The 144,179-nt window shown below is 39.5% G+C and overlaps 1 protein-coding gene across 2 annotated transcripts; it reads left to right on the top strand.

The window, feature by feature from the left end:
* Nucleotides 1-29,105: 29,105 nt before the first annotated feature.
* On the top strand, nt 29,106-114,395 carry LOC126480852 (pyruvate dehydrogenase phosphatase regulatory subunit, mitochondrial). 2 transcript variants are annotated; one of them, XM_050104216.1, is made up of 16 exons: nt 29,935-30,055; nt 30,171-30,277; nt 38,296-38,508; nt 58,355-58,518; nt 58,695-58,931; nt 67,479-67,589; nt 70,690-70,859; nt 77,780-77,972; nt 83,980-84,144; nt 86,992-87,167; nt 96,339-96,487; nt 97,594-97,801; nt 99,175-99,264; nt 99,611-99,790; nt 100,027-100,227; nt 114,055-114,395. In XM_050104216.1, exons 3-16 carry the CDS (start codon nt 38,435-38,437, stop codon nt 114,265-114,267), a joined length of 2,331 nt encoding a protein of 776 aa, XP_049960173.1. In that variant the 5' UTR covers nt 29,935-30,055; nt 30,171-30,277; nt 38,296-38,434; the 3' UTR covers nt 114,268-114,395. The 2 variants fall into 2 exon arrangements, with proteins under 2 accessions (XP_049960171.1, XP_049960173.1); XM_050104214.1 differs by lacking the exon at nt 30,171-30,277 and having other exon boundaries at nt 29,106-30,055.
* The last annotated feature ends 29,784 nt before the right edge of the window (nt 114,396-144,179 follow it).

Here is a 144,179-nt window from a genome sequence, read left to right as displayed (position 1 = left end):
AATTTAAATATTTAAAGTGGCATACAACATAATTACAAATTTATGGGAAAATAAATTTTTTTATATAAAATTGTAAGTACTGGCTAACAATACAAGACAAGACAGTACTTACATATCATTTATAAAATAAATAACAGCCCAGAAGCCCTTTAGTCACAAAAAAGTTTTTTTTAAAAAAAGAATTCCTGAAAGCGAGCCACTATGGGCTGCTCATATCTATAAAGCTACAGGTGGCAACAGACTGAGGTGCCTGCATTAACAAGTGCAGGCAGGTGAACAAGACACCAACAGTGCCATCTGGTAGCTATAAATACAAGTAGGCTACCTAACATTTAAAATACAGATAGCTGAATGTTAAAATGAACAGTGTTTAGTAGTTGAACTCACTGGTAAAGTTTTATATGACAACACCAGACATGGTAACATTTTGCTTATGTAAAAGCATGGAAATACAGTTTGAAAACTGATTAACGGTGCAAAAAGAAGCAGTACTTACATGTCACATATAAAATAAATACAAAGTGAAACAGCTTTAGTCACAATTTAAAGTAAAATATATGGAAGGTGAGCCACTATGGGCTGCTCACATATGTCGTGCTTCAGACTGAGGCACTCCCATTAACAAATGCGGGCAGGTGAACATTGCACCAAGAGTGCCATCTAGTAGGTGCAAGTACAACTTGGCTACTTAACATTCAAATGTAGACAGATGAATATTATAATGAACATTATTCAGTACATGATGTAAAAGGCAATATTTTGTTTAACAGCGACAGATAAAGTAACATTTTGTCTATATCAGAACTTAGAAGTACAGTTTGATGTATACAAACATCACTACAGAAAATACAAAAAGGCTGAATGACACAGCCTGTAGAAAATGATGTAACATGAAATACCTCCAATAAACCAATTAATAAATGCAAAATTATGAGTTGACTGTGATGGAAAAAAACATTCCGGTAACTGCACAAGGAGACCTGAAATTAAATGTCAAGTAACTGCTTTATACCATTGAAGAAATTTTTATTACGCAACTGCAGCTGCTTATTGAGAATGAGGCTATCATTTCGAGAAAGATGTTTAAAGATATCTAATTCTTCAAGAATATCTAATCTATATCGACAAGCATTTTTTCTATCACATTTTTGTCTGACAAGTTGGACATGACATTGCACTTCAGCCCTTTCTCAAGCAAGAGAGTTTCATTCTGTGTAACAGAAATGTTTGTTTTATTTAGAATTCTTTTATAAAATACATGACTGTTTTTTTAAGTATTTTGAGGACATTTTTCACCAGGAAACAGACAAAAAAGCTTACTAAGTTTCTTTATGTGCTTATGCATTATGCCTTGTTTACAAATTTCTAAATGTTCATTAATCTGTATCCAGAAATTGTCAACACTAAAATTATAATTAATAGGAAAGGTATTTGTGAGTTCTAAGTACAGATAATGTTCCTCTTCATTAAGAAGGTCTTTTTTTAGCATATAGCTTTTTAATATTATCAGAAATGAGATTTTTAATGATAGGTCTAAAGAACTTGGGGTCTTTCTTACAAGTAGCAAAATTAATATAGGCTTTCACATAAGTAGGGACTAGCCCCCTTTTTTCACATTGCTTATTAAATTGAATGGCCATACTTGGTTATGTGAGGTCAGGGGATCTACAGTTTCATCTACATCTACATGGTTACTCTGCAATTCACACTTAAGTGCCTGGCAGAGGGTTCGTCAAACCATTTTCATACTACTACTCTACCATTCCACTCTCGAATGGCGTGTGGGAAAATGGAACACTTAATCTTTCTGTTTGAGCTCTGATTCCTCTTATTTTATTATGATGATCATTTCTCCCTACGTAGGTGGATGTCAACAAAATATTTTTGCATTCAGAAGAGAAAGTTGGCGGCTGAAATTTTGTAAATAGATCTCGCTGCAAAGAAAACCGCCTTTGTTTCAGCAACTGCCACCCCAACTCGCGTATCATATCAGTGACACTCTTACCCCTATTGCACGATAACACAAAACAAGCTGCCCCTCTTTGCACTTTTTCGATGTCCTCCATCAATCCTACCTGGTAAGGATCCCATACCACGGAACAATATTCTAGCAGAGGATGGACAAGTGTAGCGTAGGCTGTCTCTTTACTGGGTTTGTTGCATCTTCTAAGTGTTCTGCCAACAAAGCACAGTCTTTGTTTTGCCTTCCCCGCAATGTTATCTATGTGGTCTTTCCAATTTAAATTGCTCGTAATTGTAATTCCTAGGTATTTAGTAAATTTATGGCCCTTATATTTGTGCAATTTATTGTATACCCAAAATTTATCGGATTTCTTTTAGTACCCATGTGCATGACATCGCACTTTTCTTTGTTTAGTGCCAACTGCCACTTTTCGCACCATACAGAAATTCTCTCTAGATCATTTTGTGATTGGAATTGATAATCTGATGATTTTACTAGATGATAAATTACAGTGTCATCTGCAAACACTCTAAGGGGGCTGCTCAGATTATCACATAGATCATTTATGTAAATCAGGAACAGCAGAGGGCCTATAACACTACCTTGTGGAACGCCAGATATCACTTCTGTTCTACTCGATGATTTACTGTCTATCACTACGAATTGTGACCTCTCTGAGAGGAAATCACAAATCCAGTCACACAACTGAGACGATACTCCATATGTACACAATTTGATTAATTATATGAATATAATAGAGGGAAACATTCCACGTGGGAAAAATATACCTAAAAATAAAGATGATCTAACTTACCAAACGAAAGCGTTGGTATGTTGATAGAGACACTAACAAACACAAACACACACACAAAATTCAAGCTTTTGCAACCCAAGGTTGCTTCATCAGGAAAAAGGGAAGGAGAGGGAAAGATGAAAAGATGTGGGTTTTAAGGGAGAGGGTAAGGAGTCATTCCAATCCCGGGAGCGTAAAGACATATACAGACACAAGCAGATGTGATTCTAGGACAAATTTATTGCCGTGTCTATTGTTTGTCTTTTTTGAAGGGACTTGTGGTAATTTGCTGGTCAGGGTTCTCTCTAAAAATCTGCCATGGTTAATTTTCTGTGCAACTTTCAAGCATAATTATATCAGGGACATATCAGTTATCTAGTTCTTTTGGAATTTTGCATTTGTTTTTTAACTGTTTTATGTGGGAAAACAAACTGTTCTGTATTTTAATATTGGTTTTCACTATGTTTTAGAAGCTGGTCTGCTCTATGCTGTTACTATTATCCAGCCCTTTATGTTTTGTGTGTTGTTGCCTCCATCTAATGGTAATATCTTAATGAGTTGTTATTTATATTCTTTCCTGGTTGAATTTGCAGCTCCCTTTCAGTAGTTGTATTTACACCTTACACGTTTGGCGAGGCTCATTACCTAGGTGTGTGACCTTATTGGAAAGGTCTATAAGTGCAAACATGGTTAAACAGTAACATTCAGTTGTAGTGAAATTCAGTGAGAAATTTATGTTCAGTGTTTGCTGACAGCACCAACTAAGTTTTTGGGAAGCGTTTCATGTCAGTGGCTTCTAGCTGCAAGGGCCTGGCTTGCTTGTGGCCATGTGAACAGCTCTCAAGCATTTCCTAGTGGAGCTTGCTATTTGTCTGCAATCGCTTAACCTTATGTTATCTGACTTGCACTGTAAATGAAATTTTCCTGTCGGTCAAAAGACCTTTCTTTGATTACTTGGCTTCACACAGGCAGTTTTCCCTTTAATGTTATTGTTGTGTATAATACATATTGTAACTTTGTTCTAAAACTTATTTTAAATTATTTATGTAAACCCTTTGGGTAAACCGTAAAGGCTTTAATGCCCGAAGCAGCTGTATCTTGTAAGGATATAATCATAACCTGTTATGCAAGACATTGTGCTCTGTCTCATTTCCAACTCTCTGACCATGATATACTCTGAATTTGTCAGACTTCTTGCAAATGTCTGCTGTACCTTGACCACTCTGCCATTTGAAACAGATAGGTGATCCTCCCCCTTTTATGAAGAACGCTACCTGTTTCCATAAATATGTTTGTGAAGCCTGAATAGTTGGTCAGGGTGGTGGTTGCCTTCCATACCATGTTCAAAAGTTTAGTTGCACTTGGGTATTGGATGTTGTCTGTGTGAATGAGGCCACACATTGAGGTTTCTTGTATGGTGTCCACATTTTATCAGGTTTTCAAGTTCAATTTTGCATCAAAATTTTATCATCTGGAAGGTAAAAAAAAATTGAGTTATCTTACCACATGCTGAAAATCATTTGTTAATATCTAGCATACTTCTAAAGTGATTAAAGTCTTAAGGGGTAAAGATAATTTATGGGCATCCTGTATACATTTAATATAAAAGGAGGAAACATATTTAGCAAAAAAATCTCAAAACATTCTTTACCTGTTTACTTCAAATTTTCACACAATACTCTAATAAGATTTGGATGGCCATAGACAATATATTTTTAAATATAGGTATAGTATATATATTTATATAAGATAGGCAAATCTCATTATCAGAAGGAAAAGAATTGGCGTTCTACAGATCACAGTGTGGAATGTCAGATCCCTTAATCGGGCAGGTAGGTTAGAAAATTTAAAAAGGGAAATGGATAGGTTAAAGTTACATATAGTGGGAATTAGTGAAGCCCATGCCTACCACAGTAGTACATGTTCATAGGACAACCAGCGCCGCAGATGATGAAGAGACTGAAGAAATGTTTGATGCGATAAAAGAAATTATTCAGATAGTGAAGGGAGAAGAAAATTTAATATTCGATAGTAGCAAAAGGAAGAGAAGGAAAAGTAGTAGGTGAATTTGGAATGCAGGTAAGGAATGAAAGAGGAAGCTGTCTGGTAGAATTTTGTACAAAACACAACTTAATCATAGCTAACACTTGGTTTAAGAATCATGAAAGAAGATTGTATACGTGGAAGAGACCTGGAGACATTGGAAGGTTCCAGATGGATTATATAATGGCAAGACAGAGATTTAGGAATCACGTTTTAAATTGCAAGACATTTCCAGGGGCAGATGTGGACTCTGACCACAATTTATAGGTTATAAACTGTAGAATAAAACTGAAGAAACTACAAAAAGATGGGAATTTAAGGAGATGGGACCTGGATAAACTGAAAACACCAGAGGTTGTAGAAAGTTTCAGAGAGGGCATTAGGGAACAATTGACAAAAATGGGGGAAAGAAATACAGTATAAGAAGAATGGGTAGCTCTGAGAGATGAAATAATGAAGGCAGCAGAGGATCAAGTAGGTAAAAATCTGTGGCTAACACAAGGGATATTGAATTAATCTGATGAAAGAAGAAAATATAAAAATGCAGTAAATGAAGCAGGCAAAAGGGAATACAAACAACTCAAAAATGAGATCGACAGGAAATGCAAAATGGCTAAGCAGGATGGCTAGAGGACAAATGTAAGGATGTAGAGGCATATATCACTATGGGTAAGATAGACACTGCCTACAGGAAAATTAAAGAGAACTTTTGAAGAAAAGAGAACCACCTGTATGAATATCAAGAGCTTTGATGGAAACCCAGTTCTAAGCAAAGAAGGGAAAGCAGAAAGGTGGAAGGAGTATATAGAGGGTCTATATAAGGGCGATGTACTTGAGGGTGATATTATGGAAATGGAAGAGGACATAGATGACGACGAAATGAGAGATATGATACTGTGTGAAGAATTTGACAGAGCACTGGAAGATCTAAGGTCCTGGTAGTAGACAGCATTCCATTAGAAATACTGATAGCCTTTGGAGAGCCAGCCATGACAAAACTCTGCCATCTGGTGACAAAGATGTATGAGACAGGCAAAATTCCCTCAGTCATCAAGAAAAATACAATAATTCCAATCTGAAAGAAAGCAGGTATTGACAGGTGTGAAACTTACTGAACTGTCAGTTTAATAAGTCATTGTTTGCAAAATACTAATACGAATTCTGTAGAGATGAACTGAAAGCTGGTAAAAGCCGACCTTGGGAAGGATCAGTTTGGATTTCATATAAAGGTTGGAACATGCAAGTTAATACTGACCCTATGTCTTCCCATAGAAGAGAGGTTAAGTAAAGGCAAACCTTTTGACGGTGTTGACTAGAATACTCTCTTTCAAATTCTGAAGGTGGCAAGGGTCAAATACAGGGAGCGAAAGGCTATTTACAATTTGGACAGAAATCAGATGGCAGCCTTAAGAATCAAGGGGCATAAAAGGGAAGCAGTGGTTAAGAAAGGAGTGAGACATGGTTGTAGCCTATCCCAGATGTTATTCAATCTGTATTTTGAGAAAGCAGTAAAGGAAACAAAAGAAAAATTTGGAGTAGGAATTGAAATCCAAGAAGAAAAAATAAAAACATTGATATTTTTTGATGACAATGTAATTCTGTCAGAAACAGTGAAGGACTTGGAAGAGCAGTTTAACAGAATGGACACTGACTTGAAAGGAGGATATAAGATGAACATCAACAAATCCAAAACAAGGATAATGGAATGCAACCAAATTAAATTAGGTGATGCTGAGGGAAATAGATTAGGAAATGAGACACTTAAAGTAACACATGTGTTTTGGTATTTGGGGAGTAGAGAGATTATAAATGTAGACTGGTAATGGCAAGAGAAGCATTTCTGAAGAAGAGAAATTTTTTAACATCAATTTAAGTGTCAGGTTTTCCTTTATGAAACTATTTGTATGGAGTGTATCAATGTATGGAAGTGAATCATGGACAATAAATAGTTTAGACAAGAAGAGAATAGAAGCTTTCTGGTGCTATGGAAGAATGCTGAAGATTAGATGGGTAGATTAGGTAACTAATGAGAAGGTGCTGATTAGAATTTGGGAGAAGAAGAATTTGTGGCACAACTTGACTAGAAGAATGTAGCACACATTCTGAGGCATCAAGGGATAACAAATTTAGTATTGGAGGTAAGTGTGGAGAGTAAAAATCATAGAGGGAGACCAGAAGATGAATACACAATCTGACAAACTTTCACAGTACTGGCGCTGGCTAGAAATAAACGTTTATACTAACCTACTGTATGAAGAAGCTTTGTGGATCCTACAGCTTATCAGCCTGCTGACAGACCTGCAGCTTGCCATGATAACACATGCTTTTGAACCACTTGAGTAACGACTCCTGCATGCGGATTGTCTGCCCTCTGTCATCAATCAACACCACATTATTAACACTGCGCTGAAACAGCCTGTGCTCAATGCAGCAAATGATCCACTCTGCATCGCCCAAACCATGCTGAATTTCCATGACAGTCGATAAAGGCGGTGCCAGACAGCACCCGCCACCAGCAGCACATCCTTGTACACCCCAACACCTTCACAGCAGGCAGCTGTCATGTCTACAGATACAACCAGAGCTGAACCTTTGGTCTATTGGTTTCATCAACAATTTGGGCAAGCTGCTTGCAAGTGCCATGCCACCAGCAGATATTACCTAAATGCCAACCACAGACTCAATTAAATGGTGTGGCCTGTGCTCATTACCAAACACATCTATGACATTCCAGTATTGCACAGATACAGGATGCTCCACTGACAATGCCAGGTGTATCTCTCTTCATCCTTGACCTCACAACCCAAATGTACTTTTTAGTGAATACAAGGTCAGACATTAACTCTGTCCCAGGCAGTAGCACAATGTCGTTTCAACTGGTGTCAGTCACCTACGCTCAGTTATCAGTGCCGAGATTCAGGTATACATGCATGGCGTCAATCACCATTCACCTGCTAACAAACATTATATGTCAATGGGATTTCTACATAAATGACGTCACAGAGGTGTCCCTAGGAATTGACTTCGTAAGTACCATCAACTTCTGCCAGACACTGAGTGAGTGCACTCACGTAGCATATGACAGGATATTATGTCAATGGTGTCATGGCACCCACCCCACCTGTGACCCTAGCTGATATCACCTGCCAGTCGAAACATCACATCTTTGATGATGTCAATGCACACCTTCCATCACTGTGCTCACACAGTAAGCAAAATCCTAACAATGCATCAGCGAAGTCTCAAATGTCTATCTCAGTCACAAAACCTACGATGTGAGTATTCTTCACTTACATGCCACATTGGATCTGCTGCTGCAGCACTTGTGTCGGCACATGACCACCTTAGGCCCATACTCTCACAGCAGTTGGTTGCCTCAAACAGGCCACTGGCCAACTACACTGATAACAATCGAGGTGCCCCACCACTGTCAACACTGCTGCCACAGGGCAACAATCAAGCCCAGGTTAGTAAAAGGCAACGCTCCATGTTGACAAACAGTGCTCCTGCTACCCCCACCAGCTGCTACCTAGACTCATGTACTCATGGTACGGTGAATTGTATTGTTACAACAGAAGGTCCACCTAGCCATCATAAATCATGCCGCCCCTGTCCAGTGACTCAGCAGATTGTGAAGAATGTTATTGACAAATTGCTGCAAGTGGGGATTACGCAACTGCTGGGCAGTCCATGGGCCTCCAGGATCAAACTTGTCCTGAAAAAAGGACCATCACGGGACTCTGTCTGGATAATTCTTAACAGCTACCCAATTCCTAACATGCAAGATTTTACTCAAACACTCACAAGCACCACAGTTTTCAGTGTCATCATCTGTAAATGCAACCAAATGACATTGCAAAAATCGCTATCATTACCCCATTTGGGCTCTCTAAGTATGTGTACATACCATTCGTCTTGAAGATTACAGCCCAAACATGAAAGCAATTCATTTATGGGCTCCTATTCCACATTCCCCACCGCTACATGTATTTAGACGATATTTTGATCTGCTCCAATAACATCAAAGAACACTCGGTTCACTTAGAGGTGGTCTTAGTTCCCTCTGCAAAGAGAAGGGGGATTGTCATTAACAGGGACAAATCTCAACATAAACAACCTGAGATTACGTTCTTGGGCTTCACCCTGAATGCATATGGCGTCCACCCCACAGTGGAGCACATACCTAGGGTCCTATACCAGATATATACCATGACTTACATCATTTCCTAGACACACTACATTTTTACCATCACATCTTACTACATGCACCTGCTTCACAGACACTGCTGACAGACACACTGGCAAGAAACGACAAGCACAGCAAGAAAACGGTCAAAGGGATGGCAGGCACGAAAGAAGTATTCCCAATTTCAAAACAATTACTGCTTAAATGCTGATACCCTAGTCCATCCTGATTTGAATGTGTTATTCGTCCTTACCACAGACACTAGCAACACCACAGTGGGGACCATTCTGCAGCAAATCATCAATGGCCTACCGACGTACCACAGTCACTTAGATTTTTCTCCAAGAAGCTCATGCCTCCCCAGTCAAAGTGGTCTGCCTTCAATCACGATCTGTGCTGTGATCAAACATTTTTGAAAGGATATAGAAGGGTGCTACATATTGATTTACACCAACCAGAACCCACCTCAAGACTTCATTTTGCAGTACACTTCTGATGTCTACGGATTCCAATGGGCAGTCAACGTAGTTGCAGATTACCTCTTGGAGATGGGTGCAATTTCATTGCATTCTGACTATGAACTTATGGTCACAGAGCAAACTTATGACCCTTCTATCAATGAGCTCATGACGTGTCTGATAACCAGTCTTCAGGCTGAATGTTGAACATTACCCAGTACTGAACCAACACTGCTATATAACTTGTCCCAGGACAGGATATGCCCCATCCTGCCGCTCAGTATATCACGGGAAGTGTTCAGCAGACTACGCAACTTGAGCCATGCAGTAAACAGAACAACAATACACCCGGTCATAACGCATTCATGTGGCATGGGTTTAAGAGAGACTGCAGATGCTGGGCACAGGGCTGCCTAGCTCATCACCAAAGCAAAACTGACTAACATAGCCCGGCCATATCCCAGGCACTTTCCAACCCCCAAAGCATGTTTCAGACATGTACATATCAATATTGTGGGTTCTCTTCCTCCACCAGAAGGCCTCAAGTACATATTTCAGACCTTTATAGAACACTGAGATCAACTACATCTACATCTACATCTACATGATTACTCTGCAATTCACATTTAAGTGCCCGGCAGAGGGTTCATCGAACCACAATCATACTATCTCTCTACCATTCCACTCCCGAACAGCGCGCGGGTAAAACAAACACCTAAACCTTTCTGTTTGAGCTCTGATTTCTCTTATTTTATTTTGATGATCATTCCTACCTATGTAGGTTGGGCTCAACAAAATATTTTTGCATTTGGAAAAGAAAGTTGGTGACTGAAATTTCGTAAATAGATCTCGCCGCGACGAAAAACGTCTTTGCTTTAATGACTTCCATCCCAACTCGCATATTATATCTGCCACACTCTCTCCCCTATTATGTGATAATACAAAACGAGCTGCCATTTTTTGCACCCTTTCGATGTCCTCCGTCAATCCCACCTGGTAAGGATCCCACACCGCGCAGCAATATTCTAACAGAGGACGAACGAGTGTAGTGTAAGCTGTCTCTTTAGTGGACTTGTTGCATCTTCTAAGTGTCCTGCCAATGAAACGCAACCTTGGGCTCGCCTTCCCCACAATATTATCTATGTGGTCTTTCCAACTAAAGTTGTTCGTAATTTTAACATCCAGGTACTTAGTTGAATTGACAGCCTTGAGAATTGTATTATTTATCGAGTAATTGAATTCCGATGGATTTCTTTTGGAACTCATGTGGATCACCTCACACTTTTCGTTATTTAGCGTCAACTGCCACCTGCCACACCATACAGCAATCTTTTCTAAATCACTTTGTAACTGATACTGGTCTTTGGATGACCTTACTAGATGGTAAATTACAGCATCATCTGCGGACAACCTAAGAGAACTGTTCAGATCGTCACCCAGGTCATTTATATAGATCAGAAACAGCAGAGGTCCCGGGACGCTTCCCTCGGGAACACCTGATATCACTTCAGTTTTACTCGATGATTTGCCGTCTATTACTACGAACTGCGACCTTCCTGACAGGAAATCATGAATCCAGTCGCACAACTGAGACGATACCTCATAGGCCCGCAGCTTGATTAGAAGTCGCTTGTGAGGAACGGTGTCAAAAGCTTTCCGGAAATCTAGAAATATGGAATCAACTTGAGATCCCCTGTCGATAGCGTCCATTACTTCGTGTGAATAAAGAGCTAGCTGCATTGCACAAGAATGATGTTTTCTGAAACCATGCTGATTGAGTAACAATAGATCGTTCCCTTCGAGGTGATTCATAATGTTTGAATACAGTATATGCTCCAAAACCCTACTGCAAACCGACGTCAATGATATAGGTCTGTAGTTCGATGGATTACTCCTACTACCCTTCTTAAACACTGGTGCGACCTGCGCAATTTTCCAATCTGTAGGTACAGATCTATCGGTGAGCAAGCTGTTGTATATGATTGCTAAGTAGGGAGTCATTGTATCAGCGTAATCTGAAAGGAACCTAATCGGTATACAATCTGGACCTAAAGACTTGCCCATATCAAGCGATTTGAGTTGCTTCGTAACCCCTAAGATATCTACTTCTATGAAACTCATGCTAGCAGCTGTTCGTGTTTCAAATTCTGGAATATTCCATTTGTCTTCGCTGGTGAAGGAATTTCGGGAAACTGCATTCAATAACTCCGCTTTAGCGGCACAGTTGACGGTAACAGTACCATCAGCACTGTGCAGCAAAGGTATTGACTGCGTCTTGCCGCTTGTGTACTTTACATACGACCAGAACTTCTTTGGATTTTCTACCGAATTTCGAGGTGATACCTATCTGTGCGGAAACGAAAGCACTCACATTTATAGAAATGTGGATCATGCGATTTCGACACCCAGAACAGATCACCACAGATCAGGACTGGCAGTTCAAGTCATCCCTCTTCACTGCCCTGTTCCACATTTGCAGTATCAACTGCATAAGCATCACATTTTACCACCCTCAAAGCAATGGGCCAGTCAAGAGGTGGCGCAGGATTATGGAGGTTTTGATGTGCCACATTGGGTCCTGGTCCAAGGCACTACCACAGGTGCCTCTCGGCATTCGCTCAGCGTATAAACGTGACCTTCAAATGTCACTTGCTGAGATCCTTTACAGTGAAACCATATCACTTCCCACGGACTTCACACAGCCCACTTTTGATGATGTGCATCCTGACCTGACAACATAGGTGGACTGAATTTGCACACATATTCAGAATAGGTACATGCCACCACCATCACCATACACACACAGCCGAAAATCTTCCGTCATAAGGACCTCCACCAGTGTGAGCCTGTTATGATACATGATGACACCATACCCTCACTCACCATACACAGAGCCTCACAAAGTACCATCCTGTAGCGAACAGACATTCAACATACTAGCATGTGGCACACAAACAACATTATTGCTCACAAGGCTCAAACCCGCTTCGGTTCTGCCAGACAACTACACTACACCCCTCACAGACATCAGATCACCCGATATCGCAGGTGAACAGCCCTATACTGACACCGAAAATCTCGTCCCTGGTACCAGCAGTAGCTAGACAGTCAGTCACAGAGTTACCACATCTGTCACTTGCACCAGACATCAGCTCTGAATCATGTTATAGCTGCATCAGATAACCACCTCAGCACCTGGCACAATATCGTCTGTACACCATTTGCCAATGTGCTCTCCCCCGCTATGGCCAAACAATGAATACCTGTGCAAGTCAGGGCCTCAAATGAGCTTACCACCATCACCAAGCATGGCATAGTCAGTTTGACGATCTCGACCATGGCTTGCCATTGATTCAACCCATCGTGCTCCACACTCCTGAGTGGGTACTCTGTGGGGACATAGAATGCTTCGAGAATATGGGGTCCCACCCACTCATCTCTTGTAGGACGCATAAAGGATGCTGTTTTCTCAGATATCTATATAACAATTCAAGCAAATCACATTAGTAGTTTTTATTACAATAAAGAAAGTTGACAATACCTAACTCTGAAATTATAATGGTGTCGCAAGCGATGGGTGACATGCAAACAGTCAATGTCTTACGCTGTAGGTAACGTCCACACAAGCAATGGATACGAATCACTAATAACTGGTATCGCAGTGCTCTCTACTAGGCCAGGTCTAGGACTGTCTGTCTGAGGCTGGCAGGAGTGATGTTTACATTCTCTTCTTCTAGATGCCGCTCTTGTTGTGATGTGGTCCTAGTCAGTGGGCTACTGTCTGATGTCGTCCCACAGTCTTCTCTGCTGTTGTGTTCTTCATCTTCATGCTGTCGCTTGTCGATACACCGGAGCAGAGAGGATGACGTCCCAAGGAGTGGATCTCTGGAAGACACTAGCAGTGCCTTCTTGATATTGTAATGGTGTGGAAGCTCTGTAAATCACTCTATGCAATAAAACAAATCCTGTTTAATCGTGTTGTACATCTTTTGGCAGTAGTTCTAGTGCACCTTAGAAACAACTTCTGCATCTACATGGATACTCTGCAAATCACATTTAAGTGCTGGCAGAGGGTTCATCAAACCACCTTCACAATTCTCTATTATTCCAATTTCGTATAGCGCGTGGAAAGAATGAACACCTATATCTTTCCGTACGAGTTCTGATTTCCCTTATTTTATCATAGTGATTGTTCCTCCCTATGTATATCGTTGTCAGCAAAATATTTTCGCATTTGGAGGAGAAGGCTGGTGTTTGGAATTTTGTGAGAAGATTCCGTCGCAACGAAAAACGCCTTTCTTTTAACGATTTCCAGCCCAAATCCTGTATCATTTCTGTGACACGCTCTCCCATATTTCACGATACTACAAAACGTGGTGTCTATCTTTGAACTTTTTCGATGTACTCCATCAGTCCTATCTGGTAAGGATCCCACACCGCGCTGCAGTATTCTGAAAGAGGACTGACAAGCATAGTGTAGGCAGTCTCCTTAGTAGGTCTGTTACATTTTCAAAGTGTCCTGCCAATAAAACGCAGTCTTTGGTTAGCCTTCCCCACAACATCTCCTATGTGTTCCTTCCAATTTAGCTGGCCGGAGTGCCTGTGCGGTTCTAGGCGCTACAGTCTGGAACCGAGCAACCTCTACGCTCACAGGTTCGAATCCTGCCTCAGGCATGGATGTGTGTGATATCCTTAGGTTAGTTAGGTTTAATTAGTTCTAAGCTCTAGGCGACCTCAGAAGTTAAGTCGCATAGTGCTCAGAGCCAACCTTCCAATTTAAGTTGTTCATAATTGTAATACCTAGGTATTTCGTTGAATTTATGGCTTTTAGATTAGAGTGATTTATTGTGTAAACGAAGTTTAACGAGTTCCTTTTATCGCTCATGTGGATGACCTCACACTTTTCGTTATTCAGGGTCAACTGCCACTTTTCGCATGATTCAGATATTTTTTTTCTAAATCGTTTTACAGTTTGTTTTGATCTTCTGATGACTTTATTAGGCGATAAACGACAACGAAGACGGCTGGTCAGATTGTCTCCCAAATCGCTTATATAGATAAGGAGCAGCAAAGGGCCTATAACACTACCTTCGGGAGCACCAGAAATCACTTCTGTTTTACTCGATGACTTTCCGTCAATTACTATGAACTGTGACCTCTCTGACAGGATATCACAAATCTAGTCACATAACTGAGATTATATTCCATAAGCACACAATTTCACTACGAGCCGCTTGTGTGGTACAGTGTCAAAAGCATTCCGCAAATCCAGAAATACGGAATCGATCTGAAATCCCTTGTCAATAGCACTCAACACTTCATGTGAATAAAGAGCTAGTTGTGTTTCACAGGAACGATGTTTTCTATACCCATGTTGACTGTGTGTCAATAAATTGGTTTCTTCAAGGTAATTCATAATGTTCGAGCACTGTATATGTTCTAAAACCCCTACTGCATATCGATGTTAATGATATGGGCCTGTAATTTAGTGGATTACTCCTACTACCTTTCTTGAATATTGGTGTGACCTGTACAACTTTCCACTCTTTGGGTACGGATCTTTCGTTGAGCAAATGGTTGTGTATGATTGTTAAGTATGGAGCTAATGCATCAGCATACTCTGAAAGGAACCTGATTGGTATACAGTCTGGACCAGGAGACTTGATTTTATTAAGTGCTTTAAGATGCTTCACTACTCAGAGGATATTTACTTCTACGTTACTCATCTTGACAGCTGTTCTTGATTTGAATTCTGGAATATTTAATTCGTCTTCTTTTGTGAAGACATTTCGGAAGACTGTGGTTTGGCAGCACTGTCTTTGATAGTATCTCCATTGCTATCGTGCAGAGAAGGCATTGATTGTTTCTTGCTGCTAACACACTTGACATACCACCAGAACCACTGGTGGTGCTTGTGAGTGTATGAGTAAAATCTTGCATGTTAGGAATTGGGTAGCTGTCAAGAATTATCCAGACATTAGGAATCTTGTAATCACCACAGAGTCCTGAGATGGTCCTTTTTTTCAGGACAAGTTTGATCCTGGAGGCCCATGGACCGTCCAGCAGTTGCGCAATCCCCACTCGCAGCAATTTGTCTATAACATTCTTTACAATCTGCTGAGCCACTGGACAGGGGCAGCATGGTTTATGATGGCTAGGTGGACCTTCTGTTGTAACAAAACAATTCATTGTACCATCTTTTACCATGCACATGAGTCTAGGTAGCAGCTGGTGGGGGTAGCAGGAGCACTGTTTGTCAACATGGAGCATTGCCTTTTACTAACCTGGGCTTGATTGTTGTCCTATGGCAGCAGTGTTGACAGTGGTGGGGCACCTCCATTGTTATCAGTGTAGTTGGCCAGTGGCCTGTTTGAGGCAACCAACTGCTGTGAGAGTATGGACCTAAGGTGGTCATGTGCCGACACAAGTGCTGCAGCAACAGATCCAATGTGGCATGTAAGTGAAGAATTCCCACATCATAGGTTTTGCGATTGAGATAGACATTTGAGACTTCGCTGGTGCATTGTTAGGATTTTGCTTACTGTGTGAGCAAGTGATGGAAGGTGTACATTGACATCATCGAAGATGTGATGTTTCGACTGGCAGGTCATATCAGACAGGGTCATAAGTGGGATGGGTGCCATGACAAAAAATGGTTCAAATGCTCTGAGCACTATGGGACTTAACTTCTAAGGTTATCAGTCCCCTAGAACTTAGAACTACTTCAACCTAACTAACCTAAGGACATCACACACATCCACGCCCGAGGCAGGATTCGAACCTGCGACCGTATCGGTCGCTTGATTCCATACTGTAGTGCCTAGAACCGCTCGGCCACACCGGCCTGCGTGCCATGACACAATTGACATGATATCCTGTCGTACGCTACTTGAGTGCACTCACTCAGTGTCTGGCAGAAGTTGATGGCACTTATGAAGTCAATTCCTAGGGACACCTCTGTGACGTCATTTATGTAGAAATCCCATTGACATATAATGTTTGTTAGCAGGTGAATGGTGATTGACGCCATGCTGTATACCTGAATCTTGGCATTGATAGCTGAGTGTAGGTGACTGACACCAGTTAAAACGACATTGTGCTACTGCCTGGGACGGAGTTAATGTCTGGCCCTGTATTCACTAAAAAGTACATTTGGGTTGTGAGGTCAAAGATGAAGAGAGATATACCTGGCATTGTCAGTGGAGCATCCTGTATCTGTGCAATACTGGAATGTCATAGATGTGTTTGGTAATGAGCACAGGCCACACCATTTAATTGAGTCTGTGGTTGGCATTTAGGTAATATCTGCTGGTGGCATGGCACTTGCAAGCAGCTTGCCCAAATTGTTGATGAAACCAATAGACCAAAGGTTCAGCTCTGGTTGTATCTGTGAACATGACAGCTGCCTGCTGTGAAGGTGTTGGAGTGTACAAGGATGTGCTGCTGGTGGTGGGTGCTGTCTGGCACTGCCTTTATCGACTGTCATGGAAGTTCAGCATGGTTTGGGCGATGCAGAGTGGATCATTTGCTGCATTGAGCACAGGCTGTTTCAGTGCAGTGTTAATGATGTGGTGTTGATTGATGATGGAGGGCAGACAATCTGCATGCAGGAGTCCTTACTCAAGTGGTTCAAAAGCGTGTGTGTCATGGCAAGGTGCAGGTCTGTCAGCAGGCTGATAAGCTGTAGGGTCCACAAAGCTTATTCATACAGTAGGTTAGTATAAACGTTTATTTCTAGCCAGCGCCAGTACTGTGAAGGTTTGTCAGATTGTGAATGTTGGCCATATAGAACCTCATGGAGTTGTTGGTCAGGAATGCTTGAATGTTGGTGTAGAAAGACCGTTTTTGCAGTTTCGTATTTGTTCATCTGTGGATATGCGAGGATTATGTCGCTAATCAGCTCTGCCTGTTCACCCAGATGACAGAGAATGTCTGCATATTTCGATCTGTTGTTGAAGATTCTGGATAACCTTAAAACACTATCAGCCTTGGCAAAGCTCAGTGTTGGGCGGTCTTTGTCGAAAGGAGGTATTTTGTGGTAGTTAACACTGTTTGAAGATGAAGCTTGTGGGACTTACATGAGTGAGTTTAGTGCAGATGACGATGTTGCCATCGGTTGTTCATAACATGTCCCCTGGTGTGGGGTTACGATATGTGGCAGTCCAAGATCATGGTGCAAGCCAAGTTGAAACATTATGCAGAGAGATTTGGGCTTGCGTAGCACTGGTTGTCTGATTTGCGAATTGCACCGCCAATTAGCGTTTGTTGAGTGGGATGGAGTTGTTTCTGCCCAGTAAAACTGATGTGCAACTGGTTGCAGCGAAGCAGTATGTGGATGCTCATGTCCAGAACATGAAGGGTAAGTGCAGGAGGCACAGAAACAGCAACAGCACTAACACATTAAATTGTTTGTGGGGGCACAGTTCAGTTTGAGCTGTGGCAGAACTGTTGCATATGGTAGCCCATCTAACAGTGGTCCATAATACATAATTGGTTGGGTGATGGCAGGATGCAGTCATTTGTAATCCAAGCACAGTGCAGTATATGTGCGTGGTGAGACACTGGCATATCAAATGGTTTGGATGGCATACTGATTTATCACGTGGTCCAAGTGAACATTATTTGGGGCACTGTGTGGTAAGATGTCTGCCAGTTTTTCGTTCAACACATTGGGTCATGATGGTATGGAGTGCAACTGATCAAACCCGACACTTAGCGTTGAGAACACAGAAGGCACAAGATTTACACAAGGTGTATGGTGTGGATTAAACTAATTCAAAGCACTATCTAGCATTGCATTCTCCTCGAGGTCAATTGTTGGGAGTCATTGTTGACACTGTTTGCTGTCCATGTGATTATTGTGGAGATTAATAACACTCTCAGTTTCTGCTGTGTAATTAGCACAAAAATGTAATGTTCTTCGTACACTGCACATGTGTTGCTGATGTAATACACCACCGGTATGATGGCTACTGCAGAAAGTCTCAGCCACATTATTGTGGTGCTTCAAATGGCTAAATGTTGCAAATTTAGACAGGAATGTGGTGTCACCAACTTGGAAGTAGGGTACTAAGGCTTACTAGAACCACTGCCAAATGATATACGACACAGTTATACAGGAATAGTTTTATTGCATAGAGCGAATTTACAACATCAAGAATACACTGTTGGTCTCTTCCAGAGATCCTCTCCTGGAATGTCAGAAAAGTTTTGACCTCTAGATTTTTCCCTCAGCGAATTGTACTCTCATGAGAGAAGCATGTCTGTCATTGTGTTAGCCCTTTGAAAGATAAATGAGAAATAATGATCGCGCCTCTCATTTCTTAGAAAATCACAAGTAGTCTTCACTTCAGATATGCAATTGTTAAAGTCCAATGACCTCTTCTACGAAACATTGAACAGTATATACACTCCTGGAAATTGAAATAAGAACACCGTGAATTCATTGTCCCAGGAAGGGGAAACTTTATTGACACATTCCTGGGGTCAGATACATCACATGATCACACTGACAGAACCACAGGCACATAGACACAGGCAACAGAGCATGCACAATGTCAGCACTAGTACAGTGTATATCCACCTTTCGCAGCAATGCAGGCTGCTATTCTCCCATGGAGACGATCGTAGAGATGCTGGATGTAGTCCTGTGGAACGGCTTGCCATGCCATTTCCACCTGGCGCCTCAGTTGGACCAGCGTTCGTGCTGGACGTGCAGACCGCGTGAGACGACGCTTCATCCAGTCCCAAACATGCTCAATGGGGGACAGATCCGGAGATCTTGCTGGCCAGGGTAGTTGACTTACACCTTCTAGAGCACGTTGGGTGGCACGGGATACATGCGGACGTGCATTGTCCTGTTGGAACAGCAAGTTCCCTTGCCGGTCTAGGAATGGTAGAACGATGGGTTCGATGACGGTTTGGATGTACCGTGCACTATTCAGTGTCCCCTCGACGATCACCAGTGGTGTACGGCCAGTGTAGGAGATCGCTCCCCACACCATGATGCCGGGTGTTGGCCCTGTGTGCCTCGGTCGTATGCAGTCCTGATTGTGGCGCTCACCTGCACGGCGCCAAACACGCATACGACCATCATTGGCACCAAGGCAGAAGCGACTCTCATCGCTGAAGACGACACGTCTCCATTCGTCCCTCCATTCACGCCTGTCGCGACACCACTGGAGGCGGGCTGCACGATGTTGGGGCGTGAGCGGAAGACGGCCTAACGGTGCGCGGGACCGTAGCCCAGCTTCATGGAGACGGTTGCGAATGGTCCTCGCCGATACCCCAGGAGCAACAGTGTCCCTAATTTGCTGGGAAGTGGCGGTGCGGTCCCCTACGGCACTGCGTAGGATCCTACGGTCTTGGCGTGCATCCGTGCGTCGCTGCGGTCCGGTCCCAGGTCGACGGGCACGTGCACCTTCCGCCGACCACTGGCGACAACATTGATGTACTGTGGAGACCTCACGCCCCACGTGTTGAGCAATTCGGCGGTACGTCCACCCGGCCTCCCGCATGCCCACTATACGCCCTCGCTCAAAGTCCGTCAACTGCACATACGGTTCACGTCCACGCTCTCGCGGCATGCTACCAGTGTTAAAGACTGCGATGGAGCTCCGTATGCCACAGCAAACTGGCTGACACTGACGGCGGCGGTGCACAAATGCTGCGCAGCTAGCGCCATTCGACGGCCAACACCGCGGTTCCTGGTGTGTCCGCTGTGCCGTGCGTGTGATCATTGCTTGTACAGCCCTCTCGCAGTGTCCGGAGCAAGTATGGTGGGTCTGACACACCGGTGTCTATGTGTTCTTTTTTCCATTTCCAGGAGTGTATTTCAAACAAAGTATGTCTTGAAATACTACTTTTAGAAATTTAAACTCAAAAATTCCCCATGTCGTTCAGAAAACGTCTGGCAACTTGAATGGAATAATCATCAGACTGTTCACAGCGAACTATGGTTTCGAAAACCTCTTTCAACTTTTCCCAGTCATCCACAATTAGGGGACAGTTAGGTTAACTGGGCAACATTTTTTAAAATTGGTCTGAATCATTTTCTGTACAACGTATCAGTGTTTAATTTTGTGGGAAGCCTAGGATACATGTTTTCTTTGCAATGTAGTGTTCAAGGACACTGAATTACTTCCAGTTTGTGTGAAATCTGAGGTAATAAACATCTTCGCAAAATTTCCACTTAACCTGACCGGTAAGGTTAACTGGTCCGATGTGGTATGGTTAACTGGTCCAGATAGTAAAATCAATAGAAATACTGTAAATACATTTAATTTTGAGTTTTACAATGTTTTAAAATATATTTCACCAACATTTACTTTTTATTACATTGCATGCTGAATTGCCCTCTCTGTTTATTGATTAGATAGGCACTGAATTCCTATTTATTTATTTAATGGGATAATAATAATTATTAAAAGGTGGCAATTTTATTTAAGCACTCTTTTTACTCTTTCGATTGTTGCGAGTCAGCGATAGTGCAATGCTGCTCGCTTTGGAGAATACACATTTTATAAGAATTATTTGGTCCAGGAAACACTTTTGCGATCACGGTTGTGATTTAGACGATATTCGCATAATTGTACTGATTAAAAGTTATCGTTTCCGAAAGACGCAGGTTCGAATAGAGCTGTGTGCACTTTTGCGCGTATAATGAAAATATTCATAACACGTCGCGTAACAAAAAGAAACATGCGTATCACAACTGTGATCAAACGAAGAAAATATATGATAACATAAATGTTCTTTGCTGTTATTCAGGACAGGCTCAGATTAGACCTTGCAATTTTTAGTTACAGGAAATCACAAGACGTTACACTTTAGAGATATTTGTTTTGAATAACTTGTATTTACCTTCTCTCTCTCTCTCTCCTTTTTACAACCTTTATACCTTCACATCGATTAATGAACTTTTCCTTCTCTACCGATCAGACTCAACAAAATGTCTTACATCGAATTATTACATGCTTAACCCTTAACAATCATATATAGTTTCGTAGTACAAACAATGCGAATTTATTCCGTGCACTAGAAAGTCTTTGATACACTGAGCACAAAAATGAAAATAATAAAATTATAATTACATTTTTAAAATCATGAATACTTCTTTAAATCATGAAAATAAGGTTTGACATCGTCGTAATATTAATTTTCAACGCTGTAGCACTACAATGTCAAATGTACTGATTGAAATTTTAAATAAAAGCAGTCTTAGCGAAGGCTACATTCATATAAATCGACATTGAAATAAATCATGTCTTCAAATCTTTGACGGAAGTCTTTAAGGGGCTGGGGTAGTTTGATAATAGTGTCTGCAGTGGCAACAAATGCATTTTCATCTGTTATGGAAAATCTGTTAGACGGTTTGTGCCGCTTATAGAAAATCACTTCAGCCCCAAAACTAAGAGATTTTTTCACAACATCTACGTAATTGCTACCTGAGTCTTTTTTAATTTCATGGACTTTAACAATTTCTTAATTCACCAGCTTTAATTTCTGAAATATCCTCATCTGCTTCAATGTCTTCATCCCATGAACAATCGGGTTCTTCTAAAACCAAGTGAGTGCCGTCTTCTCATGATGAATCTGATTCTTGTGGAGTAGGTTTCTTTTTCTATTCTTCTTTTCATCTTTGGCAGAGGCTTCTTCTTCCAGGCGAGCCTTAACTGGTGAACTTGTAAGGATAAGAGATTCTCCTTTCTTTCAGCCATGATTATCTCTTTTTCGGGGACCACACTTTGGAAATGGAAGCAAGGCTTCTGGAGCCACAAATAGTTCTGCTTTGAATTCTTGTTCATGAGGACAATGAGGAATGAGATTATCAGCAGAAGTTGAAAGAACTGGATGAGAAGCAGATGCAGGAGGAGGTGGAGGAACTAAACCTGGAACTGTATTAGGAACATTACTTTCTGAAACAATTTCATTCTCAGTTGGCTCAAATGGTCCGTCTGTGACAGATGAACACATAAATCGGCATCACTAAATGTTTCATCATTGAAAGGCATTATTCCTGTAGCTTTGAAACCTTTGCTGATATTAGACGGAGTGAAAGCAGATGGAAATGCTTCACCTACTAGTCCTGCTACATCATAGATATGCAGTGTCTGACCAGGATGATTTAGTAGCCATCTGTCACAAGCTTTGTTGTAAAAGGACTCGAAAGGCCCAAAAATGGCAACATCCAGAGGCTGCAGCTTATGGCTGCAGTGTGGTCGTATTGTTAACAAAACTATGCCATTTTCTTTGGCAAATGTTATTGCCCTTATGGACATGATTGTCAACGATAAGAAGCTTTGGCTTTTCTTTGCTTGGTCGTTCATGTGTGGCAAAATGTGTCAATACGTCCATAAATATGTCCCTGGTCATCCATCCTGAGAAATGAGCCGCCCCTGCACTTCCAGGTGGTGCATTGTGGAGTACATGATCATGAAAATGGTCACGTGGGAACACAAAATATGGAGGAACCGCTTTTCCAGTGCTCCCAATGATGCCACACTTGGTTACAAGCGTGCCTCTCTCTGCAGAAGTTCCCCACTTGCTTCTGGCCACCTTTCCAGGCTTCTGTACTGCTGTGAGGCCAGTCTCATCAACGTTATAGACGTCTTCTGCACCAAATTTGAAGTTTCTATAAGCTTCCTTCAAATTGGTATAAAATTTACCAATAATTGACTTATTGAAACTAGTAGCACGACTCAGACTAGTAGCTTCAGGTTGTCTAAGAGAGAGCTGATGCCTCTTCATAAAAGAACGAAGCCACTCCTTCCCATCCATATTTTGTTGTTGCCAGTTTGCCAGAAGTTCCTTCTTGTTAGTTGCAGCAAATTCATATGCTAACTTCCTCGTATCTGTGAATGATAAACCGTAATGCATACCAGCAATTTCCGCCAAGTAGGAACACAAAGAAAGCTCCTCTGCTGGTGTAAACACCCTTTTGTACTCATTTGATGGCCTGAAGCTTACTTTACGGTCATCAGCAGATTTGCAGACATAACGTTTAACGTTACTCGAGGAATCTAAAACCGATTAGATGCTGCACGAATACTAGTTCCTCTGATAGCTGCCACTGCTAGTTTAGGATCTTCAGCTGAATACGACCGGTGGTTAGTTGTACAAATACGAACTCGTGGCATCTGCAAGAAAAACTTATACCACAGCTAAAACATGCCTTAAATACAGTTCATCACTATTCAAACTAAATATTACGTGAAATATTTTGAAATTAAAAGCTGTGTAAGTTACAAAAGTAAATAGTTATGTTGGGGTTAACTGGACCGGTCCACATAACCTAACTGCCTTGGTGTCCAGTTAACCTAACCACACATATTTCTTTTAATGTCGATAAAATAACTGCTAAACTAACGTTAGTCAAAAACAGAACCATCTGCTGTAAAGGGTAAACAATTACAATTGCTATGGTGTATTTGACTTCTCCAGAACTTTTCCTGAAGTTAGAAATAAACAACAAACAATATGAGAGGGGAAAAAATGTGGGACCTCAGAAACAAAGAAAGCCACACAAAACAGTTGTTTATTGCTTTTCAACTGTTACTGGTAGCTGAAGATCTTTGACCTGAGTAGTTACTTGAGCCATCTGCTGGAAGACACAGAAAACAAAATTCAAATGGTTCAAATGGCTCTGAGCACTATGGGACTTAACTTCTGAGGTCATCAGTCCCCTAGAACTTAGAACTACTTAAACCTAACTAACCTAAGAACAACACATACATCCATGCCCGAGGCAGGATTCGAACCTGCGACTGTAGACAGAAAACAGATTCTGATACAATTTACAAGCAAGGACCAGTTGACCTGACCTGTCCAGTTGACCTAACTCTCCCTTACACACAATAAATTCGAGTTAGAGCCCCAGAGGACAGACATTACAGTTGGAATGGATGGTCCAGATTCTGAAATAATTTCGTAGATCCTCTTTTCTGAGCGACTGAAAACGGGGTCTATTTAAATGGCCAGACATCACACTGGCACCATCGTAACACTGCTCTACAGTTCGTGCCCGAAGTCAAATGGCTCCAAGATGTTGTCCAATAAAGCATACAAAGTTTTTTTATGTTCTGTCAGGAGTTACACTGTAGAAACCTAATAACTGCTCCAGTATGGATCCTTGAGCATTAATGAACCTCACTATTACTGAACACTTAGACACCTGTGTAATATGTCGTATCACCTACCTCGACAGAAAAAATCCAGCTGTTTCCAATTCAGTTTTTTACAAAATCACTGATGTAGTCTGAAATGCAATCAGTTACTTTTCTTTGTCTAGTTTCGATTCATCACTGAGCACATTTTTTTGTCTTGACATATTAGTTCTATATTTCTGCAGGACTCCTTGATGCCAGCAATGTCAACAGTTCCTTAAAATTCCGATGATGTGGTCTATTGATTCATAGTGTCCGCGAAATGCTAATTCTCGCTTAGTACCGGTAGTATACGAAGCTTATTCAAGCGTACATTTTACTGAGATGCACAGTGTACAGTCTATTGTATTTCAATTTCTTTCTAAACTTTTTAGATTAACGTGGGACTTTAAATGCTTTGCCGAATCTGAGTGTCTGTGTAGTGATCGTGTCATATTTAACAAAGCAACAAATCCTTCTCTATTCCAAAACTTGCTTTTAATGCTAAAAAGCAGGGCGAATGAATTAACTTTTGCGTGGCTGGAGAGGACAATAAGCACAGATATTCCAAACCACTATTGTTTGAACCTAAGATTGTAGCATTTACCTGAATGTAACATTTCTTTTGTACCACATATTTGATGAGATTCAGTTGGGTGTCCACTATTTACAACTTTTTCCTATCTTCGTTTTTTCTACCATGTGAAGGATGTTTCTTATAAAATACACACTTTTACTAAAAGCAGGATTTCTTTTTAAAACAGACAGCATTAAATGCGCTACAGATGGAAGTGCACTTCACACACACAACTACTGCTGCTTCCCCCACCTCTTCAACTACCTAGTGTTGGGGGGCCATCCGCATTTGGAGGTATACTCACCCTAACCTCACGCCATATGGCGCTTAACTTCTTGTGCAATACTGGGAGACTCTGGCCACATACTCCAGCACTTCCAATTACTCCCACGAAGTAGTTAATATGTTATGTTACTTTATATAGCTCGTCCTTAACCCTCCTGCATGCGCGTGTTTTTTTATTGCACAAGTAGTCGCGCGAAGCATTTTGTGCGCCACTTTCGCTGCTCAGTTCTATAGTTATTTTCGTATGCTCTCACACTAGTATTGATATTAATTAGTTTATTGTTTTTAAGGATAGATATAGTATCATTCAAAATGATATTCATAATATCGAAATAACAAATTTTATTGTCCAGTTAATACAAATAATTTATTGTGGGCGCAGTGGAAAATACTAAGAAATAATATTACATATCTAGCCAAGAAATGTCTATGCACTGTTGCTTACTTATAGTGGGAAAGAATGTTTCATTATTTAAAATGGCTGTTAATTATACTTTATTTAGAAAAAGTGATGTACATCTAAGCACATAAATGACAAAGTTCTAAAATATCTACATTTCGCTGTCAGCATTGAAAATTATTATATTCGTAGTGAATGCCTATGAAAACCATATTATAACATCCTACAGACAGGCCATGTTTACATCTTACTAGTTTAAGAGATGTCAAGATTCAAATCACTAGCCATCTGAGTCTGCAGGTGTAACTTGACACTTTTCACAGGTGTAACTAACACTCATATGCTTCCTGCAAACAAAACTATTACAAGAATCACACTTTATTGGTGTGTTAATATTCTTGGCCCTTCCACAAATAACACAGCGTCCCCATTTCTTAGCCAAATGCTTCTCAGCTTCCGCAGATGTTGTCTGGCACCTTTGAAGGAACAGCGATCTGTCCTTGGGAAGGCTCTGAATTTTGGCTCTTTGTATTAGATGTGGTTTCATGACGTCATAAGCCAGGTTCTTCAGAAATACTCTTCTCACAACATTTCGATTTTGTCCATTTGAGTAAAAACGGATCTGGGGGTTGATACCAGCAATGTCTGTTAGTGCAAAAACGATTACCAAAGGCCCCCCTCCTCATTATACGAGCCACAGAATATGTCTCACACATATGGTCAACTGTATCAACACTACCCTTAGTGGTATTGTAACCTAATACAATCTCTAGCTTTCGAGAATCTGCATCGACAGTACCTGTATCATGCATAGTTGACAAAAGCGAAACCGGCTTGTTCTTCCTCGGTACATAAGAAACCAATGTCAAATCGTTTTTATATCTGAAGGCGGATGAAGCAGGTGCTCGATTCTTCTTAGGTAGGAATATCAAGGGAATTTCTTGTCCATTCTTTCTGAGTGTCCCAATACACATAAGCCTTTCACCTACTAGCGACATAGCCAAGGGGCAACTTGTATACCAATTCTCCTTAGTTATATTCCTGTTGGATCCCTCTATATGACTCACAAATCTGTGAACTAATTTCGACGCTGAATTTGAGCCTGCATACTGCCCTTTGGGCTGTTTTCCATAATATGCCTCAAGGTTGCTCGTGAAAAATGTTTGCGCATCACAAAGCGCAAATATCTTAATGCCATATTTGGCAAGTTTGTTGGGGATATATTGCACAAATCCACTACCACGATAAGCTTGAAGTTTCTCATGAATGGTGACAAGCTCACCGATGCTGTATGTATTTTGCAGTTGGTGACATCTGAAGGCGGATGAAGCAGGTGCTCGATTCTTCTTAGGTAGGAATATCAAGGGAATTTCTTGTCCATTCTTTCTGAGTGTTCCAATACACATAAGCCTTTCACCTACTATCGACATAGCCAAGGGGCAACTTGTATACCAATTCTCCTTAGTTATATTCCTGTTGGATCCCTCTATATGACTCACAAGTCTGTGAACTAATTTCGACGCTGAATTTGAGCCTGCATACTGCCCTTTGGGCTGTTTTCCATAATATGCCTCAAGGTTGCTCGTGAAAAATGTTTGCGCATCACAAAGCGCAAATATCTTAATGCCATATTTGGCAAGTTTGTTGGGGATATATTGCACAAATCCACTACCACGATAAACTTGAAGTTTCTCATGAATGGTGACAAGCTCACCGATGCTGTATGTATTTTGCAGTTGGTGACAAACTCTTCCAGAATCGAATGTACTGCAGCCAACTTATCAGATCTTGTCCTCTCTTCTCTTGTGTGCTTATCGTCGAAACGAATACAACGCAGAGAGAATAGAAACCGCCTGTAGCTCATCACATCTCTTCCAATTCCAATTCCTGATCCATCAGTATTCCCATTTCCATTACATTCGTGTGGTTAGCTTTCTTCATTCCGAAGAGATAAAGTAACCTAAGGAGTGCCAGTATTTCACTTCTCGTCGTTTCTTTCCTGTCTCTTTCTCTCTGATAATCAAAAAATTCTGGTTTGAGCGGAATATATTTGTTTGTATAATTCACAATAGTATCGATCATTTCCGTATTAATTATCTTGTGGAATCCAGAACTCTTGGTTGTTACATCCCTGGCAATAGCCTTGGGTCCAGGTAAAATGATTACAATATTTTTCCTTCTTGCTTTGCTTGTGGCAGAGCTAGTACTTTTCCTCCACTTAAAAGTATGGTCTCTTCCCACAAACCAATCACCAATAGAAACTGGTTGACAATTATTGTCTTCATTTTCGTCGGACTTTCTCAAAATCTGGATCTTCATTCGAGAGCCGTTCGGTGTTCCTCGTTAGTTAAACAATTTATTGCCTTAAAATAAAAATTTATATTGAACACGGACCATAGGAACGTTGTAAGTAAAATAACCGCTATGTTCGAAGATATAAAAAAACACTTACATGACCAGTCGCGCAGTGCACCAAATGCGCCGGAAGTGACAGTGTTACACTAAATTCTCCGTTTAACAGATTCCTTAGCACCGGCAGTTATTGCACTGCACACAACAGTCGTTAGAACAAGTATAATATATTGAGTTTCGAAGGTCTCCATTGTTGCCAACGCTTTTAATACGCCTAATATATAAATTTGGCACACTCTCTGCGCCGGCGCGCCTGCTCGAGGGTTAAGTTTTGTGGAACAGTATATATAACGTCGATATTTTGAATTATTTGTACAAACTACCCCATAGTTTATTAGCAGGTATAACATTTTCAAGAACACGCATTGTAAATTTTGGTATGGCTTTAAACAAACTTTACGGTGTCATTGCTGCTTTTTTAATTGAGATACTGGTACTATATTTCGTTTTATTTTATCACTGATGACGTCTCATAACACCTCTTTTAAGGTTTAGTACTGGGCTACGAAAAGTGATGTTGTGGTGACTTTACTTGAACACACAACGATTTGCGGAGACGTCCAGTTAAATACAAACAAATGATTAAAAGGATTTGCTGTAGGCTATAATGAGATTCCCTACTTCACGAAGTATTTATTTACAACCTGCGGACAAAGCGGTATTTTGCCATGACGTTACTGTTCACGTACACAGAGGACTTATGATCTACAGTGTCGAACGAAGGAAATTATAATGAGAGCAGTCCACTTAATGGCATTCGCTGAAGTATTTGGACGGCGATGGGAAGGTCCACGAGACAAGTGAAACTGCTTTTAGTTTCTCACTGTCATGCCAGCTAGCTTGACAGTAGCCTTGTCGCATGTTTTCAAAGTTCGGTTTACTGGCTGGTGTGACGCATGTGCAAGTTTTCGTTGCGTGTGGGAACGCAGCTTGATTGGGAGTGTGCACTGTGCAGTGTAGCTTAGAGACAACAAATGGGGCGGCTTTTGGTAGCAGTGGTATGGGTAGTCTGCGAGATGTTATAATTGTATGTGCATGGAATAGCAAATGATGTTTCAAATTTATTAAAAATGGGGTTGTCACATTCCCAAACAAAGCAAAATTTATATTTTCCGTGTACATTTTTATATTCCACTGTACGCCACAGTAAAGAATATGTCATAGGTCGAAAATAATCCCCTCACTGCTTACCGCTGTGCCAAGTCTTTACTGCACTGCAAACACTTAAAATTCGATTTAGCGTAATACATCCGAAATATTTGCTTGATATCCAGTGACCCATTCACAGATTTAGCGTCCCTTTTATTCACGTTAAGGTGTTTTTAACCAACGCAAGTATTGAATAAGTTCTTTATTTTGATGAGTAGTTGTATGTTGAAAGAAGCCCTTCGCCTTTTCTTATAGGTAGTATTTCCACAGTGTTTGTCTCCTTGATATACGACCTCTAGTTCACCTAGCTTCATAATTGTGCTTCAGACGCTGTGTAATAAGTAGAGTGTTTCATTCTAATAAAAACAGACCTAAGTTTGGCAGCTTAGCTGGCCAAAGTAAAAGAAATGGCATTGGTATCGTGTACTAAACACTGGAAGCTAGTGGAAGTAAACCTAGCAAAGTGTTTATCATATGCTCCTTACCAGTTTACAAACCATCTGAATAAACCTAATGAGTTCCTTGCTTCACCCCCCAAGAGGGCAAGAGTAGTAATTTGTGGAGGTGGTGTTATGGGAGCAGCAGTAGCATATCATTTAGCAGAAATGGGTTGGGGACAACACACAGTTTTGATAGAGCAAGGCAGGTGAGCAAGAATTACTTTCATTTTTTCAGTTTCTATTGCACCTTTTGAATTTGGAAACATACAGAATGAAAGAAGTGTCTTTTACTCAAGTCTTGACATATAATACTTCATTTAGGTGGAAGCAAACTTGTTATTAGTGTTGGCCCAAGAAACTGATGGTGCTAACCAGTATCAATTAACTAAAATTCCACAAGGAACAACAGTGCTGCGTATATAGGATAAGTAAGGAGCAAGCATTAATGTTTATATATTAGATATGAACATCTAAAAGTTGGCTACTGCTTTGTGGAATAATCCTCTTACCAAGTAGATGAAAATTTAAGTTTTCAGTTACACATCTGTGCTACAATTCAAATAACTTGTTTTTTTTTTTTTAATTTAATGTCTAATATCTATTAATTGAAACCAGACATACATATTTATAATTTTTGTTGTGAGATGTGAAAGAATAATGATATGGTACCTATTAAAACTGTAATTCATCTGCAGGTTATTTACACACAGAGTATTTTGTCCATTGTAAGAGTAATAATCATCAATGTCTGAGGTAATATTTCAGATACCTTTTCCATAATAATAATTTTGGCTTAAAATTATGTGCTCAACACATATTGAGAACAAACTGAATCTAATGTGAGCAAAATGTAACTTTTTCAGACACTACAGCGTAATTAGCTGAGTTACAGATCACTGATCACTGTGTAACAGATCGTTTATGTACATAGAGAACAAGAGTGCTATCCTTATGATATTTCCCTGGGGTACTCCTGACTGTGCACTTGACTCTGATTAACGCTAACCATATATTGAGCTCCATTATTTAAAAAGTTTTTGTGTCACTCATATAACTTAGAACCTATTCCGTATGCCTGGACCTTCGTTAACAGTCTGCAGTGGGGGCACTGTGGAGAATGCTCTGCAAAAATCTATGAAAATGAAATCTTCCTGTTGCAATTCATCCACAGTTTGTGGGATATCATACTAGAACAAGTCAAGCTAAGTATTGCAGAAGTGATGCTTTCTAAATCCAATTCAATTTGTGAACAAAAGCTTTTTGCTCTCAAGGAAGTTTATTGTATTCAAACTTAGAATATTCTCAAGAATTGTGCAGCAAACTGATATGAAGAGTATTTATCTGTCATTTTGAAGATCCATTCTTTCATCTTTTTAATGTAGGAGTCACAAGTACTTGTTTCTGGTCTCTTGGTACCTTGTGATAGGTAAGAGATTTGCCATAAAGGCAAGCTAAAAGGACAGTGCTAAAGAGTAATCTCTGTAAAACTGAATTTGGATTCCAGTCGGACGTGTTAACTTATTTATCTCCAATTCTTTAGTTGCTTTTCATTGCCAAGGTTGTCCATTTCTATGTCCATCATGCACAAGTTTGTGCATCAGTCAAATGATATGTTAGTACGGTCCTCCTGCATGGAAGACTTCCTGAATACTAAATTTGAAACTTCAGCTTTCAGTTTGCTCTCTTCTGTTATTGCTCTAGACCTATTTTGTGTAGGACCAAATTTTTTTTAGGATTCTCATAAGATCTCTCTTCTAATGAACAGTACAGCACTGAAAGTTGTACGCATTGCATATCAATCTTTTTATACGCACACAAATTTCTACTAGCCTTTGCCTGTTGACATTTCTTCCAATAACTGAATGATTAAAACACATCAGCTCATATGATGAGATATACTGGATTAAAGTGTGTAACCTCCACAACAGCCATTTAAAGACAAATAGCAGCAAGATATTCTGTTAAACTAAACTGTAGATTTAGTTTATTAATTAATAAAATATTTATCTTTAAATCAACAATTATTGAGAAGAAGCAGTGTTTTCTCTTAAAAATAATCCCCACATGATTGTGAAAGAATGTTTACGCACCAAAGAACTTTGTTTTTCAACTTCAGCGTAGTCCCCTTCTGGAACTATGCATCTTGTTCCCTTTTTTTCCATGAGTAGGTTCCATATCTGAAGTTGATTCTGAGGGGTCTACAACCTAGTCTTACGTCTATGGGTGTCATAACTGGACTCAAAATATTTTCCAGTCACAAATTTCCTTAAGTGAGGCAATAACTGGAAGTCAGAGGATCAAACCTGTTGGCTGGGATGAGGTTCTAACAATTCATGTTTCAAATCATTCAATTTTGTCATTGTTGTTCATAACTTTCTCTTCTTTCCCTTACCGTTATATTGTGTAGTCAATATTCAGCAATCACATTGTGTTTCCGTGTACATCTTGTGAAATGACCATGACAGGAAAATCAGAGGAGTTCTAGCTCATGCATAGGCCATATGTAAATCAAGTGAAAGTGCTGGTCCAATACATCATTATCTTGCTGTGTGTAATGTGTAGTAAAGTTAATGTTAGGAAAACAGAAAGAACATTGAAATTATCTTTTTGGGATATGCTGATGATAAGTAGCAGAGTAAGACTACATCTAAAGGAACTATCTACACTGTGCTTGGGTGTCCTCTTCTATATTGCTGTGCAGCATGGAATCCATACCAGATAGAATTAACAGAGGGCATAGAAGAAGTGGGTCTAGTGCAGCAGGGGATACAACCCGTCGGCTTTGGACAATGACGTCACAAGTCGCCAGATAGCAGTTTACCATTTTCGCTTTTGCTGTTATGTTTCAGTTTCGTTTTTTTACTGATTGCTTAATAAAGTGGATCTGTTTATTCTATCTCATGAGATTTTTTTTTAAAAAAGCCAAAAAACACTTATCAGCCACTGAAGGGAGCTACAACACTAAGAAGAATCGCTTCTCGATTGGCGACTTGTGACGTCAATGTCCAAAGCCGACGGGTTGTATCCCCTGCTGCACTATTCCCGAAGAAGTTCAAAGAAGGGCAGCTTAATTTGTAAAGTCACAAAATGGGGAGATATTGTCATGGGTATGGTACGTGAGTTGTGGTGGCAATCAGTAAAACAAAAGCGTTTTCGTTTGACTGAGAATCAGTTTACAAAATTTCAGATACCAACATTCTCCTCTGAATGTGAAAATATGTTATTGATGAACACCTACATACAGATGAATGATCATTGCAATAAAGTGAGAGAAATCAGAGCTCACCCAGAAGGATTTTTGCTGTCTGCTGTTTGAGAGTAAAATGTTAGATAAATAGTGTTTTGATGAGCCCTCTGTCAGGCACTCAAGTGTTAACTGCAGTGTGGTCATGTAGGAGTAGAAATACTACGTTGCAAGGTATGGTAGCAACTGAACTACAATGCCTGATACCCAAACAAATTATTTACCTCAAACACACCAGAGGGTTTAAGTGAATATGTGAGCTGCAACATTTTTTTAGTTGTCTACAGGGAATGGGTCTGGAGGGCTGGTGTTTTCAGAAGTGAAAGTAGTGGATGTAATGTTGTGTGTGTACAGGTTGATGGAAAATCCAATCATTGAGAGTTTTTGTTAGTGTGCATAAAGAAAATCCACTCATTGTTGGGATCATACTAAATCTAAATCAGCTTTAGAAATATTTGTATTGGAATGAATGGAAGATCAACTAATATCAGTAACACAGAACAGAAAAAACATTGCAAGATAGTTACATCTGTATCCATACCCTGTAAGGCACCCCATGGAGTGTGGCGATGGACACCTTGTGTAACACTGTCACTCCCCTCTCCTGCACCAATTGTGGATATTACATGGGAAGAATGAGTGTTGGTGACCGTTCATGTGAGCTCAAGTCCCTGTGTTTTACTTTTGTGGTATTTTCATGAGATATATGTAGGAGGAAAAAATTTATTGGTTGACACTTCTTGGAACAGTGCTGTTGAAATTTAGCAGCAAATCAAACTGTAATGCTCTGGGTCTTATAGCGACTGGAACTGAAGTTGGATGAGTATCTCAGTGACACTTTGATACTTAATAAATGAACTAGTAATGAAGTGTACTGCTCTCCTCTTTTCTGTTTCCTCTATCATTCTAATCTGGTAAGAAACCCATATCACTTCTACAAGGATTTTTTAAGCCACATTCTTAATGGGTGAGGTACCATCCTGATGATTAATCCAGTGACATTTTGTCTTGAAATTGCTATTTCTATGATTAGTTTTATATTGGTGTTTTATCACTGTATAACAGCATCATTCACAATCAGCTTCAAGGGGCTTCCAGAGCTATCCGCTACGTCATTTATCTATATCGTGAACAGTAATGCTCATATCATGGGGAGCTGCATCAAACCAGTCTTTGGGCCAAAGACTTCAACAACAACAGCAACAATGGTCCTAGATACTCCACTGGGGCATGCATGAAATCACTTTATACCTGAAGATTTTTCTCCACGGCTACTTGTCAGGAACTCTTCAGTCCAATACAAAGATGAATTGATATTCAGTATGCTCCTATTTTGTTCAGTATGCAGACGTGGTACCATATCTAATGCATTCCAGCAGTCAAGGCACAGATGATGAGGATAAACTGACTGTGACTAAGCCTGTTCTGCATGATAGTGTTCATACAATAAACAGTGTCACATAGGTTCTTCTCTTTGTGAAGAATTATTATCCCCTTCCAAAGAACACTCAAACAGTAAGAACCAAAAGAAATGAAGAAGAGAAAAAAGAAAAATATGAGTTAGTGAATTTAGAAATTAATTTCATGTTAATGTAAGTGTAATTACATGTATGACTATGATATTAGTTATTAATAGTGTAGTGTGAAGCTGATTTCTTTTTCTAGGCAAATCTTTCTGTGTTGTTTACAAGCTTGTACAATTCCTCATAATTTGAAGTGTCCCTTATACTAAACAAAATGATCCAAGGGCAAAGAATATAGTATTAATAATAGTTATAATAATAATGAACAATAATATAAATCTGTTGTGAGATCCAAATGGTGACAGTATTAACAGCAAATGAAAAATTGAGGAATGTACAACGTCAAGCTGTTAAGTCAATTTTGTACCTATTTCAGGATGGAAGGCACCTGTGGAGAACAGTTTAGAAAAGCATTCTACAGTTACTTATCGCAGAATCTGGGCTGTAAATCGATAGAAGGAAGATTAGTGTTTAATGTTCTGTTAGTAGTGCCTGATAACAAGCTATAAAGCATAAGTAGTGAAATGCATACATGGGGCAAATGATAGTTACTCTGTCGATTTTCACCCAAATCTTTATCAACACTTAACTATTGCAAGTGAAGCACATGTGCCAGAAGCTTTTTTCAATTGTAATCAGACAGAAATGCTGACCATTACTTATCCTAAGATGGTACATCTCCAAATACTACCAGTAGAATCCCTTGAATAGGAAATGGTACTCCTAGCATGGGTGTCTTCTTCAGGAATAAAAAAGAAATTGGTTTAAGGTGTAAAGAGAATAGACAAGAGCTGAAGTAGAAGGGGGGGGGGGGGGGGTGCAACAAGTATCTGAGATCCTGGGTTAATAGGGGGCCACAAGTTATGGGGAAGAAATGAGGCAAAGATGAATGAAAATGTATCATGAAGTGTAGATGGTCCAAGATAATATGAGAATCGTGCAATACGGAAGTTTCCCTATTTTATTTCTCTGCAAAATATACTTCCCATGATGTAAGGGCTAGTGAGTTCAACTGGTAAGTGTTGACAACACTCACACCAGCTTACGAAGCATACCGCAGCATCTTGCCAGTACGCTGCCAGCTAAGATGGAGTTACCACTACAAAATGTGTCTGCTTGTGGGTTGAACTCTGTCATTTGTTTTTTCACAGCTATCCACTGTCAACAGCCAGTGGAAGTTAACATCTGTTCATGCAAAAGCTGTATGAACATTCAGATGGTTGTTCTGCGGTGTGTGCAGTTTGTGGAAGGTTGTGAAGATGTGCATGATGACAGTGCACAAGGAGATCCACTACAGTAACATGATGATTACAATTCGTAATATTGTGGAGGAAGATCATCCCATTACCGTTCATAATCTCCTAATGCAGCTACCTCCTGAGCCAACTGGATGCATCCATCATGAAGATCCTGACAGACCATCTTCACTATCAACAAGTGTATGCAAGATGGTTGGTTGATGTCCACAGATGGAAATGGAAGGATCGGGGCAGAATGTTTCTGGGAATGCATCAGATAGAGGGAGATCTGCTCGTCTGATGGCTTGTCATTGGGGATGAGACCTGGATTCGTGATTTGACTCCCGAGTCAAACCGTCAGGACATGGTGTGGAAGAAATCTGACACAAATGCTCCAAGAAAGGCAATGGAAAAGTTATGGCAACCATCTTTTGGGACCATCAGGGGGTTTTACTCATTCAGTTCCTGCCTTGCAACACCACAATGAAAGCAGAAAGGTACTGTAATAACTTGAGGAATATGTGAGCTGCCATCAACAGAAAATGTCTTTGATTTTTGTCTCACAAAGTTTTCTTCCTTCAAGACAATGCTCGGCATCATAGAGCCTGAATGAGCCAGTCAGAGTACGAAAGATTCAACTGGGAAGTGTTCTCACAATCTCAATATTCACCAGATCTTGCCCCAAGTGACTTTCACATGTTCCCCTAACTCAAGGTCATTGTGGAGGTAAGCACTTCAACACTAATGATGAAGTTACATCAACAGTGAAGAGCTGGTTTCGAGCAGAGCACCTGACTTGGTACAACACTAGTTTGGAAAAATTTTTGTTACATTACCAAAAATTATTGGAAAAAAATGTGGCAACTATGCAGAAAAGTAACAGAAGTATACTACAATGTCAATAAAATTGTTTCAGCATGATAAATTGTTTAAAAACTTGCTTATTGGATGCCTCTCATACATTAGTATGCACTGAGCTAGCTTCAGTTTAATGATGCGAGGACCAGGGTGAGAAGTAAAGGTGGATCAGATGATGGCGAGAAAAAGAAAGTTGGAAAGAATTATTGTCATTAAGAAATAGAAAGCAAAGGGAAAGAGACAGGAAAATGAAGAGAGGTAATGAAAAAAAAAGTAACTAATAAATTTCTAGTAACTCAATAGTAGAAGAGTAGTCGAGAGGCACCCACATAAATAATGAAAACTTTGTTTCTAGCTTTCAGATGAAGTTCTTTGATGAGCTAGAGTACAAAATACACACACACACACACACACACACACACACACACACACACACACACACACACTCCCCGCCCCCCCTCCCCCACTCAACCCCTCCCCTACCTGCCTGGGCACCTACAGTGTGCTGGCTGGACCCACTGCCAGGATTGTAGTTTGCCAGGTGACATTGTGTGGATATTGACTCGGATGGGGTGAGTAGAGGGAGAAAGAGGCGGGAGCAAGAGAGGGTTTGGGGATGGGTTGCTAGCGGCTTGGAGATAGACAGCAGTTCTGCCTAATGCCTCCCTGCCAGTCATTATCCATCCCCAACCCCTCCTGCTCTCTCTCTCTCTCTCTCTCTCTCTATCTATCTCTCTCTATCTCCCTCCCCTGTGTGTGTGTGTGTGTGTGTTTGTGTGTGTGTGAGTGAGTGATAGATAGAGAGAAAGACATATGTACTCTAGCTTGTCAGGCATTTTCTTTCAAAAGCTAGCAATGGAAGCTGAGCCAAGGAGAGTGAGAGGTTGAATGATATATTTGATAAGATGTACCCATCTCTGGAGTTCAGAGAAACTGATATTGAATAGAAGGACCCAGATCTGCTGTGTGGTACAGTAGTCACTCAGGTCTCATGAGTCAAGTTATATAGCATGCTCAGCAACTTGGTTCTGGGTGACGAGATGAACAGTTCTTCAGTGACCATTCAGGCATTAGGCCACTTTAGTGGTGATTAGCCATATAGAAAAAGCAATGTCGTGCACATATTTCAGTTGCTAAACATCGTGAGTAGTTTCCCATGTGGTACAGTAAATAATAGGTCAGTGCATGAGGCAGGTGTAGCTGTGGGAATGGCCGCAAGGGAAATTAATTTTTTGTACTGAGTTGGTAATTATCTCACTATATTTGACAATAAAGTTACTCACTTTCTCCAACTAATCTTCCTTCTTAAATTTGGTTCTGTTCTGTAAAAGTGAGTTTCATTTTAATAAATGCCATTTACATTGTAGAGTGTATTTTTTTTAATTAATTAATTTTTTTTATATATATAGTGATACAGTGACTGATGGAGACTTTAGTGACATGCTAACTCTTAAGTGTTTTCACAACCTGAAGCAATAATTCATATATGACTAAACATAGGAGAATGAAATAAATACTGACATTGTTTAATGAAAAATTACTTTTATAGGAATTGTGAGATGTTTTTTGCATTTTCTATATAGGTGTGGAGGTGGAACAACATGGCATTTGTCAGGACTGGTTGGCGTTTTCAAACCATCATTGACCCAGGTTAAACTTACTCAGTCAAGTGTTCAACTCTATAAGCATTTGGAGGAAAGTGGACTTAAAACAGGTTGGAAAATGTGTGGCAGCTTGTGCCTTGCAAGAACACATGATAGAATGACAGTCTTCCGCAGGATGAAGGCACAATCAGTGTTAGTATCATACTTACTGGTGCAACATATAAAATTAAGTCTCTCTCTCTCTCTCTCTCTCTCTCTCTCTCTCTCTCTCTGTGTGTGTGTGTGTGTGTGTGTGTGTGTGTGTGTGTGTGTGTGTGTTTTAAAGTATAATAATTCTGCTCATAATTCTAACCATTGATAGCTTTGAATACAGAGAGATCATTATTCATGCACTAGTATGAAACAATACTTAAAGCCATATTAAATGAGAATATTAAGGAGATTATTGTTAGTTTCTATGATTCTTTCTATATGTTTATTTTAAATGGAGTGGTGATTGATTTGTCGTAATTTGTTATGGCATTTAATAGGGAGACGAACAACATTTTTGTATACAGTGCAATAAGGAACTGGCATTAGATGTAACTACACTTTTTATATCTAAATGAAGAAAGCACAAAATTATGGGTGTACTGCAGTATTAATTTATTTAGTTAACCAGTGCTAAGCACAAAATTATGGGTGTACTGCAGTATTAATTTATTTAGTTAACCAATGCTGGGCTTAATACAAGTTCATCATCAGGCTATAACTGACTTGCCGTCAAAAGGGATACAATATTTATGAACAACACTGAAAAAGACATTACACAGGGAGAGTGAAGTGTAAAAACAGAGTAAATGTCATATTTGACAGTGCAATAGTAATACAGGGTGTTACAAAAAGGTAAGGCCAAACTTTCAGGAAACGTTCCTCACAGACAAGTAAAGAAAAGATGTTATGTGGACATGTGTCCGGAAACGCTTAATTTCCATGTTAGAGCTCATTTTAGTTTCGTCAGTATGTACTGTACTTCCTCGATTCACCGCCAGTTGGCCCAATTGAAGGAAGGTAACGTTGACTTCGGTGCTTGTGTTGACATGCGACTCATTGCTCTACAGTACTAGCATCAAGCACATCAGTACGTAACATCAACAGGTTAGTGTTCATTACGAACGTGGTTTTGCAGTCAGTGCAATGTTTACAAATGCGGAGTTGGCAGATGCCCATTTGATGTATGGATTAGGATGGGGCAATTGCCGTGGCACGGTATGTTTGTATCGAGACAGATTTCCAGAACGAAGGTGTACCGACATGAAGACGTCGAAGCAATTGATCGGCATCTTAGGGAGCACGGAACATTCCAGCCTACGACTCGCGACTGGGGAAGACCTAGAACGATGAGGACACCTGCAATGGTCAAGGCAATTCTTCGTGCAGTTGACAATAACCCTAATGTCAGCGTCAGAGAAGTTGCTGCTGTACAAGCTAACGTTGGCCACGTCACTGTATGGAGAGTGCTACGGGAGAACCAGTTGTTTCCGTACCATGTACAGCGTGTGCAGGCACTATCAGCAGCTGATTGGCCTCCACGGGTACACTTCTGGGAATAGTTCATCCACCAATGTGTCAATCCTCATTTCAGTGCAAATTTTCTCTTTACGGATGAGGCTTCATTCCAACGTGATCAAATTGTAAATTTTCACAATCAACATGTGTGGGCTGACGAGAATCCGCACGATATTGTGCAATCACGTCATCAACACAAATTTTCTGTGAACGTTTGGGCAAGCATTGTTGGTGATGTCTTGATTGGGCCCCATGTTCTTCCACCTACGCTCAGTGGAGCACGTTATCATGATTTCATACGGGATACTCTACCTGTGCTGCTAGAACGTGTGCCTTTACAAGTATGACACAACATGTGATTCATGCACGATGGAGCTCCTGCACATTTCAGTCAAAGTGTTCATACGCTTCTCAACAACAGATTCGGTGACCGATGGATTGGTAGAGGCGGACCAATTCCATGGCCTCCACGCTCTCCTGACCTCAACCCTCTTGATTTTCATTTATGGGGGCATTTGAAAGCTCTTGTCTACGCAACCCCGGTACCAAATGTAGAGACTCTACGTGCTCGTAATGTGGACGGCTGTGATACAATACGCCATTCTCCAGGGCTGCATCAGCGCATCAGAGATTCCATGCGACAGAGGGTGGATGCATGTATCCTCGCTAACGGAGGACATTTTGAACATTTCCTGTAACAAAGTGTTTGAAGTCACGCTGGTACGTTCTGTTGCTGTGTGTTTCCATTCCATGATTAATGTGATTTGAAGAGAAGTAATAAAATGAGCTCTAACATGGAAAGTAAGCATTTCCGGACACATGTCCACATAACATATTTTCTTTCTTTGTGTGTGAGGAATGTTTCCTGAAAGTTTGGCTGTACCTTTTTGTAACACCCTGTATAGTTGAAAATGTTAAATATTAAATAATTGTGAAAGGGATATGCAAAAAAATTTAACTCAGAAAAAATACATTGTGTTTATGGATGAGGCAAAGGAGGAGAATGTGCCAAAGAATTAAAAGCCTTGAAAGATAAGGTGTACATGTGGGAAAACAACAGAATAACCTATATAGCTGTTTAAATTAAATTTAGAATTCCAATTTTAAAAACACAACATAAGAGTATCAGAGCATATCTTGAAAATGTATTACATAAAGAAGGTGATGCACTAACAGAATAAAAGATACTGACAGTTATGATGTAGTTGGAAATACATAAGCTAAACTGTATAAAAGTGAGTGTGAAGAAATGTAGGGAAGATGTATATACGGTAAAACAACAGAATATATAACAATTTGGGATATGTTAAGAGTCACAGTAAAATAAATGGAAAGTAAAGGAATAGTCTGGAACTGACTGTATGGAAAGAACTGGAGAAAGGAGGACGTAAGTGAAGTTTAGGAGAGGGGGAAGTATTACACTGAGCTGATCATTTGGCATTAGTTGAGGACTGTGTGCCAGAAGTTTATTGGTCTACAGGGCTTCCAAAAGATTCAGTTTTGTCCCTTTGTTTGCCAAGTGGAGCACTTGGAATTGTGACTGGTAAAATTGGGACCTTCACTTAATACATAATCAGCTACTGTAGAATCAGAACTCTGCAACCTCCAGCTATGTTCATGTTCAGCCCATCTGATTTCATGTCTTTGCCTTGGTGACCAACATAAAACTTATTACAATCTAGCCAATTAATTTTATATAGTCTGCTTCTGTCTTGTAATTGGGCCTTAGTTCCTCACAGAGTAGGAAGTTTTATGGTTGCAGGATTTCAGTGCTGTGGGTACACTCTCTGATTTCAGTCATAAGAACGGGATTGTACACCACTTTCTGCAAACATTTGATTACCAGTAGAGGTAGAGCTAAGATATAAGTTTCAGCATTTGTGTCATGAGGAAGAATTGAGTCAAGAAATCATCTTTGGATTTTGGAACAGGTATGAGATGGTGCACCACTGAAAGGAAAACAGCATGTTCATGTGCTGGTGGTCGCCAGTGTGTGTGTGTGTGTGTGTGTGTGTGTGTGTGTGTGTGCATTGCCATGCAAAATATATTCTTGTGAGAGAACAGGGAATTAGATTAGAGAAGTAATGAGGTCCATGAAAATTTCTGCTAGAAGTGGACTAAGAACCATTTAACTAGTTGTAACAAGTTCGTTGAACCCAGTAGTAGTTTTTTGCTAAGCATGTATAAATGGACAGTCTCAAGTTATCCACTTTCATAGGGTTGAAATTAAATATGTACATGCAAAATTTCCTTTTAATGTGCCGTAGTGATTATGTATGTCACAATCTTTTTCACACTGCTTACATTGTTAATTACACTAAAAAAAATTATGTTAGTGTGTATCATTGCTGCTTCTACAAAGAACTGTGACAGATTCCACATGTAATGTAAACATGTATTCAATCCCAAAAGGCAGATATTGTGAGAAGTTCGCAATACAGACAATTTAAAAAATTGAATATTTCCTAAAAATGTTAATTAAGGTTTTGATATTATTGTGATTAACTATTATAAGCAAAAATACAGCATTAATAAGGTACCCATTTGCATGATTAGTAACCTGCACAAGGAGGTGAATACTGTATCGCACCATGCAGGAGACCTGCAGAATTTCATTACAGATAATTCCGTAAAATGTTGAAGGCAGACTAAAACCATGCATTACACTAACAAAACAGCGAGTTCTCAGAATCATAACTTCATGGTGTGGTATGCAAGGATTATTAACATAGAAACAAGATGATCAATGTGTTACATCTGTACGGTAAAAAAATCTCATTCATAGAAAAAAATATGGTCATACATTTATATGTTGCCCATCAAGTGTGATAAGTAGGGATTAGCATAGCCATTATTAAAAAGGAATGACACAAGCATACATCAAAATGAAATGTTATAATACCTTACCATAATTCTTTTGCTCTATCAAAAAGTGTTTCATTGTGGAGGTCTGTGTGTCCATCAGTGCTAACTTCTACCCACACTACTACCTACCACTAGAACATTACAAATTATTACACACAGTTGTAGTTTTATTTTCTTGGTTCTTCATCAAAAGCTGCAACATTTCTTTCCAGTAGCATAATTAGCCCACCCAAGATACTTTAGCAGAGAAGGCAGCACTCCAGTAACTGTAAGAGATAACTTCCCAAGGAACTCAACATTTTGCTTGAAAAACGTGAGTAGTAAAGTCAGTGAAATATTGTTTTAAGATGAAATTGACACTTGGCTGATAACACGAGAGGTTTTATAAGTTATAGGGTGCAGAAATCAATTATCCTTTTTTTGTAGGTTTTATTACGCAAATCCAGATTTTGGCTAGTGCCTAGTCATTATCAATGCAACATTTTATACTCTCAATGCATGTTAATTCCCTGTTGTTCGGGCGTGAGTCACAGTTCTTTGAATACTACACATTATGTAACACGCATCGAGATTATAAAATTTTGCATTGATAATGGCTGAGCACTAGCCGAAATCTGGATTTGCGTAGTAAAACCTACAAAAAAAGGGTGACTGATTGCTGTGCTCTATAAGTTATAAATCACATAACAGTTGCTGAATGCACCCACTTTCCTAATGGAAGGTAACCTGACTAGAGGTTTTGTTATTGGAATTTTTTGTTGCCAAAAGTTGTGGTATTAGTAATGGATTATTGCAGGTGTTTGCTTGAGTATACATGAAGAGATAGTGTTGTTGTTTTATGGACATGTAGACAGCAATTTGAAGGGTATGACATCATTGAGAAGACGATAATACAATTTCTTGACCACAGTTGCCTCCATTATTAACAAAAAGGACACACTGGTAGGCAAGTGTAAGTGGACATACTGGCTTACGGTGTGCATGAACATTTTCATAAAGTCTGCAGACATCACTGCAAAGAACAATCACCATCAGCTGCAGTGTATGGGAAGATGTCACCCTTGAGTGACTGTAGGAGGATATGGGATGACTTAGACAAAATTTATAGTTGGTGTGATGAATTGTGGCTTGCTCTAAATGTAGAAAACTGTAAGTTAATGCAGATTAGCAGGCAAACAACCCAATAACATTCAAATACAATATTAGTAGTGTGCTGCTTGACACAGTCACATATGATTAAATATCTAAGCCTAACATTGCAAAGTGATATGAAATGGATCAAGCACGTAAGGTTTGTAATCAGAAACAAATGATTGACTTCAGTTTATTGAGAGAAGTTTAGGAAAGTGTGTATATTGGTAAAGGAGGCCATATATAGTACACTAGTGCAACACATTCTTGGCTGCTGCCCGAGTGTATGGGATCCCCACCAGGTTGGATTAAAGGAGGCCATCGAATCATTTCAGAGGCAGTCTGCTAGATCTATACTTGCATGTTAGATCAACATGCCAGTATTACAGTGATGCATCAGGAACTCGAACGAGAATCTTTGTAGGGAAGGTGACACTCTCTTCAAGGAACACTATTGAGAAAATGTAGAGCCAGCATTTGAAGCTGACTGCAGAACAATTCTACTGCTACCAACATACATTTCGAGCAAGGACCACCAAGATAAGATGAAAGAAATTAGGGCTTGAGTGTAGGCATTTAGGCAGTTGTTTCTCCCCCATTCTGTTTACTCTTGGAACAGGAAAGAAAATGACTAGTAGTGGCGCAAGGTACCCTGTGCCACCCATGATATAGTGGCTTGTGGAGTATGTATGTACATGTAGATGTAAGGAAGATTCTTCAAAAACAGTTGCACTTGATCTTGTGTAAGCTGCTCCCTAATATTCAGTAAAGAGATATATGTCTTGTGAGTATTTTAGATTGCCACAAAGAGAACTATCACATGCCATATGTACCTGAACATGTTTGAACATAGTTTACATGATATCACAGGAAGGAGGACAGGGTTCATTTTCTAACAAGACAGATCCCTACCACATTGCCACACAAATCTCTAGCAGTACATTAATTGAAAACTGCGAAGTTGCATCAACCACACACATCACTGACACAAGATGAACCCTCCTACTGGATCTCTCAAGTGTGACTTTTTTTTTTGGGAGGGGGGGGGGGTTTGAGAGCAAAGTTTACATCCCTACACTACCTGCACATTTTGAGAATGAGCAAAGCACATTTTCACAGTCACAAAGAACACAAAACATAACAGGATCCCGGCATGGTTGCTGTCATGTTACACATGGATTTGACATTCAGTGCATTTAAAGATAGTGTAAAACTGATCCCTCTAGGATAGTAATAAGATTCATATTTATGTTCAGTAATTATTAGAAACAATCTGGTACACCAGGATAGCTGTGCATGTTAAAGCACTCCATCTGGGAAAGGATGGTATGCCACCCCCAGATCAAATCCGCCCACTGGATTAATGACAAGGGTCAGTGTACTGGGCAGCCTGGGTTTGGTTTTTAGGTGGTTTCCCACATCCCACTAAATGAATACTGAGCTGGTACAGAAATCCCACATCAGTTACTTCAGTTGCAAACATTTAGAATACTTTCATCACCTTTCACATGAACAACACTACACATAAACAGTTGTGGTACACACATTCTGTCCTGGGGGATAATGGAGTGGCAACAGGAAGGGCTGTTCCACAAACTAACCATGCCAAATATGTGAATAATAATGCTGATCTTTCATGGACACAGAACAATGGCACATGGAAAAGAAGAATTATTAAAAGTAATCTCAAAGTTATTGATACCTGGTGACAAGCAGAGATTTGTACCAAACCAGGATTCCAATGTTGATATCTGCTTATCGATAGATGTTGCCATAACCATCAGACTGTTTGAGCTTACCTCCTCATCAAACTCACTTTCTGTCCAGCATAATTTTCAGTGGTTTGACTGATAACTTTTCATGTCATTGCTCGTTACTGATTTCATCTACACCAATCTATTCATTTCATTTTCTTGCATTTCATCTGTATATCCCCCCCCCCCCCTTTCCCTCTTGTGGCTGTGAAAGCTGTAGCACTGTTCCCTCAGTGCTGCAATTCCAACATACCCTGTGTTAGCAGCATTCAGAAATCATAGGTGGAAAAATTAATGACTGTGACAGTTTGAGGCTTCCTTAGATAACATAATGATTAATGTAGCTGCTAGAAATGACCAGGAAGTCCAGGTTTAGTTCCCATTCTTCTACAATTTTTCGCTTTCCACTATAACTGCTAAATATGTTTGGGGATTGGATATACATCCTAAACTTCTTACCCCACATCCCCCTCTGCCTATCATCATCTGTCCCATCTCTACAGGCATCTCCCCCCCCCCCCCCCCCCCACTATGTCCTTTTACCTCAATCACTGATCGTGAGTCTTGTTTATTGTTATCCCAAACAAACCCTTCATTAGGAACGGAAGCTTAAAATGAATTCATTGAGATCATAGTTTACATGCCTTGCTACTATAATTGAAACTGATTGCAAGAAGAAAATGAAACCACACATTTCACAGCACAGCACATTTTGTTTCTCACAGTCACTTTACCAGAATACCTGTACACTGTCATTATAGAAAAAAATGTATAGCCTATGTCAGGAATGTTCCTTAGGATATCATGTAAAAATTTGAATAAATTGGTCATGAGCTTTTCAAGATTTTTGATAACAACATTGAACAATGACATGTCTTCATAACACAGTAGTATAGACTGCATTGGAGGTACAGCATATCTGAACAGTGTGCACTGAAATCATGATTTCATGACACTGTTCTTCCTTTATTGAATTCCCATCAATCCATTCATGTCATTTTCATGTATTTTATTGATTTCATTAAAATAATTATGCTGTCTATTAATTACTGTATTTATCATAAGCGCAACAAGTGCTGCAAAGTGCACCACAAAAATATATGTTTGAAATAGCTACAACCTTTCAGCTCATTTGAAGTTGCTATAGTTCATAGACTACCTTTTCATCATTGCATTTCTCAGTTCTACATCATATTATGAGTAATGCATTAGATAAATGTAGCTCTATGCAGAATGCCCAATCTTAGCAGATGCTGAAAGAATGCATTATGTTGGGGTAATTTTAATCAGTTAATAGTGAACAGCTGCTGCCACTGGTGCTTCTACTTTTAAAAAATGTGTAAGTGTATCACAGAAACACTAGCTTTTATAACTTCTTTCATTTCTCAAAATATAGCAAACATCTAGAAGGACAATTAATTATTAGTAGACAGACTAAGGATATGACGAGAGGAAATAGCACAAAGTCCCAACAATTATTGAGATTTGAAAACCTACACAGACATAGCAGGAGAAAGGCAGTTGGGATATCAACAAAGTAAGGAAAAGATAGATTGCTACTTACTATAAAGGTGACACATTAAGTTGCAGACAGGCATAACTGAAAAACAGTTGCACATTAATTTTCGGCCACAGCCTTCTTCAGGAAAGGGGACACACACACCACTTTCATTCACATCCACATGACCGCCATCTCCACCAGCTCGGACTGGAATGCAACGGTCACATAGACTGGAAGCAGCAATCTAGAGGGGGTGGGGAAGGGATAGCAGTGTACAGATGGGGGAAGAGAAGAGCGCTGTCTAGTGGAGTGTGCATTGCTAGAGTGCCATAAGGAACATGGGGAAGCTTTGGGGCTGGGAGATGGGGAGGGGGAAACAAGGAACGAAAAGGAGAGGAGCAGGGAAAGATAGGCAGGTGCACTGGCAGAGGGTAGCACGCAAAGAGGGTGGGAGATGGGAATAAGGTAGAGGTGATACAACAGAAGGGGGGGGGGGGGGACCTGTTGGTTGGAGGACGTGGGGACAGTATGTTACCATAGGTTCAGGCCGGGCTAGTTTCGGAAGTGGTTAATGTGCTCGAAGGATAATTCCTTCTGTGCGGTTCAGAAGATCTGATGGTGGAGGGGAGGCTCCAGATGACTGAGATAGTGAAGCAGTCATTGAAATTGAGCATGGTATGTTCAGCTGCATGTTGTGCCAATGTTGGCAGTGGCAGTTGATCGTGGTGGACAAATGGTTGGAAATCATACCAATATAGATAGCTGTGCAAGATTGCAGCAGCGCTTGTATGGCTGCTTTCACTGATGGCCTGGCCTCTGGTGAGGTGGGATAAGCCTGTGACAGGACTGGAATAGGAAGTGCTGGCTGGGCGGATTGGGCAGATCTTGCACCTGGGTCTTTCACATGTATATCATCCTTGTGGCAAGGATGGGAGTGGAAGAAGGATGGACTAAGGTGTTGTGGAGGTTGAGTGGGTGACAGAACACCACTTTAGCAGGGGTGGGAGGGGTATTGAATAGGATGTCCCTCATTTCAGGGCATGATGATATCTGGGATGCTTCCTTTGAAAGTGCATGGTTGACTTCCTTCCCTATCCTTCCGTAATCCAATGGGACTGATGGCATTGCTGTTTGGTCCCCTCCCTCAGATCAACCAACTGACAACAAAGTAAACATGGTGAGAGACAATAAAAGCCCTGTTGATCCAGTTGTTCCAGTCTGGGACGATATTGGATGATGAAAGGAGCACTCTTTTCTGGCTGGTTCTAACAGGTGGTGAAAGTATCGGGACTGTGAGGGGAATGGCAGAGTAGATCTGTTTGGGGATTAGGTCTTGGGTATAGTGCCTGTCAACGAAAGTATTGGTGACAAGTTGTCACTGCAGATAGGCCATCCACAGGTGGTTGGGCTATATAGGAGGGATTTCTTGATGTGTAAGGGATGACAGCTGTCGAAATGCCGGTACTGATGGTGATTGGAGGGTTTAATGTGGTTAGAGGTGTGTATCAAGCCATCAGAGATGTTGAAATGCAGGCACTGTTGGCGGTTTTAATGTGAACAGAGGTGTGTATGGAGCCACTGTCACTGTTGATGCCACCTTCCAATACACCAACATCCTTCATGCCCATGGCCTTATTGTTACTGAACACTACCTTTCCCAAAGTCCTTCAGATTCCATACTCACTACCTCATTCCTCATACTTCCTACTAACTTTATCCTAACTTTCAACTACTTCTGCTTTGAAGGGAAGGTACAAAAACAAGTTGTGGCTCAGCCATGTGCAGCTGCATGGCACTCTCTTATGCCAACCTGTTTATGGTCCATCCACAGGAGACCTCCCTAGCCTGCTATGATGCCAAGTTGTTAGTCTCCTTCAGCTTTATTGGCCTAACTCTGGGCCACGACACCCTATCTTCATCCCTTCATTCGACAGCTATCATCCCAACAAAAAATCCCTGCCAGAGAACCTGGCCACCAGCGGGACAACATATTTGCAGTGACAAGAACTTCCATGCTCAGTATGCTGAGGGTCTGACCAAGGCCTTCACAGACAGGCACTACTCCACAGATCTAGTCCGCAAACAGATCTCCCATGCCATTTTCCTCACATGCCCAATCCTCCCATTAACCCCAAGAACCTGCCACAAAGGAGTACCCCGCTTCATCACCCAATGGCACCCCAGACAGTATCAACCATTCTACATCCTTTGCCACAGTTTTGATTACCTATGATCATGTCCTTGTATGAGGGACATCCTACCGAAGATCCTGCCCTCTTAATGTAGTATTCTGTCACCCAACCAATCTCCACAACATCCTAGTCCACCCCTATACCAATCCCAATCACTTCCCACAGGGATTGTATCCCTGTTGAAGACCCAGGTGCAAGGCTTGCCCAATCCACCCACCCAGCACTTTTTATACCAACCCTGTCACAGGCTTATCCTTCCCCATCAGAGGCTGGGCCGTCTGCAAAAGCAGCCATGCCGTATACAAACACTGCTGTATTTATGTGGCACAACATTCAGCTGAATAAACATTCTTGATTTCAAGGCTGCCTCACTACCTGAGTCATCTGGATGCTCCACTCCACAACCTGCCATTGTGCATTGTGCAGATGGGAGTAATCCTTACAACATATTCTCCTTTCCCAGAATTATCCTGCTCTCAATCTATGGTAACATACTGTCCCCACATCCACCTCCCGACTGTTTCCACGCCATTTGTCCTGTCACCTTCTTTGTGTGCCACCCTATGCCAATGCACCAACCCAACTTTCCCTGCTCCTTTCCCTGTTCACTCTGTTCTCCCTCCCCACAGTGCTCTTCTCTCCCCCCCCCCCCCCCCCGCCCCCATGTCATTAGCAGTGAACCTCTGTACAATCTACACAAATAATAAATCTGTAAAACCGGATTTTTAATGGGTTTTCATAGACATCATGAACATAGTTAATGGCACCATATAAGCTTTAGTTAATAAAAACTGGACCATGGGAAACAGATATTCATAAATAGTAAAAAAAAAATATGTGTATTTATATATGTTCCACACCTCCGAAATCACAGGACTGATTTCCACAAAACTTCATAGACATATTACGTACTGTCTGGAAAGAATACTGTGGGGGCAAGAAGCACCTAGCTATCAAAGGGCTGGGGGTTAAGGTGGGGGTGAAAAAGAAGTGTAGGCCACAACACATGAATACCCAGATTTTATTAATCTACTATTTGGGAATGGGAGCACTTAATGGCTTGCAATAAACTTTACACATAATTTCAAACATTTACATCATTTTTTCTCACTGGCACCCAACATGATGATGAAAGGAAAAAAATTTTCACATACTACATTTTTTGCTGTTTATTTTCGCACCAGGCATAGGGTTTTAATGTATTGCTTCTTTATTACTAATTGTATTCGTGACTAATTCAGCTGGCGGTGTGCACATATACCAATGAATGGAATGGAAATGAAGTCCCATGCTTCTTGATACAGCATAGGGGAACGATGTGGGAGACCCGCACCGCCGTACTAGGCTAGGTCCTAATGGAGGTGGTTTGCCGTTGCATTCCTCTGACCATAATGAGGATGAATGATGATGCTGAAGACGACTCAACAACATCCAGTAATCTCGAGGCAGGTGAAAATCCTTGACCCCACTGGCAATTGAACGCAGGACCCCATACTTGGGAAGCGAAAACGCTACCTCGAGACCACGTGCTGCAGACTACCATTGAATATACCTGTAAAATTATATAAATATAATAGAGGGAAACATTCCACGTGGGAAAAATATATCTAAAACAAAGATGATGTGACTTACCAAACGAAAGTGCTGGCAGGTCGATAGACACACAAACAAACACAAACATACACACAAAATTCAAGCTTTCGCAACAAACGGTTGCTTCATCAGGAAAGAGGGAAGGAGAGGGAAAGACGAAAGGATGTGGGTTTTAAGGGAGAGGGTAAGGAGTCATTCCAATCCCGGGAGCGGAAAGACTTACCCTAGGGGGAAAAAAGGACAGGTATACACTCGCGCGCACACACACACACACACACACACACACACACACACACACACACACACACACACACACACACCCTTTTGTCTTTCCCTCTCTTTCCCTCTGCTTCCCTCTCCTTCCCTCTCCTTCCCTCTTTCCTGATTAAGCAACCGTTTGTTGCGAAAGCTTGAATTTTGTGTGTATGTTTGTGTTTGTTTGTGTGTCTATCGACCTGCCAGCACTTTTGTTTGGTAAGTTACATCATCTTTGTTTTTAGATGTAAAATTATATATATATATATATATATATATATATATATATATATATATATATATATATATATATATTATTGTATTGCAATTATTGTATTGCATGTTAACCGGGGGCCTAGAAACAATGGAGAGGCTCTGTCCCCACCACAGCTGCAGTGGTCCACAACCCCACGATGGCCACCGCAGTCCACTTCACCCCTCTACCACCCCGTGCCGAACCACTCTTTCAGGGTTATTGTGTGGTTCGGCCCCAGTGCCCCCCGCCCCCCCCCCCCCCTTTCCACTCCCCCTCCCCGGGAACGTCTCACACTAGACGAGTGTAACCCCTATGTTTGCATGGTACAGTAATGGTGGTGTACGCGTACGTGGAGAACTTGTTTGCACAGCAATCGCCGACTTAGTGTAGCTGAGGCGGAATAAGGAGAACCAGCCCGCATTCATTGAGGCAGATGGAAAACTGCCTAAAAACCATCCACAGACTGCACAGACTGGCCGGCTCACCGGACCTCGACACAAGTCTGCCAGACTGATTTGTGCCGGGGACCAGTCGCTCCTTCCCAAACCAAAAAGCCATGTGTTAGACTGCACGGCTAACTGGGTGGGCAAAATATATTATTACTAACCCACAGAACCGTTTCAATGGAATCTGACAAGAAGATAGCTTGAACCCTGAGAAAGAATGTAGGTTACTTTAAAAAGTGTGTAAGCCAAGAAACTTACTGATATGAAGAATATTACCCGAATTAGGGAAAAATATTTACTCTTTGAGAAAGCTGTTTACTCTTTGACTTTTGAAGTTTATCATATTTGTGAAAGTGCTTTTCTTGGCCAGGGTGTATACGACCCGGGACAACCGGGAGATCCGGGAAAAACCCGGGAATTTTTTCATCCAGGAGAAAACCTGGAAAAACCTGGGAATTTTTTAGAATTCCGGGAATTTTTCATTGTTTTAGTTTTTGGCTACATTTTTGTAACTTTGACTAGTAAGAACCAATACTCTAATAAAGAATATTACTGTATCTCACTACTGCAGAATAATACTGCAGCAATAAAACACGAACGAGAGAAAAAACAAAAATAAAATCTAAGTTGCAAAGGAAATGTGCCATATACAGGAACAAAACACAGTGCTCATACAAGCGTCTGCCAACATCAAAATGTGTCAAGGCTTTAGGAAGACTATGCAATGTTTTATAACAACAAATTGCCTCCGATGAGCGTGACATCACAACTGTTTACATTAGATTCGTTTGAGCGGTTGTGGGTGAGTTTATGCGCATGTGCAGTTGAGTTGCATATGAGTAGTACCTTATCCCGCTTCTGGCTATAGAGGTGTGGCAGATAGCTGTATAAGCAATAGCAGCAAGCAGCCAGATGATATCCGGAAAAATTTTACTGGTGCACCTAAGCTGGCAGATTCACGTATGCGCAACAGGCCCGAAACAAGGGAGCGGGGGCAAACCGTGGTAACTATCTGTCCCGGGCGTCAGTTTCAGGGGGGGGGGGGGGGGCACCAAATTCATATCATTGAGGAAAAAGACCTTGTTTCACAAAGGGCCTAGCATCCAGCACACGTTGGTCTATCAATTACTCATATGATTTTCGACGCACCCCTGTTGGTTTTTGAACTTTTTTTGATCAAATTCTAAGTTGATTTCTGAATGAATCGTAAATTGATTTTTGAATGCGTGCATAGTGTACGTGATGTCTCTGCCAGGGGAACCCCCATCGCATCTAGAAAAATACTGCAGACAAAAGGGGACGGGTCTATACGAGCTGAGCGAATAAAGCCGAAAGGGTGAATGACAATCGCTGTTTTATGTGGTTGACTGGGTTTGTAAATCATCAGCATTGTTATAATTACTAGCGAATTCCATAGATTCAGGCTTCCAGAGTGGAAATAAACGACTAACAGGAATAACAGGCAACTAAGATTACGTGTTGTCTTCTCCGTGTATCCAAGAAAATGAAATTTTGACAGAACATTTTTGGCCAGACCGGTACACTACAGTCCCCGGCTAGCAGCCGCTAAAGTTCTATTCTGGGAGTAGCACGGAAAACGCGTTGTACGAGCACTTAATATCTCCTAACCGGAGAACAAATGCGGGATAACTAAACTGGTGATTGTGGCAGGGTTAGTGAAGTAAACCAGAGAATAAATTTTGACACTGGCAGGAATAGTTACAGAATTAGTGATGACAAGATTGTTTGTTAGAACGAGGAAGGAGAAGAAATGGAGACTGTCACAAATTATGGAAGTATATGACGATTCCAAATTTATATAAAAATTACATACTACTACTTTTCGATCTCATGCTTCAGAAGCTAGAGAGTATGAATGAAGGGGACTGATGGCCTCAGAAGTTAAGTCCCATAGTGCTCAGAGCCAAGTATGAATGAAATGTGAAATTATTTCCTAACATGAAACGTTTGCTTGTAGTAGGCCTAATGGGCTTTTGGTATTGGTACTTCCTGAATCATATTGTGTCGTGTTATAAAAATGACCATTTGTGCCAAAACAGTCTCATTTATTTGGTGTGTGTAACAACTGCTGCAGTATTAAGCAGGCCTATTTAGTTTTATCGAGCAGACAGTGACAAAATACATGTAATCAGATCGAGAAACCACACCAGTCTTGGGTACTATTTGTATTAACAGCTTTTCTGGTATTAGACAACGACACTTCATTTTTTCATGTAGCAAAATGTTGACGAACTTTGATGGCATAATAGATTCTTTCCCAGAAAGGGAAGTACGCCATATAAAGCTGTGGCAAGATTAGAGAGAGAAAAAAAAGCTGGGACTTAAGGATTGAATAAATGTGTACTGCCTTGCTTGTCTCGTTTTATGTATCCTGTATTTAATTTTATGTCACAAAGAACAGCAAGTTATTAGCTAATAGGCAGTAAAGATTGCAAATTTTCTGGAGAGTTCTTGTTCTCCCGGTTACAAATAATCCCATCCACTATTAATTGCAAGATTTTTTTTTTAAGTGGGGCAGGATGACAAACCGGCCGACTGCAGGAGAGGCACCACAGGACAATTTCCACTGTCTTGAATACAGTTTGATGGCACCCATTACAAAATATTACACGTTTGAATTCCACAGAGCGAAATAGAGAGGCGTGCGATGGAAGAACGCTGTGTGAAGAGGCATAGCACTGCACTTCGGCACACTTACGACCAAATAACATGTCTTACGTTGCCTCGATCATATATGTTTTATGAATCAGACACTTCAGAAAGACGTGCGCTACAATATGTAGATATTTTTGAAAAGTTGATGTTTTAAATTTTTGATGTCGTACCTCAAACGCTCGAAGGATGGGGAGTGCCACTATCTAATATTGGCTCGGTTCGGGAATATCGTAGATCCAGACCTGATGCACAGAGCAGTCTAAGTTGTAGTGGGGAGGTGGTAGCCTCCACGTGACCCGTCTTTACGTTAAGTAATTTTGCTGTTTCCTCTTCGTTTATTGCTCTCATGTCAAATGAAAACAAAACTGATTTCTGTGCTTGGAAGATATCAAGTGAATTAAAATACATGCTCGTAATTATGGAAGGCTAAAATAAGTTATTAGTTTCAGATTTTATTTTGTTCTACCTTTCTGACAGTCAAGCATTAATCGCCTTGCAGAACAATGAAGTTATCTTTGTCGGTTTGTTAAAGGAATTTGACTTTTATTAATCTTTTCTGCTGAGGCAGTCAGTTTATTTGAAACAAAGTGTTTAATTCCACACTGTTGCCTAGTTTCAACTGCTCGCTACATTTCAAGTGCATGTTTTCATTGTCTAGCACATATGGCATTATGCCATAATAAAGAACCAAACATGAGATAATGCAGTACTGGTACATCTGAATCTGGACATACAAATGTGCACTTTAAGCCAAATTATGCATTTTAGTAGGGTTCACAAAATTTCCATGCTCTTGGAGTATCCTCTAACGTCTTGTTTCTTTTATGACATAATGCAAGATCTTTTAATGTTTTATACGTACGAACGTACGGGCTTCCTGCGTCATCGTAGCTGCGCAAGTGCGGCGACGCCTGTCATCTGGCGCAACTACTGAAATGAATCTAACAGGTCACGGAAAAATATTCCGAATGTTTGTTTGAAAAGCATTACTTTCAAGTAAAGCAAATTTCCTTTTACACAAGATGAAATCTGTGCGCGAATGTCCGATGAATTTCTTAAATCACAGAGCGTTTGACTCTCATTCAAAATTCAAATCTTTGAGAACGACCATTTAGAATATTTTCAAACCCAGTTCATCAGACATTTATACCATTGTTAAAAAATTTGCTGGCACATTTCTGTGATGTATCTTGAAGTGTAACATGCGCAAAAAGATCAACATTACGTGTGAAAGCCTAGCTTCTCTTGCAGCTTATTAATCTTAGAGGCCAATATTATAGGGTACGTGAAAGCTTTTCTTTTCTTGTAGCAACACTATGTACACTCCTGGAAATTGAAATAAGAACACCGTGAATTCATTGTCCCAGGAAGGGGAAACTTTATTGACACATTCCTGGGGTCAGATACATCACATGATCACACTGACAGAACCACAGGCACATAGACACAGGCAACAGAGCATGCACAATGTCGGCACTAGTACAGTGTACATCCACCTTTCGCAGCAATGCAGGCTGCTATTCTCCCATGGAGACGATCGTAGAGATGCTGGATGTAGTCCTGTGGAACGGCTTGCCATGCCATTTCCACCTGGCGCCTCAGTTGGACCAGCGTTCGTGCTGGACGTGCAGACCGCGTGAGACGACGCTTCATCCAGTCCCAAACATGCTCAATGGGGGACAGATCTGGAGATCTTGCTGGCCAGGGCAGTTGACTTACACCTTCTAGAGCTCGTTGGGTGGCACGGGATACATGCGGACGTGCATTGTCCTGTTGGAACAGCAAGTTCCCTTGCCGGTCTAGGAATGGTAGAACGATGGGTTCGATGAAGGTTTGGATGTACCGTGCACTATTCAGTGTCCCCTCGACGATCACCAGTGGTGTACGGCCAGTGTAGGAGATCGCTCCCCACACCATGATGCCGGGTGTTGGCCCTGTGTGCCTCGGTCGTATGCAGTCCTGATTGTGGCGCTCACCTGCACGGCGCCAAACACGCATACGACCATCATTGGCACCAAGGCAGAAGCGACTCTCATCGCTGAAGACGACACGTCTCCATTCGTCCCTCCATTCACGCCTGTCGCGACACCACTGGAGGCGGGCTGCACGATGTTGGGGCGTGAGCGGAAGACGGCCTAACGGTGTGCGGGACCGTAGCCCAGCTTCATGGAGACGGTTGCGAATGGTCCTCGCCGATACCCCAGGAGCAACAGTGTCCCTAATTTGCTGGGAAGTGGCGGTGCGGTCCCCTACGGCACTGCGTAGGATCCTACGGTCTTGGCATGCATCCGTGCGTCGCTGCGGTCCGGTCCCAGGTCGACGGGCACGTGCACCTTCCGCCGACCACTGGCGACAACATCGATGTACTGTGGAGACCTCACGCCCCACGTGTTGAGCAATTCGGCGGTACGTCCACCCGGCCTCCCGCATGCCCACTATACGCCCTCGCTCAAAGTCCGTCAACTGCACATACGGTTCACGTCCACGCTGTCGCGGCATGCTACCAGTGTTAAAGACTGCGATGGAGCTCCGTATGCCACGGCAAACTGGCTGACACTGACGGCGGTGGTGCACAAATGCTGCGCAGCTAGCGCCATTCGACAGCCAACACCGCGGTTCCTGGTGTGTCCGCTGTGCCGTGCGTGTGATCATTGCTTGTACAGCCATCTCGCAGTGTCCGGAGCAAGTATGGTGGGTCTGACACACCTGTGTCAATGTGTTCTTTTTTTCATTTCCAGGAGTGTATATTAATTTAAACCATTAACTTTTCCTGCTTGTGTGTTCGCGCTACTTAACAGTGATGTTGCTATTGGCTGACCACATTGCGTGTCCTGTGGTCTGAATATCTGCTGTCATCGGCTGGCGAGATCGCTTGACATGAGCTACGATCGGCTTACAAAAGCGCATCACAATCTCGATCGCAATCCTTCGGAAAGTAACATGTTTGGTGGAATTCCAATGTATACTTTCGTAATACGAAAATACGCAGTGTACGTGTTGCTGCACATCAGACATCTTTCCAAAACTGGTTTTCCCCCCTGAGTTTAGTTTTCTAAAGTGTTGCGAAATTCTATGATGGTGTATAAAACCACAACCATTGAAAGGATTAATAAGTTTTACAGTGCCGAGGAAAAGTATACTGTTACTTAACACGCAAAAAGTGTATTTTCATCCGGGAGAAAGTGTATTTTTAACCGGTAAATACGGAAAAAATCCGGGAATTTTTTTTCCTCGGCCACGTATACACCCTGTTGGCTGAGATGTCCTATATGATATGATTCAAAAGTAATGAATACAATGCTTATACAATCTTCAGTGTGTTTATTCCATACTTCCACATTATCTGTTGCATAACGTATGTGCCGCATAATGTATAGCTACTATGTGCACTATCCAGTGTTTGAGCCTGACAGAACGTAGTGACTTGCAGCAAACTTTACACATAATTTCAAACCTTTATGAAACTTTTTCTTGCTGACAAGCCCTGCAAAATAGTGAAAGGGATGTCATTTATCACTTAATACATTTTTGCAGTTTGTGCAGTAAAACTGTCGCATCAGGCATGCTGTCATGACATTTACATCTATTGCTTCTACAAGAAGCACATTTTAATGAAAATACTTTGGTCATAATGACAGTACACCTACTTTACCATTTTATTAACATTTTTGAGAAATAATTCAATGTAAGTTATTTATTTATCCCTCCATAGACAATATGAATTGTATGCATGCTGTGAGTTACTCATTAGTACATAACAAAATTGACATATGGGAGAATAGACATATTTCTTTCTTTACAAAATTAATCTTCTGTTTCAGGCCCTGGGGGATAGAATGTGAGCTTGTATCTCCAGCAGAAGCAAGAGAATTGTGTCCATTTATAGCCATACATGATATTCTTGGAGGGCTGTGGATACCTGGTGATGGTGTTGCGGATTCTTATCAGACTTGTCTGTCACTGATAGAAGCTGCCAAAAAAGGCGGTGTGTTTTTGTACATAAGCAAATTTTTTTAGCAAATGAATAAAATAACATATCCACTTCAAGCTCCCAACCCCCTGTGTTAAACTTTACTACTGTTCTATCAAGACACAGTTTTGTGTGAAAATATCTACAATGTGCATGAGACGCTCCAAAAATATTTGTAATTTGTGTTTCAGGAGTCCAAGTATTTGAAGGCTGTTCTGTGAAGAGTGTTCTTAACCAGGATGGAAAGGTTGTTGCTGTTGAAACAAACAGAGGAATGATAGACTGTGATTTCTTTGTGAATGCAGGAGGTTTCTGGGCACGACACATAGGCAAGAAAAGTGAACCATATGTCAAAGTGCCACTTCATGCTTGTGAACATTATTACCTCCATACAAAACCCATCCCCGGCTTAGATCCAATGTTGCCTGGTGAGTAAATCAATGAATTCTGCCTTGTAAAAGTTTTCCAATTTTTTATATGAATTATGACTTAAGATTCAGCAGAACAAGTAAAACAAAAATTTTTTTAGTATTCAGTCAGATATTTTTTCCCTGCATAGATTTTTATTCTGCATGTAGTAAGGTTAGTCAAAGAACCTGTGTACTTTTTGTGTAGTTTGTATTTTGTTAAAAAAAAATACTGAAATTTAGTCTCACTAAAGAGTATATAAAAGTCTTTCATGTTCTCTCTCAGTTCAATGATTTCAAGAGGGAAATTCTCATCTTTATGATTTATAGCTGTAGTTGGTTGTGCCAATTACCTTTTACATCAGTTGCATTGTATACTGGTTCCCATTTATCATTCTGTAATGCCTTCTTAAGTTTATCATAATTAAATTATGTTTTATGTATAAATCTATCACTTTTTGTTATATCTACAATCCCTTCATCAGTTTCCGTAGTAAGGGCTCTGTAGTCAGATATGTAGTTTTCTGTGATTGTTATGTTTATTTTCTTCTTTGTTATGTTTGCGAGAATGTAATCAATGCATGTGTCTGTAATTTAAGTACTGTATTTACTCGAATCTAAGCCGCACTTTTTTTCCGATTTTTGAAATCCAAAAAACCGCCTGCGGCTTAGAATCGAGTGCAACGTAAGAGGAAGTTCTGAAAAATGTTGGTAGGTGCCGCCACAACTAACTTCTGCCATCGAATATATGTAGCACTACACAGGCATGCTTTGCAGTCACAATGATAAATACTGGTGCCAAAACCTCTGCGCCAGTAAATAAATTTTTTAAAAAAAGGTGGAAAACGAGCTTTTTTCTCCGCCCCGAGTTTTGACCACTGCATTTTCATACATTATCCAACGAAGTAAATACAAATTCCGTATTTTTCATCTTTGAATGTAGCAGTCTTTCAATGCACTACGAAAATCCGACTGGCAAGACTGTTCGGGATGTTTATCAACATGGCCAACTCTACGTTCTGAATTTTTTCCTACCTGTGAGAAGATATGGTTGCTAATAGTAACTTTTGTGAATTGTGAATCACATGCAGTATTCTCTTCATCATAAGAATAATACGAATATAAATATTTTGCCATGTATTGTTTCGTGTTTGCTGATATCTTATTTAAATCCTGTCTGCCTAATAAACTACGAATCTAGATGAGACAACAGCATTCGCGGAAGAATGTACATATCATGTCATGTTCATATTCGTATTATTCTTATGCCTAATAGTGATACAGTCAGAAATAAAGCACGGCAATTGACTAGATTTTTAAATCTAAGATGACTCTAATTTCTGTGCAGAATGTTATGTACTAAAGAAGCGTGTGCAAAGATTTATGAACGGAGAAAATTTTTTGCTAAACTCTCGTTCAGAACATCATCTACCATACACAGTCTATTATCTGGTTCTTGTTGATCCTCTCTTAAAAAAAAAAAAAAAAAAGGAGGGCGGCTGTAGCACGCACAAAAGTAAGCCATGCCACGAGTGGCGACAGGCCATAAACACTCATTATCAGAATGCGGCAAACAATGCATGACACAGTACAATAATGCGTTTTCAGCTTAGAGTGACGTAAACACCTATAACAAAGAGACCGGCAGTTATCAGATCAAAGAAAAATAAGCAATCAATTCAATCCAGATGAAGCACGTGAAAAAGGAAGGGTACCGGTACCTGTATAAATATGGACGGAGCGCCTGACACATAGCAATGGCTACCTGGTAAAGCGTAACTGCTAAATTTATGACTCGAACCACACTACTGTAGCTGTATTGTCATTCATTCGACCTAAATTGTGTCTCATATTACAATGGACCAACTTTGTTTCTCCCCTTGAATTTCGAGTCTCAAATTTCAGGTGCGGCTTAGATTCGGGAATTTTTTTTTTCCTTGATTTCGAGTCTCATTTTTCAGGTGCGGCTTAGATTCGAGTGCAGTTTAGATTCGAGTAAATACGGTAGGCTGCGGGTGCCACATGCGAGTACTAATAGTAATCTTCAAGGGTGTAAAAATAATACTGGTTAGTAAATTTTCAATGTAAACTGGCAGCTTCAGGATTGAAAGACTTAAAATAACACTGGACAATACAGTTGCTATCTGTTTCATTCAACAGTGAATTCTTCCCATATAATGCTTTCCTGTGGATATCAGTGTGGTATTTCTCTTTGGTTCTCATTTTATGATGGTATAGATTAGAGTTTATGGTTAGTGACAAAGCTCTGACTGAGTAAACCACTCTTTTTATATTTGGGATCAGTACCCTATTAAATTACACAGACATGCATTGATCACAAACATGAAAACGGACAAAGTAAACATAACCAACTTAAGAAAACTACATATCTGATGGCAGAGCCCTTATCATGGAATTGATGTAAGAAATGTGGGCTCAACAAAAAGTGATATATTTATACATAAAAGACAATTTAATTATGATAAATTTACGACGTGGGGAAATGAAAAGTAGTAACCAGCATACAAAACAACAGATGTAAATGAAAATTTGCAAACTACATCTAGAACTTTACTCTGCAAACCACTATGAACAGCATGGCAAACAGTATGCCCCATTGTACCAGTTATTAAGGTTTCTTGCCATTCCATTCATGTATGGAGCACAAGAAGAATGACTGTTCAAATGCCTCTGTGCATGCTGTAATTAATCCAATCTTGTTCTCACGATGCCTATGGGAGTAATACATAGGGAGTTGTAGTATATTCCTAGAGTCATCATTTAAAGCTGGCTCTTGAAAATTTGTAAATAAGTTTCCTCAGGATAATTTATGTCTATTTTCAAGAATCTGCCAGTTCAGTTTCTTCAGTGTCTCTCTGACACACTCCCATGGGTCAGACAAACCTGTGACCGTTCGTGCAGCCTGTCTCTGTATACATTCAGTATTGCCTGTTAGTCCTATTTGGCACAGGTCTCACACAGTTGAGCAGTATTGTAGAATGTGTTACACAAGAGATTTGTAAGGAATCTCCTTTGTAAACTGATTGCATTTTCCCAGTAGTCTATCAATAAACCAAAATCTACCACCTGCTTTACCCACAACAGAGCCTATGTGATCATTCCATTTCACATTCCTACAAAGTGTTACACTCAGGTATTTGTATGAGTTTACAGATTCCAGTTGTCATTTACTGATATTGCAGTCATAGAACAACACATTTTTTTCATTTTGTGTAATACACAGTTTTATGTTTCTGACCATTTAAAACAAGTTGGCAATCTTTGCACCTCTTTGCAATCTTATCAATAACTGACTGAATATTTACGCAGGTTCTTTCAAATAGTACTTCATTATAGATAAGTGCATCATCTGCAAAAAGTCTGAGGTTGCTATTAATATTGTCTGCTTGGTCATTAATATACCGGGTGATCAAAAAGTCAGTATAAATTTGAAAACTGAATAAATCACGGAATAATGTAGATAGAGAGGTACAAATTGACACACATGCTTGGAATGACATGGGGTTTTATTAGAACCAAAAAAAATACAAACGTTCAAAAAATGTCCTACAGATGGCACTTTATCTGATCAGAATAGCAATAATTAGCATAACAAAGTAAGACAAAGCAAAGATGATGTTTTTTACAGAAAATGCTCAATGTGTCCACTATCATTCCTCAACAATAGCTGTAGTCGAGGAATAATATTGTGAACAGCACTGTAAAGCATGTCCGGAGTTATGGTGAGGCATTGGCGTCGGATGTTGTCTTTCAGCATCCCTAGAGATGTCAGTCGATCACGATACACTTGCAACTTCAGGTAACCCCAAAGCCAATAATCGCATGGACTGAGGTCTGGGGACCTGGGAGGCCAAGCATGACGAAAGTGGTGGCTGAGCCACAATCATCACCAAACGACACACATCTGTCGGACATTTTGTGAACTTTGTTTTTTTTTTTTTTTTTTTTTTTGTTCTAATAAAACTCCATGTCATTCCAAGCATGTGTGTCAATTTTTACCTCTCTATCTACTTTATTCCGTGGTTTATTAAGTTTTCAAATTTATACTGACTTTTTGATCACCCGGTACATCATGAACAGCAAGGCTCCCAACACACTTCCCTGTGGCACACCTGAAGTTACTTGTACATTTGACGACAACTCTCAATCCAATATAATATTCTGTATCCTTCCTACCGAAAGCTCATCAATCCAGTCACAAATTTCGCTCAATATCTCATATGATCATACTTTTGATAATAAGTGTGGATGTGTTATTGAGTTGAATGCTTTTCAGAAATCAAGAAATACTGCATCTCCCTTAGAGTCCTGATCCAAAGCTTTCGGTATTTGAAGTGAAATGAGTGTCAGCTGGGTTCTGCATGATTGATGTTTTTGGAGTTGATGCTGGATGCTGGTTGGGCATGGAGGAGCTCATTTTGTATGAGATATCTCATTATGTTTGAGCTCAGGTCATGTTCTAAGATTCTACAAAAAATCAATGTCAAGAACATTAGACAATTATTTGTAATGAAATACAAACTGCAGTACTCAAAAAATACACAGAGCCATAGAGAATTCCCTGACCTCTTGAAAATCACTGTCTTTCTACCAGTGTACAAGAAGGGAATAAAAACTGACACATAAAACTACAGCCAGTATCATTAACATCAAAACTTGGTCAATTGCTAGAGAAGTAATATTAAAACAAGTTGAGGCATATTTCATCAGATATAAGTTATTCAACAATCTACAGCATGGTCTGAGAAAAGGAATATCTGCTGTAACAGCAGTACCAACTTTTAAACGTGAAGTGCTAAACAAGCTGGATAAAGGAAACAAGGTACAGTTCGCTGAATCCATTTGTACTGCCATGTGGAGCATATCCAGGTGGGCAGTGCATGATCACTTTTGGGAGATTTACTTCCACATCACAAGAGTTCATTCATCATTGCTCTCTAACCAGCTGTGATGCCACAGGCATACCAGAATTTTTGACAACAGTACTATTCACCTCAATCTACTACCCAAACTGCCATCCTTGAGCAACTGGCTACATGGTTTGCTACTGCCAAGTGGATTCTCTTCAGCCATGGCATTTGTGATGAACAGCAAATGTGCCAAGTTATTTATGATCAATGATTAGGCACCAAGACACTGTCTCAAATTTGGAGACACCTTCAGATATTATCGGTGCCACACTTACGTTGAACCACACCCTATGGACACTGTGGATTGTAAAGTTATCTCTTCAGTTACAACTAGCAATGATATTGTATGAGAGCGAATCATTAGAAAAGAAACTAATTTTGGCAGATAAAACTTCTCACCATGCACAACATCAAAAATGTATTACTTCATCAGACAACAATTACCGGCTCTGCCTCATTGCATGAACTCCAGTTTGCAACTCTTCCAGTTGTACAAGAAAGAGGAATAACTCCAGTTCAGAATCTAATGCATTAACTGTGGAGCTATTTACACACTAGAGTCTGTTAGAACTATAAACTATTTCCTGTTTGTTAGGCAAGATTTAGTCAGCTCTTAGGTATTACCTTTAATCCAAATATTCCACAATCAGCTCATAGGTATTACATTTAATTCCAGTGTTTCACGATTTATCTAATAATACTGTAAAACTAACAAAGTTAAAAGCTTTTTCAAGGTCAGACTTTGCAAGAATACTTGTGAAATGTCACCACTTCAAGGATCTTAAGCAGCTGTTACACTGGTGGATTCATTTTTTAAGAAACCATTTTGATTCTCAATAATTATGTTTGTGTTTGTAAAAAAAGAAAAGAAAAAAAAAAAAAAAAAAAAAAGAGTTTACTGTAGACCAACTTTTCTATTACCTTACAGAGCACCAGCAGAATGGTAATTGGCCTGAAATTTTCCATTCAGTATTTATCACTTTCTTAATAGCTGGGTTACCAATTTTACATGTTTCTGGAAATGTACCAGTTTTAATTAAATTAATCACTGCTGCAGATAGAAGTTCACAAATACCTTTTTACAAAAGTTTTTGATGTGACACTGCTTGGTCCATCATATCCTGCGAGAGGGAATATATAATGAACTGATGATGTTGCTTGCTTCTCTGCGGCCAGCGGAAGTAATGCCTGCTATCAGATTACCTTTGAAACTGTACTGAAGGTGATCATTGATGCTTCTACCAACTGAGGTGAAATAGTCGATATTCATCATTTCATAACAGTGGCATTTGTCTCCCACTATGATTAACGGTGAAAGCCCTCTAGCATTTGTCACTCAATACTCTAAAACTATTAATTACATTTCGTACATCAACCCCTAGGTTATTCACAGTAATTGATGAAGACAGCAGTAAGTTCACTATTTTTACCTTCTTGTAGAATAGTTATAATTTATATGTAAAAAATACAGTGTTATTCCTGACCCAGATACTTTTATTTGTGTGATTCACAACTTTAGTTTTTGTAGGACATAACAGCTATAATAGAAATCTATGGTAAAGCAGACTGAAATGGAACTTTGTTTGCTACACCATAAATAAGGTTCTAACATGCTCTTAAGGCTACTGTTGTCACCATCGAAAATAAGATCAGTAGTATTTGAGGTCTGTCCAGTAATTGTATCAGTTCCTTCCCAATAAATCTTAAGCAGGCAGTACGCATGAAGCGCACAAATATCAACTTAAACTCTTATTTATGAACACTTGTCAAAATACAGACTAATTAAATACAGTGTATACCAAGGACTAGTAATGGTGCCCCTTCTCTTAAAAATGATCCAAGCTTGAATGTGGATGCTTATAAAATGAACACATTTGCAGATGATACCACTATTCTATTAAAAGGGGGAAGTATAAAAGAATTATAGCAATCGGTAAACACTGACACAAAACAAATTAGTAACTCGGTACATTCTATTTGTCTCTGTCAATAATGAACCAATGGGTAACAGTACGGAAACCAAATTCTTATGCCAATGGCTGCAAAGCAATTTATAACGGTTGATCAAAATGTTTCCATCGAAGGCTTTACAGTCCAAAATCATTATGATTGTGAGCATTGAGGCAATGGTCTCACTGATGCACTAGGATGAAGATACCTGTTTAGTAAAACACTGTGTCCTGCTGCATGAAGAAGTCTGTAACTGTTTGCTGCACATCTTTGTCCCATAGGAATCGTCAATCCTTCAAAGTCTTTTTTAAAGGACAGAAGGTGTGAGATTTTATGGGGAGAGATCAGGACTATAGTGCAGCTACTCAAGTGTCTAACACATGAGTTTATTTGTAGTAGATGAGACTGGCCTCCCAGATCAGCTGATGTCTTGTGTCGAATTGCGTCCAGCATGGAACTTGGTGCACCATTCCACAATGATGGTTTTCAACAGACATGCTTTCTTCATTGTCAGATGGATGTCTACCACTGTTTGTCATTTGGCAGCCAAGAAAAGAATAACAGCATGTTGGTCCTGTTTTGAATGCATTTGGTAATAACGTCGCCATAGTTCACATTTCTGCATTTACCACAAACACATTGGAAAGACACAAATTCCACACTAATACCTTGCTTGTGTGTTGATGCTTATATACCCACATCAGAGTCATGTTACATTGCATATAGGCTGCAGCAATGACCTTAAACAGACACTGCTTGATTGCCATATTATAAAATGAAATAAACACACTATACCTTAACAGAAAACTGAGCAAGAATGCTACCTTCTTTGCTCACTAAAAGTCTGCTGCAGTGAGAAAACAATAACAAACACATGTAATGCCTACTTTCATTCTTGTCTTAAATATGGGGTTACTTTATGGGGAGACTCTAAAGCAGCTATCAGCACTTTCAAACTGTAAAAAAGGGCAATTAGAGTAACATTTGAACGCAAACCTAGAGACTCCTGTACCACTCTATTCAAAATCTCTGGCATTTCTCCTTTACCATGTATCTACATCATGAAAACCCTTACATTCTTTAAAATAAATATAATAGGTAAGGGCTGCAGATTATGTTGCTTTGGAGAGATGCTGTAAACATGTTAAAGGGGCAGATAAACTGCATTGCTGAAGAGCTATTTTCCATCTTGTTAATAAGATGAATGTGAACACTCTTCAAAGGAAATAATATAATGCTATGCGTGTTCCACCATGCATGAAAAAATATAGTTGGGGACTGTGGAAATCTGTAATACATTATTAAACACAATTGTAATAGTTAATATGATACTTTCAAACTAAATATGAAAGAGCTGGCAGTTTTATCTGGTTATGTTTCTGTGTATGTTGCTTGTATATTATACAAAATGGCCTATATGGTAAAATTTTCAGTGAGCAATCTGAAGATCTCATAAATTGTGAAGGAATGTTGAGTTTGTATCTTTTCCATATGTTACCTAGAAAGGGACAAACCTGTAATGATGTCCGTCTAAACCTCCCTGTTTAGTAACAAACTCCTTTGCAGCAGAATTTCAAGATTTGAATAAAATTACTCTTGTGTGTCATAGACATCTTGGAGTTGCTTACACAAGTTAGTGTAACTGAGTGTTCTACCTTGGACTTTGTGAACTTTATTACCTTTTCAGTGGTCCGAGACTTAGATGGCCACATTTATCTCAGAGAAAATGATGGAAGGCTGCTTGCAGGTGGTTTTGAGCCAGTAGCCAAACCAGCATTTGAAGATGGAGTTATTCCTGGTAAATATAATTCACAATAATTCAATTTCATTTTTTTAAATGCCAATGATAAAGCGTTATGTTCTTACATACAGTGTGTACAAAAAGTCAACAAAATAAAACTGTGTCACACTGGATATTGAAGCTGTCTTCTCTTCCTTTTTATAGGCAGTAATCCTATCAAATTATTCCAGCTCATTTTATGATCTGATAAGTGAATGAAAATGTTTGTTTGTCAGTACCTCTCTCCCATCTTCCAAAATCTACAGAATACCTTATGCATAGCTTACTGGACTAGCAATGCTAAGGCTTATTAACATCATACAAAACATAAGCATCAGTAATTTGAAACCTCAGTTAAAGATAATAATTTCAAAGTAGAATTTGTTAATAACAGCCATCCTGCTTCTCTCCTACATTGAGCAGCTGTGAATTGTAACAGTAGCAAATTAAATTTTTGCTGGCCTCAGATGTTTAAATATACCTCAGCTTTAGGATATGTTTTTAAGCACAGGGACTTAAGCAAAGAACATAGACAAATAGCACCTTGTTGAATGGTAACATATACAAAACTTCTTTATGTAGCTAGCTACTGGAAATTTTATTAATTTATATAACCAAAAAATGGCTGTTGGAACAACTACATTAATATAACTAAGGAGCAGCACCTCCTTTCAAAGTAGCAGCTGTCTTAACACATTAGTGCCCATTGTCCTTGATTGAGGACAGTCCATTTTCCCGTCATTATTGCAATGTATGCTACTCCAAACAAACAATGGGTTTTTGTTGTAAAGTAAGCTAAGTAAGTAAAGTAAAGTTGGCTACCATTGTTATCTGTCTACTACAATTATTCAGTTGAAAACTGTTAACAGAAGTGGAGTGTTTTTGCAGAGCCTGCTGGTTTTTTCTATTTTTATTTTTGTGGCTGCATCTAAGGTAAGGATCAGTGTCATTTTCTGGCTGCTGCATAATTGAGTACTGTGATATTGTTTGGTACTTACGAAAGTGAAACTAGTTTATTACATTTTGAGTCCCAGTGCATGAAAAGTTGCTGTTCTTGTTTAAGGGCATGGGATGTTTCCATGATAAATGTTATGTTTTTCAGTCTTTTCAGATTTATTTGCCATGATTTTAAAAGTGTTGAAGAGGCAGTAGAATACTTATTTCCTGAAGGAATAGAAGCAAACTTAGTAGCTCTACCTCCAGATGTAAATGACCAGACTGGCAAGGAAAATATTGAAGATGACTTGTCAGGAAATATGTATCCAAGTGATATTGCAGGTACCACTGCAGATTACAGGAGAAAGACAATGAAGACATTTCTCATGTCTCTTCTACAAGAGCCCATAAAGAAAAAGTTTAATGGTGTTATCAGGTTCTGAAATATTCATGTCCTGACTTAGGGAAGAAAGCTTCTTGTCTGTTGGATGAACTGAAAGAAAAGTTGTAGTGTCTCACTCCCGTGAAGGTTTCTGAAGAACTCTTTTCAGACCAAGTTGCAAGCATTATTGTAGAGGAAACTGAAAAACGCATTAGGAAGTTTAAAAATAAAATAAATTTTTCAGTTTTACCTGATGAAATTTGTTTATTTGTTATATTTCTGAACTTTACTGGCTGTCATAAATTGTCCAGTGAAAGAGATTATTGGTCTGAGAGTGGTAATCTCAGTGTTAAAATAGTGAAAGATGCAATGAGTTGTAACAGGTCTTGAACTGCAATAACAGGTCTTGAACTGAAATCTGTAATACATTTCAATGATAGTAAAAAGGCCAATGAAAACAAGATTGACAAATGTCTGAAAATAAAACCATTATCAGAGGCTATGATTAAAAAAAATTATCAAAAATGAGGAGTATTTCAGGAAAATATGGCAGTTGATGAAATTTGAGATACTATGGGCATTATTTTATCAGACTGAAGCCCAGGTGCTTTGGCTATAAACTGTGGGCCATGTATGATACTGATGGCTATTGTTACAATTCCTTACTGTATTATGGGAAGGACCAGAATGATGACAATGCAAATCTACCACTGGGTTCCAAAGTAGTTTTGAAAATATTGTTCATTATTGATGAGCCAAACAGTTACAAAGTATTTTTTGACAATTACTTTATGGTACTAGTCATGACCTGCGTCTCCAACTGAAGGAACTGGGATTCCTTGCAAGTGGAACTACAAGAGAAAGCAGAACAAGGCAGTGCCCTCTATCGCCAGAAAGTGTTATAAAAAAGAAAGAAAGGGGATATTTTGAGTTCAGATTTGACAGAGAGAAGGAAGTTTTGACCATATAGTGGAATAACAACAAGTGTGTTATACTAGCAACTAATTTCAACACTGTGATTCCACTGACAAAGTCCAATGGTGAAATTCATTCGAAAAAGAAATGTCAGTGTTCCCTTGTCATTTTTCCTAGGAAGCAGTTTAATGACAAAACAATTGCCAAGCACACAGCTTCCTCAAATGAGAACAGTCAATAATTTTCACATTTATGCTACAAGAGAACAAAATTTCTTCATATTTCCATAAACTGGATAGGCAGGACACAGTTTTCCAAAAATACAGTACATATGTTAACTAAAAATAAATTGGGAACTAATGCTTTTATAATTTAATTGAATAAGTTTAGCTGACAGGGCGCTGAATAGCATCAAGCAGTTAGTGACACTATATTGTTAGCGTAGTATAATTCCTAAGTTTTTAAGTTTTGCTTTCTTTTCTCAATGTACATCTTGGCTTGTCCCAAATCAGTGGAAGTTCTTCTTCTTGATGGAGCTATAGAGTATGATGAATGAATGAACATACAACCAAGTAATTGCTCCATAACAATTTCCTTAGCTTTAGCTTTGGCACCAGCATGTGTAGTAACCAAGTAATACATAAAATCGATCCAAGAAGCTCAAATATGGCTTTATTCATAAACCTCTGAACAATAATGGAAATAAACCTCTTGTGAATCCACATATAACAAGAGAAAAGAATCATACAGAAGGTGCAACATAAGTGATACACAGAACAACAACTGATGCCCACTACACTTGGTGAACTCACACTCACATGCACTAGTATCAGCATATGACAGCATGTTTCTACTCACACTAAAACTTTCTTTACTGTGTGACAGATTCCCCTTCAGAACGCTTGCTGCCAGAAGACTGGGATCACTTTCATGTCTTGCTGGAACAACTACTTCTCAGAGTGCCGTCACTGGGAGATGCTGTCCTTGAGAGGCTGTGTAATGGTCCGGAGGCATTCTCACCAGACTGCAAATGGATTGTTGGAGAAGCACCAGAGGTTAGATGTCATATCTTTAGTAGTAGTGATTGCGTCTGTTTCACTGTAACAACTGTACAATTTAACCATGAAATTTATGTTTTAAAATACAAATAAAAATGTTTGTAGAAAACTCACAGGTGCTATAATGGATGCAACTGAACTTGATACAATAAAATGTTCAATATCCATTTGAAGCTCAATATTTTACCACATGAAAGTATAGCACTGTCGATGACAAGTGCCGTAATATACAATGAAGAGCCAAAGAAACTGTTACACCTGCCTAATATTGTGTAGGGCCCCCAAGAGCATGCAGAAGTGCTGCAACATGACGTGGCATGGACTCGACTAATGTCTGAAGTAGTGCTGGAGGGAAGTGTCGCCTTGAATCGTGCAGGGCTGTTCATAAATCCATAAGAGTATGAGGGGTTGGAGATCTCTTCTGGACAGCATGTTGCAAGACATCCCAGATACGCCCAGTAATGTAGGTGTCTGGAGAGTTAGGTGGTCATCAGAAGTGTTTAAGCTCAGAAAAGTGTTCCTGGAGCCACTCTAGCAATTCTGGACGTTTGGGGTGTCGAATTGTCATGCTGTACATGATGGGATGCAAGTGATCAGACAGAATGTGTACATAAGTGTCACCTGTCAAGAGCCGTATCTAGATGTATCAGGGGTTCCATATCACTTTAACTGCACATGCCCCTCATCATTACAGAGCCTCCACCAGCTCGAACAGTCCCCTGTTGACATGCAGAGTTCACAGATACATTACGTTTTCTCCATATCCATACATGTCTATCTGCTCGATACAATTTGAAACACGACTCGTCGTACTAGGCAACATGTTTCCAGTGAACAACAGTCCAATGTCAGTGTTGATGGGCCCAGGTAAGGTGTAAAGCTTTGTTTTGTGCAGTCATACAGGGTACAGAAATTGGCCCTTGGCTTTGAAATCCCATATCAATCATGGTTTACTGAATGGTTCGCACTGCAGCAATTTGCAGAATGGGCAGACTTCTGTCACATTAAATGATTCTCTTTAGTCGTTGTTGGTCCTGTTCTTTCAGGATCTTTTTCCGGGTGCAGCAATGTCAGAGATTTGATGTTTTACCGGATTCCTGATATTCATGGTGCACTCGTGAAATTGTTGTATGGGAAAATCGCCACTTCATTGCTACCGTGTCCTATTGCTCATGCGCAGATTATAACACCACATTCAAATTCACTTAAATCTAGATAACTTGCCATTGTAGCAACAGTAACTGATATAACAACTGCGCTAGACACTTGTTGTCTTATATAAGCATTGCTGACTACATTGCCATATTCTGCCTGTTTATGTATCTCTGTATTTGAGTTTCTTTGGCGCTTCAGTGTATAAGATATGTGCCTGATGGATGGATGAGTTGTTTGTATAGTATAGTGGAAAATAATTTCAGGGATGTAGTTCTTTACTAATTGCCAACAAAATTTTATTTAATATAAATACAGAAAACTGCAACCACTCACTTTTTTGACGTAATTATTTATTCCATAAAGCAGTCTGGCTCATCTTTAGATGGTGCATGGGAGCTTACATGACAATTACAAAGTGTAATGCTGGATGCTGGCTTGTGACAATATCCAATATTACACTTTTAAATAGATAATTAACATCCTGTGCATCACCTGAAGATGAGCCAGAAAAGGCTCAAAAACCAATTTATGGAATAAATAACTATTTCAAAAAAGTGACTTGTTGGCAGTTTTCCGTATTTATTTTGAATGAACAGTTTCGGGTTCTAAAACATCCATAACGGATAAGCTTAACATTTTATTTAAAAGTAGCTATCAGTGCTTGATAAACACAAAAAAGCAATATTTCACTATGTGCTCAGGAGAGATTTAATATTGGTAACTGGAGACAAATAAATAAATATGTGAATAATATAAATAGTAAGATTGCTGGATATGACAGGTGTCTTGATTGCTTTATGGAAGAACATCTTCATTAATGAAAAGAGAACAAACAATATCAGCACTCAGAAAAACTATCAGTCACATATCTTGTTGGTTAATTTAATTTCAGATAATTGTCACCCAGTGCAAGCTTGGATAGTTAAAAATAAAAGGCGTTTGGTTTATTTTTGTGACCTCTTTATTATAAATTCTGTGTGTGTAAGTGTACGTACACATGCATGTGTGTTCCCTACATATTCCTGCCCTTGATTTCATATATTGCTTTCTGACATTAACACCAATTCATAACTCCTGTGTCAAAGTAACTTGTGCTACAAAGAGAAAGCTCTACCTAATTCAGAGGACAAACTCTAGTCAAGAGTTTAAACTCCATTACAGCCATTAGCAAAATTGATCAGTGAGTTATTAAAAATATGAAACTGGAGCACTAAGCTCATAAAATAAAACACTTTAAGAATAAGATGAAAACAATGTGGAACTTAATTGAACAAAAAAATTGACAAGGTGAGAGCAGAACTCTCACATTGAGGGCTCCAGGGAAATATTCCACGTGGAAAAAATATATCTAAAAACAAAGATGATGTAACTTACCAAACAAAAGTTCTGGCATGTTGATAGACACACAAAAAAACACAAACATACACACAAAATTCAAGCTTTCGCAACCAACGGTTGCTTAATCAGGAAAGAGGGAAGGAGAGGGAAAGATGAAGGGATGTGGGTTTTAAGGGAGAGGGTAAGGAGTCATTCCAATCCCGGGAGTGGAAAGACTTACCTTAGGGGGAAAAAAGGACAGGTATACACTCTCTCTCTCTCTCTCTCTCTCTCTCTCTCTCTCTCTCTCTCTCTCTCTCACACACACACACACACACACACACACACACACACACACACACACATCCATCCGCACGTACACAGACACAAGCAGACAAAATGGCCAGTCATGGATTTGAGCATGAGTTTGAATGCAAGTTCAGTGTGCTAAGCACTGTGCCAGCTGGCACGGTTCCATGTTTTAAGTCACTGAGCTCTCCTGACCAACCCATTCTGCTGTTACTGCTTCCCTACTGACAACACAATACTCCCTGCCTCCATTATACTGGTGGGTCCACCTCTCATGAAATCTAGTGGTGAGTTCCGCATTGCATAGAATTGTCGGAATGCTTTTGATCAGATAGTACGAGGGGCATTCAGTAAGTAATGTAACACCTCTTTTTCTGAAAACAGGTTGGTTTTAATCAGGATTCCAATACACCATATTACTCTCCACTCTCTTGGCAACATAATCTTATTTTTCAACATAATCTCCATTCACTGCAAGAGCCGCCTTATGCCACCTTATGGGGAGGACCTGTACGTCTGCATGGTACCACTCTACTGGTCAGTGTTGGAGCCAACATCTTGCTGTGCATCAGTAACCTCCTCATCATCCACATACTGCATTGCTTGGAGTGCATCCTTCATTGGGCCAAAAAGGTGGAAGTTGGAAGGTATGAAATCAAGTCTGTAGGGTGGGTAAGGAAGAACAGTCCAATTGAAGTTTTGTGACCTCCTCTCGTATTGCACAGACTTGTGTGAGGCCTTGTGTTGTAATGCGGAAGGGTAGTTGTTTCTTCAATTTCCAGAGGGTAGTACAAACACTTCAGAGATGATTGCTGCACCATGGAGGACATCAAATAGAATAACCCCTTCAGAGTCCCAGAAGACTGTCGGCATGGCTTCATTGGCTGAGGGTGTGGTTTTGAACTTTTTCTTTGGAGGAGAGGTGGTGTGGGGTCACTCCACAAATTTCCATTTTGTTTCCAGTTCTTTGCCTGTGATGATGATCAACAAAATATGGTAATGATCAGCCTTGTAATGTGCAAGCAATTCTGCACAAATGGTCCTTCATTGTTATTTGTGGTCTTCCCTTAGGCAGCGAGCAGTCTAGTGAGCACACACTTTTGAGTACCCCAGTTGGTATATGAGTGTATCAGCACTACCACACTGTCAACAAAGACGTCTAGTTGTGTGTGCAGTGAGGTGCTTGATTGTCATCCATCGATCACCTCAAATGAGTGTGTCCTCAAGTTCCAACATTGCAGGAGTCACAGCTGTGTGTGACTGGCCAGTGTGCAGGAGATTGGACAGGTTTGTGTGATCTTGTTGTGGTGATGACAGATGCCTCACCCAGTGACTCACAATTCTTAGCTCAATGCCCCTCTGTAGACATTCTGCAAGCATCTATGAATATCCGTGATGCTCTGGTTTTACTCCAAATGAAACTCGATGACAGCTCTCTGCTTGGAAAGCATCACCAATACAGACACCATTTTGAAGGCTACGTGTAGTGCCTGTACCTGTTGGAACTTCATGTAACTATTGGGGCTGAAGTGGGAATATTCCATGATGTCCCACAGCAAATTCTACATTTTTTCAATCACAACAGGCAAGAAAAACATATATGTTGCATTACTTTACCCTTCAAATTCAACTGTCAGCTTGAAACAAAGCAAAGTGGATCATCACCACTTGCTAAAGGTAAATAAATGTTCCGTTTTCTCTTTCTTGTTTTTGTTTTCTTTTTGCACATAATTTTGCACAACAATTAACTACTAAATATCAAAAGTATTTCACAAGCTGTAAGGTCCAACTTCTTATTATTCAGACAATACTTTATGTTTTACTGATTTGTATCAAGTTCTTAATTTTGCTGGGGATTTTTTAATGCACAGAATAATATGAAATTTTGTGGTAGTGTGTGTTCTAAAAAGTCTACTGTATTAGTAAATTTTTGCTAGAAAAATGACCTATACTGATTTAGAGGCATCTTATAAGCTTCCTAAGTATAGAAATGTGTTTGATCTTACTTGATATGCAGCAACCTGGAAGTTATTTTGGTGTAAACATTTTATTGCCCATATAAAACTTAAATTTTGCTCCATGATAGATAGATCTGACAAATCAGTGTTCAAAAAGCATATGAGATATTTACAGGTATAAGGAAATTGATATTTTTTGAATGATGTTATTAACTATAATTATATTACCATAAACTGTATAAGATAAGGCTATTTAAATAATATTTGTATACGTATTTGTATAAATATGCTCCAATAGATTATGTAACATGAAACGAGGTAGAGTAGGAGTTGTTACAGAGTATTTTTAGTAGTAGCAAGTAATACCCTGTATGTAACTGTTGCAAAATGTTTTTGAATACAAATACCTCATGCCATCCAGTGAATTGTAATTTATTAAAGGCTTGGTAAAAGCCGTTGTGTCTACAGCCAGAACTCTGCATAACAACAACACAAGAAGTAGATTTGTATGAACAACAATTGTTTAAGTGTGTTAGGCTTTGGACACTCAGTCACTGACTTGCTCTTTGTTGAATAAATGACAAGTCAAAGCTTATTGAATGTCAGATTTATCATTAACTGTAAAATTTATTGGAGAATTGAAATTTCAGTAGTAATTGGACTGTCAACTTTAGAACATTAATGGGAGAGAACATTACAAGATGATAGCCTGATGTTTAGATTTATATAAAAATTGTACTATGAAACAGTTCAGCTCATTCTAAATTCACTCGTGAAAGATGAATTTAATTTGGCAATGTTCATCTCATTAACTGTGATGCTTGTATTGGCCCCAATAATCTTGTGTTTTACAGTGCACAAAAGATATAAAATGTGTCATGTACATAGAAATATAGAAATGTGGCCAATGAATATCATAATGTACAAGAATAAGCTATAATACTAAAAGTATATAGTACAGCATGCAACAGATATTATGTAACTTACCTGTCACACTTATACAGTGCAATATAACAACACTGTGCCATTCAAAGTAATAATTATATTACTAACAATAAGTGTAATGAAGGTTAAAGTAGAGACAATACAAGTAATTGGCCTTTATATATTCATCAATTAAGAGGAGTGTTTGAGTAAATTGTTCTTAATTCCTGAGTGTGTTGTTGTTTTCATGAACTGAAAGGGATAATTTGTTGTAGAGCTCACTGCCCTTATTTCTTACCCCAACTAGATTCCTGTACAGCTTTTGGCTTGTTCGATGATTGTTTACCTGGAACATGTATTGTGAACAGACTTATTAGTCTCACACAAATCTGGGTTCCTGTTAACATAGGCCACAGTTCATGGAATAGCCAATGCTTTTAAGTCCCTCAATATTGGCCAAGCAGATGTGTTGAGGACATAGCATTTCATTCTTGTTATGAGCCCCTTTTGCATTGGTAAGTTTTCTTATCTATTGACCCCAGAATGGAATGCCACAAGAGATAACTGAATGTATTAATGCAAAATAAAGTGTCTTCAGTATTGTGATATCGCAGGACAGACTAAGAATTCAAAAAGCATTACACGGATTGCTCACTCCTTTAGTTGATTTCATCTGTGAATATTTTATTGTAAGTTATTATTTGTCAGCACCCCAAGAAATTGTATTTCCTTGGCTTCATCTATTGCTTCATTAATGATTAGTGAGAGTTCCATAGAGGTAGGGTCAGTTTTGGAGGCACTGAATAGCATATGTGCAGTTTTGTTTGTATTTAGTAGTAGTCATTACTGTACAAATGTGAAATCAGTTTGTTTATTACATCAGTTACTTCATCCCTCATTATTTGAATTGATGGTTTTTGGAAAAGGAAATCTGCATCATCTGCAAACAAGACAAGTAATGCTTTAGACAGATCACTGATAAATAAACAGAGAAGGAGGGGTTCCAGAAATGAGTTTTGAGGCACACCTTACCCAATCACAGTTCCACTGAACAGAACCTTATGAGCAACTTTACTAGAAATTTGAACCAACTGCCTCCTATTTTTGAGGTAAGACTGAAACCACCGATTGTAACTGCCTCTGACACCATATGACTTCAGTTTTCGTAGCACCATATGACTTCAGTTTTTGTAGCAGTAATGAATTATTAAGTCAGTGTATTCAAAATTGTGCAGTAGTTGTTACTGGTTTCAGATTCAGAACTACTATGTTGCAGCAGGAATGAAAACTGTTGGAATCTCAGCAGCTGGTGGAGTAGGCCGTGCAACAGCTGAAATGATAGTACATGGCTCAACACAATATGACATGTATGAAATAGATATAAGCCGCTTTCTTGGCCTTCACAACAATCGTAAATTCCTTAGAGACCGTGTAAGGGAAGTCCCAGGTAAACTGTCTTTTTCTTTAATTATCTTTTTTGTTAATAGTTTTAGTGTACCGATTAGTTTTTGAAAAATTGTTTTACATAATTTACAAAATCAACATGCTGCAGTGATAGAGATTATTGTATTTTATGTCCATGTAGAAAAAGCAACACAGATAGCATTTGAAGAAAGAACCAATAAAATAGCTAATGAAAGTGATGAGCCAATGCAGTGGAATAATATCAAGATGAGTATCATTGGAGCAACAAATGAGGCTTTAGGAAAAAGGATAGTGGAACCCAGACAACCTTGGATAACAAAAGAAATACTACACCAAATTCAGGAAAAGGAGTAAGCTCAGGAAGGAAAACAATGTAGTTGACAACAGAAGAATTAAAAATCACATCACAACCACATTCAGAGAAGAGAAAGGGAAACAGCCCAAAACCATTGCTGAAGAGACAGAAGAAGGCCCAAAAAAAGGGAAACAGGACCAAGTTTATAAGAAAGCCAGTGCTCTCGAGTAAAAACCTAGAACAAAATCTGTAGTAGTTAAAAATAAAATGGGTATACCACTGATAGACAATTACGAGATATGTGCTCATTGGCTAGAACACAAGGAAGAGCTGTATGATAGGGATTTCACGAATGAAAGTAATCTAATTGGAGACATCATTGAGTGTGAAAGAGAAATGTAATGTCTGTCAGTAATTAGACATGAATTTTAACATGTCCTTCAGAGTATCAAAGAAACAAAAGTGACTGGTACTGATGACATTCCTGCAGAATTGCTGAAAACTTTAGATAACAACTTGAAAGACCAATTATTTAGAGTAATAAATGACTGCAACAAAAGAGGTGTCATTCCAGAAGACTTCATACAATGCATAACCATTACCATGCATAAAATAGGAAAGGCAGTTGACTGCACCAATTATACAACAATATCAATGTTATCAAGTCTCCAAAATACTTTATTAATATAGTTAACATGAGGATAAAAGAAAAAGTAGATAAGTGTACTGGAGAAGACCTATTTGGATTTGGAGAAGGCAGAAGAACAAGGGAAGTAAGGCCTTGTGGATGCTGTTGGAGAGAAGTCAAATAATGAATAATCCAGGATGGAATAATGTCATTATTATGAAAAGGATATAGTGCTACTCACCATATAGTGGAGATGTTGAGTTGCAGACAGGCACAACAGAAAGACTGCTAAATTTGATGACATACATACGCACACAAACAGTGAGGTATGTGTGTGTGCATGCGTGTGTGCGTGCATGTTGTCTAATTTGGAAGCAGCCTTCTTGACCGAAAGCTTACTTGTTTATCAGTCTTTTTGTTGTGCCTGTCTGTGACTCAACATCGTAATATTGCTATTGGACAGGATGGATGGATATGAATAGAAGGTATTCTATTTTCAGACTTAGCAAAAACTTTTCACAATGTGAACTGGGAGCTCCTCTTTAGCACTATGAAGAAACAGGACTTGACTGGAAAGACCAAAGCATGAACATAACAGTCAGTAAGCACATGCGTATACATCATTAAGGTAGAGGAAGAGGTCAGGGTTAAAAAAGCAGTTACACAAGGATGTCCTATATCTCCATATTTATTTAATGTGTTAATTGAGGAAGCTATTCAGATCTTGAAGATGAAGACAAAAGGAATAAAAGCCAGTGGTGGAGGATATATTGTATCAGATTTTCTGATGACATTGTGATATGAGGGCTATTCAGAACGCAGGGAACATTTCTGACTGACGCCGCTAGGCATGCGCTGATTGCGTATATTTTGGTATGTGCATGCTCGGCAGCTCAGTTGGCATCCATCTGTGACAGTGGTAATGTCTCTGGGCATCTGGTTTTTTTTATATTCAAATTTGAAATTTCCGCTGCAATCTAAAATCCTACCAGTTGTGAGGTTCAATCTTTGATAAGGTTTTTGTTGGCAAAAAACCTAAAACCTACAGAAATTTATCGTGAACTGTGTGAAGTGTATGGAAACAATGTAATGAGTGAATGTTCCATCCTGAAATAGAGCATTGGTTTAAAAATGGCTGAACCAACGTTCACGATGAAGAGAAGAGTGGACGTCTGAGTATTGTGATTGACGATCTTGTCAGTAAAGTCGATCAATCAGTTCTTTAAATCCGTCACTTCCCAGTAACGGAGCTTTCACTTTCTTTTCCACAAGTTTCACGGACTTTGTTGTTTGAAATTGTCACTCAAAAGCCAAGGTACCACAAATTTTGTTTTTGCAAGAAAATGCCCGATCTCACACAGCAAACCGCACTAAATTAATTCATTCAAATGGGAAATTTTCCCTCATCCGCCCTACAGCCCCAATAGTGCACCAAGCGACTTCCACTTGTTTGCCAAGATGAAGAACTGGCTTCCAACGCAGCACTTTGATGACGACGCGCAACTCCAGGCAGGCGTGACTCTTTGGCTGAAGTCTCAGGCTGCAGAATTTTACGACGGTCTTTCAAAGCTTGTCCACCGCTATGATAAGTGCCCCCATATGTTTGTTGATTATGTGGAAAAGTAGTATGTCCGTTGCTCTTTCAGATGTATATAGTAAAATGTATTTCTTGTATTTAGTGTTCTTGGTAATGTCAAAATGTTCCCTACTTTCTGAATAGCCCTTGTAATTACAGATATCCCTAAATGAAATTAATGGAATGCTGCAAGTCCTATCACACATTCTTAAACTATGGAAATTAAAAGTGAACAAGCAGAAAGCAAAGGTAATGACAAAACAGAAAAATATGGGAATAATTAAAACCAATATAAAAATTGGTGACATTAGAACTGATCAGGTGAAACAGTTTTGGTAGTGTAATCACAGAGGACAATAGATGCTTAATGGAAGTGAAGAGAAGAACTGCACTGGCAAAACAGCCATTTGAGACTAAGAAAAATTAAATCAGAGAATCCTGCGATGAATCATTTGTATTGAGTACACTGCTCTATGGAACAGAAAGTTGGAAGCTGAGTAAACTGGAATGGAATCTACTTGAAACTGCTGAAATGTGGGTTTAGTAGAAAAAGACATGATTGAGGTAGACAAAAGGGAAAACTAATCTGTAAGTCTAAATGGGAGTAAACGAAGAGAGAAGATTAGCAAAGGAAATGAAAAAGAGAACAATGAAATTTTCTGTCTGTGTCATCATTAATACTGTTGAAGGGAAAGTGCTGCCATCGAAAAGAAAAGGATGGCCTGGGATGAAATATTTGAGACACATCATGAAGATGATAGGATCTGACAATTACATGGGAACTGAGATGAACAGCTAATGACAGAAGGGAATGGTTGCTTGACAAGGCATTATCATTTAGTGTTTGTGCCAATTCTGCAGTGCTGTTCCCGTGTTTGGAATCCTTATAAAGTAGGCAAAAGTGCCATTACACTTTACAATCATCAGGGAGCAAATAGAATGATTATTTACTCCCAGCGGCAGCAAACATTGCTCATAATGATAAACACTGAAAGACAGAACTATTATATTTACTTTGGCAAACACTGCCTGCACCACCAACAGATACCAATTTTAAAAAAATCAGCCCTTAAGAAGATTACAAAAATCATCAGACCACCAAAAACTGGCAATTCTTCTAGTTAAGGGTAATTTTAGGTGTAAAATCATTGTAATCAGTCAGTTGTTGAAGCATATTTGCAGAGAAGCTTAAATTTGGTGTAGTATCATCGATATATAAAAATCATTCTAAGCAATCAACTACTTGTTACCGACCCATTTCACAGCCTCCAGGCTTTTCAGAGACTTTTGAGAGCGTGGCCTATGATAGAATATGACTCATTTTTCTGATCAAAACTTTTTAATTGTTTTCCAGTTTGGCTTTTGTCAAGGAACTTATGTCTAAGACCTTACAAACAAAATCCTGTTGGAGCAACCAAAACTAAGTATGCTTTTTGTACACTCTGTATGCTTTTATGTAGTATCTGTATCCATTTGTGTACTCTGTGACCTTATCGAGGCCTTTAATGTGCAAAACTTACATGTTTACTTGGTAAGCAGAACTTTGTATGCCATTAATGGAACACCTTTTCATCGATGAAGACTTACTTTCATAACAGAAGGAAGAAGGTTATGTTGAAACATATAAATAAAACTAAAATCAGAATGGGGCAACATAAAATACACAGACCAACAGTGTTCAAAACTGCTTCCACTCCTTTTCTTAACATTCATAAATGGCCTTCCAATCACAGGTCTGTTAACAAGGTTTGCTGCTAATCCAAGCAAACTGGTAAAAGGCCCAAACTCTAACCACATCAAACACAGGACATGTAGGCGAATAAGGCTACAACTGGCTCTCAGCTGTTAAAAGCCAATGCAGGTGAAGGGTGGTCATGAAATTATAATTATCACCTTAAAAAGCTGTCATCATGAAACTCTGTGATTGGGAGAATCATCCTGTACATACACACTCTTCAATTTGATACATTTTTTCCAATCATGGATAACTTGGTGGTAACCTTAGTGGTATAAATCTGCATGTTTACTATTTAGAAACTGTTTCGCTTCAAAAAACCACTCATTGCTGTTCTGAAAATGACTGCCAGACAGCCGTTTTTTACCCACAGGAGGAGACAATAAATGATAGCTCAAAGGAGCAGAATGGGTGTGTGTGTCCTCAGCAGAATTACCTGGGGTGTCATTAAGCAAAGAAACCCTGTTGGACAATTTGCCATGATGCTTTATCTTGACAGCCTCACACACCCTAAACAGAAGTTTTGCAGGCCAAGGCAGGTTCAAAAAAGCACTGAGTACCCCTTGCCCAATAACGATTTGGACTTCACATTTTTCAGCAATGGTGAATACCCTAACTGCAAGAATGTACATAGATTGTCACAGATGTTTATTTTGACAAAATACTACTCACTTTTCATCATTACCAATGAAAATAAAAAAATCATGTAACCATTTATAGTAAGACAATCATGTAACCGTTAACAGTAAAAAGGTTCTCAGTATTGTTACTGAGGTTTTAATTGTGGTTGCTAAAGGGACAAACAAAACTGCCAGGACTTTGATGGGAGTGCTGTAGTGCAAGTCATTTACCAGACAATGGTTGGGCTGCTGATGGCATGGCTGAATTCTGGCTGGAGTCAGCTGGCAGCATCAGCTTGAAGCAGCATGAATGTGGTGAGAGGTATGTCTTTCGGCAGTAGTCAGAGTAGAATGTTTGGCTTTAGTGGCAGTGACACTCACAAGCGAAGTCTCACCCAGGTCCCTTCAAGTAACCACTCTGGAGTCTCAAAGTGGAATTCCTTCTCTCAAGGCTTGCCGAGAAGTGTCTCTTGTTTAGTCTCAAAGTAAAGTCACCCACGTGGGTTATCTCTCTCCTAACATTCTGCAGAGATGTGACCATGCATCTGATTGGCCAACTGATATTCTTTTTCAGGCCAATGAAACTATTTTGCAACAACTTCCTTAACTGTTGAATAATGCCCACAATTCCCATAGTAGGAGGACCACACACAGCTGCCAAGAAAGTTATTCTTAGAAGACATTCCCTTACTTGACAAGTTGTGTCTTATGTGTAAAGTTTTAATGTTCTGTGTCCTGTGGACATGTCCTTTTGTCATTCCTGCCTTTGAAAAGTGCCTTTACATCTGCGAATGTCTGCTCTCACTCCAGTGTGACAATATGGACCCACGTCCAGTCAGTGCCCACTCAAACATACAATGGAGGCTGGGGAGGAGAAGGTGGTGAACCCTATGGCATCCTTCACCCCATGGCTCCAAGCTCCACAGATGCCAACAAGTGGTTATTGTACCTGGGTGCCAGGCTGAGTATCTCATCTGGCTGATATCTTACATGTCCTCAGTGGAGTCCTACCTTCATCTTAAGTTTTAATCCTGTTTATGTGTTTTGATTATCTACTTTATACAGCATCTTAACCATTTGTTTACTGCAACATAATACTTTGTCCTTCCTTGAAAACTGTTGAAAGAACTGTTATTTTTAATGGCACTGCAAAAGCCCCCCTTTCTATTCTTCAGGAATGCATTATGGTATTAACTACCCTTTCCACGAGTTTAAAACTGGCCGCAAACTGCGAATGTCACCAATCTATCCAAAATTGAAAGATGCTGGAGCAGTCTTTGGACAGGTCATGGGATATGAGAGACCTTCTTACTTTGATCCAGAGAATACTGTTCAGAGTGGTAAGTTACATGACAAATTTCTTATATAAGAGTAAATATATTTTGTGTCTTGATATCAGATATTCTTTTATTTTATGCATTGTAACAGTGTTGATCTCATATACACTGTTTTCAAAGTAACCCTTGTCATATCCATGACTTTGAATAAATTTTGTGGGATTGTTTGTTACACCTCAAAGCAATATCATATGTGGCCATAACTTGGTATTAGTTATCTGCCAAATTCTGTAGTATTGCTTGGAAGAAAGAGCAGATGAGTGTGTTAATTCATATGCCCTGTAACCAGACGTTCATTATTGTGTTAAACTGTACTTTCAGTAGACAGAAGCTATAAAATTCATAAAAAACAACAAAATGTAAGACTGTGAAGCAAATGTGTGAAATCATAAAGTAGACAGATGAAGCTTTTGTAATCTGAAACCACACAATATATTACCTTCTGAGTTATTTTACTCAATGATGCTACTGAGAAAATATTTATTAACAATATTGGCTTCATTCTCGCAAAATACTGTGTAATGTATATTAACACAATTACTTACGTTATCATCTTGAGTTTTCCCTGTTTAGACTTACTTCACCTAATCCCTGTTTGCATTGCATCTTTTCTGCTAATTTTGGAAACCACCTCTTCACAGTTCATCTCTTATATTCTGTTCTGTTATTGCTGGCATTTCCATTAAGCTCACTGTCAACAGGACGTTAAACCCTGGTCTTCTCTCCTTTTGTGATTTTCCTGTTCTGCTTGATTCCAAATGTTAAATTCCATGTCCTTATATTTGTTGTTCTGCAGTTTAGTATAGCTGTTGGCTGTTGTGCCATGAATACAAATTTCCACCATAACTGAGTTGAGACAGCATTCTTGTCCTGGCACCGGAAGTGCTAATTTAGTAAGTTCATGCACAGGCAATTTGGACGTTCAGTAAAGTATTGACTGTGAGAATCTCTAGCCAGTATTGTAGCTCTTCTTGCTGCAGCCACTGCCCAAGTATACTCAACTCTTATAAATTAAAACTGAGAGAAAATATTAAATGTGCAATCAACTCTAAAGAGAATAAGTCAACTTCTCATCACATTCTTAGGGATAGCATACAGTTTTTTCTCCTGGTTTGTTCTGACAAGAAAAATGAGAAAATTAAAAAAGTTACCATAATAGAAAAGTCAAAAGATGGAAGAATCAAACAAAAAATGATGAAAAGCAGACACTCACTCACAGCTGACTGTCATATGGTGCACACACACATTTAACATCTCAGAAAATTGAGATAGCTGTTGAACGATCACTTTTTTTCTAGTTAATGTACTCGGGGTACCTGCTCACCCCTTCCACTCACACACAGATTAGTATAAATGACCAGACCCATTAGTATCTCCCTTCCAGTTTCACAGCCTTTGTTCATATCCCCTATGGTAGTTCTGCATTCAAACCAAAGCTTACCTCTTCTGCTTTAATATTCTCAATGGTTTTGTCCTGCACACCTACCATTATTTTGATGTCTTCTGTGTTAGCACTTCATCTCACATGACAATTTGTGTTTGATCCTGGAATTTTCACTCTCTCTTTAAAATTTGCAGATTATTCCACCATTTTTTTCTCATAGAGTTCATAGTTCAACTGTAAGCTCCTGCCTACGGCCTTCCAGTGATCTTGTGCATTACTTCAGATATTACTTTAATTATTCTAATATTATTTCCCGTTAACCATTTCCTGTGATTCATTTGATGTTTCTGTTTGCCCTTGCTTTATGTATTCCGTAAGATATTCATATTAATTATACCATGTTCTGCATTTTTGCATTTCTAAAGTGAAACTGGTTATATCATTAAGTATCTTCAACAAATACCAAATCTGAGAGTAGTTCTGAAATGTTTTCAGCACCATTGGATATTTCTTGTTTGTTGATTATATTTTTTGTCCTGTTTCTCATTAACCAGTGAATTATATTTTTTCTCCTGTTCCTCATTAATCATTGAGAGTGTCTTCTACTTCCTGTCCACAGACCTGAAAAGGTCTCAGATTTGGTGTAGTCACTGTACACAATCAATTTACAAATTGCACGGTGTATTCAGAGAATGTAATAACTTTTGATGTGATTTACCACAACACTTTGGTGCACACACAATAGTTTTTGATTTGCAGGTATTGGTCGCATTTGAACATCTCACCATATTGTTGCTTCTCGTTCTGTCGATAGCGGTTCATTGCTTATATCATTTTTCAGCTGGTAGTATTTGGAATTTGAAATTTCTATAAGTAATGAGACTGACTACATGTGGGAGAATGTGTGGCTTGTTGCTATTCAGTCTGCCTTCAACAGTCTGAAATAGATACCTGAATGAATTCATTCTTCTCTTGTGGAAAAGTGGGTGGAATGATTTCCTTAATCCTAATTGGACAGCAGAATGAAAGCTGTGATAGAGTGAGATAATAATTCTTACTTGGATGGAAATACCATGGAACAGAAGAATCGTTGCCCTCCTTGTTTAATTTTTTTCTGTGACAGTGTTGGCTGTTCCACATCATGAAAGATCAAAAAAGCTGAGTGTTTATATCGGCATCTAATGAATCAGTGTACACTCAGTGTTCAATTGGATTTCTTCTACTGTACACTTTAGAATGTCTTTCTATCAATTACAGGTTGTTTCCAAATTTGTCACAAAGACTCTACAGAAGTTTTTCAGTCGTACTTCTGCAGCAGTTATTATGCCACAAATATGACTCAGTATAGCTATGAAGTCAAATTACAGTAAAGTAAGAGAATATTGATATTTAATACATTTTGTAATGATGTATTTTTTGCAGTGGATATTTTGTTGGAAATAATATAATGCTTACACCTTTTACAGACACTTGTGGACCTGTTCATGGGTACCAAAAAGGTAAAACAATTCCATTTCGGATAGCACGTACAGGAACATTTGTGAAGCCCCCTTGGTTTGATGTTGTTAGTGAAGAATATGCAGCTTGTCGGGAGGCTGTTGGTCTCAGTGATTATTCTTCTTTCACAAAAATTGATTTGTGGGTATGTAAATACTACGTAGACATTGAAAATAAAATTTTGAAATCAGTAAATAACTTAATTTCAAATTTGCAAGAGACTGGGAGGCTTTCAATAAGCAAAGAAATTTCTTATTTAATGTGCTGATTATTTAAATCTCATCATGAAAAACATCAACAAAAATAACCAATTTTTGAAAACGTAATGTAATTGGATGGATAAAAAAAATCTGCACATGAATCGACAGTAGGAGGGAGTGTTCTCCTGCCACCACCATGTGATGAAAACTGATTTTGAAAGCTTTCTTGGGATGATAGCTAACAGACACTCCTCAAATAAACTTTACGCAATATTTCAGCAGCTTGATAAATACAACTAGTGAAAATTGAAAACAGTTTTTAAAAAATTGGCAAGATGTGGGTAGGACTCGCATTCTGTGGGTTCTGTACAAAGTTAATTATGTATATAGATTGGTTATCCATCCCAAGAATCGAGAATCTTGATGATTTTTGCCTGTTATCAACACTGATACTAGCATGATATTGGCCTCATGATTTCCAAGACTTGTGAGAATGTTTTAATTTTACAGTTGAAGTCAGGTAGCAAATGACAAAAGAAATATTTTTTTCCTGTATCATAATTACAAATTAATAATTTTCAGATTTTTCCTTTACTTGTAATGTTAAACATTGCTTCCTGTCAAATTCCATGATTATAGTCAACAAGAAGTACCTGGTATTGATGAGTGTATTTGCGAGTATCAGAATATGTGACATAGACAGACTTATCTTTTGATTGCATTAAGTTAGATGATTACATTTTTTAGACTGCCGAGGGACACTTGACCTTAGTATTTGAAATAAATTTCAACATGATACCTTTACCCGACCACAAGAAAAAGGGGCCCTAACAGATGGACGGACAAACGGACAGGCAGTTGGAAAAGAAATGCAAAATTTTTTTTCATGTGGTATAATTACAGATTAACAGTTTTCAGACTTTTTTCTTTAGTTGTACTTTGAAGCCTTGCTTCTTCCAAAATCTCGTGATTCCAGTTGTACAGGAAATACCCTATAGGTTTTGATGAGTAGTTTTTTGAGTATGAAAATATGTGACATAAATGGCCACATTTTTTGACTGCACTGGCTTAGAAACTTCAGTTTTGTATACCGCCAAGGAAACATAGACATTAGCGTGTGCCATGAATTTCAAATGATACATCTGCCCATTCCTGAGAAAAAGGGCTTTTAAAAGGCAGAGATACAGAAGGACTGTAAAGGGTTCCATTTTTGTCGATTGACATACAGCACCCTAAAAATGGATCCTTTAATGTAACTGACTGCCCAAAAAGAGTCTATTAAAAAGATGAATGTTTAATTATAGTCATAAATAAGACAGTTATACTGCCAAAAGTTTGTGTATGTTTTCACAATGAAACTGGTGGAAGTGAAAATGATGAAAAGAAGGAAAATTCCTGCAGATATATAGGGCGATTATAATTAAAGTTTCTGTTCCAAATGCTGTAAATAAAAGAACCGCTGCTCATAATGGCAGCAAATTTGAATGGAATATTATCAAAGGAGGGGGAAATGTTATGGAAACAAAAATTCACAAAAATTTTAACACAAGATGGTGCTGAAAGCAGCAGAATATGCAAAGTAAAAGATGCGGGGTATATGGCTGTTCCTCAGTTTGCACCCGAGATACTCGGTGTGACTGTCTCAGTGCAGAATCACACACTGCTGGGAAACCTTTACAAGAATGGTGACTTGCACCAGTAGCACTGCAGAACTTCTGGACACTGGAGGGCATGAAAAAAACATTGGTCCAGTGCCTGCCAAGGGTCTGGAGAAAATGATTACAAAATTTGAAAAGACGGGTTCTTTTGAATTACAGTGTGGCAGAGGGAGGTAAACATTTGATCCCATGCCAGTAGAAGATGGAGCCACAGCTTTGCAGTAATGTGCAAACATGCAGGGAATTGCCTGAACTTTGCACATGCCTATGAACATGGCACATAAAATTCTTTGAAACATCCTGCATTTCAGTCCATACAAAATTACCCATTTTCAGAAGCTGCTTCATGCTGACCTGTTAGTAAAACAAATGTTTGCTCTAGAATTTCTTGCTTGCATGGAAGTGGGCAATGAATGACATGGAACACACTGTGGACAGATGAAGCCCATTTCCATTTCTAAAGAAAAGTCAATACACAGAATTTCAGAATATGTGCAACAGAAAATCCACTCACATATCAACTGGTACGACTTCATTCTGCAAAGATAACTGTGTAGTGCAGGTTGAAGCCATTGCTTATCGTAGATCCATATTTTTTTTAAGGGGATGTGTCTACTGGTCCTGTTACCTGTATTGCCACGGGTAAGTGCTATGAGAACCATTTGCACACCAATGTAATTCCAACCCTTCAACAGCATTGATGTGTGGATAGGATCATTTTTTTTGCAAGACAGAGATCCTCCACACATTGCACAGCCATTGTAGCAGTTGCTGCAGACGCAGTTTGGAAATGCTAGAATTATCAGCCATCATTTCCTACATCTTGGCCATCCAGATCACGTGATCTTAATCCTTGTGACTTTTGGCTGTGGGACTATCTGAAAAAAATGCTTGTGTTCAGTGCTCTGGTTAGAAATGTAGCTGAACTGAAGGGCACATTGTGCTACACATTCTGAACATGACCCCTGACACACTCAGATCTGTTGAGGAACATGATATTTCTCGATTTCAGCTTGTGGCAGAAAATGGTGGACGGCGCACTGAATATGTCTTGTGCCCATCTCACATCAATTAAAAACCCATGTCATTGTTGCTTTTAATGCAATTTTTGGCCTCAGGGCAATTAAAAATCAGTTTTTCCCGTACGGTGTTATATGACATTGTCACGGTGGATTGCCTTACCTAACGAACAGTGTTACACCTGTTGAATTTAAAACTTGTGCAGTCATGCCCATTACACAGTATGGTTGGTTTAATGTGCAACTCACACCATAGCTGTCATATTGCGTTTCATCTGTCATTTCTGCCAAGTCCATTGACATTATGATGCTAATAGTATTATCTACTAGTAAAAGTTTTATTACATATTATTTGTTTTCTTAACATTTTCCACTTTTTTGATAATATTGCATTCAAATTTGACATCATTCTGAGCAGTGGTTCTTTTTTTACATTGTTTTGGAACTGGAACTTTATTTACAGTCACCGTGTAAATCAGATTCCTGCACAGATGCATGCAAATGAAACAAGTTAGCTACAAAAAGTCAGAGATTAATGTGATCAACTGGCTTGCACAACAGCTATTATTATTTTGATATAATGTTTTAATTGGTAATTATGTTACGCTTCTCTCGTGTTGCTTTTAGTATTTTAAAAATTAGCTCCAGTGTCTTACTGGTAATCATCATGGCATATCTTTACACGTTATAAAAATATAACATAACTCATGACATGTTCTGCATCTGAATGCTTCTGGTAAGAGGCTGCTTGCGCACCTAATTGGCTAAGAGCATACAGTCTCACCAGAGCAGTAATCATCTTACCCCAATTATTTCTAATTTTTACATTTGCTACCTTTTATTTTACATTATTCTGAAAGAAAGAGCTCAATAGCAAATACAGTTACTGCTGAAAGGGGTAGTAGCAAAGTGAAACACTTCACTTTGGAGTGAGTCATGCCTCTGAAACAGCACTCTTTTAGCATCTTCTGTGTGTGAAATGGCAAGCTGCACAGCACAGTGGAGGTCCCCTTTAATGGCTGCGTAAGTGTTACTGCAAAGGTCAAAGGCAGGCCAAGGTCAAAGGTAGGGCCAAGCTGAGTGAAGCATTGTGATGTTCAAGTCAATTGTCAGATTGATGGCTGATTTACCTTTTTTATCAAAACATAACAGCCTCATAAAATAGCATTTATTTCTCTTATCACTGTAAGTGACTCAATTGGCAAATGGAATATAAGATGATGTGTTTTCTTTAGCAGAATACTGTTGAAATCACTATAACTTTTTGAACACTGTGTCACAGCACTGGATCTAGAAATATACATGCTAGTGGCACTGACAGTATACATGCTAGTAGCAGAAAATATCTGCAGTTTCTTCAAACAGTTAGAGTATCAATAAGATTATGTAGACTTAATTGGAGACTTGATTTTTTGTCTGTTAGCACTGAGAACAGTTTGTTACTGGTGTCCAAATTTGAGAATTTTTCGTACACTTTAGATCCCAGTGGCTACTGAAAGTAATAGTGAACAGGTATTGACTTCTTATTTCGGAACTGAACTAGCTTCAGTGAATTACATGTAAAAGTGATGATAAACTATTTGTCTAATTAAGATGATAAAACGAGCCTTAGAGAAGAGTCCTAGTGGCACTAGTGTTATTGTTTGCTTATTAATGACATGGTAGATAATAACTGCAGTAGCTTCAGATCATTTTCAAAGTCTGCAGTTATTTAAAATAAAGTGTTTTCTGATGCTGTTGCAATATATAGTGCAAAGCTCAGCATCACACCAGTAATGTAAGGCAGAATGAAGTTTCTAGTCAACCATTGATGTCGAGGAATGTACAGCTGTGCATATCACTAAAAATATAGTGCCAATTAATTGAAATATCAGTGAGTCAAAATTCTGATATGTGACACAAATTAATATCTGGAATAAGAATGTGTGAGGTTACTTTAAGCAAATGGATTATCATTAAATTTTGTTCAGTTGTATTCATAGAACTCCAGAAGCTATGACCACAGTCTGTTCAAATAATGAAATACAAAGAGTGGATAATACTCAGTTTTCCAGATTGCTGTCAGTAACAACCTGAATTGGGAATACAGTACCCTAGAAGTAATGAAGCACTGTAGCTCAACTGAAGGGTGTCCACAATTAAAGCTCCAGTTTCAAAATACTGTAGAAAGTGAACCACTGCTCAGAAAGATGTCAAATTTGAACAGCATATTATTGATGCATTGGGAAATGTCATGGAACAAAAAAAATAATTATAAGAATATGCACACCATCAGATGCACTGCACATGGCTGTTTCTCAGATTGCATCTGAGATGCCCAACATGACTGTCTCCTAGACAGATCGTGCACCATTCGTAAGAACTTCCAGACACTCAAGGGCATGAATAAAGGCATTGGTGCAATACCTGCTAAGGGTCTGGAGAAACTGATTACAAAATTTGATAAGACAGGTTCTTTTGAAGTGCAATGTGACAGAGGGAGGAAAGTAGTTGATCCGACATCTGTCGAAGGTGTGGCCACACCATTGCGGAGGAGTTGTGGTGGTGTGTGTACATGCAGTGCATGAGCAATTGGCTGAATGTTGGTCAGGGCTGAAAATGTTGGACGTGGCTCCTGTGAAACATCCTGCATTGCTATCCGTACAAAATCATCCATGTTCAGTAATTTCTTTCTGCTGACCTGCCAGTAACACAAACATTTGCTCTAAAATTTCTTGCTCACATGGAAGTGGGCAATGAATGGCCATGGAACATTCTGCAGACAGATAAAGCTCATTTCTGTCTCCAGAAACATGTCAATACAAACACACCTCAACTGATACCACTTCATTCTGTAAAGGTGATCATGTGGTGCAGGTTAATGGCATCTTTCATTGTAGGGTCTCATTTTTTTTTCGAGGAGATGAGTCCTGCACGTCCTGTTATCTGTACCATCAGTGGTAAATGTGATGATGATACTCCTTCGCACATTGCACAACCAGTAAAGTGCTGCTGCAGAGGCATTTCAGAAATGCTAGATTATCAGCCATCATTTTCCTACAGTCTGGCAATCCAAATCACTTGATCTTAATCTGTGTGGCTTCTGGCTGTGTGGTTATCTAAAAGATGTTATGTTCAGTGCACCAGTTTTGAACACAGCTGAATTGAAGGCACACATTGCGTAATAAACTCCAAATGTGACACCCTCCAGTACACTCCAGTGTGTTGTGGAACATGCTATTTCTCTATTTCAACTTGGGAAGAAAACGGTGGCCATTGTATTGAACATGTCTTTCGTCATTCTTGCAAAAATTAGAAACCAATGTCATTTTGCTTTTTATGAAGTTTTTTCCCCAGAAAAATTAAAAACTGACACCATTTCACTTTTTATGCGGTTTTTGACCGTAGAACAATTCGAAACCAATTTCTCCCATCTAATATGGTGCGACCTTGCAGTGGCAGATGAGCTCGCCTAACTATTATGGACACCCTGTACATTTACAGTATGCATGATTATAGTTATAGCAAATTTAAAACTGAAGAAGTAAGTTTATTCTACATATTTTCATTAACTAATGAATAATATAATTTTTTGGTTGGGGGAAGGGGGGAGGGAGGAAAATAACTTACAGGGATTAAGTTCTATAAAAACTTACTACTCCCAGAAGGTTTGTTACCACCTGTGGGGGGACGTCATCAGTGATTAAACAGTGGCGGTAGAAAGCTACAGAGGCCTTGAATTTATAGGAATGAAATGTTACTGAATTATATTCTGCATTGAAATGATCCCTCAGTCCATAAATTTTAGCAGAAGTAAATACCAGCTGTGAAACATTCATTGTATTATTACATGGCTAAAAGTTTCAGAATGAAAAAGCGTCTTGAGAGATTTTTATGTGGTATTAGTTCTAGTACATGCAACAGAGACCTCTTCTGAAATTTGTATTATGACAACTATTTCACAATACATTCATTAATTTTAGTATTTTATCTATCCTAAGAATCTGTAATCATATATAATGAAATAATAAGCAACCAGTTGCAGAAAATAAATTTAATTTTTTTTCCAGTTTTGAGCATTTAATACCCTTCTTCAGGTAAAGAACTTAAATTTCTTTTATGCAACTGGTTGCTTAACATACAGTTATATACATTAATGTCCTTTTTTGTTACCAATACTTCTCTTTCCTCAAAAAGTAGTACAAAGTGTGATTATAATAATACTAGGAACAAAAAAATATCTGAAAAGACTACATGAATTAAACATTAGTATAATTAAACATTAGTGTAGAAAGGAGTAAAACATGGGTAAACATGTATTCAGCTACCTGCCAGAGCATATTAGATGTCATGTGGGAGTTCAAAAATTAATTAAAGAATATTCTACAGGCCAGCTCCTACTCCACTGAAAATTATCTTTACAGGATCACCTAGAATTAATGCATTAGATTATGCATGGTGCTCTAAAATTCTCTTTACAAAGTTCTAGAACTTTTGGGCAGACTGAGAAGACAATCTTTGAACTGGAACGTACATCTGGAAATACACCATTTCTATCCTACAGCCATCTGACAACATGTTTGCTAGTTAGGTATGCAATGGAGTAGCCATTGTGGGATCGGTGGGTGATAACATCAGATCAGCTAATGTCATCTGGTGTCTGTCTTACCTCTCTGATCTAGTTCAAGCCTCATTCATTTGTTTGTGAGTGTTAGAGCAATGTGACAGCATCCACTCACTTTTCACATCATGTTCAGGAACATCTGGACCATCAATTTGGACACAGATTGGTAGGACAAGGTGATCCAGTCTCATGGCCTCCATGACCACAGGGTATGACTCCATTGGAATTTTTCCTCTGGGGTCAAATGAACATTTTGGTTTACAAGACTCCTGTAGAGACAGAAGAAGATCAGGTGGCATGACTTGTGGTCAATGTGAGACAGTTGGAGATTCACCGGGTATGGTACTGTGTCTGTACCCCATCATTCATAGGTACAATGTATGCACTGAGCTTGGTGGTTGCCAGCTTACTTGTAGTGGATCAGAACAACAGTGTTTATGAAAACTGATGCAGTTTCCTATTTGTTTCTTTGGTCATCAGTGAATGGAATTGTAAAACAAATGAAGTACTTGGCCATATCTAATAAATTACTTGTGAAAGTGGTCACATTACCAACACATTTTCAAATGGTTGTACCACAGAAATGGTTCATTTCCATACCAGGGCTCCAATTCAAAATATCGTCTATTCAGACCCCTCTACAAACCCTGGAAGTTTGTAAGGTGAATTTTAGAGCACCCTGTGTGTAGGTATATTAACAATTATGCAAAGGATAGTTTGCTACTTACGGTACATATGACATGTTTCATTGTGTTTGTCTGCAACTCAACATATCATCTTTATCATGAGTAGTCATTTTTGTGGTGAACAGCAATATATTTTTTTCACAACTGTTTATATTCCAACCTGAACTTTTCATTGTACAATTAATATTAGCAATGTAATACTATAAAGCTAAGCTATTTCATTGTATTACACAATAAAATGTACACTGTTGACTTCTTTCCACAACACAGCTCACTCCAATCCTCCATGAAATATGATTTATATAATATATAATTTAGTGTTCACACTTGTGGGTAATGAAAGGAGAGTGTTTCCATGTATAAGAAGGATATAACAGAATGCTTTATCAAAGGGATTACTTACGAAACACACACACACTTTTATTAGATACTGCTTCCATTTATGATATACATATGAGCTTGGCCTGACAGAGTTGCCAGTCATTTAAAAATATTGGAATAAATAATAACTTATAGAAAAGCTGAAAAACCTGACTTGGCAGACACATGAACAAAGACGCCAAGTATCACTCAACAGTCTGCTTACAAAATATCAATACCATGTTCTCAGTGAGAAATTCAGCAAAATCATTCAGCTTTCTACACATTTTTTTGTACCAGTTGTTAAGATTAGGATACTTAAAATGGGCTTATCAACTTACAAACAATTATTCTCTCTGCAGTCTGCACGTAAGTGAAAAGAAGAACCATTAATTAATATATGATAAGATCTAAAGTATTCACTGCCGTACACTTGGTGACTGTTTTCCAAGTATACAGGAAAACGTATAGACAAAAAACTGTGTTGTGATTTGTTAATGTCTCATTCAGTTTCATGTGAAATTTGAAAACCAAGCAAAACAGCTGCTGATTTCAAAATTACCTGTCCTTAATTCGTAATTTTATCTGTAAAATAAAGTCATTCTTCCATGTTAGGTAGGACCGTTGGGATCTTCTGGTATCACTTATTTTAAAAGAGGCACAATAATTATGTTGTTGAATTATTACACTCCTTTATAAAATATGTACTTATGTTTTTAAAAGGTTCGTATGTTTAATTCAGATTCACATTTTTTACAGTGTGTCTTACAAGATTCCTTTTGTATTGCAGTCCAAAGGAACAGAGGTGGTGGATGCTTTACAGTATTTGTGTTCAAATGATGTGGACATTTCTATTGGTGGCATTATTCACACTGGGATGCAGAATCAACGTGGAGGCTATGAAAATGATTGCAGCTTAGCAAGACTGGCCGAGAATCAGTAAGTGGACCACAAAATCCCACACCAAAGAAAAACTGTGCCCTAGGCTTTTAAACAATTAGCTAGGTTGAAATAAATTCACTGAATGCGAATAACTTTGTGTCAGCCGATTTATGTACAGATGGTATACCTGTTTCTGACATTTGAAAATTTGTGCCGGGCTAGGACTCAGACCAGGATTTCCCATTTATCATGAGCCTTGCCATTAGGCTATCAGTGCATGCCTCCTGGACTGATCCAGACTTCTGTATGTCGTATTGTCTGCATCTTTGTACCGTAGTCTCTTAGTTGTTACTCACATTCAGTGAATTTATTTCAGTCTAATTTCAAATGGCTGTCAGTCATCATCAGTGTAAAAAAAAGCATTTTTTGTAACAAATGTATTTACTAGGATATATAGGGTCATGTACAGGTATTGTGTAGACAATAAAATTTTTTTGATTAAAACGGAGGATGGTAATCTGCTCAGACTTCCATTCATTCTCAGTGGCAGAAAAGTTCTTTGTGATATTTCTCTTTGAGTAACAAACAGCTACAGAATTATTTCCACAGAGATTTTCAAGATATAAATTCAATAAGGCTTCATGGGGAAAAACTGCTTTTAAAAAACTGAAAAGAAAATATTAGGGAAGAACTGCTTTTGCTGTTTAATTTTGTGTTTTGGTAGTTGTTTAAGCAGTCATTTTACTGAAATAGAATGTTTGTCATTGACTGTAATGCTCTTCTTTTCATGTCCTATAACCCTTCCCCTTCTCTCATTTCTCCTGAAATTTGTCTATGTCCTTATGCGACACAGACATGTGAATTATGTATTCACATCTTACTAAGAAAGTGTTAATGGTGGAAGCTGCTGCAATTGCTACAAATTAAATTTACAATCTTGACCACATGTGAAAAAATTGAAACAAAGTTGTCTTTGATTTGTGCAGTGGGATATTAGACAGTGGTTATATTAAAAATAACTTGTTAATTAACACAATGAATGTAAGTTTAAAGACGCAATGCTTATAACAAAAGAATTGTTTTGCCATGTAAGTATGCATTTTATTTTCATTGGGTTCCAGTCACAAGAATTTAAAAATATGTATATACTTTTAAATTTGTAGTTACATGATGATTGCTCCGACAATCCAACAAACTAGATGCAAGTCTTGGATAAAACGACACCTGCCCTCTGACGGTTCTGTTATGATGTCTGATGTTACATCAATGTACACTGCAATCTGTATAATGGGACCTTTCACCAAACAACTGCTTTCTCTACTAACAGATTCTGATCTAAACCCTAAGTCATTCCCCTTCTTCACATTCAAGGTAAGTGCACATTACATTGTAGTTATGCAGTACAGATCTTAGTTTTAAAGAAAGGTTATTTGGCATTTCGTAAGTTGCATTCCATTTCCATTAGCCACATGTGTGGTGCCTAAAGGAGGACTGATCACCGTATTCTTCCTAAAAATGAGAATACAGATTGAAACACAGTTAATTGGAATTATGCATTTACTCCTAGGAAAAGAAAAAGAAGTAATATTTTGAAGAATGTTGGCAAAACTTGATTACATTACATTCATTGCTATATTTAAATTTTCTGGTCAGGTCTCATATCATTAGATGGTTAAACGAAAGCAAAAAATTTAACTTTACATTTAGTGATATTCTCATAGAGAATGTTCAATGTCATCTTGTGTTATACAGTCTTAATTTGGAAATAGAAGTTAGTGGTATTTTTTATGTTTTCAAATCTGGTGATAAAAAAACAACCAGTAACTCAAACTTTTCTGCATAAATGCTAAAGTTATGCATATGCTGTGTGCTATCAGAGCACTGATTTATTAAAGCTGACTTGTAAATCAGGTACTAAGACAGAATTTTTTTTGTGTATGTTAGGAAAATATAGCTAACTCAAATGAATTCTTCTGTGGATACAATATTTTTACTTTTTGGTAGATTGTAAGCCACAATGACCATTTGTATTGAGTTGAAAGTATAAGTTGCATGGGTTTGAACCTAGATCCTTGTCATTTGTGCACAGTGCACCACCAACTGTGCTTTTCAAGCATGCTTCACACATAAAATCAAAGCTTCCAGTTTCACTGCCTCACACATAAAATCAAAGCTTGAAGTTGCCACTATTTTCTGAACTTGGTGACTTATTTGTTTAATACTCTTTCAGTTGCTTCTGTGTGCAAGGGATGCGTATTTTTATGCCCTCCATGTGGGAGGCAGTACAACAGTCAAATGATGGTGTTTGTATGATCCTCCTGTGCGAATGATTTCTTAAATGTGAAACTTAAAACTTCTGCTTTGTTCTTGCTTTCTTCTAGTGCCATCTCAGACTAGTCAGTGAGTGACTGGACAGAAGCCTTTGACCAAAGGGACCAGGGCATCAATATTGGTCTAATTACTGGGCATAGAGAGGCATTTAAGCAGTTATTTTTCTGTGCTCCATATGTGATTGATATTAGAAGAAAACCTAATATGTGTTACAGTGCTAAACATCCCTGTGATGCATTCCACAGTAGTTTGCAGTGCGTGTTTGTAGATGTAGATGAGCTATGGTTATCTCCTAATAATGCAACATAGGTGGAAATGAAAAACTTTACTGAATTGTTTTTATTGATAATGGCTGTTTCAATTTCAAAGAATATGCTTGTTCATTGTTCATTAATTAGCATCTTTCCCCACAGGAACTTGATGTTGGGCTGGCAAATGGTATTCGAGCAATGAACTTGACACATACTGGAGAACTTGGTTATGTGCTTTACATACCAAATGAGGTAATGTATATTAGTTATTCATGACTCATAGAGAAGGTTGTCTAAAGTGGTCTGGATAAATATGATATAACTCATTCCTCACCATGTGTTGATTAGTAGAAAAAACATATTAAACAAATAAATTCTCTTTGGGAGGATTATTATAATTGTTCATGCTATTCTTCTTTTAGCTTTTAACATTTACTAAATACTGCCTTCAATAACACCAAGACTCATGAGTATCTCAAGCAAATGATATTAAACCAGTAAATATGTAAACAATTGTGACCACTGTCTAATTTTTGTTTTTATTTTAAGTTTCTTTTCTTTTTATTAACACTGTACTGTTTGTATTATTTTTCAACAGTATGCTCTTCATGTTTATACAAGACTGATGGAAGTTGGTAAAGAATTTGGAATAAAACATGCTGGATATTATGCAATGAGAGCTATCCGAGTAGAAAGATTTTATGCATTTTGGGGGCAAGATCTGGACACAACTACAACTCCACTAGAATGTGGTCGCTCTTGGCGTGTTAAGTTTAATGTGAGTTTTTTATTTTGCTTGTCTTCTGAATCTGCATTTCTTGTTCATATCCAGTTGCATATATGCAAAAAGCACACTCAAATCTACTTCAAAAGTTAGGCTACACCGTGAAAAGTATCAAGCCTTGAGTATGGTACTGACACCAATTTTGTTTTGATTCAAGTTAGAAATGTTAGTCAGGTGATTGTACTGGAGTTATAATTTAAAGCTTATAATCAATTTTTTCTAATTAACAGAAAGACCTGGATTTCATAGGCCGAGATGCTCTTTTAAAACAAAGAGAAGAAGGAGTAAAGCGAATGTATGTGCAGTTGCTCCTGCAAGACCATGACCATGAAGTTGATTACTGGCCTTGGGGAGGGGAGCCAATTCTTAGGAATGGTCGCTATGTCGGTGCAACTACAACTACAGGTTATGGCTTTACCTTCAAGAAACAGGTCAGTATGATACACAGCGATCATCCAGAAAGTGATTTCTGAATGCACCTGTATTCTGTGCAAAATCAAAGTAATTTTCTCAGCTCATATATTGTTTTATACTGAAATTTACATGACCAGCTTATACTGATGTTTTGTACCTTGCACACAAATATAAAACTTCTGCACAGTCAAACACCAGGAGGATAAGTCATGTGAAAGAGAGAAGGTACCAAAGTCCACTTTTGTAGTGCTAGTGGCTAACAGAGGATCAATGCTTCCAAAAATGATCTCCAGTGCTTAAAGAAAAATGTCCAGAGCATTTTACAATATTCAGATGGCCCTGAGACTTACCAGATGCTCATTCTTTGGGTCAGCTTTACTCATCAGGCACTTTAAGTGAATGTTGATGAAATACAGGAACTAACAGAGTATAATTTGTCATGTATTCATCCGTTAACCACTTAACTTAATAGAGTAGGATATTTAAATACATATTTCGATAGTTACAGATAAACAACAAGATATCCTGCAATATAGTACTAAATGCTTTATCTAAAAACTACTTAGGACAGGTAGTTCAGAAGTGCACTAATGATGGAAATATAATATTAGATCTAATGACAACAAATACACCTGACCCCTTACCAAACTTTAGAGGGTAACTAAAATGAACAAAGGTTTACATGGCCTGTAAACTAGACAGAGATAGGAATGTGAATAATTTAGCTTTGGGCAGGACCATGTAGATAAACTTCGCCTCAAGTTTAAAAGACTAGTTAATCAAGCCTCTGACAACTTCTGTAGCAGAGTATAGCTGCAAAGACTTCTACAAAATGTGAAGAAATTCTTTCCATGTGGTAAGACTGACAGTGGAACCAAAGTTAATGTCCAGACATTCATGGATACACAGGAACCAAAATTCAGAGTAGGAAATGTGTTGTTATGCCTCTTTTGCCCTATAGTTGTCTTTCTATTATTTTAAAGTATTGTGCCTCCTATTAAGCAGAAAGTCACACATTTGCAAACCATCTCTCACACAGTTTTCTTTGTGTACTTGTGTGTGCAAATTTATGAGTAATGACAGAGACACAGTACTCTACAACCACAACAAAACTATAGGGCAATAGAAACTTACCAACACAAACACAGTCATCACATGCAGTAATAATGTAAACACCCAAAGCTCTTAAAAATGGGAGTAGACTCCTGAAACGCATCATACTAAGTGTGAAAAAACATAAGTGGTGCAGTATGTTGTCATTTAAATACACTCCTGGAAATGGAAAAAAGAACACATTGACACCGATGTGTCAGACCCACCATACTTGCTACGGACACTGCGAGAGGGCTGTACAAGCAATGATCACACGCACGGCACAGCGGACACACCATGAACCGCGGTGTTGGCCGTCGAATGGCGCTAGCTACGCAGCATTTGTGCACCGCCGCCGTCAGTGTCAGCCAGTTTGCCGTGGCATACGGAGCTCCATCGCAGTCTTTAACACTGGTAGCATGCCGCGACAGCGTGGACGTGAACCGTATGTGCAGTTGACGGACTTTGAGCGAGGGCGTATAGTGGGCATGCGGGAGGCCGGGTGGACGTACCGCCGAATTGCTAAACACGTGGGGCGTGAGGTCTCCACAGTACATCGATGTTGTCGCCAGTGGTCGGTGGAAGGTGCACGTGCCCGTCGACCTGGGACCGGACCGCAGCGACGCACGGATGCACGCCAAGACCGTAGGATCCTACGCAGTGCCGTAGGGGACCGCACCGCCACTTCCCAGCAAATTAGGGACACTGTTGCTCCTGGGGTATCGGCGAGGACCATTCGCAACCGTCTCCATGAAGCTGGGCTACGGTCCCGCACACCGTTAGGCCGTCTTCCGCTCACGCCCCAACATCGTGCAGCCCGCCTCCAGTGGTGTCGCGACAGGCGTGAATGGAGGGACGAATGGAGACGTGTCGTCTTCAGCGATGAGAGTCGCTTCTGCCTTGGTGCCAATGATGGTCGTATGCGTGTTTGGCGCCGTGCAGGTGAGCGCCACAATCAGGACTGCATACGACCGAGGCACACAGGGCCAACACCCGGCATCATGGTGTGGGGAGCGATCTCCTACACTGGCCGTACACCACTGGTGATCGTCCAGGGGACACTGAATAGTGCACGGTACATCCAAACCGTCATCGAACCCATCGTTCTACCATTCCTAGACCGGCAAGGGAACTTGCTGTTCCAACAGGACAATGCACGTCCGCATGTATCCCGTGCCACCCAACGTGCTCTAGAAGGTGTAAGTCAACTACCCTGGCCAGCAAGATCTCCGGATCTGTCCCCCATTGAGCATGTTTGGGACTGGATGAAGCGTCGTCTCACGCGGTCTGCACGTCCAGCACGAACGCTGGTCCAACTGAGGTGCCAGGTGGAAATGGCATGGCAAGCCGTTCCACAGGACTACATCCAGCATCTCTACGATCGTCTCCATGGGAGAATAGCAGCCTGCATTGCTGCGAAAGGTGGATATACACTGTACTAGTGCCGACATTGTGCATGCTCTGTTGCCTGTGTCTATGTGCCTGTGGTTCTGTCAGTGTGATCATGTGATTTATCTGACCCCAGGAATGTGTCAATAAAGTTTCCCCTTCCTGGGACAATGAATTCACGGTGTTCTTATTTCAATTTCCAGGAGTGTAATTAAATGCAAATATTGAACTTTTCAAACATTCTTTTAAAAAGAAAGATCCAACAGTATCAACTCAGTTTAATTCTTGCACCACTGCAAATCTGAGTAATACAGATATTAGGAAGTGAGCCACAAAACTACCATTCAGTATCGTTGACATCCCTCTGTTGTAGAATCTTAGAAAATAATCTTGAGTTCAAACGTAATGAGGTGTCTCGGAGAAACTGACCTCCTCTCTGCCAACCAGCATGGAGTCTGTAAACAACATATTGCAAAACCCAAATTGCACTTTTTTTATATCCATGAATCAAGCAAATACACACAGGGCTTCTTGACCTCTAAAAAATTTGTCTTTGTACCACACCAACACTTATTAATGAAAGTACCATCATAGGGAGTATCAAGCAAAATTTGTGACTGTATTGAGGATTTCTTGATAGGGAGGATGCAGCATGTTAACTTGGATGGCATGTTAACTTGGATGGATAGTCATTGACAGATGTAGGAACTTCAGGAATGCTCCTGGGAACTGTGTTGGGATGCTCCTCTAATGTTCTATATGAAATTAATAGCGACTTAATACTTTTTGCAGATGATACAGTTAGCTTTAGTTAAATATTAACCAAAAAATATAGAGAAATGTATAACTATGCACTTCACAAAATGCAAAACCATAGTTTCCTACAAATACAATATCAGTGTGTTGCAGCTGGAATTGGTCAGTTCATTCAAATACATACAGAGGTGGACAAAAATAGGGGAACATATGAGAAACACATGCTTGAACATAAATGCAGATGCTAGCCAAGTCTGCAGGCTGCATTTGACCATGAACGGCACTTGTGTAATGTTCTCAACATGTTGCATGTGTCAATCATGGTCAGAAAAGAGTTCTGTGTAGATGTGTGTCCTCTATGTCAGAGCTAAGTGAATTTGAGCATGGGCAAATTGTTGGTGTTCGTATGGTGGGTGTTTTCATAACTGAGGGAGCTGAAGTGTTTCACGTTTCAACAGGTGCCATATCAAGGATTTCTATCACATACAAGGAAAGGGGGGGACATAATCCATAAGTCATAACATGGACGAATGTGGGTGTGTGTGTTTCGGGATCATTACAGATGATCATTGAAAAAGATTGTAAAGAAACAGAAGAGGGCAAAGGCTGCAAAAGTAATTATAGAATTGAATGTCGCACTCGTGAACTGTGTCAGCATCAAAACAACATGAAACAAGCTGCATAAGGTGGGAATCGCAGGGCAAGTTAGAATTCCAAAATCACACGTTGGTAATGCAAATTACTGTGTCAGGAAAACATGGTGTTGAAGCCTAAAAGCTGGACTATGGAGCAATGGAAGAAAGTCTTTCATTCGAACGAGTCTTGTTTCAGACTTTTCCAACTTCTGGAGCTGGCAGCCCAGGAGTGAAATATAGTGGGTGTTTAGTGATGATTTGGGCAGCCATATTGTAGTATTTGTGGTGTGCAGTTAGGACTGCAGTATTTTACAAATCGTGGGCAAGACTACAACAAAACCAATTACTTATTATTAGTGTAACATGAGGTGTCATTTGATCACTGCCTCTCCTGGCTAAAGATAGTTATCCTGTTAAAGAAATCTCCACCTAGGAACGTGTACCAATGTTGTCTGTCATGCAGTGTAAATGGCACACAATTTTTTCACAAGTGTGATCTCACACAATTTAGCGAACTATTATTCAAGATGGAAACACTTTTCCTTAAACAAAATGAACTATTTTTACACAGAATACCACATGCGCACATCGCTAATGCATTCCCTCCTGTCAAAAAATATTTCCTAAAAGTTCTTACAAAATAATCAGGGTTTATACATTATTAGAGAACAATTTTGTCACATAAAATGGTGTTTGGACCATATTTAAAGATTATTCATAATCTAAGTTGAATTTATGATTTCTGAGACGGTTCTGGGCCACCAATACACAATTATTATTGCGAAAATTGGCCATCAAGATTCATGTGTCCTTAGTAGTTTGATTTAAAACTGCCGGTGCAATATTTCACTAAGATGGTGGCTAATATAAGACAATCATTTATCGAATCTGGTTCAGGCATTGTTTGACTCTCAACAAATAACATATATTAAATCTTTTCTATACCGTAACTACATGCATTAACATTTAAAAGTATTTCTCCATGTTAATCACTCATTATTCAGCATTTTACCAATAATCCGTGCTGTAGATCAATAGTGCTAGAGTGGGCGTCATGTAACTTGGCGGGTGAGGACTGGATGCGCAGTAGCATGGAAGTCATGTGGTCTGCCGACCAATAGGAGTCAGTCAGCCATAGTGAGCACCTGACTTAATGTTGTTCTGTGCGGAGCAAGTTTACAGCTGGTTTTAGCATTGTGTGCGGTGGTTTTTCAGAAGTTACTGCAGGGCATTGTAGTAATATGAATGGTGACAGCAAATCTCACCCAGTATTACACAGGCAGGCTGGAGAAATAATATTTCGTGTGTATGAGGTCTATAGATGGGAGCTGGAAGCGGCAGCCACAGCTGACAAAAAAGCGTTGCCCCCAAGAACGAACAGCTGAGGTGTGTTGTATTGGTTTGAGAACTGTAGAACAGATTGCCAGTGAAGCCAAAACATCTACTGAAGAGAACGAATCACCTATTTTTAAATCACCTGGTAAGTTGCTGAAATCGAAATAAATTCGTAAGTGAGCTTGACGATTTCAGCAAGAATGTGTTACAGCGCACAAACTATTCAACATGTATAGCCAAGGTGAATATCCTACAGCAGATAAATTATATTCCTACATGAAACAGGCCAAATGTTTCAAAGGCAGAAATACTATCATGCTCAGAATATTAAGGGAGATGGGCTTTAAATACAGAAAGAATAATGACGGAAGAAAACTGCTCTTAGAGAGAAGTGACACTGTAGTAGCAAGAACTGCGTTCTTGAGAGAAATGCACGAGATAAAACAACCCAGAAAATCATGCATTTATATTATCTCAATGAAACGTATGTTCACCAGAACCATTCAAGACCAATGTGCTGGAAAACAAGTGACGATGTTGGTGGCCTGAAGGTTCCTGTGGGAAAAGGGAGACACCTTATTGTGCTTCACGCCGGTTCTGCAGAGACAGGCTTCATACCAGAGAGTAAATTAATATTTAAAGCATCGAAGATGAAGGAATCAGATGACTATGACTCTGAAATGACCTATGCTGTCTTCAAGCGGTGGTTTGTGCAACAGCTACTTCCATACATGGCAGAGAATTCTGGTATTGTCATGGACAACGCAAATGTGCACTCTGTACAGGTGAATAAGGCTCCTACTTCAAATACCAGGAAGGATGAAATAATTTTATGGTTACTGTCTAATGGAATTCCTCACACAGTGTCACAGACCAGGGCAGAGTTACTCATGCTCGTAAACGCATATAAGACTAAATACTGCACTTACGAGATAGATGAACTGGCAAGACAGCATCATCAGCGAGTAATCAGGTTACCACCATATCACTGCCACTACAATCCTATTGAGCTGGTACGGACGCAAGTTAAAGCCCACATCTCAGAAAGAAACAGCACCTTCTGAACTGCTGACGTGGCAAGACTCATACATGAAGCAGTGGACAACGTAAACATATATGCATGGGCAAACTGCGTCAGACATTCGGAAACACTCCAGGAAGAAGATTTTAAAAAGGAAATCGACAGAGACTCTGTGACGGAGCTTTTCATAATTAATCTTCACAATTCAGATTCATCTTTATCAGATAGCGAAGATGAAGACAGATTTTTTGGGTTATCTGTGACAGTATTGCAATGCTGTGGTAAGCATTTAAACATATGTCATAAGCCTACGTTATGTAACTTGAGTCTAGGTTTGCCTGGCCGGTAAAGTAATTATAAAAAGATATTAGCTTCTTATGCAATTTCGATGTGGGCTTTGTTTAAAGCTTGTCTTCAGTGATTAAACTAGTCGATTTTCTTATTGAATTATCTATCAAAATTTGTAAAATTTTGATCGTATTTATGCTAGTCGAACTGTTGACTTCATTTTAGGAAAAGTAATTGTTCTTGCTTTCCCGAAAATTAGTCCCAACAAACAGCATGTGGAAACTTGTTTTATATTATGTATGACAATAACTATGTACAATAGACACAATATCAACAACTATAAGTTATTTGTTGTAAGTGAGGTGTCTAGAAACAGAAAATGCCTTTGATTTTTTTTAATAACGATTTTTAATGTACGACAGACTCTTTTTATATTTTCTGAAATATGATTCTTTCAGCTATGTACCGAAAAGATGCTCTACATGTAGACTGCCTCAGGCATTTGCTTAGGTCACGTAAAAAAACTGGCATGTAAAAATTTCACATGTTTGACTATTTCCTCTGCAATCCAAATAAATAATTTGACTACAGATGCCAAGCCATCACAGGGTGAACATATTCTCTGGGCTCAAAAGGGAGACAGAAATACTCCTTTACGTGCTGTGATTTTTCCCAGTACTCACACGTATTGCAAAACATTTTATGTGTATTATAAAAATCGTTTGAGTATCAGTAGGTATACATTTTTTCACGAGGTTTCTTCTACTTTTCAAATTTTATTTTTCAAACAGCACAAGAAGATTGTATTTTCTGAGTTAGAATAGGGAAGATAAATACATGCACAGCAGTTTTTTCAAATTAGTCAACATGGTATTCTTGTGTTGATCGACAGACACAATAAACAATGCAAGTCTGTCTATTATTGTTACCAATGTTTGTAGCTTTCTTATTTTTACACATTTTATACAACTCCATATTTTAAAGGCAAACGATTCGATGACAATGCCTTTTTCACAAAGACGTATAGATATTATTGCGTTTGTCACCTTTCCTGAATGCACGCGTACTTCAATGTGTGGTGGCCAGTAGCTGACAGTCGAATGGAGCGGTAACGTATAGTGTAGCTACACTGCCGCTGCTGGCAGCTGGCTCCCACCACTCCACTGCGCAGAATTCCCCCACCACCCACAAAGATACGTGATGTCCGCTCTAATGGATGCGCTCCATTGTAGCTGAACAGAAAACTTAACATTTATATAGGACGACTATCATATTAAAATAAAAATTCAAACACACACATTGATCTCAATGACACAGAAACTGTACTTTTGAAACATTACTTAACAACATAATACAGTCTTTTACTGATCTCAGTGCTACAAGACCTCAATCACATCTGATCATTACAACAGTTCGAACAAGAATTATTCTAGAAGAATCATAGATAACAAAAGATGAAGATTTCCATTATCTTATGAGTATTGTCTTGAGATATAGGTTTCACAGAAAATTAAATAATTATTTAATATTGTTTTAGTATTGATGAAGTCCTTTTTTATTAAGATCATGAGAATGTTTGCTCAAATTCCATGTACAATGCTGTCGTTCTGAATAAAATATAGTCGTAGATATTACATATTCCATGGGCCCTATGGTTACTTTCAAGGGCACTTTGTTACAAAGGATAATGTAACCATTTTGGCTGATCAGCTACATCCCATGATTCAATGTTTGTTCTCCAATGGTGATGCGGTGTTCCGAGATGAGAAGGCCCTTATTCACATACCTTGCATCAACCAGGACTGGTTTTGTGAGCACGAGGATTGATTATTGCATCTCCCCTGAGCATCAGAGTCTCCAGATCTCAATATTATTGAGCATCTGTGGTCTATTTTGGAGAGAAGAATTTGTGACTGCTATCGATCTCCATTATTTTTACGTGAATTTGCCACTGTTTTGGAGGGAGAATGGTATAAGATTAACTTGAAAACCATACAGGACCTTATTTATCCATACTGAGATGATTGGAAGCTGTTTTGAATGTCCATGGTTTTCCTGCACCGTATGAGGTGCGATTTTAGTGTTTCCTTGGTTTTTGTCCACCCCTGTAGGTGTGATAGTTTGTGTGGGTAAGAACTGGAATTATCACATAGGTCCCATCAAAGGTAAAACAGATAGTAAAATTATTTCCTTGATAGGATACTGAAAAAATGCAGTTTGTTTACAAAGTAGACTGCTTACAAAATACTCATGTGACCCATCGTAGAACTCATGAGTGTGGAACCCAACCTGACTAACGGGGGATATTGATTGTTTACAAAGAAGGGCAATACAAATGGTCACAGGTTTGTTTGACTCATGGAAGAACATCACAGAAATGCAAAAAATCTGAACTGGCTGATGCATGAAAATGGAAGTCCATCATCCCACTATAGCCCAAAGTCCCAAGTGAGTGGATAAAGCCTAGGTGACTCTATTAGTTAAGAAGGGTAAAAGAACAGATCCACATAATTACAGACCAGTATCTTTAACATCGGTTTGCTGCAGTATTCTTGAACACATTCTGAGTCTGAGTGAAATAAATTTCCTTGAGATGAGTCCCTATTCATTAATGGTAGTAAAATCAAGAAAGTAACCAAATTTAAGTATCTAGGATCTGTGATAAACTCGAAACTTGATTGTGATGTGGTAATTTAGATTCACTGTGACATTGCCAAAGAAATGTTCCGAAAGCTATGAAATGTGTTGAAATTCACAGACATGCTGCTCCATCTGAGAATATGGGTGGTACAATGTTATATTATCCTTGTCCCACTCTATGGAGTTGAAACTTGGTCAATTAAAGCAGCTTCTGTAAAGAGATTAGAAGCAACAGAAATGTGGTTCTTGCGCTGATTACTAAAAATACCATGACTTGAGAAAGTGAGCAATGCTGAAGCACTGCGTAGAGTCGGAGTGGATAGAGAACTAATGGGGACAATTAAAAGAAGAAACACAACTTACCTGGGGCACATTATGAGAGGAAAGAAATATGAACTTCTGCAATTAATTCTAGAAGGCAGAATAGAAGGAAAACACCCACCACGTAGAAGGAAGCGGTCACAGTCACGGAATATCAAGACATGGACTGGCATCAACAATCAACAACTTTGAAGAGCTGGTTCAAGAAGCAAGGAAACGCCACCTGTGAGCAGCTGACGCGTTACAAGTGTATGGCACCAAGAAGAAGAAGAGACAGAAAAGCCTCCACCTATAAATCAACAGGCATTTAAGAGAGTGTTGCTTGTGCAAAACTCAGCTTGCCCTTTTCTCACTGATATCCTGTGAACCATGGATGAAGGGCGAGAGGCAGATTCCGTATTTCTAGATTTCCAGAAAGCATTTGACACAATGCCCTACTGTAGACTGTTGATGATGATATGACTGAAGCATGGATTAGTTTCTGAGATATATGAGTGTCTGAAGACTTCTTAAGTAATAGAACCCAATACATTGTCCTCAATGACGAGTGTTCAACAGAGACAAGGATATTGTGGGGAGTGCCACAGGCAAGATTGAAAGGATTGTTTTTATTCTCTATATGCATAAATGACACGACAAACAGGTGAGTAGCAATCTGTGGCTGTTTGCTGATGACACTGTGGTGTATGGGTTGTTGAGTGACTGTAAGAGGATACAAGCTGAGTTATTCAAAATTTCTGGATGGTGTGATGATGTAAGTTAATGCAGATGAGCAGGAAGGACAATGCTGAAATCAGCATTAGCAGTGTGCTTGGTGGACACTGTCATGCCGATAGGAGTAACTACGCATAGCAATGTGAAATAGCATGGTCAACTTTGGTTTATTGTGCGAATTCCGGGAAGGTGGTGTTTATCTGTAAGATAGACCATGTGTAGAATGCTGGTGCAACCCACTCTTTGAGTACTGCTTGGGTGTTTGGGATACCCACCAGGTCATATTAAAGGAAGGCGCTGAAGCAGCAGAGAGGTGGGCTGCTAGATATGTTACTGGTTGGTTCAATCAAGATGTGAATATTATGGAGATTCTTTGTGAACTCAAATTGGAATTCCTGGAAGAAAGGTGATGTTCTTTTCATGAAACATTATTGGGAAAATTTAGAGAACCAGCACTATGGGACGATTCGGCTGCTATCAGCATACATTTAATGTGAGGATCATGAAATTAGATAAGGCCTTGTATGGAATCATTTTTCCTCTCTCTATTTGTGAGTGGAACAGGAAAAGATGTGACTAGAGTTGGTACTTTGGTGCCCTCCGTTATGCACCATACACTGGCTTGTGTTGTATGTATATATGTATGTAGATGTTGATATCCTTAAAAATGCCTGCACCAACAGTTTTGTTAATTTACAACACAGCATTAGAATGAAGAAGCCTTGCACTTTGTCAGCACCTCACCTTCGTAACCAACGTCACTAATGCACACTAGCACATGGATCCCAGCACAGAAGTACAGGCTGAAACACTTACATGCCAGTGTCTTGGATTCATCTCCCTTGGAGAGTGTGACAGTGACACTGGCTATGGCATATGGCTAGTTGAATGAAGTCATTAAGATCTGTGACTGTTCTGGTGTAATACAAGAGAAACAAGTGGCTGGACCTGGATTCACCCGCTACCTTTTTTAACTGCACACTCGTCAGTAACTTTACAAACATGACGCTTCACTCAACATGTGATTATTACCCTCATCCTAGTGAACAATCGGCACTGACACTGACACATACTTTGTGTTAAAAATTTATTAACTCTTTATCAGTAATAATTCAGGGTATTTTTTGGCTTACACATAGGTGACTTTTTTATTCCATTATTGTTGATGAATCTGTAATATGAGGACATAATTGTTGCCACAACACATTAAGATAAATACTATTTGCTAGATGTTCCACTGGTCCATAAACACACGTATTTTCTTGTGTGGCTCATCAGTCCTTAATATATATTTTACCCCTGTTTCACACACAAATGACAGTTTTAGAGAAACTGTAATCTTATTGCGTCTCGGGAGAGCATTCAGCTGTTGAGCTCTTTACTTGAACTGCATGTTCCTGACGTTTTTCAACAAGTTTTGATGGGAGAAATTGTTAGTCCAGTGCGCAGCACCCAGGCATTTTCAATAAATGACAAAGATGTCTGATAGCAAGTTTTTACAGTTGAGTTTACAGTTCACTAATAGGTTTTGTTCTTTCTTACTTTTTCTAGTTCAAAACAAATCGTTAACAGTAGACCTGGACACGTCACACCAGTGAAATCACTGACAGAATGTCTGAAATTGTGCTTTGCTACAGTAATATGCAATAGTGACACATTATTCTTGCACACATTTACCTCCAAATGTGTAGCCTGACATCACACAGAGCACAGTTACCAAGATATCTGTAGAATTTTATCCATGTATTGTATAAAAGCAGCCACATTTGCTGTAATTTATTCATATATCTTTCATGAGTAATCTCATTTAAGATTATCTGATGTTATGATTGATCTATATCAAGGTCATACCATATTTTACAGACTATAAGATACTACAGACTATATGTTCACCTTAATTTTTAAGCAATTTTTAAATAAAATAATATTTTTAACATTTTTATCATTAGTTTGCAAAGCTAGACTAGAAAAAAATTCTTAGTTTATGAAACCGAACTGACCTTTAAAATCCCTGAAAATCATCATCTGAACTTTCTTCTTCTTCTTCTTCTTCTTCTTCTTCTTCTTCTTCCTCTTCTTCGTAACCATCATTGTCCTCTTGATATGTAAGATTGTCTTCACTGCCATTGAGAGCATCAATTTCTTGAAAGATTTAACAATAATATCTTTTTCTCACTCTACACCATCACTATTTTATCTACTGACACACCTGTTTGATTGTAGGTAGTTTTAAAGCTCCCTTCACCGTGAATTCATATTGGGCTTCACCCATCATCCATTTCTTCCATTCCTCTCTCATATACACTTTAAATGATTTATTTATCAAGGCATCAAGAGGTTGCAGTTGTGAAGTAAGTCCTCCCAGAGTAACAGCAAGCTCTGTATTTCTCTGTCTCAATTTCGTTTCACAGAATATTTCAAATGGCCTCTAAACTGATCTAGCAAAAGAAGAGAACTCATTTTCAGTAAAGCACCTTTCCTTCTCTCCCACACTCAGTTAATCTATAACTTCATACCAGCCTTGTCCATCCAACCATTATCATGTATATGAACAACAGCATCTGCTGGTATTTCAGGTTTTTGCACTGTTTTGCACTTGGAAATGATCACTGGAGGTTAAGTACTGTCAGCACAACATGAAAGACCAACAGTGTAGTGCATTTTTTCATGTCCACTTGCAGTTTTAGCACTTTCTTGACAGCAGTTCTTTTACTTGGCACATCAAATGTCAGAGAAGTTTTATCCATATTTGCTATTGGGCTTAGTTCTAAACTGCTTTTCTTTCAATGTTAAATAATAAAGTGATGGAATGGTAATATTTTCTCTTCATACTCTTGTGGTATTTTCTGAGATGTTTTGGTTTTGGTGTATGCTAAGTCGATGACGCTTCATAAATCTGTAGCAACAACCAACTCCGCCCTTAAAGTTTGTTAAGCTGCACTGTAATGCTAACTTACAAGTGTATATTTGAATCATTTTTGTATTAATTCCATTGTCATTTTGTCAGTGTCCTTGAATCCATTTCTTCTATTTTTGGCCATTTTGCATTCAGTCCTCTATTTGCACATTTATTTTTCATAATTTTTTTCAGTCCTTTTTTACTAGCCTGCCAATTGCAAATGGTATTTTCTGTTGGCAGAGTGCCAAAATGCCACTACGCTGCTCTGTTTCCTTGTTCTTCTGCATTTCAATTTATAACATGCATTGTATGAATACTTTTTATTTTTTCCGTTACGAAAGTAGCTACTAACAAAAATATTGTACTATTACTGATAACACAAACCACAGACTGGAATAACACACATCATAAGCTAGATGTTCTGGGATTGTGATGGTGAGACAGGAGGGAGGCAAGTGTTAGCAAGCTTGTAAATCCCCACAACACATGTCCATAGTGTTGGTTAACAGGTGCTGCCCGTTGAATCCAATATTGCCAGATATGTTTCCTGTGGCACTGAATATATGGCCATTGTTAGGTTTGGCAGAAATTTTAAATCAAACACTGGACATTTTTATATTAATTTCAAGTATAAGACGAACCTGAATTTTGGAGGCCATTTTCCTAAACAAAAGTACATCTTATAGTCTGTAAAATATGTTAATACGATGAATGCGTAGTACAAAATATGATACAGGTAATGCACTTTTTGCAGGTATGCTTGGGCTTTGTACAGAATTTTGATGATGATGGCCAAGCACAACCTGTTACGCCGGATTATGTTATGTCGGGCCAATATGAAGTAGATATTGCTGGCATCCGCTACTCCGCAAAAGTGAATCTACATTCACCTAATCTGCCGACACAGTATCCAGACAAGGAGAGGAGTGCCTACAGAGCAACACGTGACATTGCTGTAACTGGGTAGATTTTCATTTTCTGGCACTGGTAAAATGTGTGTATAAATGTACCTGAGATGTTATATTTATTGTTGCTATGATAGAACATTTTCAGTTCATTGTCTGTGGTACTGGATAAATCAGAATATTTTCTTTATTGATCATTGTTTGGTAAATGCCTGTACATATTCCTTGTCACCTTAAATTAAGCACACCAGAAAAAAAAGTTAGTCACCCGCAGAAGACCACACATTTATACCATGTAACGCCAATGTCTGGCATTGTTAATGGCTTCAGTTTAGCAAGGAAGGAAGCCCACAAGTTCATTTATGTGCCATGTCCAGCCTGCAGAGCTACCAAATTGTGGGGATGATTGCTGCATGCCACCCACTGTTCCAAATAATCCCAGACATTTTGTATGGGCTTATTATTACGTGATTTAGCAGGCCAGTCAAGGTGCTGTACAGTGCTTGAATGTTAGTCAAATTAGGAACACATGCATGCAGCCCTGTCAATGTGGCTGTTGTCATGTTGGAAGATAGAAATGTTTTAACTCACCATCAAAACTGCACTCTTAAAAAAACAATAAAACATAGTATCGTATGACTATAATATCAACGAGTCACTGTTGAAATTGGCCAACTCATACAAACACCTGGGTGTAACACTTTGCAAGGATATGAAATGGAATGATCACATAGGCTCTGTTGTGGGTAAAGTAGGTGGAAGACTTCAGTTTATTGGTAGAATACTGAGGAAGTGCAATCAGTTTACAAAGGTAATTGGTTATAAATAACTCATGTGACCTTTTCTAGAATATTGCTCAAGTGTGTGGGACCCATACCAAATAGGAATAATGGTGGATATTGAACATATACAGAGTAGGTCAGTATGAATGGTCACAGGTTTGTTTGATCCATGGGGGTGTCTCACAAAGATACTGAAGGAACTGAACTGGCAGACTCTTGAATATAAACAGAAACTATCCCAAGGAAGTCTATTAATAAAGTGGGTCCTGGTGATGGTAAGAATATACAGCAACCCCCTACATAACTAACACATATGGATGCACCCAAGAACGTTGATGTAAACATCATGTTTCATGTCCAAGGCAACTTGAGGGAGTGGGTCCAAGTCATGGTACCAAAAGGACCCCCAAAACACCAGAGAGTCACCTTCAGCCTGGACTACATCCCCCACACAGTGTGAGTTAAACACCTTATTGGACCATGGGTGTACTCAGTGCCTTGCGTAACTTGAAGAAGGAGCAAAATCATGACTTATCAGACCACATTATTTGCCTGCAGTTAACTACTGTCCAGTTTCTGTATTGTTTGGCCCACTGCAGATTTGTGTGCCATTGCAAACAATGACCTTTTGCAAGGTACTCAACTCCAAATTCATGCAGTTTTCTTCACAGTGTTCACACAGAAACAGGTTGATATGGACCTCAATTCACTGGAACTAGCAATTTCCTTTGGTTTGAATCCAACTGTCATTGATAGGGCTTAACACCTGTCTTTGGTCCCTGTTGATCAGGTTCTTTTATGACCATTGTTGTTACGCCACGTTACATGGCACTAAGTTGTATACCATTCATTTTGGACATATTAAACTACCTGATCAGTGGACACCCCCCCGACATGATAACTTCTTTCTGTCATTCTGTCTCAACTCCACGTCGACTCACCTTGCTGTGCTGATTTCTTACAACCAACTGGCATTTACATACTACTTCACTTCCATGAATGACATCATTGATGGAGGGTTCTACACCTTCTGAAGTGCTTCAAATTGTCCATTGTGCTCTTTTAAGGGGGTGACCAATATTTTGACCGGTAAGCTTATCTCCTTACTGGAATCACAATTTTGCGAAGTGAAATGGAGCCATAAGATTGGTGACTCTGACTATGAAAACGGAGCAATTGTTCTTGCTATTGTGGTTCATGGTTTCCAGAGGTCAAGCTTTTGCACCATTTCAGTTGGAGTGTCATACTTGCTCCAATGAAATGCAGGTATTAAGTGCATTTTTTAAATGGAACTTACGACGTTTTTTGGTTTCAGAATAGTAATTATAATTGATTTCTACTGCTCTTTGTGAAGTTTCCATAAATTAGTACACTGTCAGCCAATTGTTTTTGCTAATATAAATCATTGTAGACCTAAAAAAATTACAATTAATGTTACAATGCTGAATATTTTGTGAGCAGCATAAATTAAATGAATTTCAACATATGTTCCAATATGGCTGACCTATGCAGTCTTTGATCCGACTGTGCTTGATTTACATTTTCAGAATGTAAATACACAGTTAATCAAGTATTTCCTCTCTCAACAAATCTTTTTCTTTTCTTTTTTTTCATGTGGTGTGTGTAAGTTTTTCATTGCTGCAGCAGATTGACATTTTGTGGCAAAATGAAGCAGAAATAATGCCCAAATAATTAAATGTAAGGCTCGAGAATGAAGTTATAGATACAAGACATGTTGTACTAAAACAGGAAAATTAAATATTGTGACTGAGGATGGCATATTAATAACAAAAACATTGCCAACCTACAAGTTACAGTCACAGACAGCCCAAGACAATATGTCTAAATATATGACAACCAAGTCTTTTCTTGACTCTATTAAGTGTGCCACTGTATGGGATAAATGCACTAGGTACAACTTTCCCCACCTCCCCTATTAGTGTAGGGCATAGTGTCTGCCAAATCTATTGCTTTGTGTTGTTATTATGTGAAACAACCTTTAGGTGTTTGAGTTCTTTGGTGAGATTCTCCATCTCAGAGTGGATGTGAGTCCTATAAACAAGTGGTTTGAGCATTACTTTCCTGTGTGGAAAGTGATGGTAATTTAGCATCAATGTACAACTACAAGTTATTTTGTGTCTTCTTGTGATTTATGCTGTACCTTACTGTGCAGTCTGTTCTCCTGTTTACTAGAACATCCGGACAGAGAAACACCTCATTCGCTTAAACTTTTATAGTAAAGTCGATCTCCAAATGTACGAAGTTGAGATATCTGAGGAATTCATCCAGCTTGTCTCTTCCATGTGCCATATAATGAAAGCATCACCAATGTGACCGAAGAAACACATCAGTTTCCACCAAGCTGTTTCCAGGATCATCTTCTCAAAGTGCTCCATGTATGTATCTCTGACAACTGGTGAAACTGGAGTGCCCACAGCTGCTCCTTCTGTTTGTGCATGGTAATTATTATCAAGAAATACATGAAGTTGCAAGTGGTCTCCAAAGTCAAGCTTCTGGCCAGAAAGTTTTAGCGATCCATGTACTGGAACTATGGTAAAAATAGGAATAATATCAAAGATAACAAGAATGTTGGCAATTGTTACTCTAAAGTTGCTGAGACATTACATAAAACCTAAGGTTTAGTGAAAATTATGTGGACCTAGGGGTGTGTAAGCCTCATACCCATCAACTCTCCTGCCAGTTTAGCGTGATGCGTACGGAGCAGACTGTACATATAATAGAAAATTGCTACAACAGACAATAGCAGCTTCAGCGTCTACTGCCGCCAAAAAAATCTGCAGTCAAAAAGCACTGTCTACCAGAAATACAAAAAATGGTACTGGCACAGATTTCTTAACTATTTGGGCAGTCTCATTAACATGGTGACTGTCATGTAGCTACCAGCAACCACAGCAGATCCACATGCCTGATGCTATGTGGCCAAGGTCTGCCACAGCAGAGCCTCATACCTAACACCATGTGCCTGGCATGGTCATGAAACGTCCGTCAATGAACCAACAACTGTCAACATGTTAAAGAATCTGTTGAAATACAATAAAGTGACCAGCTGGTCAGCTGCAACTGCAATATAAGTGAGACAATTGGAGTCAGTCAACTCATACCCATGTGTAACTATTTGCAGGAATGTGAAACAGAGTGATCACATAAGCTGAAGATTAAATAAAGCAGGTGGCAGACTTCAGTTCATTGGTAGAATACTGAGAAAATGTTGTCTATTTGTGGAAGAGACCACTTACAAAGTCAGCTGGAGTGGCCGAGCGGTTCTAGGCACTACAGTCTGGAACCGCGCGACCACTACAGTCACAGGTTTCAATTCTGCCTCGGGCATGGATGTTTGTGATGTCCTTAGGTTAGTTAGGTTTAAGTAGTTCTAAGTTCTAGGGGACTGATGACCTCAGAAGTTAAGTCCCATAGTGCTCAGAGCCATTTGAACCATTTTTGAACTACTTACAAAACTCAAGTACATACTGTCTTACAATATTGTTCTGGAGTGTGAGCTCTATACCAAAACTACTAACAGTGGGTATTGAATATATACAGAGAATAGCAGCATAAATGGTCAGATGTTTATTTGATCCATGTGTATCACTGAAATGGTGAAAACCTAAACTGGCAGAAGCTTGTTGGTAGATACCAAGTATCCCATGACAATCAGTTTACTAAGTTTGAACTCCATAGGTAACACACAGACAAAATTTGACTAATCAAAGTGTGGACATAGGCATGTAAGTAGTTATTCTATCTGTGTCCCATACAAAATGGAACATGGAAATCCTATAACATGTTTTACAAATGAAAACATTTAGAGGCACACAAGGAAACAAAATCCTGTTAAACATGATACAGTTGAAAGTACCCTCTGCCACGTGCTTTATAGTGGTTCAGGAGTAGATTTACATGTAGATGTAAACAGTATCTACAAACTTATTAAGGACTGGGAACCTACATAGAGTTTAATTAAAAAATGGAAGAGAGACCATGCAACAACAGTAGACTGGCATTCGAGACAGACAGTGTACCTGCAGACACATCTCCAGAACACATCGCCACATACAAACCTCAGAGTGGCAATGGCAAGCAAAGGGGTGGGGGAGTGGTTGCAGTTGATCAACAAACCTGAGGATAGGAATATGGTTAGCTGCCAAATGTACCCATTGGACATCAAGTTCTGGCCCCACACTAGCAAATTATTGTATCAACAATTATGCAGAGAGAAACTGGAGAGACACTTGACTTTCTTACATTCACAAAATATTTTGTATGTAATGAGCCCCTTTTGTGGTTCATGGTGTGGGTTCCTGTAGTCATGTCCTAGTTCATGAACCATGGGCAACGTATGAGTGGCCAAGTAAGTGGTCCCGACAGTCGGGATACCAGTTACTTTGGAATAAGGCTGGGCATCTCGGACATATTCAAAGTCGTGGTCACCTTTGTGCTCATACGGCAAAGACTACCAAATCCACCGGTTAGTCCCTCAACCGTTAGGGGTAAAACTCAATGGGACTCGGGGCAAGTAAGGCTAGCAACCTGCTTCCCTGGTACTTTAAATATGATTCTGGCAACAATCAGAGCAAAATGCCTCGGACGTTTGGAGGTGACGGAGTCCCACCTCTAACTGACAAACCAGGGACTCGTAAGATACGACTTGGCAAACAAATTGTAATGAGATGGGGAGCTACTAATATCAATGGGGGCTACTCTGGGAACAAGGTAGAGCTGGCAGAGGCTGCAAGTAAGATGGGGCTGGACATTTTAGCTGTTAGTGACATTCTGGTAAGGGGTGAGAAAGAAGAGGAAGTGGGAGAATACAAGGTCTACCTGTCAGGAGTCAAAGCAGGAATAGCACAATGGGGTGTAGGGCTTTACATCAGGAAAGAAATGGAACCCAGCGTAGTTGCAGTAAGGTATGTAAACGAATGACTGATGTGGGTAGATTTGACAGTGTCTAGCAAGAAAATTAGGATTGTGTCAGTATATTCACATTGTGAAGGGACAGATCAAGATAAGATGGATAGTTTTTATGAGGCACTCAGTGATGTAGTTGTTAGAGTAAAGGACAAGGACAGTGTTCTGCTCATGGGTGATTTTAATGCCAGAATTGGAAATCAAACAGAAGGGTATGAAAAGGTTGTGGGTAAATTTTGAGAGGATATAGAGGCCAACAGGAACGGGAAACAACTCTTGGATTTCTGTGCCAGTATGAGCTCAGTGATCACAAACTCCTTTTTTAAACATAAGAACATTCACCGGTATACATGGGAAGGCAGGGGAACCAGATCTGTCATTGACTATATAATAACAGATCAGGAATTCAGGAAGGCTGTGAGGGACACACGTGTATTCAGGGGATTCTTTGATGACACTGATCATTATTTAATCCGCAGTGAAATTGGGATTGTGAGGCCGAAAGTGCAGGAGGTCAGGTCCATATGTAGGAGGATAAGAGTGGAGAAACTTCAGGATAAGGAAATCAGGCACAAGTACATAACAATGATCTCAGAAAGGTACCAGTTAGTTGAATGTAGTCAATTACAGTCATTGGAAAAGGAATGGACAAGGTTCAGGGACACAGTACTAGAAGTGGCTAAAGAATGTCTTGGAACAGTAGTGTGTAAAAGTAGGATGAAGCAAACAGCTTGGTGGAATGACACAGTCAAGGCAGCCTGTAAAAGGAAAAAGAAGGCGTATCAAAAATGGCTACATACTAGAACTCAGGTAGACAGAGAAAGTTATGTTGAAGAAAGAAACAAAGCCAAACAGATAATTGCAGCATCCAAGAAGAAATCTTGGGAAGACTTTGGAAACAGGTTGGAGACTATGGGTCAAGCTGCTGGAAAACCATTCTGGAGTGTAATTAGCAATCTTTGAAAGGGAGGTAAGAAGGAAATGACAAGTATTTTGGACAGGTCAGGAAAACTGCTGGTGAATCCTGTGGATGTCTTGGGCAGATGGAGGGAATATTTTGAAGAGTTGCTCAATGTAGGTGAAAATACGGTCAGCAATGTTTCAGATTTCAAGGTAGAATGGGATAGGAATGATGATGGAAATAGGATCACATTTGAGGAAGTGGAGAAAATGGTCAATAGATTGCAGTGCAATAAAGCAGCTGGGGTGGATGAAAGTAAGTCGGAACTCATCAAATACAGTGGAATGTGAGGTCTTAAATGGCTACACAGGATAATTGAAATGGCGTGGGAGTTGGGACAGGTTCCATCAGACCGGACAAAAGCAGTAATCACACCAATCTTTAAATATGGAAACAGAAAAGATTGTAACAACTACAGAGGTATCTCTTTAATCAGCGTTGTGGGTAAAATCTTCTCAGGTATTATTGAAAGGAAAGTGCGAGTATTAGTTGAGGACCAATTGGATGAAAATCAGTGTGGGTTTAGGCCTCTTAGAGGTTGTCAGGACCAGATATTTAGCTTACGGCAAATAATGGAGAAGTGTTATGAGTGGAACAGGGAATTGTATCTATGCTTTATAGATCCAGAAAAGGCATATGACCGGGTTCCTAGGAGGAAGTTATTGTCTGTTCTACGAGATTATGGAATAGGAGGCAAACTTTTGCAAGCAATTAAAGGTCTTTACATGGATAGTCAGGCAGCAGTTAGAGTTGCCGGTAAATTGAGTTCATGGTTCAGAGTAGTTTCAGGGGTAAGACAAGGCTGCAACCTGTCTCCACTGTTGTTCATATTATTTATGGATCATATGTTGAAAACAATAGACTGGCTGGGTGAGATCAAGATATGTGAACACAAAATAAGCATATGCGGATGACTTAGTTGTGATGGCAGATTCGACTGAAAGTTTGCAAAGTAATATTTCAGAGCTAGATCAGAAATGTAAGGACTATGGTATGAAGATTAGCATCTCCAAAACGAAAGTAATGTCAGTGGGAAAGAAATATAAACGGATTGAGTGCCAAATAGGAGGAACAAAGTTAGAACAGGTGGACGGTTTCAAGTACTTAGGATGCATATTCTCACAGGATGGCAACATAGTGAAAGAACTGGAAGTGAGGTGTAGCAAAGCTAATGCAGTGAGTGCTCAGCTACGATCTACTCTCTTCTGCAAGAAGGAAGTCAGTACCAAGACTAAGTTATCTGTGCACCGTTCAATCTTTCGACCAACTTTGTTGTATGGGAGCGAAAGTTGGGTGGATTCAGGTTACCTTATCAACAAGGTTGAGGTTACGGATATGAAAGTAGCTAGGATGATTGCAGGCACTAGTAGATGGGAACAATGGCAGGAGGGTGTCCACAATGAGGAAATCAAAGAAAAACTGGGAATGAACTCTATAGATGTAGCAGTCAGGGCGAACAGGCTTAGATGGTGGGGTCATGTTACACGTATGGGAGAAGCAAGGTTACCCAAGAGACTCATGGGTTCAGCAGTAGAGGGTAGGAGGAGTCGGGGAAGACCAAGGAGAAGGTACCTGGATTCGGTTAAGAATGATTTTGAAGTAATAGGTTTAACATCAGAAGAGGCACCAATGTTAGCACTGAATAGGGGATAATGGAGGAATTTTATAAGGAGGCTATGCTCCAGACTGAACGCTGAAAGGCATAATCAGTCTTAAATGATGATGATGATGATGATGATGATGATGATGATCCCCTTAAAATGTATTTGTAAACATGACATTACAGGTTTGTAACTTATTGTGTTTACGTTCAATAATTCATCTGTGGTACAGAAGAAGTTTTCACCAAGAAACAACTGTAATTTATGTTAGTCAGTAGTTCTGCTGCCTGTCAAATGTCTTATATTTTGTGAAAGTGGTTAATGAATGGAGAAGAGTTTATTTTATACATATGGAAAATCTACTCTCTGACTGCCAGAAGACGGAACACAGAGATAGATGTAAAAAAAATATAGCTTTTGGAGCTAGAGACTCTTTTTGGTGGAAGAGAGGAAAGGTATGGTGGAAAAGATATTGTTAAGGCTGAAGGATACAAGCACTGTCACAAGGAAAGTTGACCAGGACTCCAGATCAGGTGAAAATACCATAGAGAACAAGTGTGAAAGTGAGTTGTTGGTAATGGACAACATTTGAAAATTTTAAAACTTTGAAATGAAAGAGAAGGTGGCAAGCAGGTCAGAAATGCCATAAATGGGTCAAAAATAGGGGAAAAGAAGTCCAGAAAAATAAAAAAAGGGAGAAAAATTTAATAGAAAAGACTCTTTAACAAACAAGAACAACAAAATTAGAGATATTACTATAAATTGGGATCAAGTTGTGGCGTGTAGCACATATTGTAGAAAAAGTTCCTCTCTAAAATACTCACCAAGTACCAGTGCTGTTGTGACTGTTGTCTTGAGGCAGCACAACATGCCTTCCTAGTGTTGATTTCCTGTTAATGTGTCACCACTGTCAGTGATCATCTTTTGTACGTCAATGTCAGTCATTCCAGAGGAGAGGCGAAATGCCATCATTGTGCATTAATGAAGGGAACTACAGTAACCAAATAAATATTAATCTAATAATATTGTGCTTGCAAGGTTGTTCTGTCAGAGTAAGCTGAACCTAAGAGAAAGAATTTAAACCTTTCAATGGTCTTGGCAAGCAAAAATCTCTATATGGTAAACTGTTCTGAGAGACTCAATGCACACAGGATAAAAAAATAATGTTTGTGGAACCCAAACTGACATTCGGTGTGTTGGCTGATGGGTGGGAGCAACTGTAAAGTTGTTTCCCTTTTACTGTCACTTTTTCTTGTAATGTGGATGTAGTCTCACACAATAGTTTACCATATAGAGAGTTTGCTTGTCAAGACCAACATTATTTGTACCTATTGGCTGACATACTGATCTCACAAGATGCAGCTGCACTGGCCCATATCACTAATCACAGCAACAAGAAGTATTTATTATCACCTAACTCTGTATCATGTTGTTTCACATAAAACTGATGTGAAGAACATTATAAACTATTCTTTAGTGATGTTAAATACTACTATGTGGGAAAAATACTTTTTATGCCCCAAAAACTAACATTTTGTTTTAAGTACAATGATTACAATTACCAGCTGCCATCCAAATTTATAAAGAAGAGGATGTCAAGGGGCTGTGGAATCCTTCAATTGTATAGAGTAGACGCTGGATGACCTGGCATAAAGGCGTAAGCACAAACTGGATAAATTAAAAACTCGCGTGAGCTGTAGTTTTGTAATTGGCTACTTCCTGCCCAGCCTCTGTGGTTAAAAACACGGATCAGGATTTCGCAGCCATATTTGCAGATTTTTCCACATGTTCATTTCTTTGAAGCAGGTTATCATCATCAGTTTCCTGATGATTTGCTGATATTCACAGTCAGGATTGTCAAAGACATGAAGGGAAACATTACTGAAAATGTCTGCACTATCAAAAGTGTGAAGGGATGTACTTCAGATAATACAAAGCTGTTGGCGAAATGTCGGAAGGCAAGCTGTACTGCAGACAATGGCCGCTCTGTTGGAAAAACGAACCTGTGGAGGATTCTGCACATTTTTATTAAGCAAAACCCACTGAAAATTATATGTTCTGAGCTCTTCATATAGGCCAGTACTTTTATAACCTGCAGTGTTCATTCTAAAACTGATTACAGAAAAACAAATCCAAGAATAAAAATAAGTGTTGTACTGTACACATTTTAAGGTACTGGAATAAGCAATAATGTTTGACTTAATTATATAAAAGCAAGAGGTGCTACTTAGGGATATCAAGGCAGACTCACTAATGCAAGACATTCACAATGCAGCAGTTTTGCAAGCTTACTACATAGAAGAGTGAAGAGTGAATGTGTTCGGCAGTGGTCGGGTGCATCCACGTGAGGTCACCATGGAGATAACAGTGCAAGTCATATTCTCATGTGGTACTATTCCACTTAAACTAATATTGATTTATGAAAAGTGAAGGGCAATGTAATGAATTATGAGGTGTATGTAAGCATAAATACAAAGGGTTTGAATGTTACTACTTTCTGTGGTAGGGTGACCAGATTTTCCACATGTAAAAATGGGATGCTAGCAAAAAATTAGGATAAAAAATGGGAGACTAGATAAAAAGAAAATATTCTGCATATATGACTGCATTGCTTTACTAAAATAAATAAAAACTAAAGTTTATACACATAAAAAGGCATACATTGTAACAACACACTTCAAAACATACTTGTAATGGCACTGCATCATTGTTTTTCCAATACCTGATTATAATTCAAAATGTTGAGAAATTAATAGAATGATTTCTAACACATGAACACTAATGTAGACATCAAAAATCTATACAATGGGTAGCTACTGTATCAGGAATTGCTGCTACTAATTTTGTACTTAACAGAAGTCTAATATCTTTCAAGAGCTTTGAATTAGTTAATAGCTGATTGTAGGACCTCTTGCAGATAAGGTATTGATAATGAATCTTAACCATTACAATTGCTTCAATAGTTTCAGCAGTAAAATGGTTTTTCTCATCAATCCAAAGGGAATTCACAATTGAAAATACTCTTTCCAAAACAGCATTTGTGCCTGATACAGCAAGAGCAAAACTCACATACGTCTCTATTTTTTCATGAAGTACCTGTACTTTTAAGTCTGTGGAATACATTACACCATCTGTTATCTGTTTCCAAAACAGCTTTTTCCCATTCCTCAAATTTCTTGGATACAATTATGTTCACGCATCCTATCTCATCAAACAATATGTGAAACGTGTTTTATTCACCTCATAACGTACATAATTTCAGAACATATGTCTGATGTACAGGAGACATGTCGAGGTTACAATTTGCTTATTTAAAATTTTTTCACACTTACAGTAATACTTTGTGGAAAATTTACTTACTTAAGATGTGTCACATTTACAGTATAACTATCATAAATTTTTATTCCATTTTAAGGATCCAGCTCAGAGTATCACTTCATCCTTAATGAAATCTCCCACAGAATAGTAGCATCATTTAATTACAAAATCATGTAACTTGCTTTTTAAAATATTTACCGTCATATTCATTATGCCACACCCTTTTATTGTGTTGTGAATTTTCATGGCTATATACTGAGGAGTCTGAGCACACAGATTTAAATGATGAAAGGTGAGCATAAAGTTTCCTTTATATCTTGTGTTGTATGAGTGTTCAAACTGATTTTTTAAAATAGATCAGCTCTACTGTGTAGGAAACGAACCACCTCAAAGATGTATAAAAAGGAGACAGTTATATTTTAAGTCCTTAAATAATGGTCTACTTGATGCCCTCGACTGTGCAGAACACATGCGAATGGTCCTTTTTTGCAACTTTAAAATTCATGTAATGTTTCCTGAGTTTCCCCAAAAAATCCTGCCATATTGAATGACTGATTCAAAGTAGCTAATAATTTGCTATTTTCCTGGTGACCAAATCACAGGCACAGGCTAAAATTTCCATTGCAAATGCAAGGCTCTTCAATTTATTTGCTAGATATTCTACATGAGAATTTCAACTCAAAGTTGTGTCTAAGTTTATTCCCAGGAACCTGACTGAGTCAAGTTCTTCCATTTTTTGATTTTTGTGAGTGATACAGATTTCTTCAGTTTATGACTGTTTGGTTTTAAAACTCATCATGGCCTTAAGGCATTTAGACTGAACTACGTTTCCAGGTTACTTAACGTATTCAAGACACACTGTGGTACATTGTCCGAATTTTCATTTTCAATTAGGGCAGAAGTATCATCTGCAAACAAAGTTAAATGAGTATTTATATTGAGAGGCAAGTCATTTTCATAGAACAGGAATAAAATGGGTCCAAGGATTGAGCCACAAGGAACACCTTGTGACACAGATTTCCACTCTGAGAAGTAATCTGCTCCATTTGATATGATTACTACCCTTTGTTTCCTCTCCAAAAGAGATGATTCAAACAATTTCAAACCAATATCCCATTTCCATACCTGATGAGTTTGAAAAGCATCAGGACAAGGTTTACAGAGTCGAATGCTTTTGTAAGATCACAGAATATTCCTGTGACCTTAGCTTTCTTATCTAGTGATGAAGTAATTTTATCAATAAACTCATTTGTCGCTAACATCTATCTGAAATATTGCACCTGAATCTACTGCCTTAAGAATTTTCGGACAGTTTAAAAGTTCAGTCGAAGAAACAGAATTTTTCAGTGTTATCCAATGATATGATTTCAGAGGCTGAAATGGAGAAGTCCACTTTTCTAAATAAGTCACAAAAGTGTCATAATATAAATTGGTAATCATCTCGTATTTTGACTGAATGAAAATGCTTTCCTTTACCAAGTTAACTAAAATTGAAGAAATAACTGAAGTTAGAAATTTTCTTAATTTCCTGTTACTGATTTTTTTCTTTAAGCAACTGTAACTCCTCAGCTGGTTCTGTAGCTGAAATTATGGTTCTTTCCACCTTCTGGATTGACTTTGAAAAAAAAAAAAATTATTGGCTTTGTGTGAAATGAAGCCAAAGAAGTGACTATGGATTCTCATAAAACTGTTTCAGCAATGTAAGACTCATATCCTGAGACAGAAAATAAGATTTCAAGCACTCATTCATATCAGTAACTCTTGTAACTCCTAGCAACAACGACAACCATCTAGTTTTAATACTACCTAGAACTTAGTTGTATTCAGTATCAACAAAATCACAGAATGGTTTCATTTCCTCCACATGCACAGTGTAAATGTGAAAACAATGAAAACTTTTATTCACTATTGTTTCTGTGTCAATGGGAAGAATGTCTGCACTTGTTTGAACTCCATTTGTACTACATGGGCTGCACAACTGTTGCCTTGAATGTTCATCTTGAGAACACTGTTCAGTTTGGAGTAACCACTGTTTGTTGCTGTCCTCTTGTACCCACCAAAGTTGGTGCTACAGTTATCTGCAAAGTTAGTATTACAGTTATCTGCACAGTATGGGACAATCTGTATTTTTATTTCTTAAAATGTCTAGTACATAGCTGGCTAATAATTCTGCCATTTCTCCACCAGTGTTCAGAAGACAGATTACTTTGCACTGAACACCTTGGATAGAAATGTAATACCTAGATAGAACTGGCACTAGCTTTAATCTTTTGTGATTTAATGCATTAACTATCACAGCAATGGTGTAGCTAGTAAGTGTGGCACCCGGGGGCGGATATTGGTGGTATTGACCGTGTAGAGAAAATTCATAAAATCAATAAAACTGTATACATGTTAAGTATAAATGTAAATAAGACCAATAGAGGCCTTAGAGTCATTAATCATCAAACTGCAATATATAATAGTATATTTTATTAAGCATTATACATTGGCATAATTATAGCGTTATACACTAAATTAATATATCATATTTTACTCTATACATTAACATACATCCTTCAAAAACTATTTGCTAAAGCGAGATAAAAACACTAAAAATGCCTTTCTAGCTTTAACAGCCACAAACTCTGATATCACATCTTCAAAATTAATATTTTGTGTTGCTTCATGTTCGATAGTTAACATGGCAAGATTATTTAGACTTCTGTTGCTCATTGTTGATCGTAAGTAATTTTTAATTCATTTTAATTTACTAAAGCTCTTCGCACATGAAGCAACTGATATGAAAATCATCATAAGTAACTTTAGAGTGAGTGTAAGGTTTGGAAAAGTGTCTTTAGAATCCCATTCCACGATAAATTCGAAAGATCAGTGCATGCCCAGTCAGAAACTATAACATTTGCCACTTTTAAATGTCTTGTCAGCCTTAGAATCTCATGGAGTTCTCCATCTGATACTTCATCATAAAAACCAATGCATTTTGAAACAGCTACTTTCAACTCCTCATTGTTGACCAAAAGCAGTGCAACCTCACACAATGAGGCGGCATCTTGAATGGACTTTGATCTGGTTTGGAGTTCAATAGGTCGGAATATTCCAACATATCCTCTTGATGCTCTGCTCTCAGGCTGATTCCTGTATCGGTGGCCAAGTCACCAGCCATTCGTTTTTTATGACAAATTCTTCTTTCTGTTGGAATGTTGTACTTCTCTGACTTTTTCACAGCAAGGCATATTGCCTCTTCTGGATAATGACCTTGTTTTTGTTCAGTATAAAGACGAAGTGCCTCTGTTTTTATAACTAATCAATTAAGACTGAAGCCTTTACTTTGCAGTGCACTTGAGTACAATTTAGTTCTCTCGTCACATCATTCCAAAAATAAAGATAGCAAAGAAATGTGAAATTACATACAGCTGGCATAAGATTTTGTGCAGCACCTCCTGGTGTCCAAATTTTCTTGTTTGCCACATAATTCATCAATTGCACTGACAAACGCATCAAAATTTTCTGCCAGCACTTTTTCTGCAGCACAATCTCCAACACATTGTTGAAAGTGTTTTAACAGATGCTTCTTTGCTAGTGGAAGCAGGGAAAAAATGTAAAAATGGTCTCTACTGTTCCGAAAAATGTTACACAAGATACATTTTCTGTAAAGGAATATTGGTCACATAAATTAAGTGAATGATCAATACATCCAACAACAATGGCTTTATTCTTCTTAAGAATTTCATCACTTAGATCAGCCACATGTTTTCCTTTTAGAGGAAACGATCCAAGGAATACTTCTTGTACTTCCTCTTTTCTATTATCAATTTTCATGAAATGAATCACTTCAGATCAATATGTGAAATGTCAGCTCTGCTATCAAACATAATACCAAAACATTTAGATGATTAAAAAAAAATTTGTTGACAAGCTTAGATATTACGAGGTTTGCTCAAACATTTATAAATTCATTCTGTACTTTTAGTGAAAATATGATACTTTTTGAGATTTACCATGTTCCAAGTTCAAGACGTGTTCTTTCAACACTACATCATACTTTGACAGTAATTTCACTAGTTCTAAGAAATTGCCTTCATGTGTAGAGCCTTGTACTTCATCAGGTCCACAAAAGGGTAGGTTTTGTTTAGCTAGAAACAAAGTTATATCCAGTAATCTTGATAAAAGATGCTTCCACTTCAGTTTTTCAGCATCCATTAATTGCAAGACTGCGTCATCTATTGCTTTATTCAATTTTACAATGGAAACTCCAGGTAGGAATATCAACAATGTAGAAACACTGTAAAGAAGACATGTCAAGTTGCAGACAGGCACTATTAAAAGACACTTACTTATAGCTTTGCCACAGCCTTCGTCAGTAAACACACACACACACACACACACACACACACACACACACACACACACACACACACACACACACACACACACAATGTTCACAACCACACACAGGCAAGCACACCTCATGCACACATGACTGCCAACTCCAGCATCTCTGGCCGGAATGCAACATCACGTGGAATGTAAGCAGCAATCTGGAGGGAGTGGGGAAGGGGAAAGCGAAGGGGAAGGGATGCCCACTGTCTGGTGGAGTGTGTAGGGACTAGACTGCCAACAGACACAGCATCAGGAGGTTGTGAGGCAGAAAGGTAGGGAAAAAGGAACAAAAAACAAGAGGAGCAGGGAAAGACAGATGGATGCATTGGCAGAGGGCTGCAAATAAACAGGGTGGGAGACAGGACTGGGGAGGAGATGGTAGGACAGAGGGGGTGGAAACTGTTGGGTGGAGGCTGCAGGGACAGTATGTTACTATAGATTGACACCGGGATAATTACTCCCATCTGTGCAGCTCAGAAAGCTGCTGGTGGAGGGTAGTGAAGCAATCATTGGAATCAAGTGTGTTATGTTCAGCTGCATGTTGTGCCACAGGGTAGTCTACTTTGATCTAGCTACAGCTTGGCGGTGGCCATTCATGCTGGTGCACAGCTGGTTGGTAGTCATCATAACAATACAAAAAGCTGTGCAATGATTGCAGCAGAGCTGGTAAATAACATGGCTGTTTTCACAGCTGGCCCGGTCCCTGATGGGGTACGATAAACCTGTGACATGACTGGAATAGGAAGTGTTGGGTGGGTGATTTGGGCAGGTTTCACACCTGGGTCTTCCACAGGGATATGATCCTTGTAGCAAGGGGTTGGGATTGAGAGTGTCATAGGGATGGACTAGGATGTTGTGGAAATTGGGTGAGCAACTGAACACCACTTAAATAGGGGTGGGAAGTATCTCGGGTAGGATATCCCTCATTTCAGGGCAGAAGGTAATCAAACAAAGCCCTGACGAAGGATGTGGTTCAGTTGTTCCAGTCCAAGGTTGTACTGGGTGAAAAGGGGACACTCCTTTGTGGCTGGTTTTTTGGGGATTGTGGAAGGATTATGGCTGTGAGAGGTGATGGCATGGGAGATTTGTTTGTGTACTAGGTCTGGGGGATAGTGTCTGTCTGTGAAGGCCATCATGAGACCCTCCGCATACTGAGCAAGGGAGTTCTTGCTACTGCAGGTACACTGTATGTGGGTACCCAGGCCATATGGGAGGGATTTTTTGGTATGAAAAGTCTTACCGGTATTGAACAGACCCCAAACCCATTACCTCATTCCTCATACATCTAAATAACATTATCCGAATCCAGAACTGCTTCTCATTTGAAGGGAAGGTATATAAACAAATCCACAGCACAGCCATGGGCACCAGCATGGCAACCTCATATGGAAACCTTTTTATGGGCCATTTAGAGGAGACCTACGTAGCCTCCAAAAACACCAAACCCCCTAGCCTGGTTCAAGTTCATTGATGGTATCTTCAAGATTTGGACTCAGGGCCAAGGCATCCTATCTTCATTCCTTCAAAACATTAACACCTTCTCTCTCATCCACTTCATGTGGTCCTCTTCAACCCATTGTGCCACCTTCCTAGACATTGACCATCTCCTCTCAGATGACTCCACCCACACCTCTGTTCACATTAATCCTACCAACAACCAACAGTACCAGTATTTTGACAGCTGCCATACCTTTCACCCCCACCCCTACCCCCACCCAGCCCCCCATATAGCCTGGCTACCCAGGGACGGCATATGTGCAGTGACAGAAACCCCCTCGCTCAGTAAGCTGAGGGTCTCACAATCGCCTTCACAGACAGACCTAGTCCGCAAACAGGATCTCCCATGCCATTTGCCCATCACAACCCCAATCCTCCCACCATCCCCAAAAACCAGCCACAAAGTAGTGTCCCCTTTGTCACCCAGTACCACCCTGGACTGGAACAACTGAACCATGTCCTTTGCCAGGGCTTTGATTACCTGTCACCATGCCCTGAAATGAGGGACATACTACCCGAGATACTTCCCACCCCTCCTAAAGTGGTGTTCAGTCGCCCACCCAACCTTCACAACATCCTAGTTCATCCCTATGCCACTCCCAGTCCCAACCCCTTGCTACAGGGGTCATATCCCTGTTGAAGGCCCAGGTGCAAAACCTGCCCAATCCACCCACCCAGCACTTCCTATTCCACTCCTGTCACAGGTTTATCCTACCCCATCAGGGACGGGCCACCTGTGAAAGCAGCCATGTCTTTTACCAGCTCTGCTGCAATCATTGTACACCTTTTTGTATTGGTATGACTACCAACCAGCTGTCCACCAGGATAAATGTCCACCACCAAACTGGCCAAGAGCAGAGTAAGACACCCTGTGGCATAAAATGCGTCTGAACATACATGTTTAATTTCAATGGCTGCTCACTACCTGAGCCTTCTGGATCCTACCCTCCACCACCAACTTTTCTTATCTGTGCAGGTGGGAGTTATCCTTACAACACTTTCTCCAGTCCCGTACTTATCCCGGCCTCAACCTACAGTAACATACTGTCCCCATAGCCTCCAACTAACAGTTTACACCCCCTCTGTCCTGTCATCTCCTCCCCATTCTCGTCTCCCATCCTTTTATTTGCAGCCCTCTGCCAACGCATACAGCAGTCTTTGCCCACTCCTCTAATTTTTTCTTTTTTCCATTTTCCCCACTTCCCTGCCACACAACTCCTGACACTGCACCTCACACTCCACCAGACAGTGTTTGTCTCTCTCCCCACCCGTACTCTACTATCCCCTTTCCCTTTCCCCTTCACCACCCCTCCATATACACCCATGCCTGAGGGAGGACTCGAACCTCGAACGGAGGCAGCCGCATGGACTGTGACAAGGCGCCTCAGGCCACGCGTTACCCTGCATGGTGCATTATTATTATTATTATTATTATTATTATTATTATTATTATTATTCTATCGATAGGATTGGGGAAACATCACATCTATTACTGTTAGGGAAACACTGTAATTCAAAACCGAACATTTCACAATTAGCAGTGTTGGGGTGAATCATGCAGAACAATATCTGTCAAAAGGGTAAGGTCCATTAGGTGGAACAGTGCACAGGACTGACGGCGTGTTTATATGTATGCGCTGTCCACCAGACAGGGACTTGGTGCAAGAGGAGTAACGCGCCCGTGGCAGACTCCAATGTACACTCTTTGACATAAAACTCGACCGGCGGCCGGCCGCTTCAGAGGCTAAGTCCACGCCGATCGCGACATGGGACAATAAAACTGGCCAACTCGCTAATTCTCTAAGTCCGGTTATCTGCACAATCTGGCAACACTGCAGACTGCGGCACTTCCTGGAGGAAAACTTGTCCCATGATAGAGAAACACTACGCTGATTACGCCTGTGGTCTAGCGGTAGCGTGCGTTGTTTCTGTTCGTAATGTCAGTGGATCGAGAGCAGCTGGCATAAAATATTTTTATAGCCTCTTCTGTCTGAATGCTGAAGACGTGAATGTAATGGTAGCGCAGATTCAATCTATTTCGCTTTCTGACACACCGATATCAAAATTTTATCCAGTAACGATTTTGCGGCAGATTTCCTGCAGACTGTCCTCCTCTGGACGCCGTATGCGGCAAAGCTCCGGGATCCATTTGCTGGCTACCGGCAGCGGCCGTGGCGACAGCAGCGGCGCTACACTCCCCCGTTCTTTATCGAAAGCGCCTGCTCCCGCTCATCGCTTTTGATGATTTAAAACGCTTTATTATTAAATGTTGCTCCACAGAAAATTTCTACGATTTCCATTCACGCTCAAAAGCAACGGAGACAGACGCCCTGATTAGTAGGCGGGTATTATATTACATTAATCGGCAAGAGCTGAGTATGGCCCGAAATTAATTTTATAGACTGGGACGAAATTAAACCACCTCGCTACATTCGATGAATTTATAAATGCTTCATACCTCGTTTCTTTTCCTTTCAAACTCAATTATTTGTGCAACTTTTGGTCAATGTTCGGATGTTTTCGTCAAGCCGGGGTGAGTGTCTGTGGTGTAAAGTGTATTACAGTTCTTGTTTCATTCCTTATGGTAACTCTATGCGATAAACTGTATGAATACCTTGCAATGCATGCTCTGTAGCAGTGCAGGAACACTGTACAGTTGGAGTTCCATGTATGGGTTCATGAAGTATTTAATGTTGATCGGAAGTGATAGTTAAGGTCATCAGATTTAGACCAGAAACATTTGTCGTTTTGGAGGTTTCAGACAACGGAAAGGAATTGCTAACGCCGGTGTTAGAAAACGCCTACAGTTAAATGCTATTGCAAAAATTTAGAAGAGGGGAACTATATTAATCAACATGTGCACTTCATAAACAATCTTCTGACATGTTAGACCTATATGACGAACAAAACTCAAATTTATATCGTTGACAGTCGGTTTGAATCTTTTCAGGATCTATTTTACAGTGAAGCACCTTGGCATTTGCAAAGCAGACATCCATGATATTAACTTAATTTACTAAGTCGAATCGGACGAAGATTGACGTTTAAAGGCATTCTTCAGATTTCGTATAAAGAATTTTTACTAGCCGCTTGCAACTCCATTTATTTAAATGGAAAATAAAAGGTTGTGGTCGGCGGCTTCCACCGAGATTGGAACTGCTATGTCATATAGTACGACCACCGCAACGCACAAGGGAACCTCTTTTTCTTTAATTTTGCTTTTTTTTCTTTTACTTTTTTGACGGTTACCCCTTTTTTTCTCTCTTATTTTAAAGCCCCTTAGGACAATGGCAATAAAAAAAGAAACTAAGTGCCACCGCAACAGGGGAAATATGGGAATTCAAGGTTAGGGCTATCATTACTAACAAAACAAAATCTTCCTTTTTCTGAATTTTATTTTTATTTTGATTTTTATTTTGTTTATTTTTGTTGTGTAATTGATCAGACGCCTTCTGCGCCCCGCTGGTAATATGTTGAGTCATGTCTTCTCGAAATTGGTGTGTTCCGTTCAGTAGTTCAGGAATGTTCATTGGTTCAAACTGGACACCTTCTTCACTCTTGTATTAACACATTCCAGCTGCGAGGCGGGTCGTGGAAAGCACTCCCAAGGAAGTTCGAGAAAAATTGTCTGTATTTTGGATGGCGGACAACGACATAATGACGGTCATTGAGGTATGTCCAAAAATCGAGTACAGAGTCTACAGTTTGTCCAACTAGGTAGTGAATGGCATGTCCACGAATCCAATTCACAGCATTGGTCTTTGTCTGAGGAAAATAGTCACGTCCCGGAACTTATAATGAAAGGGGAGTATTCCGATTCAGAATGTCCCGCGTTAGAAAAGCCACAATATGACGAATAACCTCTGAGCTAACGACACACTGGCGACCACAGACGGACTATAGTCACTGCGATGTTGCCTGAGCCTCAAAACGCAACCTTAAAACACACAAACAGGTGTTACTTATGTGAAGAACGCCGTTCTTGGAGTCCAGAAATTAATTATACTTTCTAAGTGTCTCATCTTACAGTGGATTCTATCGTACGAGTCTTCAATGTGGAAAACGAATGTCAAGTGAATTTAGCGAGGTAACGCCGGCCTTCAACCGGAAGTAAATGCACTATCAGAGTGTTGACAAATACTTGCTACGACGCTGCCATTTCTCGGTTCTCTTACGAGGCAGCTCTTCAGCGAAATGCTTGCCATGATTCTCCGATACGGTCCTTCAGAGTGGAGACGCGCGCGCACGTTTGGTTTTTATGCGGCGTTCTCCCCTGATGGTTTCTGACGTCGCCTTGTGGGCTATGTCTACATTTGAGACATTCAATTATCATTAATCCAGAATGATACAAGTTTCAGCTTCCGGCGTGGAAGAAGGCTGTTGACGCCAACATTATATCATTTCAACGTAGGGAAAGCAAAACGGGTCATTCAATGTTTCTCAGTCAACATAAAGCATGTGAGATAATTTTCCGTAACGTTCATAATCATCTAAAAATACAATCGAAGTAAAAATACAGCTGAAGCTTATTCGAATTGAATATAATGTAAGATACCAAACGCTTTACACCTCGATGTCGAATTTGTCCACGTGCAATCTTTTGCAGCATACAAAAAGAATGTCATGATTACCACGAGAATGAAGAAATATGTTGGTACAGATGGAAGCAAGGAGAGACGCAGTCAACAAATATTCGATTCCTCATGGCATTCATTTCATTTGAGACGTAAGAAGAGTTAAAGCGGGATATTACTTTCGTTAACACGAAAGAGATGCCGCACATATTGATAACGAGGAAGTCTGCGTCTTCATACATTTTGAAATCTGTATGCTTTCTTATATACTAAGTAGCCTGATCATTGTTTCAGTAATGTTACCCTCTTGTTCGACCCCGTAACGATGAACAGATTCCAAATGCATGTCTCTGCATGAAAGTAGCTGTTCGAACCCTTCCTGGGTTGCTTTTTGTGTTTTATTGCTTGGAATTCCTGAAGCAGACCACTGTGCCTTCTCCCCTTGTGGGTTAGGTCTCAAAACTAAACCGCTTTTTATCCAATGGCATAATTTATTCAGACAGCATCAGCACAAGACTGTCAAACAAAGCCTTCCATTTACAGTTGCAACACTCTAACCAGCACTGACCGAAGTGTAATCCACGGTCATGGTCCGAAATTAGCAGCTGTCTGCTACTGTGACAAAGTCCGTACTACACTTTCGATTCCGCAGCACCATTTTATCTGGTAACACTGTGTAGTTGCAGAGTTGTGCCAGCATGTCTGTCCTCACACTGCCAACTTTATGTATCTCACTTCTCCTGCAGCGTTGATCACGAGGAGCAGAAGTAAATGAGTGTATTCTGCATGACGTAACATTCCGTATTCCCTTCTTTCATAGCCACTCTTCATGTGCATCGATACCAAATAGGAATGTGAAAACTCTTGCGAGTGAGAGAATGACAATAACAATCGTAACAAGAACAATCAAATAATGAATGATGTTTATTCCAACGCAGAACGAGAATGGCTTTAAATATAAAAATCTATATCTGTATCCATATCTATTGATCTTTGAGTTGGCACAATGCAAATACACTCCTGGAAATTGAAATAAGAACACCGTGAATTCATTGTCCCAGGAAGGGGAAACTTTATTGACACATTCCTGGGGTCAGATACATCACATGATCACACTGACAGAACCACAGGCACATAGACACAGGCAACAGAGCATGCACAATGTCGGCACTAGTACAGTGTATATCCACCTTTCGCAGCAATGCAGGCTGCTATTCTCCCATGGAGACGATCGTAGAGATGCTGGATGTAGTCCTGTGGAACGGCTTGCCATGCCATTTCCACCTGGCGCCTCAGTTGGACCAGCGTTCGTGCTGGACGTGCAGACCGCGTGAGACGACGCTTCATCCAGTCCCAAACATGCTCAATGGGGGACAGATCCGGAGATCTTGCTGGCCAGGGTAGTTGACTTACACCTTCTAGAGCACGTTGGGTGGCACGGGATACATGCGGACGTGCATTGTCCTGTTGGAACAGCAAGTTCCCTTGCCGGTCTAGGAATGGTAGAACGATGGGTTCAATGACGGTTTGGATGTACCGTGCACTATTCAGTGTCCCCTCGACGATCACCAGTGGTGTACGGCCAGTGTAGGAGATCGCTCCCCACACCATGATGCCGGGTGTTGGCCCTGTGTGCCTCGGTCGTATGCAGTCCTGATTGTGGCGCTCACCTGCACGGCGGCAAACACGCATACGACCATCATTGGCACCAAGGCAGAAGCGACTCTCATCGCTGAAGACGACACGTCTCCATTCGTCCCTCCATTCACGCCTGTCGCGACACCACTGGAGGCGGGCTGCACGATGTTGGGGCGTGAGCGGAAGACGGCCTAACGGTGTGCGGGACCGGAGCCCAGCTTCATGGAGACGGTTGCGAATGGTCCTCGCCGATACACCAGGAGCAACAGTGTCCCTAATTTGCTGGGAAGTGGCGGTGCGGTCCCCTGCGGCACTGCGTAGGATCCTACGGTCTTGGCGTGCATCCGTGCGTCGCTGCGGTCCGGTCCCAGGTCGACGGGCACGTGCACCTTCCGCCGACCACTGGCGACAACATCGATGTACTGTGGAGACCTCACGCCCCACGTGTTGAGCAATTCGGCGGTACGTCCACCCGGCCTCCCGCATGCCCACTATACGCCCTCGCTCAAAGTCCGTCAACTGCACATACGGTTCACGTCCACGCTGTCGCGGCATGCTACCAGTGTTAAAGACTGCGATGGAGCTCCGTATGCCACGGCAAACTGGCTGTCACTGACGGCGGCGGTGCACAAATGCTGCGCAGCTAGCGCCATTCGACGGCCAACACCGCGGTTCCTGGTGTGTCCGCTGTGCCGTGCGTGTGATCATTGCTTGTACAGCCCTCTCGCAGTGTCCGGAGCAAGTATGGTGGGTCTGACACACCGGTGTCAATGCGTTCTTTTTTCCATTTCCAGGAGTGTATATTCTTAGCATTTAGTTACTGAATTTAGTTCGGGATGTTTGCAGAGAAAAGGAAAAGTCGGTACTTCTCGCTAGTGTAATATAATGTGAACCAGCAACTACCCTTTCCTTAGAACACGACTCAAGCAGGTCCCCAAGTAGGTACCAAGGCACTGCTGCATTCTGTTCCCTGACATTGTTCTGATGACGGTTAATGCAGATAGTTCCGATTATGAAATACAAAACGTATTGCAGGTTAGTTCCTAGGATAGTAACATTAAATTTGCGTTGTAGACGGCACATGAACGTGACGACTATCCATATTACTCATCAATATAAAAAGACAATATTATGGGAATTTAGCAGGATTACTCAACATGAATTCTGAAATTGGTTGACTGACCGCACAGGTGCTAAACGTCGTCAAGAGTATACGATGTCCTAATCGCATTAGGAATATGAAGATCGTCTTCGACAGCTCGCAACTTTCACATTGCTATCTCCACCCTACTCCAGACGGCCCTCTGTGGAGTTGCACTAAGTTGCCGATGCAATGTAAGGCCTTCAAACCGACAACAGACCACATATTGCAAAATACAAGCGAGTTCTCTTGCAGCGTAAGCTTATTGTAACTAATCTAAAAATTATTGGACAGGAACATTGTCCTATTCAAAAAAAGCTGTCCAGCAGGTCCTCTAATCGCTCCTTGGTACAGTCGTTTCACTATTGAAAATGGTTCCAACAAGTCACCACTAGAAAACACTGCTCTGTACCGCAATAACTCAAGATGTAAAGTAATACTACGGTACTACAAATATCAGGGAAGACCTTATCACAGATAAGACTGTCCTTAAGGCTTGTAGGCTCACATTTATTACAATAAATGACATACCTGAAATGTTACCACTCTCATTATTACGTCAGATTGGTAATGCACGTAGTAAGTTCGTCGTATTCATGATTTCCTCTTCAAAGTAACATACCGTACTTATTATTTAACACAAAAGACATTAAAAATTTAAGTTATTCGCGAGCAGCTAGTTGAGAATATGTATGAACTTCAAATGACATGACGAACCGTCTTGTTCCGCATATGGATTCAAACGCAGCTCATGCAGACTAAGCAAAGATTTCGTTACTTACGGAAACTAACAGTCATTCCTGATTAAGCATACAGAGAGTGATATACCTCGATTTTAGACAGTATCAGTTAGCAAATATCAACTTTAAATTGCATAACGCAAACATGTTTAACAGACGCGAATTCCTACCCATCATCTATTGTCCCTGTTAACGAACTACGAGAGATGTTAAATATTGCTTCTTCACAAGTAACTTACTTGAAATGCCGTGAGGTAAAGCTTTGTGTTGGACACGGATTTGAACCCAGAACCTAATCGGATTGCTATCGAAGCACAGTCAAATGTGACATATCGGATTTTCGCGGCAGTAGCTAGATGTTTTAACTGAAATGACGAGACGAAACATTAGTTTTTTCCTTCCCAGGACTCCTACCCGGCACCTATCGCTGTTATATTCTAGAGAAAACGAACGTTAAATATGGGTTTGTTGCGCCAGCAGTGATATGTGAGCATGTTTGAACTAGAAATAATATGACGAAGAGTTCAGCGCTCGCTGGGAATAGAGCCCCACATATATCCTTGTTGACTAGACACAAAGAGACGTCAGCTACCGAATTTTTCTCCACCAGCTGCTCAGAATAACATCTTGAACTTACAGTCATCTCGCAAATAGTTCTGTGTCTCACTGGGAGTTAAAAACGTCACATATCGTTAGTGTTGACAACGAATGAAAATACATTAAAAATCAAAATTCTTATCCACCAGCAGATAGGTGTTCTCATGCTAGAGCTTGATAATACATAATTAAATCTTTAGTGCCGGGCCAGGATTCGATCCCATTCACGCGTAATATGTGGAGATGTTGAGGAATCTGCAGTTTTGAACAAACAACAAATTGTAGCCGAGCTGTATTGTCACGAAGGGATCAAATTCCGCGTTAAGGGCGGTCTGAGTTGCATTCCCAGTTCAGAACCAATCTTATCGACATACAGAAGCTCAGATAAAAGATGGAATAAGTGTCCTGTGACCATACATAGCGTTTGGTTCGTCACTTGAAATAAATAACTAGTATAAGAAAGGTTACTGGTGATAGAGTTTCTACATGTCGCCACTCCAGACTTTATTGTGGTTCAACCTACCGTCTACTTGGTAGAGAAGGAAAATCATCTTTAATGTGAATTTTCAGACCACACTGCCATTACACCTTCTTCACTTGGTGTAGCCAGGAGAGAATGGACTCTGTCTCTCCCTATCTAAAATCATTGACAGAAGTGGGAATCCAACCCAGACCATAGGTATAACAACCCACCATCCGTCCAACAGACCACGAAATCCTCTTCTCTCATTTTTCTATCGTAACGCCGTTGCGCCACACTGGATGAGAATTCTGACACACAGGCGTCCTGTAGTAATTTGCACCATGTTCAGTAAATTCATTTACTTGGTTGACCGAATCACCATGAACTAGCTGCCTCGGCTACCCAGTGCATACATTCCACTCTATATTCTGTAATCTCCGAAATAAAATCACGTAACTGCCACCTACACAGAACTGCCAACAGTGTAGGATGCAGAAGTTTAAATAGGAAGTGTTCCTTTCCACTTGAGCTATTCTATTGCGCTATCTGTTTGTAGAAAACTTCGTTGAATAAAAAAGAAAAAGAAAAGCTGTAACTGTTTGTCTCTCAGAAGTCAAGACCTGGCCATATGCATAATCTCACAGTGCTGTGGAATCAAAAAGTTCTGGAGGAATAGTTGTCGAGCTCTGGAGCTGTTGTAGCTACGTGTCAGCTAGTAGCGTAGACAAGATGTCGCGAGTTCGAATACATTCAGTGCTACATTTTTTTAAACGCAATTCTGCTGTCTGCTGAAGTTGTCAATCTAATGGAACTTTGAACATACCTCCCTTCACTTCTCAACCCAAAATAGTCGCATGTGGAAAAAGGGCTAACTACTGTGACATTTGGTTCTGTTCAGGTTTAATAGACAGCAGGCAGCAGATGCATCTCGAAGATGTGTAGGGAGAGCACATCATGCCATAGTATGTCAGAAAAGTATTTTCCACATTAGCTGTCGTGTGGTAGTGAGATTTTATTCTTCTTCAAACTTTGTTCGACAGCTTTAACTCAGAACAAGTTTTCTACATGCATGTAATCAATAAACTGCACGTGCATTGTCATACTGTCATAGATAACATCAGAGAATTCGCATATATCATTGATGATTAATTTCTCTCTCATGTTTACTATTGTTTTAACAACACTAAAGGAAACCTTACGAAAATTGTGCACTGTATTATAAGAAATGAAATAAAACTAACCACGATAACCTTACTACGAAAGTATGTTTTAATAAAACCGAGTATCTGTACACAAATGTGCCTCTATCGACACGAATTAGTAAAATACTACTAACTTAGATTTTGATTGGGTCTGTGTTTCATTGGTATGCTGTGCCGTACTCAAGAGGTATGCAAATGTGGCATTTCATAAATATAGTTACGTATTCCCAGAAACCCAAAATTCGCTTGTCAGCAGCGGAAAGAGGCGTTACCTGTTGTGCAGCATTGTAAGTTTTTCAACTTTGCACTATGAGCCGAAAGTATTTTCTTGCGATTTCCTTATTGATGTTTGATCCGACTCCTTGTAGCTCTTTCACAGAAGGGATAAAAACGTTGCAGTCAGTGAGGCTGGAACTGCAAACCATAACAGACGCTTTTCCACAGGTCAGCACGTTGCCACAGAGCTGGCGATGAGGTATGGGTCTGAGTGTCCTCTTACGACGGCAATAGTGCCTAGAACTCGTAAACCGCTACTTAAAGGTCGGGATTAGTTGCGATTTCCACCTGCAACGACTTTCCTGGGCTGAAAACCGTAAATTTACAATCTTTTGTTGCCCTTCAAGCGATAATAACTCAGATTATTCAATGGAAATGACAGGTAAAATCAAGTGAACTTTGAGGCTTAATTCCGTGCACAGCAGGAAGTAACTCGTCGATCACAGAGTTGCCAAACATACGTTGCCTTGTTGCCAAATCTCAGTTACAGTACCAGCAGGAAGAAGACGAACCGATGTGATCCTACAGCGGGCTGGGAAGTGATCATAGCTGGTGTCTCCAAGTCGCGACTGCTACGGCCTGGAATACGTAATGCATCTGACTCGCTTACTGTAACTAGGTTTAGGGACTGGAGCGTAGTTACTAATAATACTCAGAACTGACTGCAAACTAAGCATCATAAATCAGTAACTCTCATTGTTGTTTTTATATTTCTTTAGTAAGTGTACTCAAAACTAAGAAACTCATTCACAGGCGTTTTCGTGCATCGCCGATAGTTGAGCACAACAAACAAATAAAAATAAAAAAGAATATATATATATATATAACACACACACACACACACACATATATATATATATATATATATATATATATATATATATATATATGTGTGTGTGTGTGTGTGTGTGTGTGTGTGTGTGTGTGTGTGTGAGAGAGAGAGAAAGAGAGAGAGAGAGAGAGAGATAAAGAATGAGAGTGTAAAAAATTGTTGTAAAGAAATTGAATCATGGTATTTAAAGAAATCTTTCATTGTAATTACACGTTCCACATCATTACGAAATGTATTCATGATCTATGGAACAAGAAGTAATCTAATGTAATGTAATCTAATCTAAATACATCATATTGATGACTAGCCATAAAGAGTTATGTATTACCGAAATTTTTGCTATACCAGTAACCAAATCCAAACTTGAAAATAAAAGACGACAAGTTTTGTAATAAACCGAAACTCCTATCAAGACCCTTTCGTCCCTGTTATCTAACCACGAAAGATGTCTGATATACCTCCATTCTGAAGTAACAAAGGGTGCATGCATTTAAAGATGAAGTGCATGATGTGAAGTTCTGTGAGGGAGATACAAACCCAACACGTAATCGGATTGTTAACTAAGAAAAATCAAATGTTACGTATCGGTTTTTCTTACGAGCCGCTAGGTGTCTGAATCTAAAATAAGGATACAAACTTTTGTGCCTAAGAGACAATCGAACTGCACACCTACCGTGCATCCACGAACGTAGCTTAAGTATCAGTTTCTTACTAACGAACAGTAAGATGTGTGCGTGTTTGACCAGAAATAACGACACCTATTGCGATCGTTGGCAACACATGAACAGACATTAAAAATGCGCGTTAATTTTCACTAGCAGGTGGGTGTGCACTTGATAGAGCTGGAAATGAAATTATGAATATTTTTTGTACTGGATCAGGATTCGGACCCACATATTTACCTTTGGAGGAGACGTAGAGAAGACTGCAGTCTTGGGAAAAGGAACGAAATGATTGAACTATACTGTTCCGAGAGATTCAGATCCTCGAAAGAGGAGATACGAATGCGAATCACAGTCCAGCACCAAATTTTTCAACGTCTCTAG

Source organism: Schistocerca serialis, chromosome 5 (genome assembly GCF_023864345.2).
Source record: "Schistocerca serialis cubense isolate TAMUIC-IGC-003099 chromosome 5, iqSchSeri2.2, whole genome shotgun sequence".
Taxonomy (NCBI): Eukaryota; Metazoa; Arthropoda; class Insecta; order Orthoptera; family Acrididae; genus Schistocerca; species Schistocerca serialis.
This window is presented reverse-complemented; position numbering and strand designations above follow the sequence as displayed.

Excerpts from the sequence above, each read along its gene's own strand:
- LOC126480852 (XM_050104214.1), top strand. The coding sequence starts at position 29,817 with ATGGCATTGGTATCGTGTACTAAACACTGGAAGCTAGTGGAAGTAAAC. Across the intron at positions 97,802-99,174 it reads TCCCCTTCTTCACATTCAAG|GAACTTGATGTTGGGCTGGC; the intron begins GTAAGTGCACAT and ends CTTTCCCCACAG. Across the intron at positions 99,791-100,026 it reads CTTGGCGTGTTAAGTTTAAT|AAAGACCTGGATTTCATAGG; the intron begins GTGAGTTTTTTA and ends TCTAATTAACAG.